The sequence below is a fragment of the Brassica rapa genome, chromosome A04, assembly GCF_000309985.2.
Source record: "Brassica rapa cultivar Chiifu-401-42 chromosome A04, CAAS_Brap_v3.01, whole genome shotgun sequence".
NCBI lineage: Eukaryota > Viridiplantae > Streptophyta > Magnoliopsida > Brassicales > Brassicaceae > Brassica > Brassica rapa.
Genome location: NC_024798.2, coordinates 1 through 136,506, shown reverse-complemented (window position 1 = coordinate 136,506; position 136,506 = coordinate 1). Strand labels below are relative to the sequence as shown.

Genomic DNA, 136,506 nt, shown 5'->3' with positions numbered 1-136,506 from the left:
CTCCAGACCGGTGACCCTCACGCTCAGATCTCCGATTTCTTCGACATTGTTGCCGGAACCGGAATCGGAGGCATACTCGCCGCCCTGCTCGTCGCCGACGATGGCTCCGGGAGACCGATGTTCACCGCCAGGGAAGCTGTGAAGTTCGTCGAGGAGAAGAACTCGGAGCTATTCGAGATCAGGCACACGGGAGTCTTCAGGAGGAGCCGGAGATACTCCGGGAGCAGCATGGAGAGGGTGCTGCAGGCAGCGTTTCGGAGGGAGGACGGTAAGGTGCTGACGATGAAGGACACGTGTAAGCCTCTCCTCGTTCCCTGCTACGACCTCAAAACCTCTGCACCTTTCGTTTTCTCACGCGCCGGCGCATCCGAGTCGCCGAGCTTCGACTTCGAGCTTTGGAAAGTCTGCCGTGCCACCTCGGCGACTCCCAGCATGTTCAAGCCGGTCAATGTGGTGTCGGTGGACGGAAAGACCTCTTGCTCGGCCGTCGACGGCGGTTTGGTGATGAACAATCCAAGTGCAGCCGCCGTCACGCACGTGCTCCACAACAAACGAGATTTCCCGTCTGTTAACGGCGTCGATGACTTGCTCGTCTTGTCCATAGGAAACGGTTCGTCCTCGACTCCAGGAAGGAAACTTCAGCGTAATGGAGGCTGTTCCACGTCATGCCTCGTGGACATCGTGCTTGACGGAGTTTCCGATACCGTTGATCAGATGCTTGGCAACGCTTTCTGCTGGAACCGTACGGACTACGTTAGAATCCAGGTAAAGCTAATTTCTCAAATAAATAAAATATTACAAACAAAAACGAGAAAGAGGATTAAAAATGGATGTGCATGCAGGTGAGCGGTTTGACTAGCGGCGGAGATGGAATTGTGGGGCCGAGAAAAACGGCGGAGGAGTTGTTGAAAGAGAGAGGTGTGGAAACGGCACCGTTCGGAGGGAAACGGTTACTAACGGAAACAAACGGAGAAAGAATCGAGTGTTTCGTGCAACGCCTTGTTGCTTCTAGCCTCCCTCCAAGTCCTTGCAAGGAATCTGCCGTTAATCCTCTCGCTGACGGCCGTTAAATGTGTGTTTTTTTTTATTGTTATTTATTTAGGATCTAATCCCGTGATGTAAGTTTGTAAGCAAACCCAGGGTTAGCTTTTAACCCCGCATCCTCTTTTTTTTTTTCTTTTTAATCTCCCGAGTTAATTAGCTTTTCTTAAAAGACTTAATAATGAATGATATAATCTACTTATTATTTACACTGGTGGAAAGAAAATAAACAGATATTCTTTCCTTGGATAGCCAGCACCAGAGTGTTCCAAATCTATAACTTGTCATTTTCATGCAATAGCAGTGAGCCAGTGACACAATGCGTATAATAGATAATAAATAAAAAATACAGCTCGATATAATAGTGAGAGCAATGTGATTCGTAAGTAGTCAACCATAGTAGTGGCGCATGCTTATTCTTTCCAACACATCCTTCGCATTCTCCATTCATTTTTACTGCTTTCATACCAAATTGAACCGTCGTTGTAACTAACTTCTGCTGTTTTTTTTTTCTTTCTAGCTATGTTCCATTACACATCAATTATTCAGCTACATACTGTTTATAGAAAATTCAATCTCATTTGGTGTCAATTCTATTAAATAACTGAGAAAAATTTATGCGATCTTTAGAGCATCTCCAATGTATAATTTCATTTTCTTTTCCAAAATGGAGTAAAAGTGAAAATGAAGTAAAATTACTCGGAATTAATTAGTGAGGGGTGAAGGACTTTCTCTCTCCTGCGTGCGATTTAGGGGTGAAGGTTCCAAGCCCTAGCTCCGCCGTCGGTGGGCACCACGCTCGCCGTCGAGAACTCTCGACCTCTCTCTCTCTGCTCTGCTGCTCTCTCTCTTCATGTCTCGATGCTTGCTAAGAAGAAGAAACATCATCCGGCCTTTGCTCTGTATTTCAAGGCTTTCCACAGAGTAAGGTCCGTAAGAAATCGTGCTCTGCTGAGGATGAAGAACAAGTCCATCTCTCTCGTCGACCTCTCTGACATCGGCGTAGCTGCATTTGGGTCTTCGGTCCCCGTGACAAGTTCTTCTCCTGCTGTTACTTTCGTTTCTCCCGGATCTATTCCGGAGCGTACCGGATCTCCATCTGGACTTCCCCAGCCATTAAAGGAGGTCTCTTCTCCTGCTTTGCTGTCTTCTCCTTCCCCTCTGGGAGAAGGTTCGTCACCTCGTGTTGGCTCTGAAACTGTCCCTCGCGACTCCACTATCCTGGAGGATATTAGTAGCCAAGCTAAAAATTATGCTACAATGCTTAAGAGTTCAGCTCAATTGCACGAATTGGGAATTCCGTCTGAGCATATCTCGGGTGCACCCTTCGTCCTCATTCCAGATGAAAACATCGAGGCGGCAAAACTGGAATTCAAAGACTTTATCTACGCTCGTTTCCACGGAGAGTATCCATCAATGGGGAAGATTATTGGTGTGGTGAATGCAGTGTGGGCTAGAACAGGCCCGCGAATCTTTGTTCATAAGATTGGGCAAGGAATTTATCTTCTTCGGGTCTCAAATCCGAGAACTCGTGAGGTTCTTCTATCTCGTACTTGCTGGAATATTGGTGGTCTCCCAATGTTCGTGGCTCCTTGGTCACCTGACTTCTCTCCTGATGAACCACCACTTACAAGTGCGATTGTTCCGGTTGAGATGCGCAACGTGCCTTACCTTTTGTTTAACCGACAAAGCTTGAGTCGTTTAGCGACGGCAGTTGGTAAGCCAGAGTCTTTAGCTCCTGAAACGGAGCGCAAGGAGAACTTTGAGGTCGCAAAATTGTTTGTTAGAGTTGATCTTACAGCTCCGCTTCCACACAGGATCGTTTCTGGTTTCTCAAACGGCAAGGAAGTGCAAATTGAAGTCTCTTACCCTTGGCTCCCAGTCAAATGTGATTCTTGCAAGAAGTTTGGCCATAGGGCAGATAAGTGTCCAGGGAATGTTACTGAACGATCTCCTGGCCATGCTGCTGCTAGGAATCCTAATCCTGAAACAACAAGAAGGAGATCAAAGTCTCGGCCAGGTCGCACAAGAAATAAAAAAGGTAACAAACCAGTGCTTCATTATGTTCCAGTGGCGTGTGATCGACAGGTATCACCTGATGGGAATGAAGCTATAAACACCGCCACCGTTTCTCTGGAAGTAGTCGATGCGTCCTTAGAGGAGGGTGAAATTGATCAAAGAAATAACAGTGTGATTGTGGAGTCTGCTGTTGCTAGTGTTCGGAGCTATGATGGGGTTCCATCCGTAGAGGCGACTGTCAGTTCTGATGGGATTCCATCTGCGGAAAATCAAATGAAAGTCTTACTTGTGGTTAATCATGACTGTTCTGTAGCTTCTGATCCTAGGCTGGAGGTCGCGGTTTCTAGTCATGAGGATATAGAGGCTACTACGTCAATGCTCCCTGTTAATGGTTCAGATGCTCCAGATGGTAAATGTGCTTCAGATAGTCTGCTACCTGCTGCGGGTACTACTGCTACGATGTCAAATACTAAAATTTCTGAAAAAGATGATAACTCCCAGCTGGCTGCAAACAGGCTCGAGGATTATTTGCGGGATCTGGCTAACAAGCAAGATCGAGAAGAACCTTTTCTCCTGGTCAAGAACAGGAAGAGTAGCCGCAAGGCTACAAAACATCATTAAAATCTGTAGATATGTTTTTTGCGTGGAACGTGCGTGGACTCAATAGTACCAGACGTCACACGATGACCAAAGACTGGATTAATATCCACAGGCCATTATTCGGAGCTTTTTTGGAGACTCATATAGTAGAGAGTAATAAAGAGAGAATTTTAGGAGCTATTCCAAGGGGTTGGAACTTCTTTGGTAATTTTGAAGGAAATGATTATGCCAGGGTGGTAGTTGTTTGGGATCCGAAGGTTACAATGCTCATATATGATGTGTCAGCTCAATCTGTGACTTGCGGGGTTACAATTTTATCTGAGAATATTGCCTTGACGGTAACTTTTGTGTATGGGTTCAATTTGGAGGAGGACCGTAGGAGTTTATGGGACAGTCTCGTTGTGATGCAGGACACGACTCCTCTGTCAAGATCCCCTTGGTCCGTGGTAGGAGATTTTAATCAGATGCTGAGGACTTCTCATCACTCTAACCATCTACTATCTCTTGTTGATGACTCCGGTATGGATGATGCATGTATTGCTCTGCAGGATGCTCAGCTCTTTGAAGCTCAGGCTAAGGGATTACCTTATACGTGGAGGAATGGCCAAGATGACAATCCGATTTCTACAAAGATTGATCATGCTTTTATTAACCAACCTTGGTCTTCAGCTTTTCCAGATTCTTTTGCAGAGTTTTTGGATCCCTCTCAATCAGACCATGCTCCATGCCTATTCCGAATGCCATCTATCAGGCGCCGGGTTATTAAACCTTTTAAATTCTTTCACCATGTCATAGATCATTCTGAGTTTGCTGAGACGGTAAATGGAGCATGGAATTATGAGCAGATTACGGGAACCTCTCAGTTTAAATTGGTTCGCTCCCTGAAACTTCTGAAAAGGCCTTTGCGTAGACTCAATAAACAACACTTCAGTGGTATTTCTCAGAGAGTTCAGGCTCAGAAGAATAAGGTTGATGATCTCCAAAGACGGTTACATACTTTACCTGATTCTGAAACGGCCAGGGAGGAGCACAGTGAGAGGGCCAACCTGAATGTGCTTCTAAAGGCTGAGGAAAAGTTCTACAGACAGAAATCAAGGGTTCGATGGGCAGATGTTGGGGACCGCAATACACCTTTTTATCATCGGACAGTTTCTCACCATGCTACGAGAAATCATATCCACTTTTTAAAAGATGGTGATGATCATTTTTTCTTCTCAATGGACGATATCAAATCGCATGCTGCTGAGTATTTTCAGGGAATTCTCGGAGCCACTGATCTTCCTTTATCATCTGCCTCGGTTGAGAATTTACAGAATCTACTCCCTTTCCGGTGTACTGAGCTCCAGAAAAATTATTTGAAAAGGGAAGTAACGGAGGCTGAGATCAAAGCAACAATATTCTCCATGCCACTAGATAAGAGTCCGGGTCCAGATGGATACTCGGTCGAGTTCATTAGAGCATCTTGGGATATGGTTGGCTCTGACATCATTAGTGCTGTTCGAGAGTTTTTCAGGAATGGAAAACTACTTAAAGACCTGAACACAATGTCGATAGCTCTGATCCCGAAGAAACCTGAAGCCTGTTCCCTGGGTGATTACAGGCCTATCAGCTGCTGCAACATTGTCTACAAGATCATATCCAAGATCATTGCAAATCGCCTCAAACCAATCTTATCGGAATGTGTCAGCCCCAACCAGGCAGCTTTCCTGAAGGGTCGCAGCCTTGGAGAGAATGTTTTACTTGCGACTGAGCTTATAAAGGATTACAATAGCTCCTCCTGCTTAAAGAGTGCCATGCTTAAGATTGACATACGTAAAGCTTTTGATACGGTGTGCTGGGATTTCGTGATAAAGGTTCTTCAAGCTCAGCAGTTCCCTCCTTTGTTCATCACTTGGATCACCGAGTGTATTACTTCCCCAAGGTTCTCTGTCGCCATTAATGGAGAGTTAGCGGGTTTCTTCGAGGGTAAGAAAGGTCTCCGGCAAGGTGACTCAATGTCCCCCTATTTATTCATTATGCTGATGGAAGTTCTTTCTCGCTTACTGGACAAGGCTGAGGTAGATGGGGCGTTTAGACTTCACCCTCTTTGTACTTCTCCGAAGCTCACTCACCTCCTGTTCGCTGATGATCTGCTGGTTTTCTCTGATGGTTCTCGAGCTTCAACTGACGGTATTAAATCTGTTATGAGCATTTTTAAAGATTGGTCAGGTCTTGATACAAATGAATCAAAGTCAGAGATTTTCTACGGTGGTTACTCCGACATTCAGATCTCGGTTCTTAGTGATCTCTCGGGCTTTAAACGAGGGGCTTTCCCTACAAGGTATCTTGGTCTGCCTCTGTCACCAAAAAAGATCTCAGCTGCAACCCTCCAGCCCTTTTTGGACCGTATAACAACAAAGCTTCACTCCTGGACAGTTAAGTTTTTATCTTTTGCTGGTAAAGTAACGATGATCTCTTCGGTAATTTACGGCATGGTGAATTTCTGGAGTTCAGTCTTTGTGTTACCTAAGCGGTTCTATGCGAAAGTTGACTCTCTCTGCTCAGCTTTCCTTTGGAAAAACAGCACAGCCTCTGCAACGGGAGCGAGAGTTTCATGGAGTGACATCTGTAAACCGAAGAAAGAGGGGGGCCTTGGCTTGAGAAAATTGGAGGAGTTTGAGATGGTTTTCAGGTTGAAAAGATTATGGCAGTTCTTCTCATGCTCAGGCTCTCTTTGGGTCCCCTGGCTCAGCAATAACAGATTCGGTGGCATAAGTATTTGGCTGATAAATGATTCGCAGAGATTCTCGAAGACTGTGAGGAGTATGCTTGAGTTGAGGCAGGTGCTTCACTCCTATCTCCGCTGCAGCATTAGGGATGGTACTACAGCTTTGTTTTGGTTTGACTATTGGACTGAGTTGGGTCCTTTGTACTTAATGTTTGGAACCTTGGGCCCTAGATCCCTTCGGATTCCTCTTAATGCAACTGTTTCACAAGCAGTCTGCAACGGCCACTGGAATCTACCTCCAGCAAGGTCAGATTTAGCTGTGACACTCCAAATTATTCTCTCTACAACGCCTGTACCAAGTGACTCAAATGGGAACGATGTTTACTTGTGGAAGCAACACACTGGTGGGTTTGGTAAGTCGTTTATATCTAGGGTGACGTGGGAGCGGTTACGCATTCCATCCCCGTTAGTCCCGTGGCACCCTGTTGTTTGGATCAGAGAGGGGATACCTCGATGTTCCTTCATTGCTTGGACCTCATATTTGGGGAGACTTCCAACTAGAGATCGTCTGATTTCTTGGGGCCTGGCTGTTCAGCCGGTTTGTGTTCTTTGTTCTAATGCTGATGAATCCCACAGCCATCTCTTTTTTGAGTGCTCTTTTGCAGTTGCTGTTTGGTCTCATTTTTGTGGCAGGCACTTAGCAGCTCCTCCAGCTGCTTTATCATCTGTTGTTGATCTATGCGCGCATCTTCAGGGTCCTCATGCTTCCCTGGCGGTCATTGTCTTGAAGCTCATCAACCAAGTAATCATCTACCATCTATGGCGCGAAAGAAATGCTCGTATCTTCCAAGGCGCTTCAATGTCTCAACCGGCTTTCTTCAAGGTGGTCGATCGTGCTCTGAGAGACAGGCTCTTGTCTCTTCCCTCGGTGTCTGCGTCCTCGCCGTCCCTGCTTGAGTTGTATTTTTGGTTCATTTCTCCCTTTAGTTAATGTTGCATTTTCTCTTTATGCTCTCTATGTAATAAGTGGTTTCCACAACTTTGTAAAATTCAGAAAATGGTATAAATCTTAACATTTAGACCAAAAAAAAAAAAAAAAGTAAAATTACTCCAATCTTACTCCATTTTTCACTCCATATAAACAAACAAAAAATAGATTAAAAATGGAGTAAATTTCATTATGGAATGAAATATGAAGTTGGGTTGGAGCATTCTTTATTTCATATTCACTTTTACTCTATTTTAGAGAAAAATATAGAGTAGGGATGGAGATGACCTTATTAGAATGTGAGTGGATATCACAATTAGCGATATATTGAGTGGAAAGAGCATTTACTCTTATTTTAGTTTCCTTGATTGATATACATACATCTATTTACAAGTGCATTTGTAACTCACTCGGCTTATTTGTTTTTTTTTTAAACTAATTTTGACTCGACTTACTTGTTGATATATAGGGGGATTCTGGAGATTAGAATTCCTACTATAACTTATTCTACTTTCTCACAATGCATGTTGCTTATTGCATCCATAGTTTCGCTAAGATCAAATTACTTTAATAACACAATATATTATGACAAAATTAGCACACAAGAAGAGAAATAACTAAATTTACACTAACTAAAAGATAAAACAAATTAAGTATACTAAATCTTAAACCTTTATTATAAAGAGAGATTTGCTAAAAATGACTAAAAACTTGTTTTTAAATACAAAATTGTATTCCAAATTCAATCAAATGCAAAAGTAACCCAAAAGACTAGTAAAATTTCAACAATTTTTGTATGACTAAACAAAAAACTTGTATGTTTTACCATTATAATCCTCCGCGTGAGAATAATTCTTCGTAATTTTTTTTGTACAATAAATCTTTAAAATAATTTTAAACTTTTATAAAAATATTTGATGAGGACAAATTGAAATCATGTAATTATAAACATTTCTAAATGATGCAAATTTATATTTTCTAAAATTGAATTTTTTTTCAACATAAATGAATGAATGTAGATTGAGTCATGATATTCTTTGGTTTAGGTTTGGTAACATATGTTATAATATTGTTTGTATTTTTACGATTAGATTTCAAAATCTTAACTTTTAAAAAATAAAAAATAAATTTGATTTACATGTGTTTAGTTTTGTGTAAAACACTTTATAAGTTGATTTAAGTTTAATGAATTGTTTTTTTTGTTATTTGGTTATTTATTTGATTAGGTTAGGTTTTGAAAGACTTCCTAGAAGACTTCACTAGAAATCTTCTAAGAAGTCTACTCACATATTTCCGCCTAAATTTTAGTAGAATTTAGGTTTTCCGCGAAAAGCAAAGTTTTCCAAAAGTCTTCGTGAAGTTTTTTCATGTATTAAATCTTCCAAAATATATTTTGATAAGGAAAAAATTCAAATAATGTAAATGTAAACATTTATAAATGATGTAAATTTAATTTTACTACAATTAAATTATTTTCAACATGTATGAGTGAATGTAGATTGAGTCATGATAGTCTTTAGTTTAGGGTTTGATAACATATGTTATAGTATTGTTGGTATTTTTAGAGTTAGATTTTGAAATCTTAACTTAAAAAAAAGCACTTTGACATATATGTGTTTAGTTTTTTTTTTGTATATTAAACACTAAAATATAAATTTTTGTAATAAAATATTATTATTTTGTAATTTTTTATTTTTTTTTATAGTTTTTTATTTTACAGATCGAATCGGAAATTCGGTTGAAAATCTAATATTTCCGAATATCTGAGACCCTGAATATTCAGATGGTACGGATCAAATCGGATCAGATAACTGATTATCCAGATGAAACGGATTGGATCACGAATCCTCTAAAAACATGGATATCTGGTTCGTGCCCACTCCTGTTAATGACAAGTGCATTTGTAATTCACTCGACTTATTTGTTGATTTATTGGTAACTCACGAGATTAGAAATCCTACTAAAACTTACTCTACTTTCTCAAAATGCATACTGCTTATTGCATCCATAGTTTCATTAAGAGCAAATGACTTATATAGCAGACAATATATTATGACAAAGTTAGCACACAAAAAAGAAAAATGAATAAATTAACACTAGTTAGTAAATTATTCTAAACCTTAAACATTTATTATAACTCCCCTTAAACACTAAACTTAAACTCTAATCACTAAACTCAAACCTAGATATAAAAGATAAATGTATTTTTACTTTTAATTAATATTGTTTTAGTTTGTTTCCTTGTATACTATTTTAGGATAATAAATTACTTGACTGTTATTTTGTAAGGTATTTTTCTTTAACTGACTAATGAAATAACAACATGACTAGATCATGACCCGCCCGACCGGGCGGGTGTTTATTTTTTGTTTCAAATTTGTTTTGTTTATATTCATGATTTATTTGTAATAGTTAGTCTGTATTACATTGAGTAGTAACTGTATCCGTGTTAGTAATCATATTTTATGAACGATATTTAATATCAAATAGATAAAGTGGAAAATAAAAATGAAGATAATGATGCATTAAAATAAGAAATATAAAAAAAAACAATTTTGACAATTTAAAATATAATAAAATAAATAATTATGAGTTAGTATAATATATATGAAAAGGAAAATTAAGGTATAATTTTTTATTGAGATATATTTATTCTAAGGCTATGGAAATATAACATATTAAAATTTTGATTAAGAGTAGTCTAAGAATAAATAAATTTATGAACAATCGTAGTTACAATTTAATTAAAGGCTTATGTTTGTGTTAAATAGATAACTATTTGTGTGATTTTAATTTAAAAAGCCCAACCATTTCGAAAGCTCATCGAAATTAGTTAGAGATAAGAAACTCCTATCATTACGGTAGTCAGATCCAGTAAAAACTTTTTCACTGGTAATACTGATCTTATAGTAAAGTCCTGTTGGTCGATATTTTCCACCTGCTTTGGAAACCTTAAAATTCTCAACAACACGCCACTCTCCAATTGGAAAGTTACGTTGAGTACGAAACATGTGAGCTTTATTGCAGGATGCATGAATTTTACCACCCTGAAATTCACAAAATAGTATTAGAAAGTAATAGTATTGACAGATGGGAAATTTTGTGTATGAATGACTTACTGCTTCATCAGCTAAGACCATTTCAAATGTTTCTTCGGCATAGCTGGGGAGGGGGGGTTTGTTTCCACGAGTGTATCAGTTTCACTCGCACACGCCATGCCGACTTCCAAGGTTTGACATTGGAAAGCAAAGAGAAACTTTTGTTTAATGACATGATTGTTTGTTAACAATGAAATGTTTTGGTGAATATTGGTCTGAGGGAAACTATATATAATGGAGATATGGAACCCTAGGAATTCTAAATCTACACAACGCCCACTTTGCCCACTTTGCAAGTAAACCGAATATGCTGTGCATAAAAATATTTTTATTACCAAGAATATAGCTAATCGTTTGATAGAAATCAATTATCTTTGTTATGTTAAATATATTCTTGTTACCAATAATCGATAACTTTTAATTATTTAATGTTAAAAATAAATGTTGATTGATGCGCAAGGTTAGGGGAGGAATGATTTTGGTAACTAATTATATGCAATATATTTTTTTGGTAACATGAATATAGTATTGATATCTTTTTGGTTAAATCAGAATCGCTCTCCATTTTTTTCGATTTAATATATTTTTTCCGTAATTGAAGCTATTAAGTTTCTGAAAGCGATTTTCTATGTATTGATAATGATTAAATAGTTTAAAATTTTGAATATATGGGGATCAAATATTGTTGGTAAGTAGGATCCTGTGTGCACTCGGATTTAATCAATTCTGTTTTCAAATTTTGAACTTGTTGTAGAGACTTTCGCATGTAAAGCAAGGAAGAACTGATTTGGAAAAATAATTTATACCATATAATATTAACGTAAATACCAAAACAAATTACACAATATATTATTAACGTACATATAAATATTTCTGTTATAGTTTACAGTACCAGTAACATGATTTCAATGCTAATTAGTGTTTTGGAGGAATGTTAGATACTATATAATTATTATATGATATGAAAGAAGAATTGAATTGATGATTTACTTTGAAGTCATCCGATTTATAACATAACATTCCATCATGGTGAAGACTTTAAGTCATTGTTTCCGTTTTTGTAGTGTATAGTATAACATTAAATAATCGAAAAAGACAAGCTAATTTTAAGGAAAGAGTAATAATAGTTTCAGTGGCTTTCAAAAGTAATTAACATTAAAAATTCAGGGTTAGTTTAATTTTGTACTCCTGTTTTAATAGATTAGATATCCCATATTTTGTGATTGTCAATGTTAAAACTCGGTAAGCTACAAGAACCCTAAGATGTCTAAAAACAACAAAATATCGGAAATGGTAGTATGACAGACAATTCGGATGGCATAGATACTTGTTGTCGTATACGCTGCCAACTTAAAACAATTGCTTCAATTAATATGGTAAATATATAAAACAATCTTGAGCGAAAAATAACGAGATCTTCCCTTTGTCTAGCTGAATTATTGATGTTCAATGCATTTTCCTCGTCTTTTTTTTTTGTTCTTTAGTCACCAAAACACAATAAGGAAAAAAATAGACTCATATATATTAACAAATTATTTGACGATATCGTATCTTAATCCAAACCAAATTATTAATGTTAAACCTATTCGGTCGTTTGATTGAATAATTATTTCTTTTAAAAACAAAATAAAAGTCTCTCTCCTACCGGTTACGCCATTCAAGAGACAAGCCAAGTATTTGATACTTTGATTACATAATCTATACGCATGATTGACAAACGTCAAACAAAACTTATGTGCGTATGTTAATCAAACAATGTAGTGTTGTAAGCTTTGATGCAATGAATTAACAAAGTACCAGACAAATAATGAAAGAAAAGGATGCAAAAACTAATATACTTGTACTATATGCATTTGACAATATCAATTAATAATATCATGAGAAATACTGGAATAATAATTTGTTTTGTTATAGCCCTTCATCAATTCTTTCGTTTATACTCATCTCTTCAATTTTATATTTGCAAAAGCATATAGATTTATGCTTATTGTATGATGATGCGTGTATATTCGTTCATAAAACATTATAGTTCGTTAGCTCACGTCTTGCCCATCCCATTCATTTAAATTAGTATTGGCGTATATCAAGATTATCCTTACCCACCTAATTTGAATTTTTAAAACGAGAATGGCTAATTAGCCGGTAGTTAAAAGATTTAAGTGGATGGTAGAGCCACCATGACCTCAATAGATTGAATGTACAGCAACATCATAACCATAATCATAATTTTACACATTAATCAAAGTTTAACTATAGTGCTCAGACACAAACCTTAAGTCTTAACTTGTCGGTTTGAATATACAAAAATGCATCCTACCTTGAAGCAAATATAAATAACAAATCCAGGAAAGAAAATTAGTTATTATATTCATAAAGTAGTTGGTGGGAGACACTGTTCATTCTTTGATGATGACCAACGTAATTATTGAAAATTTTAAGCTAATTAATTAATATCAATGTCGCCTCGTGGGCCTTTCGTTTTCTTTTTTATCCATTACCGACAACTCCGTTTATAAATGCAGCAATATCTTTAAAGAAACTGAAGCAAACTATAAAGTCGTCTAAAATTCTAGCGGTGACTTTGATTTTTATAAATAAACTTGTATACAAAAAGTCGACTCGATAATTGTCCACGAACGGGGGAATATACAAGATATCCTGTCTTTGTTAGCATTAAAAGGCTTTCAAAACAACAAAAAATAGCATTGAAAGTAAATGTAAAACAAAAATTCGGAGTGGAGGTTATTAAGGACCTGACTGGTTTAAATGCAGCGGTTGCGGGAGTTTGTGGATGCGGATGGTTGCGGTTTCTAGCGGTTTTAAGAGATTTGTAGGACTGGTACTGCGATTAAAAATTGGTGCGTTTGCAAATGATTTATGAATGGTTAACTATCAAATGCGGTAACAGTCAAATAATAAATTAACAATATTTATATTTAATATAATTATAAAAATATCAAAAATCATAAAATTATAATAAATATAAAATTTATATCTAGGAAGTTATAATTTTAATTTTTGAAAATTTATTGATTTTTTTTATTATAAAATTTTATAATATTAATTAAAATATAATAGATATATTTTAACATTTTCATAATTTCAATTTGAAATTTTTTATTAAATATTTTTACTTTTATATATATTGTTTTAAAAAAAAAAGAAATTTTTTTTACTCTTTCGCAGCCGCCCACAACCGCAAACGTTAGCTGGAACCAACTTTTGAATTTATGAGATTTGAAGCGGTTTAAAACGGTTTACAGCAATTTGAATGATTGTTGCAAACCGCCGACAACCGTTACCAACCGCAAAAGCTGCGTTTGCGGGTGGTAGCGGAAAAACCAATCGCTCCTTGAGTCTCAAGGGTTTCTTCGTAGTTCTACAGTTACGGCTAAAGTAATTGAATAAAATAGGTTGGGCCATTTTATATGTTCGTATTTAATAGCTTGTCTTTTTAATAATTGGACAAAGTAAATAAGTAATATAATAAATGAAGGGGATAATACGATTATATGAATAGAACACCAAATTATTAGGGACCATATTCGTCCACCAATACCATGCTTTATTTTTATTCTTGTTTCAAATCACCATTATGCGTTGTGCCTCCAAATTTAAAGCTCGACCACTTTTCTTTTTAGAATTCGTGAATTTTTTTTTTTGCAAAGCCACTATAGCGATATTGGGAGGGGTGTGTTTTTTTTCAACTTTTTTTTATTATTAATGCCCAAAATAAAAAAATACAAACTTTAATATACCGTAAATATTATACAATCTCTATTACATGTGTATAAATAAAACATAGGATTTAAATACGTATTAAGGAAAAGATTAGTAATCAGACAAAGCTAGCTCCGGTGGCTTATGACCATCTTCGCCGGCGAGATTACTCAACCAATACGCCGCTTTAATTTTTTCTTCTTCAACTTTAACCACCATTAACTGTACTCTTGATTATCACTTCCACCTTCAAACACATTCTTGAGACAAAAATCGAAGATAAAGATCCCTACAAACACCGATTGATAACTCTTAAAGAAACTCAATCAACTTTGAGCAAACCCTATATTAGACCATCTTCATATATGAGATGCCAATTTTGCTGAATCCCTCTGAAATCAACTGAAATAAACCAGAAAACTCGATCTTCCTTTTTTTTTTTTTTTTTTTTTTTTTTTTTTGTCAAACATTAAACTTCATTAACTAAATTTCTGGGTTACAAGAGGGAATTAGCCATCCTCTTTGATCATTACAATAAAACATAAAAGCAACAGAAATTAAACTAGATAGATCTTCAAATGCCTGTAAATCTGAGACGAGTCTCGACTCCATCGATTGAAGGTTCACAGCATAGCCGGATGGTTGAAACTTAGTCACTTTGAAATGTGACGTTAGACACCAACCCCCACCTACGAAATACGACAAAGCGAATTCGATTGTCTCTTCTGGTCCCGTACAAACCTCTACGCAAGAGAACAAACTGGTGAGGAAGTTGGAATTTTTCATCAGAAATAATTCTGAGAGAACTCCTCTCCAAGAAAAGGAATGAGATGAAACAGATCTCTCCCTTTGACATGAGGAATGTGAAAATTGTCTTTTCCTGAGAAGGAAGAAAGACATAAGTGATCTCTCCTCTAATGGGAAGGAGGATGAAAGTGATCTCTCCCAGGCTGAGGAGGAAGTTGATGAAGCCTCTCGATATAACATCGAGTGAATACCCTTAGTGGTTTGATTATCACAGATAAACATACTTATGAAAATTGATGGGTTTGAAAAGGAGCCAACGTCCAGTACCGAACACAATTTAATAAAGCCCATATATTTACCACCGTGAAGATTGGAGAGTGGAACGTCGGTGGATCGGTGTTGCTCGGCCGATTCTTCACCGGTGGAGTCTTGCCTGCATTTCATTTGGCCTCCACTTTCAGGGAAGAGGCACTTAGCTGCGATAGAGGTCGTTGGCAGGTGGAGAAGCGGCGTTCGAGATCTGCTCGGGAAAGCACCGCACAGATCTATAGAGATTGGCGGCGAGGGAGGATAAGTCATGTCCTGTAAAGAGGCCGTAGTCTTCAAGAGGGGAACATCCAGTGGCTCTGGTGGAGGGTCCGGTGGGTCAGGCGGTTCTGGTGGTTGAGAAAAGTCGGGCAACTCCAGAGGAAGCGGCTTCGAAGTTGAACCCTTTACCTTCAGACTTAAACCAGAAGTAGCGACCTTGGAAACACAGTTTCTCATCAGGAAAATAGATCTTTCTAAAGGAAGAGCACAACCAGATGAGAAACACAATCTTCTAGGTTGCAAACGTTCTTCACCTATTGGTGAGAGGGTTCTTCGGGTAAACCCAGCAGGGGTCCCGAGAGTGAGAAGCATAGCTTATCAGGATGAAAGATCGGCGGAGAGGCTCTGGCACCACACGTCCATGCTAGATCGGAGTTGAAGCTTTTGTTGATGGCGGCCACCTTGGAAATCGTGCCTGAGAGGAAACGCTAGGGCGAACTCTCTTCGATAGCATATAGTTAAAGACGCAAAACTCTCTTGCGCCGCACTCGATCTTCCTTTACATCTAAGAAACTATCTCCAATAACATATAAAAGGAAAAATATTTATACTCATAGTAAAGGGGACTGAGGATAACCGGGGAAAAGAGGACTCCTGACTCAGTCACATAGAATATAAATTAAGATGCGGAAAGGGTTTAGATCCGCTAATCAAAAAGTAAAGATCTGCTAATCGGAAAGTAGAGAGATCCGCTAATCGGAAACAAACAGCCGATCTAGAGATCGAAGGTAGTTTACAACAAAAAACAAAAGGGATTAATGACCGGCGGCAAGAAAACCACCGGCCACTTGAACAAAAACTCTGTTTTGTAAAACTTTTTAGAGAAAAATCAGAAGAAAATCAAGAGAGAGGTCCGGAAGAGTGTGTTTTGAAAATAATTGAGGACATTCCTTTAACGAAAATTTTATAATAAAAAAAACAAAAAGTCTGTGATCTAGAATAGGAAGATAAGCTTAACGTTATGACTTAAGTACCAAAACAAACAAAAAAACTTTACGTTTTCTGTTTATATCTCATCAATGGCGTGGAACCACCACATTCCTTGTGTAGTTAACACTACAATAAATTAAATTAATTATCCCTTCACTTCTATTTTCTTCTCTCTCTTATATTGTACCAAGTACCAACATCAGGTAACTAAATTCTGGTTTGAAAAATGTGTCAGCTTAGGGACAAACTGATGACTTTTTTTTTTGCCAACCAAACTAATGATTAAAACTTGTACATTTAATAGAATTACTTCCATTATATAAACTTAGTTCACAATGAGGACTCAAGTTTTGTACTCCCTCCATTTTTCTTTTATATTTAAAGTTTTAGAATTATGCACATAAATTAAAAAAATATTTAATTTTCTAAACAAAAACATCATTTATTATTCACCTACTCCCAATTCAACCAATAATAAAACAAAAACTATAATATTATTGGTCATCTTGCATTAATTATTAAAAAATTTTACACAGAAAATTGAAAACATCAAATAATTTGAAACAAAAACATTCCTCTAAAACATGTTGAAATAAATGGAGGGAATAATATTTTGATACATTCGTTAGTACGTGCATTTTATATTTTATTCGTTATATGTTGAAACTGGAAACTGGCGATCCAAACTTTTGTAAAATATTTTACAAATATGTTGAAATAGTTTTATAATTTTCCTCAATCTTTTATTTTCTATACGTTTAATTATAGAATTTCACAGTAACCGGCTCTTCTGAAAGTTATTTTATAAATATTCATATGAATGTAACATTTACTGTACATTAATAAGTAGGCCTGAAACTTTTATCCGAGATCCGGATTCGTTCCGGATCCGATCCGAAAATCCAGATATCCGGAGGGGCCGAATCCGGATCCGAATAGTAAAATATTGGATCCGTCAAAACCGAATCCGGATCCAGATATCTTGATTTTTTAGTCCGGATGTTTGGATCCGTAAGTTTTACTAATAATTATTTCAAAAAGTAATATATATATATAAAAACTAACTTTATTTAATATATTTTCATTTTTATAATAATATATGTAAATTTTTGTAATATTATACATAGAAATAATTAAAAACATTATATATTTTTTTTAAAAAAATTATTTTAAATATTTTATATATATATTATTATTATTATTTTTATTTATTTTAAGGATCTAAATCCGGATATCCGCCGGATATTACAATTTTTAGAAGGATATCCGACACTCGGATATCCGAGAACCCCGGATCCGGATAAGGATAGTCAGATTATGGATCCGCCGGATAAAGATCCGTATCCAGATAGTTTAAAATTGCCCGGATACCCGATCCGTCCCAGACCTATTAATAAGTATTATACCAATATTTAACATGTTATACACTTTGGAATAACAAATATAAACAGCTATTTCTCTTATAAAACATTTACTCAACTTTATATATAATGATTTTATTATTCTAGTAATCTTGAAACAAATATATTTATAGTTTTTTTTTGTCGTCTACCCATCTAAGCTAGATCAAGTGGAGAACATACGAGCCGATTCTCCGAAGAGCATCTTTATCTATCCCGGTCTGATCTATATGGGAAAAAATAGCCTATGGTCCTTGCATCATTTGCTAACGCATCCAGCCATTTCGACTCCGAGGAATATGAGACATGCTCACATCCTCGAAGTCCTCCAGTAACCTTTGGAAGACCTCGATCTCTTTCGCGAAGGATGGCCAATCCATCGGGTTTGTAGTCATGTCCACTAAGTCCGAGCAGTCCGTCTCGAACCGTACCGAAGTTATCCTCTTGTCTCTCATACATGAGGCTGCTCAAAGTAAACATCCCATCTCAACATGCAAAGTTGTGAGGTTCCTGTTACACACCCGTAATCCGAAGTATTTTGAGCCCATTTGATCTTTAAGACTCCACCTAAGCCACTGACGCTGCCATTATTGATCCATGATGCATCAATTTGACAAGTAGGGATTCAAAGTATCCAAGAGAGCACTATCTCAACTTCTGTAGCAGGGGGATCGTCATGATCCTCATTTGCTTCCTCTTGTTCGTTAGCTTTCCTCCAACATTCTGCCTCAAGAGATTTGTGTTGGAAAGTGTCGATTGGGGATACGTCTTTCGCATTAAAGAGTTTATCATTCCTCGCCTTCCAAATATACCAACAGATCCATGGAAATGTATCGAATTGTAGTCTCAGAAGAGCCACCTCTTTTCTCTTCCAAAAAAGAAAGTTCTTGATATATGGATGCACTCGGGGAGTAACCGGGAAGGATCGGGTAGTCCGATAAAGCCCAAACCTGAAGGACTATATTCAGGGCCGTCTTTTAGCACGTGCAAGTAGAGCGGTCGAACAGGGTCCAAAATTTTAGAGGGCCCATAATTTTTTTATTTTAGTAATAGCTATAAATTTAAAATCATATATTGATTAAAAATCAGATAACTATATTTAATTTAATTTTCATATTTATTAAACAATATATATATAAATTACAAATTTGATTTTTTTTCCATAACCAACAAAAATTGCAATAAGTCAGGAATAAATTAACATTTATATCAATTATATATTTTGGGAAGTAAAAATAGTTGTTGGTGTTTGATTTAATATTCAATGTAAATTTAGAAAGTTAATATTCTAATTTGATTATATTTATAAAACTATTATTAATTAGTGATTGTAAATAAAGAGGAAAATATATAATTTTTCATCAATTTTTATAAAAAATAGTAAACACTAGTCTATCAAGAAGAAAACTGAGGAGTCTCCACGGTTTTTTTTGTCTAACCACTATCTAGATTCTATTGTTTTGTTAGTTTTTTCTATAGATTATAACTCTTGATTGTGGATAGAAAAAGAATCAAAAGAAACTGAAAAATTCGTAGTTCCGAAAAGATGTTTTTCATAAGTTTTCAATTATAAAAGAAAAAGATGTTTCTTCCACTCAAATTAGATTAATGTATTTATTATATATTTTAACAATATTATCAGAAAAACATAAATTATTTTAGATTATTATAAAGAGTCTTGTTTTTTTTTGAACAGGGTTTCGTAGAGTTTGAGACAGCCCTGGCTATATTTATAGTTAAATGATCCGTTACTAGCTTACTAATACATTCATGACGTGGATGACTGATTTGTTTGAAAGTACGACTAGGGACCCATGCAATTGATATATTTGGTTACGAGATATTATCAAGTGATTTCAGGTCAGCTAGCCAAAACTATTTCACATATTAAGTCGAATTCCTCTCATGGCTCCGGTCTCCCGCGTCTATAAAGGTCGTAATCCTGCGGAAGCTAGCGGCCCACGAGCTACGGTTCTTTTTAAAAAAACTAAAGGTACGGCGTCTTTTCAAAACTAGATAGGGGAGTAAACACTTCGGTCTTCTTCTGTTAATCTATTTGGCTGCGATATATTGAATGAATGAATGTATATTCCATCTGTCGTATTTCTTTGGCCGCTCTGTGTTTCCTTTTTTTTTTCTGCCAGAGCGTTGCGGACTTAAAATTCTACATATGTAATCATTCTCATTTTTTTTTTGTTAACATGTAATCATTCTCATTAATAACATGATATTTACAGTTTAGCAAAAACAAAAATATTAAGTCGAATAATTAGATGGATCCATATGCAAGTTCTAGACCATATAATAATGCAAGAACGTCCCATATCATACATATAAATATATATCATTAGTATATTCGAACAACTTTTTTTGTTTTTTTTTGAGAAAGGGATAGCTTTAAACAACTTTTATTGTTGGAAGTGAACCTATACTACAATTTATTTATACAAAATGCAAAATGGGCATCAGTAAAGTAAGTTAACAAAGGTTAAAATATTATATAACCGTAAATAAAATAATGTTTAAGACTGAAGGTGTTTTTATGAAACTGACAATTTAGTATTTAGTAAATACTATTTACTGATATCATGAACTAAACTATTCGGTACTTTTAGCCAACAAAAAAAAAACAGTTTTATTTGTTTTGATGAGAATGCATATTTTTAAAAATATATAATAATCGTAAGTCACATTATCAGATAATATTTTGTTGGTATTAGACTATAAGTTAAAGTGAAATCGAGATATTACAGTGACTATCATGTAAATGTCTTATATTATATCTTATTGGATATCTATATTTATGCAGTCTTTGTACTGAATATCCTCCTAGGGCAACTGACACTGATGTATAACAATTCTAGCATCCTAACATCAGTGATTACATTAAACATTTTTTCACAGAGCATTGCTATATATACTCATATTTTTAGCATAAATATGTTGACTAGAGTTTGGAACTCAAAAAGAGAAGAGAGCAAAAAAAATAACAACACACGTCTGGCCTTTCGTACTTCTCAGTTTTTCTTTTTCCCCTTTAGTGAATTATTTTCTTAAAGATATAAAGTTGAATATGTAATTTTAAAGTGAAGTCAGTGGCTCGAATATAAAAAAACATTACATGGATCTTGCTAAGATTTTGTCTTCTTTATTTTTTTTTCTTTCTATAAGACACTTTGTTTTCATTTTATTTTATTACAGTTAAAAGGCAATTTGTGTGTTAGTGTTTGTTTACTGTAAAAAAAAAGCAAAAAAAAAAAGAGTTATGTCGTGTAGCGACGACAATGGACATAATAAGAGCACCCGCAATGGTGTTATTCTAAGGGGAGTCCTTAGAAAAAGTGTATTTTGATTTTTTAAGTATTATTATTTATTTTTTTCTTTTTTAAATAAAAAAATAAATATCAACCAATTGCGGGTCGCCACATGTCGTCGGGACTCGCAAATAGTGCAAGGATTCACTAAGAAAGAGTCCTTATTTAGGAATTTTAAGGATTGAATCCTTAGCTTTTGGTGGGGTCTACCGATTATTTAATTATTTTTTCCTAAGGACTTCCCCTTAAGGATTTCCATTGCGGATGTTCTAAGGACGAAGCTCTGGCAGAAACCTTCCCACTCGGGCCCATCTCTGCATTGAAAAACCTATTTTACTTTCTAAGCATAAAATTCAGTATTTCTGTACTTCTTGATTCCTAAATATAAAATATTGAGATAATACACACATATTAAAAAGATATATATTTTATCTAAAAATATCATTAAAACTATAAATTAATAGTATTAAACCAATTACAAGTTGACAAAAAAAAACCAAAAAATAAATTATTAAATATAATTAGTAACACTGTTTTTAATAAAGTAAAAGCTTACCTAAAAAAATAAAATATCTTATATATTAAAACATCAAAATTCTTTAAAACAACATTCATTTAGGAACTGAGACCTCCGTTCCTAAATATAAGATATTTAGATAAAAACATACATATTAAGAGAACTACATTTTATCTAGAAAATATCATTAAAACTATAAATTAATGATATTTAACCAATTATTAAATATAACTGGTTACACAATTTTTAATAAAGTAAAAATTACCTAGAAAAATAAAAACATCTTATATATTGAAACATCAAAATTCTTGAAAATATCATACATTTAGGAAGAGAGAGAATATATAAGGGATTTAATTGAAAATTATGTTTTTCGATATGCATGTACATTTTTTTTTTGCTAAACGCATGTACATTTTTCACTGAGCACTTAATTCAGAACAAATAGTATTCCCTTTATTTCAATAAGATGTATATTTTAGAAAAATAAAAAAAAAATTTAATTACCAAAATGCATTTTTAACTAATTATTCTTCATAATTTTAACCAATAGCATTTTGATGAACATAATTATGTGTGTTTGAAGTTTACAATTTACCATTAATTAATATATTAAAAATATAAAAATATATATTTTGAAACATTTTTTTCTAAAACATAGATATTAGCGGAAGGAGTAAAAATAATGTGTGTCATATGACAATGTTCAATTTACCATACCAGTCTACACAATGTTTTTTTTCTGGGTAATCATGTTAAATTTCATACTTTTTTAAAGAGTTTACATGTTGCTTAGCAACTTATTTTGAGAAAATACAAACGAAGAACAACCAAATAAAAGAAGAAACACAAGGAAACAGAGAGACAACTTAACTAACTGGCGCTTACACTTACGCTTACAAGAGTGGAGAGATCAAGGAGGCCTCGTGAAAGCAAGAAAGAACTGGAGGAATGAAGGTTGAATCCGGGGAGATGGTGGAATGGAGAGGAGACGATCTCTGATCTGCCTATCCACAGCCGCTTGAACAATTGAGACCGGAGAAGCCTTTGCAGTGAAGATTCTCGAATTCCGCTCTTTCCATATAAGATAAATGGATGATTGGAAAATGAGCATTATAACACATCTCGCATGAGGACATGATGATCCACGAGGAAGTAAAATCCAAGCTGCGGCTGAATGAATATTTTGAGGCGGGTTAGCCCAGACATTGCTTGAAAAGTAAGACTAGATACTTGATGAGTACGAGCACTAGAGATAGACTGAGAAGATGGTGTTAACCCGAACGAAAATATTGAGTTTATCGGTAAATATTCTCTATACTGAAGCCCATGATCTTTAGTGTTGATTTAAAATTTTTAAACACATTCTAAATTTGTATTAATGTATATTAGACTCTATTTCGTGGTACATGAGTATCGTTTTAATTTTGTATCAATTAATTTAGTAAAACTTCATAATACTTCTGAAATTGGTGGATTGACCACTATAAAATCGCTATTCTCTAGAGAAACAGAGACAACAAATCTTCAAAACCTCTTTGACCTTCATCATATGTTAGTGCATGAAGCAAGTATGCATTAAAACAGTATTGTCATATTTTTCGAATTTTTCTCAAAATCTATATGTTAACCCCTATGAAATATTGAGTTTTTCGGTAAATGCTCTATATGCTGAAACCCATGATCTTTAGTGTTGTTTTAAAATTTATAAACACACTCTGCATTTGTATTAATATATATTTAACTCTATTTAAATGTACATGGGCATCGTTTAAATTGTTTTCAATTATTTTAGTAAAACTTCGTAATACTTTCAAAATTGGTGGACTAATCACTATAAAATCACTATTCTCTAGAGAAACGGAGACAACAAAGGTTCAAAACCTCTTTGACCTTTATCATATGTTAGTGCATAATGCAACTATGCATTAAAACAGTATTTTCATATTTTTGAATTTTTTTCAAAATCTATGTGTTAACAACTCCTACGAAAATATTGAGTTATTCGCTAAATGCTCTATATACTGAAGCCATGATCTTTAGTGTTGTTTTAAAATTTCTAAACACACTCTACATTTGTATTAATTTATATTTAACTCTATTTCATTGTACATGGGCATTGTTTAAATTATTTATCAATTAATTTAGGAGAATTTTATAATACCCCCTAAATTGGTCAACTAACCACTATAAAATCGCCATTTTCTAGAGAAAGGGAGACAATAAAGGTTCCAAACCTCTTTGAATTTCATCATATGTTAGTTCAGGTTGAAATTATGCATTAAAAAAATATTGTCATAATTTTTAATTTTTCTCAAAATAAATGTGTTAACACCTACGAAAATATTAAGTTTTTCGGTAAATATTCTCTATACTGAACCCTATGATGTTTAGTGTTGTTTTAAAGTTTCAAAATACATTCTATATTTGTATTAATGTATATTCAACTCTCTTTCATGGTGCATGGGTATCATTTTAATTTTTTTATCAAATAATTTATTCAAACTTCGTAATACTCCCGAAATTGGTGGACTAACCACTATAAAATCGCTATTCTCTACAGAAACATAAACCTCTTTGACCTTCATCATATGTTAGTGCATGATGCAACTATGCATTAAAACAGTATTGTCATATTTTTGAATTTTTCTCAAAATATATGTGTTAACGCCTACGAAAATATTGATGTTTTCGGTAAATGCTATTCTACATTTAGTGTTGTTTTAAAATTTTTAAACATATTCTACATTTACATTAATAATATTAAACTCTATTTCATGGAACATGGGCATCGTTTAAATTTTTTTTATCAATTAATTTAGGAGAAGTTTATAATATTCCCTAAATTGGTGGACTAACCACTGTAAAATTGCTATTCTCTAGAAAAACATAGACAACAAAGGTTCCAAAACTCTTTGACCTTCATCATATGTTTGTGCATGATGCAACTATGAATTAAAACAATATTTTCATATTTTTGATTTTTTTTAAAAATTTATGTGTTTACCCCTACGAAAATATTCAGTTTTTCAAAGTACTCGACTGCAGCGTATGAGCGATAAGAGATTGGATACCATACTTGCAAGAATGTTATTCCAGAGTACAGTCTATCATGTATGGAGGGAGAGGAATGCTAGGCGCCACCAACAGCCTGGTATGAGTACTGATCAGATGAGAAGAAGGATTGACAAAGCCATGAGAAATAGGATTGTCTCCCTTCGATATAAACCGGACCACAAATACGGAGGACTATTAACGCGATGGTTCGAGGCCACTCTATAGATCAGATCATTCTTTATTTATCATACCATAGCATAGAGGAAACTTAGTTCAATATTTGTACCTTGTACATAACATTATTTTCTGATGGATCAATAAATTTTAAATTTCATCAAAAAAAAATATTCAATTTTTCGGTAAATGCTCTATATATACTGAAGCCCAAGATCTTTAGTGTTGATTTAAATTTCTAAACACACTATACATTTGTATTAATGTATATTTAACGTTATTTCAATGTACATGGGCATTGTTTACATTTTTTTATGAATTAAGTTAGGAGAATTTTATAATACTCCTTAAATTGGTGGACTAACCACTATAAAATCGCCATTCTCTAGAGAAAGGGAGACAACAAAGACCTCTTTGACCTTCATCATATGTTAGTCCAGGATGCAACTATGCATTAAAACAATATTGTTATATTTTTAATTTTTTCTCAAAATCTATGTGTTAACCCCTACGAAAATATTAAGTTTTTCAGTAAATGCTCTATAAACTGAAGCCAATGATATGTAGTGTTGTTTTAAAATTTATAAACACATTCCATATTAGTGTTAATATATATTAACCTCTCTTTCATGGTACATAGACATTTTTTTTATTTTTTTTATCAAATAATTTAGTAAAACTTCGTAATATTCCAAAATAGGTGGACTAACCACTATAAAATCGCTATTCTCTAGAGAAAGTGAGACAACAAAGGTTCTAAACCTCTTGGAACTTCATCATATGTTAGTTCAGGACTCAACTATGCATTAAAACAGTATTGTCATATTTTTGAATTTTTTTCAAAATCTATGTGTTAACCCCTACGAAAATATTGAGTTTTTTGGTAAATGCTCTATATACTGAATCCCATCATCTTTAGTATTGTTTTAAAATTTATAAACATAGTCTAAATTTGTATTTATATATATTTAACTCTATTTCAATGTAGATGGGCATCGTTTATATTGTTTATCAATTATTTTAGTAAAACTTCATAATACTCCCAAAATTGGTGGACTAACCACTATAATTTGCTATTCTCTAGAGAAACGGAGACAAAAAATGTGCCAAACCTCTTCGCCCATCATCATATGTTAGTGCAAGATGCAACTATGCATTAAAACAATATTTTCATATTTTTGAATTTTTCTCAAAATCTATGTGTTAACCCATACGGAAATATTGAGTTTTTCCCTAAATGCTCTATATACTGAAGCCCATGATCTTTAGTGTTGTTTTAAAATTTCTAAACACACTCTACATTTGTACTAATTTATATTTAACTCTAGTTCATTGTACATGGGCATTTTTTAAAACTTTTATCAATTAATTTGTGATAATTTTATAATAATCTCTAAATTGGTGGACTAACCACTATAAAATCGCCATTCTCTAGAGAAAGTGAGACAATAAATGTTCCAAATCTCTTTGAACTTCATCATATGTTAGTTCATGATGCAACTACGCATTAAAATAACATTGTCATAATTTTGAATTTTTCTTAAAATATACGTGTTAACACCTATGAAAATATTGAGTTTTTCGGTAAATATTCTTTATACTGAACCCTATGATCTTTAGTGTTGTTTTGAAGTTTCAAAATACATTCTATATTTGTATTAATGTATATTAAACTCTCTTTCATGGTATATGGGCATCATTTTAATTTTTATCAAATAATTTAGAAAAACTTGGTAATACTCCAGAAATTGGTGGACTAACCACTATAAAATCGCTATTCTCTAGAAAAAAGCAACAACAAAGGTTCAAAACCTCTTTGACATTCATCATATGTTAGTGCAGGATGCAACTATGCATTAAAAAAATATTGTCATATTTTTGAATTTTTCTCAAAATCTATGTGTTAACCACTACGAAAATATTGAGTTTTCGGTAAATTCTATATATACTGAAGTCCATGATCTTTAGTGTTGTTTTAAAATTTCTAAACACACTCTACATTTGTATTAATGTATATTTAATGCTATTTCATTGTACATGGGCATTGTTTAATTTTTTTATCAATTAATTTAGAAAACTTTTATAATACTCCCTAAATTGGTGGACTAACCACTATAAAATCGCCATTCTCTAGAGAAACGGAGACAATAAAGATTCCAAACCACTTTGACCTTCATCATATGTTATTTCAGGAAGCAACTATGCATTAAAACAATATTGTTATATTTTTGATTTTTTTTTCTCAAAATCTATGTGTTATCATCTCCTACGAAAATATTAAATTTTTCGGTAAATGCTCTATATACTAAAGCCCATGATCTTTAGTGGTATTTTAAAATTTCTAAACACACTATAAATTTGTATTAATATATATTTAACTCTATTTAAATGTATATAGGCATCGTTTAAATCGTTTATCAATTATTATAGTACGACTTCATAATACTCCCGAAATTGGTGGACTAACCACTATAAAATCGGTATTCTCTAGAGAAACGAAGACAACAAAGGTTCCAAACCTCTTCGACCTTCATCATATGTTAGTTTAGGATGCAACTATGCATTAAAACAATATTTTCATAATTTTAAATTTTTCTAAAAATCTATGTGTTAATACCTACGAAAATATTGTGATTTTCGGTAAATATTCTCTATACTGAAGCCTATGATCTTTAGTGTTGTTTTGAAGTTTTAAAATTCATTCTATATTTTTATTAATGAATATTCAACTCTCTTTAATGGTACATGGGCATCATTTTAATTTTTTATCAAATAATTTAGTAAAACTTCGTAATACTCCCGAAATTAGTGGACTAACCAATATAAATACGCTATTCTCTAGAGAAATAGAGACAACAAAGGTTCAAAACCTCTTTGACCTTGATCATATGTTAGTGCATGATGCAACTATGCATTAAAACAATATTATCATATTTTTGAATTTTTCTCAAAATCTATGTGTTAACCCCTACGAAAATATTGAGTTTTTCGGTAAATATTCTCTATACTGAACCCTATGATGTTTAGTGTTGTTTTAAAGTTTCAAAATACATTCTAAATTTGTATTAATGTATATTAAACTATCTTTCATGGTACATTGGTACCGTCTTAATTTTCTATCAATTAATTTAGTAAAAATTCATAATACTCCCAAAATTAGTGGAGTAACCACTATAAAATCGCTATTCTCTAGAGAAACAGAGACAACAAAGGTTCCAAACCTTTTTGACCTTCATCATATGTTAGTGCAGGATGCAACTATGCATTAAAACAGTATTTTCTTATTTTTGAATTTTTTTCAAAATCTATGTGTCAACCCCTACGAAAATATTGAGTTTTTCGGTAAATGCTCTATATACTGAAGCCCATGATCTTTAGTGGAGTTTTAAATTTTCTAAACACACTATACATTTGGATTAATATATATTTAACTCTATTTCAATGTACATGGGCATAGTTTAAATCATTTATCAATTATTTTAGTACAAATTCATAATACTCCCAAAATTGGTGGACTAACCACTATAAATTCGGTATTCTCTAGAGAAACGGAGACAAAAAAGGTTCCAAACCACTTGGACCTTCATCATATGTTAGTTCAGGATGAAACTATGCATTAAAACAATATTATCATAATTTTGAAGTTTTCTCAAAATCTATGTGTTAACATCTACGAAAATATTGAGTTTTTCGGTAAATATTCTCTATACCAAAGCCTATGATCATTCTATATTTGTATTAATCTATATTCAACTCTCTTTCATAGTACATAGGTATCGTTTTAATTTTTTATCAAATAATTTAGTAAAACTTCGTAATACTCCCGAAATTGGTGGACTAACTACTATAAAATCATTATTCTCTAGAGAAATGGAGACAACAAATGTTCAAAACCTCTTTGACCTTCATAATATGTTAGTGCATAATGCAAATATTCATTAAAACAATATTTTCATATTTTTGAATTTTTCACAAAATCTATGTGTTAACCCCTACGAAATATTGAGTTTTTCGGTAAATATTCTCTATACTTAAGCCTATGATCTTTAGTGTTGTTTTAAAGTTTCAAAATACATTCTAAATTTGTATTAGTGTATATTAAACTCTCTTTCATGGTACATGGGTATTGTTTTAATTTTTTATCAATTAATTTAGTAAAACTTCGTAATACTCCCAAAATTGGTGGACTAACCACTATAAATTTGCTATTCTCAAGAGAAACGGAGACAACAAAGGTTCCAAACCTTTTCGACCTTCATAATTTGTTAGTGCAGGATGCAACTATGCGTTAAAACAGTATTGTCATATTTTTGAATTTTTCTCAAAATTTATGTGTGAACCCCTACGAAAATATTGAGTTTTTCGGTAAATGCTCTATATACTGAAGCCCATGATCTTTAGTGGTGTTTTAAAATTTCTAAACACACTCTACATTTGTATTAATATATATTTAACTCTATTTCAATGCACATGGTCATAATTTAAATCATTTATAAATTATTTTAGTACAACTTCATAATACTCCCGAAATTGGTGGACTAACCACTATAAATTCGGTATTCTCTAGAGAAACGGAGACAACAAAGGTTCCGAACCTCTTGGACCTTCATCATATGTTTGTGCAGGATAGAACTATGCATTAAAACAATATTTTCATATTTTTGAATTTTTTTCAAAATCTATGTGTTAACCCCTACGAAAATATTCAGTTTTCCGGTAAATGCTCTATATACTGAATCTCATGATCTTTAGTGTTGTTTTAAAATTTATAAACACTGTCTACATTTGTATTTATATATATTTAACTCTATTTCAATGTACATGGGCATCGTTTATATTTTTTATCAATTAATTTAGTAAAACTTCATAATACTCCCAAAATTGATGGACTAACCACTATAAATTCCTATTCTCTGGAGAAACGGAGACAAAAAGGTGTCAAACCTCTTCGACCATCATCATATGTTAGTACAGGATGCAACTATGCATTAAAACAGTATTTTCATATTTTTGAATTTTTCTCAAAATCTATGTGTTAACCCCATACGGAAATATTGAGTTTTTCCCTAAATGCTCTATATATTGAAGCCCATGATCTTTAGTGTTGTTTTAAAATTTCTAAACACACTCTATATTTGTATTAATGTATATTTAACTCTAGTTCATTGGACATGGGCATTTTTTAATTTTTTTATCAATTAATTTAGGATAATTTTATAATACTCCCTAAATTGGTTGACTAACCACTATAAAATCGCCATTCTTAAGAGAAAAGGAGACAATAAATGTTCCAAATCTCTTTGACCTTCATCATAGGTTAGTTCAGGATTCAACTATGCATTAAAACAACATTGTCATAATTTTGAATTTTTCTTAAAATATATGTGTTAACACCTACGAAATATTGAGTTTTTCGGTAAATATTCTTTATACTGAAGCCTATGATATTTAGTGTTGTTTTGAAGTTTCAAAATACATTATATATTTGTATTAATGTATATTAAACTCTCTTTCATGGTATATGAGCATCGTTTTAATTTTTTATCAAATAATTTAGTAAAACTTGGTAATACTCCCAAAATTGGTGGACTAACCACTATAAAATCGCTATTCTCTAGAAAAAAGCAACAACAAAGGTTCAAAACCTCTTTGACATTATCATATTTTAGTGCAGGATGCAACTATGCATTAAAAAAATATTGTCATATTTTTGAATTTTTCTCAAAATATATGTGTTAACCACTACGAAAATATTGAGTTATCGGTAAAAGCTATATATACTGAAGCCCATGATCTTTAGTGTTGTTTTAAAATTTCTAAACACACTCTACATTTGTATTAATGTATATTTAATGCTATTTCATTGTACATGGGCATTGTTTAATTTTTTTATCAATTAATTTAGGAAAATTTTATAATACTCCCTAAATTGGTGGATTAACCACTATAAAATTGCCATTCTCTAGAGAAACAGAGACAACAAAGGTTCTAAACCACTTTGACCTTCATCGTATGTTAGTTCAGGATGCAACTATGCATTAAAACAATATTGTCATATTTTTATTTTTTTCTCAAAATCTACGTGTTATCATCTCCTACGAAAATATTGAATTTTTCGGTAAATGCTCTATATACTGAAGCCCATGACCATTAGTCGTGTTTAAAAATTTCTAAACACACTATAAATTTGTATTAATATATATTTAACTCTATTTAAATGTATATAGGCATCGTTCAAATCGTTTATCAATTATTTTAGTACAACTTCATAATACTCCCGAAATTGGTGGACTAACCACTATAAAATCGGTATTCTCTACAGAAACAGAGACAACAAAGGTTCCAAACCTCTTCAAACTTCATCATATGTTAGTTCAAGATGCAAATATGCATTAAAACAATATTGTCATAATTTTGAATTTTTCTAAAAATCTATGTGTTAATACCTACGAAAATATTGAGATTTTTTGGTAAATATTCTATATATTGAAACCTATGATCTTTAGTGTTGTTTTGAAGTTTTAAAATTTATTCTATATTTGTATTAATTTATATTCAACTCTCTTTAATGGTACATGTGCATCATTTTCATTTTTTATCAAAAATTTAGTAAAACTTCGTAATACTCCCGAAATTGGTGGACTAACCAATATAAAATCTCTATTCTCTAGAGAAATAGAGACAACAAAGGTTCAAAACCTCTTTGACCTTGATCATATATTAGTGCATGATGCAACTATGCATTAAAACAATATTATCATATTTTTGAATTTTTCTCAAAATCTATGTGTTAACCCCTAGGAAAATATTGAGTTTTTCGGTAAATGCTCTATATACTGAAGCCTATGATGTTTAGTGATATATTAAAGTTTCAAAATACATTCTAAATTTGTATTAATGTATATTAAAATCTCTTTCATGGTACATGGGTATCGTCTTAATTTGTTATCAACTAATTTACTAAAATTTCATAATACTCCCAAAATTGGTGGACTAACCACTATAAAATCGCTATTCTCTAGAGAAACAGAGACAACAAAGGTTCCAAACTTTTACGACCTTCATCATATGTTAGTGCAGGATGCAACTATGCATTAAAACAGTATTTTCTTATTTTTGAATTTTTTTCTCAAAATCTATGTGTCAACCCCTACGAAAATATTGAGTTTTTCGGTAAATGCTCTATATACTGAAGACCGTGATCTTTAGTGGTGTTTTAAAATTTCTAAACACACTCTACATTTGTATTAATATATATTTAACTCTCTTTCATGGTACATAGGTATCGTTTTAATTTTTTATCAATTAATTTAGTACAACTTCATAATATTTCCGAAATTGGTGGAGTAACCATTATAAAATCGGTATTTTCTAGAGAAACAGAGACAACAAAGGTTCCAAACCTCTTCGACCTTCATCATATGTTAGTTCAGGATGAAACTATGCATTAAAACAATAATTTCATAATTTTGAATTTTTTTCAAAATTTATGTGTTAACACCTACTAATATATTGAGTTTTTCGGTAAATATTCTCTATACTGAAGCCTAAGATCTCTAGTGCTGTTTTAAAGTTTCAAAATTCATTCTATATTTGTATTAATATATATTAAACTCTCTTTCATGGTACATGGGTATCGTTTTAATTTCTTATCAATTAATTTAGTAAAACTTCATAATACTCCCGAAAATGGTGGACTAACCACTATAAAATCAATATTCTCTAGAGAAACGGAGACAACAACGGTTATAAACCTCCTCGACCTTCATCATATGTTAGTTTAGGATGCAACTATGCATTAAAACAATATTGTTATAATTTTGAATTTTTCTAAAAATCTATGTGTTAACACCTACGAAAATATTGAGTTTTTCGGTAAATATTCTCTATACTGAAGCCTATGATCTTTAGTGTTGTTTTAAAGTTTCAAAATTCATTATATATTTGTATTAATGTATATTATACTGTCTTTAGTGGGACATGGGTATCGTTTTAATTTTTTATCAATTAATTTAGTAAAACTTCATAATACTCCCGAAATTGGTAGACTAACCACTATAAAACCGCTATTCTCTAGAGAAATAGAGACAACAAAGGTTCAACACCTCTTTGACCTTCATCATATGTTAGTGCATGATGCCACTATGCATAAAAACAACATTGTCATTTTTTTGTTATGAAAATATTGAGTTTTTCGGTAAATATCTTTACTGTTGATTTAAAGTTTCAAAATACATTCTAAATTAGTATTAATGTATATTAAACTCTCTTTCATGGTACATGAGTATCTGTTTATTTGTTGATCAATTAATTTAGTAAAACTTCATAATACTTCCGAAATTGGTAGACTAACCACGATAAAATCGCTATTCTCTAGAGACACGGAGACAACAAAGGTTGCAAACCATTTCGATCTTCATCATGTGTTAGTGCATGATGCAAATATGCATTAAAACAGTATTTTCATAATTGTGAACATTTCTCAAAATCTATGTGTTAAACCCTACGAAAATATTGAGTTTTTCGGTAAATACTCTATATACTGAAGTCCATGATCTTTAGTGTTTAAAATTTCAAAACACACTCTACATTTGTATTAATATATATTTAACTCAATTTCAATGTACATGGGGATAGTTTAAATCGTTTATCAATTATATTAGTACAACTTCATAATACTCAATTGGTGGACTAACCATTGTAAAATCGGTATTCTCTAGAGAAACGGAGACAACAAAGGTTACAAACCTCTTCGAAATTCATCATATGTTAGTTCAGGATGAAACTATAAATTAAAACAATATTGTCATAATTTTTAATTTTTCTCAAAATCTATGTGTTAACACCTACAAAAATATTGAGTTTTTCGGTAAATATTCTCTATACTAAAGCCTATGATCTTTAGTGTTGTTTTAAAGTTTCAAAATACATTCTAAATTTGTATTAATGTATATTAAACTCTCTTTCATGGTACATGAGTATCGTTTTAATTTTTTATCAATTAATTTAGTAAAACTTCATAATACTCCCGAAATTGGTGGATGAACCACTATAAAATCAGCATTCTCTAGAGAAACGGAGACAACAAAGGTTCTAAACCTCTTCGACCTTCATCATATGTTAGTTCAGGATGCAACTATGCATTAAAACAACATTGTCATAATATTGAATTTTTCTCAAAATCTATGTGTTAACCCCTATGAAAATATTGAGTTTTTCGGTAAATATCTTTAGTATTGTTTTAAAGTTTCAAAATACATTCTAAATTAGTATTAATGTATATTAAACTCTGTTTCATGGTAAATAGGTATCGTTTTAATTTTTTATCAATTAATTTAGTAAAACATCATAATACTCCCAAAATTGGTAGACTAACCACTATAAAATCGCTATTCTCTAGAGAAACGGAGACAACAAAGGTTCCAAACCTCTTCGACCTTCATCACATGTTAATTGAGGATAAAACTATGCATTAAAACAATATTGTCATAATTTTAAATTTTTCTCAAAATCTATGTGTTAACACCTACGAAAATATTGAGTTTTTTCGGTAAATATTCTCTACACTTAAGCCTATGATCTTTAGTGTTGTTTTAAGGTTTCACAATTCATTATATATTTGTATTAATGTATATTCAACTCTCTTTCATGGTACATGGGCATTTTTTTAATTTTTTATCAAATAATTTAGTAAAACTTCGTAATACTCCCGAAATTGGTGAAATACCCACTATAAAATCGCTATTCTCTAGAGAAAAGAAGACAACAAAGGTTCAAAACCTCTTTGACCTTCATAATATGTTAGTGCATGATGCAACTATGCATTAAAACAACATTGTCATATTTTTGAATTTTTCACAAAATCTATGTATTATCCCCTACGCAATCTTGAGTTTTTCGTTAAATATTCTCTATACTGAAGCCTATGATCTTTAGTGTTGTTTTAAAGTTTCAAAATACATTTTAAATTTGTATTAATGTATATTAAACTCTCTTTCATGGTACATGGGTATCGTTTTATTTTTATATCAATTAATTTAGTAAAACTTCATAATACTCCCGAAATTGGTAGACTAACCACTATAAAATCGCTATTCTCTAGAGAAACGGAGACAACAAAGGTTCCAAACCTCTTCGACCTTCATCATATGTTAGTTGAGGATAAAACTATACATTAAAACAATATTGTCATAATTTTGAATTTTCTCAAAATCTATATGTTAACACCTACGAAAATATTGAGTTTTTTGGTAAATATTCTCTATACTTAAGCCTATGATCTTTAGTGTTGTTTTAAAGTTTTAAAATTCATTCTATATTTGTATTAATGTATATTCAACTATTTTTCATGATACTGCGGCATTGTTTTAATTTTTTATCAAATAATTTAGTAAAACTTCTTAATACTCCTGAAATTGGTGGAATACCCACTATAAAATCGCTATTCTCTAGAGAAATGAAGACAACAAAGGTTCAAAACCTCTTTGACCTTCATAATATGTTAGTGCATGATGCAAATATGCATTAAAACAACATTGTCATATTTTTGAATTTTTCAAAAAATCTATGTATTAACCCCTACGTAATATTGAGTTTTTCGGTAAATATTCTCTGTACTGAAGCCTATGATATTTAGTATTGTTTTAAAGTTTCAAAAAACATTCTAAATTTGTATTAATGTATATTAAACTCTCTTTCATGGTACATAGGTATCGTTTTAAGTTTTTTATCAATTAATTTAGTAAAACTTCATAATACTCCCAAAATTGGTGGACTAACCACTATAAAATCGCTATTCTCTAAAGAAACGGAGACAACAAAGGTTCCAAACCTTTTCGACCTTTATCATATGTTAGTGCAGGATGCAACTATGCGTTAAAACATTATTTTCATATTTTTGAATTTTTCTCAAAATCTATGTGTTAACTCCTACGAAAATATTGAGTTTTTCGGTAAATGCTCTATATACTGAAGCCCATGATCTTTAGTGGTGTTTTCTAATTTCTAAACACACTCTACATTTATATTAATATATATATATTTAATGTACATGGGCAATTTTTAAATCGTTTATCAATTATTTTAGTACAACTTCATAATACTCCCGAAATTGGTGGATTAATCACTATAAAATCAGTATTCTCTAGAGAAACGGAGACAACAAAGGTTATAAACCTCTTCGACCTTTATCATATGTTGGTTCAGGATGCAACTATGCATTAAAACAATGTTGTCATAATTTTGAATTTTCTAAAAATCTATGTGTTAACACCTACGAAAATATTAAGAATTTCGGTAAATATTTTCTATACTGAAGCCTATGATCTTTAGTGTTGTTTTAAAGTTTCAAAATTCCTTCTATATTTGTATTAATGTATAATCAACTCTCTTTCATGGTACATGGGCATCGTTTTTATTTTTTATCCAATAATTTAGTAAAACTTCGTAATACTCCCGAAATTGGTGGACTAACCAATATAAAATCGCTATTCTCTAGAGAAATAGAGACAAAAAAAGGTTCAATACCTCTTTGACCTTCATCATATGTTAGTGCATGATGCAACTATGCATTAAAACAACATTGTCCTATTTTTTAATTTTTCTTAATATCTATGTGTTGCCCTATGAAAATATTGAGTTTTTCGGTAAATATCTTTAGTATCGTTTTAAAGTTTCAAAATACATTCCAAATTTGTATTAATGTTTATTAAACTCTCTTTCATGGTACATGGGTATCGTTTTAATTTTTTATCAATTAATTTAGTAAAACTTCATAATACTTCCGAAATTGGTGGACTAACCACTATAAAATCGCTATTCTCTAGAGAAACGGAGACAACAAAGGTACCAAACTTTTTCGACCTTCATCATATGTTAATGGAGGTTGAAACTATGCATTAAAACAGTATTTTCATATTTTTGAATTTTTCTCAAAATCTATGTGTTAATCCCTACGAAAATATTGAGTTTTTCGGTAAATGCTATATATACTGAAGCCCGTGATCTTTAGTGGTGTTTTATAATTTCTAAACACACTATACATTTTTATTAATAAATATTTAACTGTATTTCAATGTACATGGGCATTGTTTAAATCGTTTATCAATTATTTAAGTACAACTTCATAATACTCCCGAAATTGGTGGACTAACCACTATAAAATCAGTCCTAGAGAAACGGAGACAAAAAAGGTTCTAAACCTCTTCGACCTTCATTATATGTTACTTCAGGATGCAACTATGCATTAAAACAATATTGTCATAATTTTTTTATTTTTCTAAAAATCTATGTGTTAACACCTACGAAAATATTGAGTTTTTCGGTAAATATTCTCTATACTGAAGCCTATGATCTTTTGTGTTGTTTCAAAGTTTCAAAATTCATTCTATATTTGTATTAATGTATATTCAACTCTCTTTCATGGTACATGAGCATCGTTTTAATTTTTAATCCAATAATTTAGTAAAACTTCATAATACTTCCGAAATTCGTGGACTAACCAATATAAAGTCGCTATTCTCTAGAAAAATAGAGACAACAAATGTTCAATACCTCTTTCACCTTCATCATATGTTAGTGCATGATGTAACTATGCATTAAAACAACTTTGTCATATTTTTGAATTTTTCTCAAAATCTATGTGTTAACCCCTATGAAAGTATTGAGTTTTTCGGTAAATATCTTTAGTGTTGTTTTAAAGTTTCTGAATACATTCAAAAATTGTATTGGTGTATATTAAACTTTGTTTCATGGTACATGGGTATCGTTTTATTTTTTTCTCAATTATTTTAGTAAAACTTCATAATACTCCGGAAATTAGTGGACTAACCACTATAAAATCGCTATTCCTTATAGAAACGGAGACAACAAATGTTCCAAACCATTTCGACCTTCATCATATGTTAGTGAAGGATGCAACTATGCATTAAAACAGTATTTTCATATTTTTGAATTTTTCTCAAAATCTATGTGTTAACCCCCTACGAAAATATTGAGTTTTTCGGTAAATGCTCTATATACTGAAGCTAATGATCTGTAGTGTTGTTTTAAAATTAATAAACACATTCTCTATTTGTATTAATGTATATTAAACTCTCTTTCATGGTACATGGGTATCGTTTTAATTTTTTATCAATTAATTTAGTAAAACTTCATAATACTCCCAAAATTGGTGGACTAACCACCATAAAATCGCTATTCTCAAGAGAAACGGAGACAACAAAGGTTCCAAACCTCTTAGACCTTCATCATAGGTTAGCTGAAGATGAAACTATGCATTAAAAAAATATTGTCATAATTTTGAATTTTTTTCAAAATCTATTTGTTAACACCTACGAAAATATTGAGTTTTTCGGTAAATATTCTCTATACTTAAGCCAATGATTTTTAGTGTTGTTTTAAAGTTTCAAAATTCATTCTAAATTTGTATCAATGTATATTCAACTCTCTTTCATGGTACATGGGCACTGTTTTAATTTTTTATCAAATAATTTAGTAAAACTTCGTAATACTCCCGAAATTGGTGGAATAACCACTATAAAATCGCTATTCTCTAGAGAAATGGAGACAACAAAGGTTCAAAACCTCTTTGACCTTCATAATATTTTAGTGCATAATGCAACTATGCATTAAAACAATATTGTCATATTTTTGAATTTTTTACAAAATCTATGTGTTAACCTCTACGCAATATTGAGTTTACTGAAGCCTATGATCTTTAGTGTTGTTTTAAAGTTTCAAAAATACATTCTAAATTTGTATTAATGTATATTAAACTCCCTTTAATGGTACATGGGTATCGTCTTAATTTTTATCAATTAATTTAGTAAAACTTTATAATACTCCCAAAATTGGTGGACTAACCACTATAAAATCGCTATTCTATAGAGAAACGGAGACAACAAAGGTTCCAAATCTTTTCGACCTTCATCATATGTTAGTGGAGGAGTAAACTATGCATTAAAACAGTATTTTCATATTTTTGAATTTTTCTTAAAATATATGTGTTAACCCCTACGAAAATATTGAGTTTTTCAGTAAATGCTATATATACTGAAGCCCGTGATATTTAGTGGTGTTTTATAATTTCTAAACACACTCTACATTTTTATTAATATATATTTAACCGTATTTCAATGTACATGGGCATTGTTTAAATCTTTTATCAATTATTTTAGTACAACTTCATAATACTCCCGAAATTGGTGGACTAACCACTATAAAAAATTCTAGGATAAGACTGCTTCCAGTTCCAGTTTGCTTCTGAAAGAGACATCTTAAGGGTCCTGGAGAACCGACCTTACCATTTCGCTCACTGGATGGTAATCATCCAAAGATGGGAACCTTCAATCTCTCCTACGTTCCCAAGCCAGATCCCTTTCTGGATCCACGTCCAAGGAATCCCCCTCCACCTTTGGTCTGATATTGCTCTCGCCGGGATAGCAAGAGATATTGGAATCTTGGACAAAGTCGAAATCACCTCAACCACTGCAAAAATAAAAGTTGAGATAAATGGTCTCCAACCTCTGATAAAAACGTCCACACTTGAGTACGACAATGGGGATGAAGTTGTTGCTACATTAGTGTACGAAAAACTTGAGAAGCACTGCGGAGCTTGTTTCAGCCTGTGTCATGAGACAGACCTCTGTCCAGAAAACCGCAGAAACCAAGAGAATAACGCCCAAGCACCGCATAGAAACCAACTTGAGAAAGGGGGAAATACGAGGAACCTACAAATCCAAAGAGACTCCAGACAGCACAGCGCATCCAACCGTTCAACTCAGTACCACCCTACTACCCAGCGCTACCCCCTCACAAACCGTGAGCTGCCCAGAAGATCCCCTTCTGATCGTTATCCTCCCAGCAGAGAAGGAAAGTATCATAGAGACGATCAAAGGCGTGTGGGTTCACATCTCTACAAATTTCCTCCCCCGCCGGAGAGAACTGTGGTCAGCCGATACACAAATAGTTACCATCACAGAGAAGCTAATTCTCAACACTCTGCTGATCATACACACTCATACCACTCGAGAGAGTACAGACGACACCCGGTAACATCTGATGTCCCTCACTCTGCAAACTCGGGATTTAAAAGCCAAGCAAGATCAATCTGGGTGGAAAAAGCTCCACAGCAAAGAGAACCCCTTCCACATAACGCTGAACCTCTTGAAAGATCCTCCTCGTCAAAATCTGGAGCTGAGCTGCATGAGCAAAACACCCATCCAGTAAGTGAGCTCCCTACCGAAGCTATGGATGTGGCGCTGGGTGAGCTCAGAGACGTCATGATACAATATACTAGCTGCCCTGATCCTACTGAGAGCGCGGCTAGAAAGGAAAGAATGAGACAGGCTGAAGAACAAGGTGATTTTGAGGAAACAGCTGCAAGGATGGTTAGGGCCTCTTTGGATAACCAAATTCTTGTTCCACAGTCTCCCAACAACCCCCAAATCTCAAGTCATGAAAGGATATCTGCTCTCCAAAGACTGGGATCATCTTTAAACCAAGAAATGCAAATAGAAAGTCCTCCACAGGAATTTACAGTACCTCTAAAAAGGAGACCAGGTAGACCACCTGGAAAGATACCTGGGGCTTCTGCTCTGAGCAGATTGGGGACTGGTATACGCAGAAGAACGATCACCAAAGTAGCGCCTTCCCCCCGTAAGAGAATTGTAAAAACAATCCCTCGTAAAGAGGAGAACCGTCGTGGACCTGGACCTTCTTCGGCAGGACCAAGCAACATCCCAAGAGCTCCTAAACCCCGTGCTGCCCGTGGGAGAACTGCTAGAACTCCAGCAGCACCAGCAAAGACAAAGAGAACGGATTTTCGGGATCCGTCTTCTCCTCTTCCTTAAAAATGGTAGCATGGAACTGCCAAGGGATTGGGAACCCTTGGACAGTTCGTCGTCTCACAGAGGTCTGCAAAAAAGTAGATCCAGATGTGTTATTTCTCTCTGAGACAAAAAATTCCCACAAGGTGGTAGCTAAAAAACTCAACAAATTGGGCTTTGCAAATCTACGAACAGTAGGCCCCCAGGGTTATGCTAGTGGTGGTTTAGCTATCTTATGGAAGGAAGGTGTAGACTTAACTATTGTTTCCTCTTGTAAGAACTACTTTGATACTAAGATTTACTATGAAGGAAAGTTAAGCTACTGTACTTTTGTCTACGGCAACACTGACAAAAGGCAAAGAAAACAAACCTGGGACTATCTCACTTCTCTAGCCTTAATCCGAGATGCAGCCTGGTTTGTTACGGGAGATTTCAACGACATTACTAGCAATGCTGAGAAAACGGAGGTGCAGAACGATCAGAAGCCTCCTTTGATGACTTCAGAACGTTTCTCTCTGAAGGGGACTTATATGATCTACAACATGAAGGTGATCCATTGTCGTGGAAAGGAAAAAGGGGAACCCACACTGTCAGATGTAGACTTGATAGAGCTATCTCCAATAGCACTTGGGCAGAAGACTACCCATCTGGAAGATGCGAGTATCTTCGTTTTTGAAGGGTCTGATCACAGGCCTCTAGTCACATACTTCGATCCCCTGCGCAGAAAGAAGAAAAGCATTTTCAGATATGACAGACGTTTGAACCAAAATGAAGAAGTCTCCAAGATAGTGGAAGATAATTGGACAGAAGATGTGCATCTGAAAGTGAAACGGAAAATAGACAAATGCAGAACAGCCATCATCCTATGGTCAAAACAACAACAGGAATGTAGCAAAGCCCACCTGGAACGAATCAAAAGAGAGATAGAAGAGGCAACTGTGGCTACTCAACCAGACGAGGAGCTCCTCAGAAACCTTAATGCTGAGCTCATCGCTGCCTACAAAGCCGAGGAAGAATTCTGGATGCAAAGAAGTAGGCAGCTTTGGCTAAACCTAGGAGACAAAAATACAGGGTTTTTCCATGCCTCAACAAAGAGTAGAAAGGCCATGAATAAATTCTCGGTGCTAGAAGGAGAAGATGGAGAACCTGTATATTTGGAAGAGGAGATCACAAGTACTATCGTGACTTACTTCCAGAATTTGTTCACAGCAACTACTCAAGATCCACAACTGATGTCAGCAACACTCTCAGATGCTATCCAACCGCGTGTCTCAGATGAACAGAACGCGTACCTGATCACGCTACCTTCTAGTGCAGAGATAAAGGAAGCGTTATTCTCAATCAACGGGGGGAAGGCCCCAGGGCCTGACGGCTTCTCGGCTTGTTTCTTTCAAACAAACTGGAGCGTAGTAGGAGCTGACATAGTCAAAGAAATACAAGAGTTCTTCATATCCGGCGTTATGCCGAGAACCATAAATGAGACTCATGTGAGGCTCATTCCAAAAGGAAGGGAAGCAAAAAGGTACAGGATTACAGACCTATCGCTTTATGTAATGTGTATTACAAAGTCATATCAAAAGTCCTTACTAGACGCCTCCTGCCTCTGCTCCAAAATGCCATTGCTGAAACTCAATCTGCATTTGTTCCAAAAAGGGCAATATCAGATAATGTTTTGATAACACATGAAGTACTACACTACCTCAAGACTTCTAATGCTCAAACCCACTGCTCTATGGCTATCAAGACTGACATGAGCAAAGCCTATGATAGGCTAGAGTGGAGTTTTATACAAGAAGTCATGCAAAAATTAGGCTTCCATCCTACTTGGATAACTTGGATCATGCAGTGCATCACTTCAGTCAGCTACACCTTCATTATAAATGGAGCTTCCCGGGGTTTTGTTAAACCGGAAAGGGGTATAAGGCAGGGAGATCCACTCTCCCCATACCTGTTCATCCTATGCAGCGAGGTGCTTTCGGGAATGTGCCGTAGTGCACAAAGGAGGGGAAAGATAAAAGGAGTCAAGATTGCTTCTAAATGCCCTAGCATCAACCATCTGCTTTTTGCAGATGATACAATGGTTTTCTGTAAGGCAAACAAGACTACAGCCCTAGCCCTCAAGACCCTACTAAAGACATATGAAGATGTGTCGGGTCAACTTATCAATGCACAAAAATCCTCTATCAATTTCTCTAGACGTACCAGTCAGACAACAAGAGACCTCATGAAACAGCTACTGGGAATAGACAAAGAGGGAGGTATTGGAAAATACCTTGGACTACCAGAGAATTTTGGCAGGAAAAAGACAGATTTATTCGCCGAAATAGTGGCCAAAATCAAGCTCAAATCAGTTAGCTGGTCCACAAAGTTTCTCTCCAAGGCGGGGAAGATGGTGATGCTCAAAAGCGTCTTGGCTTCGATGCCAACACACTCCATGTCATGCTTCAAGCTCCCACAAACCCTCTGTGACAAGATTCAATCAATCTTAACACGTTTTTGGTGGGATAATGAACCTGACAAACGTAAAATGTCCTGGATTTCATGGACAAAAATGGCAAAGCCAAAGAAAAAAGAGGGTTTGGGCTTCAGAGATATTACCGCTTTTAATGATGCTCTCCTTGCAAAGATCAGCTGGAGAATCCTGAAAAATCCTTCCTGCCTCCTAGCTCGCTGCCTTCTCGGAAAATACTGCCATGACTCTTCTTTCTTATCTTGTAAAGTGGCGACCTCTGCTTCACACGGCTGGCGCGGGATCCTTATAGGTAGGGACCTTTTAGCAAAGCAACTAGGCTGGATGGTAGGCTCAGGGACTTCAATCAATGTGTGGACTGATCCATGGCTATCTTCCTCAGAAACGCTCAGACCCACAGGCCCCCCTCCTGAGCATCTCCAAACACTACGAGTATCTGATCTACTACAAGACAATTCTCCTACCTGGGACCATGAGAAGCTCGAACGCCTCCTGCCTTTCCATAAAGAGCAAATCCTGAAAATCAAAACCAGCATTGAGGGAGCACAAGACTCAATATGGTGGCTAAAAAATCCCGCAGGGACCTACACAACTCGCTCTGGATACCGTGCAGTTATTGAAGAGGTTCTACCACTGCCCACAGTGGCTCCAGAAGAGCCGGTTGACTGGCTAGCTAACGTTTGGAACCTTAAAGCTTCACAAAAGATAAAGATCTTCATCTGGAACTCCCTACATGGTGCCCTGCCAGTAGGAGAACAATTCGCTATTAGACAAATTCCACTCTCCAACCAATGCCCACGATGCAGAGGTGAAGAATCAATAACTCATGCACTGTTTACCTTCTCATACGCTACAAGGGTGTGGAACCTAGCTCCTCTAGCAGGACCTTTTCATGCTAATCTGGTGGAGAGCACAATTTCAGGACTAGACAGATCAAGAAGGATACCATCTCTGCCTCCAGTGGGTCTAGATGCAGGAACGCTCTCAGCCTGGATTGTATGGTCTATTTGGCTCTCTAGAAATCAACTCCTCTTCCAACACAGAGACTTTACTCCAGAAGAAACCATACTCAAAGCTGTGACAGACGCCAGAGAGTGGACACTCGCCCAGAACCATTCCAACACCGCTTCGGCTCCAGCACGGATGATCAATCTCGAACCAAATCCAAATCGACCGAACCATCTCGCGATCTACACGGACGCTGCCTGGAATCCCTCAACGGGCTGTGCAGGTTTTGGTTGGATTATTGATGATCCGATCACACCATCCCAACATTCAGCGACCGAGACATTTGTCTCATCGCCCCTAATGGCGGAAGCTTTGGCTCTTCGACAAGCCATAATCTTCGCCCTCAACCATGGAATCGAATCCGCCGTGATACACTCAGACTCTCAATCTTTAATCAAGATGATCAGGAGCAACTCTTTTGTTTTGGAGATCTACGGAATTCTTCATGATATCTTCTCGCTCTCTAATGCTTTCAGTTTCATTGAATTTATGTTTATCCCTAGAGCTGCCAATGATAGGGCAGACTCTGTAGCCAAACAGGCATTGTATGCTCTGAACCAATTCTAGTTTAATCAATTTGCGGTTTGCACAAAAAAAAAAAAAAACAACCACTATAAAATCATTATTCTCTACAGAAACGGAGACAACAAAGGTTCTAAACCTTTTTGATCTTCATCATATGTTACTTCAGGATGCAACTACGCATTAAAACAATATTGTCATAATTTTGAATTTTTCTAAAAATCTATGTGTTAACACCTACGAAAATATTGAGTTTTTCGGTAAATATTCTCTATATTGAAGCCTATGATCTTTAGTGTTGTTTTAAAGTTTCAAAATTCATTCTATATTTTTATTAATGTATATTCAACTCTCTTTCATGGTACATGGGCATCGTTTTAATTTTTTATCCAATAATTTAGTAAAACTTCGTAATACTCCCGAAATTCGTGGAATAACCAATATAAAATCGTTATTTTCTAGAGAAATAGAGACAACAAAGGTTCAATACCTCTTTGACCTTCATCATATGTTAGTGCATGATGCAACTATGCATTAAAACAACATTGTCATATTTTAGAATTTTTCTCAAAATCTATATGTTAGCCCCTATGAAAATATTGAGTTTTCGGTAAATATCTTTAGTGTTGTTTTAAAGTTTCAAAATACATTCTAAATTTGTATTAATGTATATTAAACTCTATTTCATGGTACATGAGTATCGTATTAATTTTTTATCAATTAATTTAGTAAAACTTCATAATACTCTCGAAATTGGTAGACTAACCACTATAAAATTGTCATTCTCTAGAGAAACAGAGACAACAAAGGTTCCAAACCATTTCGACCTACATCATATGTTAGTGCATGATGCAACTATGCATTAAAACAGTATTTTCATATTTTTAAATGTTTCTCAAAATCTATGTGTTAACAACCCCTACGAAAATATTGAGTTGTTCGGTAAATGTTTTATATACTGAAGTCCATGATCTTTATTGGTGTTTTAAAATTTCTAAACACACTTTACATTTGTATTAATTTATATCTAACTCTATTTCAATGTACATGGGCATAGTTTAAATCGTTTGTCAATTAACTTAGTACAATGTCACAATATTTCTGAAATTGGTGGACTAACCACTATAAATTCGGTATTTTCTAGAGAATCGGAGACAACAAAGGTTCCAAACCTCTTCGACATTCATCATATGTTAGTTCAGGATGAAACTCTGCATTAAAACAATATTTTCATAATTTTGATTTTTCTCAAAACCTATGTGTTAGCACCTACGAATATATTGACTTTTTCAGTAAATATTCTCTATACTGAAGCCTATGATCTTTAGTGTTGTTTTAAAGTTTCAAAATTCATTCTATATTTGTATTAATGTATATTCAACTCTCTTCCATGGTACATGGGCATCGTTTTATTTTTTTATCAAATAATTTAGTAAAACTTCGTAATACTCCCAAAATTGGTAGACTAACCACTATAAAATCGCTATTCTCTAGTGAAATGGAGACAACAAAGGATCAAAACCTCTTTGACCTTCATCACATGTTAGTGCATGATGCAACTATGCATTAAAACAGTATTGTCATATTTTTGAATTTTTCACAAAGTCTATGTGTTAACCCCTACGAAATATTGTGTTTTTCGGTAAATGCTATGTATACTGAAGCCCATGATCTTTAGTGGTGTTTTAAATTTTCTAAACACACTCTACATTTGTATTAATATATTTTTAACTCTATTTCAATGTACATGGGAATAGTTTAAATCATTTATACATTAATTTAGTACAACTTCATAATATTTCCGAAATTGGTGGACTAACCAGTATAAAATCGCTATTTTTTATAGAAACGGAGACAACAAATGTTCCAAACCTCTTCGACCTTCATCATATGTTAGTTCAGGATGAAACTATGCATTAAAACAATATTTTCATAATTTTGAATTTTTCTCAAAATCTATGTGTTAACACCTACGAAAATATTGAGTTTTTCGGTAAATATTCTCTATACTGAAGCCTATGATATTTAGTGTTGTTTTAAAGTTTCAAAATTCATTCTATATTTTTATTAATGTATATTCAACTCTCTTTCATGGTACATGGATATCGTTTCAATTTTTTATCAAATAATTTAGTAAAACTTTGTAATACTCCCGAAATTGGTGGACTAACCACTATAAAATCGCTATTCTCTAGAGAAACGGAGACAACAAAGGTTCCAAACCATTTCGACCTTCATCATATGTTAGTTCATGATGAAAATATGCATTAAAACAATATTGTCATAATTTTGAATTTTTCTAAAAATCTATGTGTTATAACACCAACAAAAATATTGAGTTTTTTCGGTACATATTCTCTATACTAAAGCCTATGATCTTTAGTGTTGTTTTAAAGTTTTGAAATTCATTCTATATTTGTATTAATGTATATTAAACTCTCTTTCATAGTACATGAGCATCGTTTTAATTTTTTATCCAATAATTTAGTAAAACTTCGTAATACTCTCGAAATTGGTAGATTAACAAATATAAATCGCTATCCTCTAGAGAAATAGAGACAACAAAGGTTCAATACCTCTTTGACCTTCATCATATGTTAGTGCATAATACAACTGTGCATTAAAACAACATTGGCATATGATTAAATTTTTCTCAAAATCTATGTGTTAACCCCTATGAAAATATTGAGTTTTTCGGTAAATATCTTTAGTATTGTTTTAAAGTTTCAAAATACATTCTAAATTAGTATTAATGTATATTAAACTCTCTTTCATGTTAAATAGGTATCGTTTTAATTTTTTATCAATTAATTTAGTAAAACTTCATAATACTCCCGAAATTGGTAGACTAACCCCTATAAAATCGCTATTCTCTAGAGAAACGGATACAACAAAAGTTTCAAACCTCTTCGACCTTCATCATATGTTAATTGAGGTTGATACTATGCATTAAAACAATATTTTCATAATTTTGAATTTTTCTCAAAATCTATGTGTTAACACCTACGAAAATATTGAGTTTTTCGGTAAATATTCTCTATACTTAAGCCTATGATCTTTAGTGTTGTTTTAAAGTTTCACAATTAATTATATATTTGTAGTAATGTATATTCAACTCTCTTTCATGGTACATGGGCATTGTTTTAATTTTTTATCAAATAATTTAGTAAAACTTCGTAATACTGCCAAAATTGGTGAAATACCCACTATAAAATCGCTATTCTCTAGAGAAATGAAGACAACAAAGGTTCAAAACCTCTTTGACCTTCATAATATGTTAGTGCATGATGCAACTATCCATTAAAACAACATTGTCATATTTTTGAAATTTTCACAAAATCTATGTATTAACCCCTACGCAATATTGAGTTTTTCGTTAAATATTCTCTATACTAAAGCCTATGATCTTTAGTGTTGTTTAAAAGTTTCAAAATACATTCTAAATTTGTATCAATGATCAAACTCTCTTTCATGGTACATGGGTATAGTTTTAATTTTTTATCAATTAATTTAGTAAAACTTCATAATACTCCCAAGATTGGTGGACTAACCACTATAAAATCGCTATTCTCTAGAGAAACAGAGACAACAAAGGTTCCAAAACTTTTCAACCTTCAGCATATGTTAGTGCATGATGCAACTATGCGTTAAAGCATTATTTCCTATTTTTGAATTTTTCTCAAAATCTATGTGTTAAACCCTACGAAAATATTGAGTTTTCGGTAAATGCTCTATATACTAAAGCCCATGATCTTTAGTGGTGTTTTATAATTTCTAAACACACTCTACATTTTTATTAATATATATATTTAATGTACATGGGGATTTTTTAAATCAGTTATCAATTATTTTAGTGCAACTTCATAATACTCCCGAAATTGGTGGACTAACCAGCATAAAATCAGTATTCTCTAGAGAAACGGAGACAACAAAGGTTCTAAACCTCTTCGACCTTCATCATATGTTTGTTCAGGATGCAACTATGCATTAAAACAATGTTGTCATAATTTTGAATTTTTCTAAAAATCTATGTGTTAACACCTACGAAAATATTGAGCTTTTCGGTAAATATTCTCTATACTGAAGCCTATGATCTTTAGTGTTGAAGTTTCAAAATTAATTCTATATTTGTATTAATGTATATTCAACTCTCTTTCATGGTACATTGGCATCGTTTTAGTTTTTTATCCAATATTTTAGTAAAACTTCGTAATACTCCCGAAATTGGTGGACTAACCAATATAAAATCGCTATTCTCTAGAGAAATAGCGACAACAAAGGTTCAATATCTCTTTGACCTTCATCATATGATAGTGCATGATACAACTATGCATTAAAACAACATTGTCATATTTTTGAATTATTTTCAAAATCTATGTGTTAACCACTATATTTTGGTAAATATCTTAAGTGTTGTTTTAAAGTTTCAAAATACATTCTAAATTAGTATTAATGTATATTAAACTCTCTTTCATGTTAAATAGGTATCGTTTTAATTTTTATCAATTAATTTAGAAAAACTTCATAATACTTCCGAAATTGGTAGACTAACCACTATTAAATCGCTATTCTCTAGAGAAACGGAGACAACAAAAGTTCGAAACCTCTTCGACCTTCATCATATGTTAGTTGAGGATAAAACTATGCATTAAAACAATATTGTCATAATTTTGAATTTTTCTCAAAATCTATGTGTTAACACCTACGAAAATATTGAGTTTTTTGGTAAATATTCTCTATACTTAAGCCTATGATCTTTAGTATTGTTTTACAGTTTCAAAATTCATTCTATATTTGTATTAATGTATATTCAACTCTTTTTGATGATACAGGGGCATTGTTTTAATTTTTTATCAAATAATTTAGTAAAACTTTGTAATACTCCTGAAATTGGTGGAATACCCACTATAAAATTGCTATTCTCTAGAGAAATGAAGACAACAAAGGTTCAAAACGTCTTTGACCTTCATAATATGTTAGTGCATGATGCAACTATGCATTAAAATAACATTGTCATATTTTTGAATATTTCACAAAATCTATGTATTAACCCCTACGTAATATTGAGTTTTTCGGTAAATATTCTCTATACTGAAGCCTATGATATTTATTGTTGTTTTAAAGTTTCAAAATACATTCTAAATTTGTATTAATGTATATTAAACCCTCTTTCATGGTACATGGGTATCGTTTTAACTTTTTATCAATTAATTTAGTAAAACTTCATATACTCCCAAAATTGGTGGACTAACCACTATAAAATCGCTATTCTCTAAAGAAACGGAGACAACAAAGGTTTCAAACCTTTTCGACCTTCATCATATGTTAGTGCAGGATGCAACTATGCGTTAAAACATTATTTTCATATTTTTGAATTTTTCGCAAAATCTATGTGTTAACCCCAACGAAAATATTGAGTTTTTCGGTAAATGTTCTATATACTGAAGCCCATGATCTTTAGTGGTGTTTTCTAAGTTCTAAACACACTCTACATTTATATTAATATATACATATTTAATGTACATGGGCATTGTTTAAATCGTTTATCAATTATTTTAGTACAACTTCATAATACTCCCGAAATTAGTGGATTAACCACTATAAAATCAGTATTCTCAGAGAAACGGAGACAACAAAGGTTCTAAACCTCTTCGACCTTTATCATATGTTAGTTCAGGATGCAACTATGCATTAAAACAATGTTTCCATAATTTTGAATTTTTCTAAAAATCTATGTGTTAACACCTACGAAAATATTGAGTTTTTCGGTAAATATTTTCTATACTGAAGCCTATGATCTTTAGTGTTGTTTTAAAGTTTCAAAATTCCTTCTATATTTGTATTAATGTATAATCAACTCCCTGTCCTGGTACATGGGCATCGTTTTAATTTTTTATCCAATAATTTAGTAAAACTTCGTAATACTCCCGAAATTGGTGGAGTAACCAATATAAAATCGCTATTCTCTAGAGAAATAGTGACAAAAAGGTTCAATACCTCTTTGACCTTCATCATATGTTAGTGCATGATGCAACTATGCATTAAAACAACATTGTCCTATTTTTTAATTTTTTCCAAAATCAATGTGTTGCCCTAACAAAATATTGAGTTTTTCGGTAAATATCTTTAGTATTGTTTTAAAGTTTCAAAATACATTACAAATTTGTATTAATGTTTATTAAACTCTCTTTCATGGTACATGGGTATCGTTTTAATTTTTTTATCAATTAATTTAGTAAAACTTCATAATACTCCCGAAATTGGTGGACTAACCACTATAAAATCGCTATTCTCTAGAGAAACGGAGACAACAAAGGTACCAAACTTTTCGACCTTCATCATATGTTAGTGCAGGATGCAACTATGCATTAAAAAAGTATTTTCATATTTTTTGAATTTTTCTCAAAATCTATGTGTTAATCCCTACAAAAATATTGACTTTTCGGTAAATGCTATATATACTGAAACCCGTGATCTTTAGTGGTGTTTTACAATTTCTAAACACACTCTACATTTTTATTAATATATATTTAACTCTATTTTAATGTACATGGGCATTGTTTAAATCGTTTATCAATTATTTAAGTACAACTTCATAATACTCCCGAAATTGGTGGACTAACCACTATAAAATCAGTATTCTCTAGAGAAACGGAGACAACAAAGGTTCTAAACCTCTTCGACCTTCATCATATGTTACTTCGGGATGCAACTATGCATTAAAACAATATTATCATAATTTTTTAATTTTTTCTAAAAATCTATGTGTTAACACCTACGAAAATATTGAGTTTTTCGGTAAATATTCTCTATACTGAAGCCTATGATCTTTAGTGTTGTTTCAAAGTTTCAAAATTCATTCTATATTTGTATTAATGTATATTCAACTCTCTTTCATGGTACATGAGCATCGTTTTAATTTTTTATCCAATAATTTAGTAAAACTTCGTAATACTTCTGAAATTCGTGGACTAACCAATATAAAGTCGCTATTCTCTAGAAAAATAGAGACAACAAAGGTTCAATACCTCTTTGACCTTCATCATATGTTAGTGCATGATGTAACTATGCATTAAAACAACATTGTCATATTTTTGAATTTTTCTCAAAATCTATGTGTTAACCCCTATGAAAATATTGAGTTTTTCGGTAAATATCTTTAGTGTTGTTTTAAAGTTTCTGAATACATTCAAAAATTGTATTGGTGTATATTAAACTTTCTTTCATGGTACATGGGTATCGTTTTATTTTTTTCTAAATTAATTTAGTAAAACTTCATAATACTCCGGAAATTAGTGGACTAACCACTATAAAATCGCTATTCCCTATAGAAACGGAGACAACAAATGTTCCAAACCATTTCGACCTTCATCATATGTTAGTGCAGGATGCAACTATGCATTAAAACAGTATTTTCATATTTTTGAATTTTTCTCAAAATCTATGTGTTAACTCCTACGAAAATATTGAGTTTTTCGGTAAATGCTCTATATACTGAAGCTAATGATCTGTAGTGTTGTTTTAAAATTAATAAACACATTCTCTATTAGTATTAATGTATATTAAACTCTCTTTCATGTTAAATAGGTATCGTTTTAATTTTTTATCAATTAATTTAGTAAAACTTCATAATACTCCCGAAATTGGTAGACTAACCCCTTTAAAATCGCTATTCTCTAGAGAAACGGATACAACAAAAGTTTCAAACCTCTTCGACCTTCATCATATGTTAATTGAGGTTGATACTATGCATTAAAACAATATTTTCATAATTTTGAATTTTTCTCAAAATCTATGTGTTAACACCTACGAAAATATTGAGTTTTTCGGTAAATATTCTCTATACTTAAGCCTATGATCTTTAGTGTTGTTTTAAAGTTTCACAATTAATTATATATTTGTAGTAATGTATATTCAACTCTCTTTCATGGTACATGGGCATTGTTTTAATTTTTTATCAAATAATTTAGTAAAACTTCGTAATACTGCCAAAATTGGTGAAATACCCACTATAAAATCGCTATTCTCTAGAGAAATGAAGACAACAAAGGTTCAAAACCTCTTTGACCTTCATAATATGTTAGTGCATGATGCAACTATCCATTAAAACAACATTGTCATATTTTTGAAATTTTCACAAAATCTATGTATTAACCCCTACGCAATATTGAGTTTTTCGTTAAATATTCTCTATACAAAAGCCTATGATCTTTAGTGTTGTTTAAAAGTTTCAAAATACATTCTAAATTTGTATCAATGATCAAACTCTCTTTCATGGTACATGGGTATAGTTTTAATTTTTTATCAATTAATTTAGTAAAACTTCATAATACTCCCAAGATTGGTGGACTAACCACTATAAAATCGCTATTCTCTAGAGAAACAGAGACAACAAAGGTTCCAAAACTTTTCAACCTTCAGCATATGTTAGTGCATGATGCAACTATGCGTTAAAGCATTATTTCCTATTTTTGAATTTTTCTCAAAATCTATGTGTTAAACCCTACGAAAATATTGAGTTTTCGGTAAATGCTCTATATACTAAAGCCCATGATCTTTAGTGGTGTTTTATAATTTCTAAACACACTCTACATTTTTATTAATATATATATTTAATGTACATGGGGATTTTTTAAATCAGTTATCAATTATTTTAGTGCAACTTCATAATACTCCCGAAATTGGTGGACTAACCAGCATAAAATCAGTATTCTCTAGAGAAACGGAGACAACAAAGGTTCTAAACCTCTTCGACCTTCATCATATGTTTGTTCAGGATGCAACTATGCATTAAAACAATGTTGTCATAATTTTGAATTTTTCTAAAAATCTATGTGTTAACACCTACGAAAATATTGAGCTTTTCGGTAAATATTCTCTATACTGAAGCCTATGATCTTTAGTGTTGAAGTTTCAAAATTAATTCTATATTTGTATTAATGTATATTCAACTCTCTTTCATGGTACATTGGCATCGTTTTAGTTTTTTATCCAATATTTTAGTAAAACTTCGTAATACTCCCGAAATTGGTGGACTAACCAATATAAAATCGCTATTCTCTAGAGAAATAGCGACAACAAAGGTTCAATATCTCTTTGACCTTCATCATATGATAGTGCATGATACAACTATGCATTAAAACAACATTGTCATATTTTTGAATTATTTTCAAAATCTATGTGTTAACCACTATATTTTGGTAAATATCTTAAGTGTTGTTTTAAAGTTTCAAAATACATTCTAAATTAGTATTAATGTATATTAAACTCTCTTTCATGTTAAATAGGTATCGTTTTAATTTTTATCAATTAATTTAGAAAAACTTCATAATACTTCCGAAATTGGTAGACTAACCACTATTAAATCGCTATTCTCTAGAGAAACGGAGACAACAAAAGTTCGAAACCTCTTCGACCTTCATCATATGTTAGTTGAGGATAAAACTATGCATTAAAACAATATTGTCATAATTTTGAATTTTTCTCAAAATCTATGTGTTAACACCTACGAAAATATTGAGTTTTTTGGTAAATATTCTCTATACTTAAGCCTATGATCTTTAGTATTGTTTTACAGTTTCAAAATTCATTCTATATTTGTATTAATGTATATTCAACTCTTTTTGATGATACAGGGGCATTGTTTTAATTTTTTATCAAATAATTTAGTAAAACTTCGTAATACTCCTGAAATTGGTGGAATACCCACTATAAAATTGCTATTCTCTAGAGAAATGAAGACAACAAAGGTTCAAAACGTCTTTGACCTTCATAATATGTTAGTGCATGATGCAACTATGCATTAAAATAACATTGTCATATTTTTGAATATTTCACAAAATCTATGTATTAACCCCTACGTAATATTGAGTTTTTCGGTAAATATTCTCTATACTGAAGCCTATGATATTTATTGTTGTTTTAAAGTTTCAAAATACATTCTAAATTTGTATTAATGTATATTAAACCCTCTTTCATGGTACATGGGTATCGTTTTAACTTTTTATCAATTAATTTAGTAAAACTTCATATACTCCCAAAATTGGTGGACTAACCACTATAAAATCGCTATTCTCTAAAGAAACGGAGACAACAAAGGTTTCAAACCTTTTCGACCTTCATCATATGTTAGTGCATGATGCAACTATGCGTTAAAACATTATTTTCATATTTTTGAATTTTTCGCAAAATCTATGTGTTAACCCCAACGAAAATATTGAGTTTTTCGGTAAATGTTCTATATACTGAAGCCCATGATCTTTAGTGGTGTTTTCTAAGTTCTAAACACACTCTACATTTATATTAATATATACATATTTAATGTACATGGGCATTGTTTAAATCGTTTATCAATTATTTTAGTACAACTTCATAATACTCCCGAAATTAGTGGATTAACCACTATAAAATCAGTATTCTCAAGAGAAACGGAGACAACAAAGGTTCTAAACCTCTTCGACCTTTATCATATGTTAGTTCAGGATGCAACTATGCATTAAAACAATGTTTCCATAATTTTGAATTTTTCTAAAAATCTATGTGTTAACACCTACGAAAATATTGAGTTTTTCGGTAAATATTTTCTATACTGAAGCCTATGATCTTTAGTGTTGTTTTAAAGTTTCAAAATTCCTTCTATATTTGTATTAATGTATAATCAACTCCCTGTCCTGGTACATGGGCATCGTTTTAATTTTTTATCCAATAATTTAGTAAAACTTCGTAATACTCCCGAAATTGGTGGAGTAACCAATATAAAATCGCTATTCTCTAGAGAAATAGTGACAAAAAGGTTCAATACCTCTTTGACCTTCATCATATGTTAGTGCATGATGCAACTATGCATTAAAACAACATTGTCCTATTTTTTAATTTTTTCCAAAATCAATGTGTTGCCCTAACAAAATATTGAGTTTTTCGGTAAATATCTTTAGTATTGTTTTAAAGTTTCAAAATACATTACAAATTTGTATTAATGTTTATTAAACTCTCTTTCATGGTACATGGGTATCGTTTTAATTTTTTTATCAATTAATTTAGTAAAACTTCATAATACTCCCGAAATTGGTGGACTAACCACTATAAAATCGCTATTCTCTAGAGAAACGGAGACAACAAAGGTACCAAACTTTTCGACCTTCATCATATGTTAGTGCAGGATGCAACTATGCATTAAAAAAGTATTTTCATATTTTTTGAATTTTTCTCAAAATCTATGTGTTAATCCCTACAAAATATTGACTTTTCGGTAAATGCTATATATACTGAAACCCGTGATCTTTAGTGGTGTTTTACAATTTCTAAACACACTCTACATTTTTATTAATATATATTTAACTCTATTTTAATGTACATGGGCATTGTTTAAATCGTTTATCAATTATTTAAGTACAACTTCATAATACTCCCGAAATTGGTGGACTAACCACTATAAAATCAGTATTCTCTAGAGAAACGGAGACAACAAAGGTTCTAAACCTCTTCGACCTTCATCATATGTTACTTCGGGATGCAACTATGCATTAAAACAATATTATCATAATTTTTTAATTTTTCTAAAAATCTATGTGTTAACACCTACGAAAATATTGAGTTTTTCGGTAAATATTCTCTATACTGAAGCCTATGATCTTTAGTGTTGTTTCAAAGTTTCAAAATTCATTCTATATTTGTATTAATGTATATTCAACTCTCTTTCATGGTACATGAGCATCGTTTTAATTTTTTATCCAATAATTTAGTAAAACTTCGTAATACTTCTGAAATTCGTGGACTAACCAATATAAAGTCGCTATTCTCTAGAAAAATAGAGACAACAAAGGTTCAATACCTCTTTGACCTTCATCATATGTTAGTGCATGATGTAACTATGCATTAAAACAACATTGTCATATTTTTGAATTTTTCTCAAAATCTATGTGTTAACCCCTATGAAAATATTGAGTTTTTCGGTAAATATCTTTAGTGTTGTTTTAAAGTTTCTGAATACATTCAAAAATTGTATTGGTGTATATTAAACTTTCTTTCATGGTACATGGGTATCGTTTTATTTTTTTCTAAATTAATTTAGTAAAACTTCATAATACTCCGGAAATTAGTGGACTAACCACTATAAAATCGCTATTCCCTATAGAAACGGAGACAACAAATGTTCCAAACCATTTCGACCTTCATCATATGTTAGTGCAGGATGCAACTATGCATTAAAACAGTATTTTCATATTTTTGAATTTTTCTCAAAATCTATGTGTTAACTCCTACGAAAATATTGAGTTTTTCGGTAAATGCTCTATATACTGAAGCTAATGATCTGTAGTGTTGTTTTAAAATTAATAAACACATTCTCTATTAGTATTAATGTATATTAAACTCTCTTTCATGTTAAATAGGTATCGTTTTAATTTTTTATCAATTAATTTAGTAAAACTTCATAATACTCCCGAAATTGGTAGACTAACCCCTTTAAAATCGCTATTCTCTAGAGAAACGGATACAACAAAAGTTTCAAAACCTCTTCGACCTTCATCATATGTTAATTGAGGTTGATACTATGCATTAAAACAATATTGTCATAATTTTGAATTTTTCTCAACATCTATGTGTTAACACCTACGAAAATATTGAGTTTTTCGTTAAATATTCTCTATACTTAAGCCTATGATCTTTAGTGTTGTTTTAAAGTTTCAAAATTCATTCTCTATTTGTATTAATGTATATTCAACTCTCTTTCATGGTACATGGGCACTGTTTTAATTTTTTATCAAATAATTTAGTAAAACTTCGTAATACTCCTGAAATTGGTGAAATAACCACTATAAAATTGCTATTCTCTAGAGAAATGGAGACAACAAAGGTTCAAAACCTCTTTGACCTTCATAATATGTTAGTGCATGATGCAACTATGCATTAAAACAATATTGTCATATTTTTGAATTTTTCACAAAATCTATGTGTTAACCCCTACGCAATATTGAGTTTTTCGGTAAATATTCTCTATATTGAAGCCTATGATCTTTAGTGTTGTTTTTAAGTTTCAAAATACATTCTAAATTTGTATTAATGTATATTAACCTCTCTTTAATGGTACATGAGTATGTTTTAATTTTTTATTTTTTAATTTAGTAAAACTTTATAATACTCCCAAAATTGGTGGACTAACCACTATAAAATCGCTATTCTATAGAGAAACGGAGACAACAAAGGTTCCAAATCTTTTCGACCTTCATCATATGTTAGTGCAGGATGCAACTATGCATTAAAACAGTATTTTCATATTTTTGAATTTTTCTTAAAATATATGTGTTAACCCCTACGAAAATATTGAGTTTTTCAGTAAATGCTATATATACTGAAGCCCGTGATCTTTAGTGGTGTTTTATAATTTCTAAACACACTCTACATTTTTATTAATATATATTTAACCGTATTTCAATGTACATGGGCATTGTTTAAATCTTTTATCAATTATTTTAGTACAACTTCATAATACTTCCGAAATTAGTGGACTAACCACTATAAAATCATTATTCTCTACAGAAACGGAGACAACAAAGGTTCTAAACCTTTTCGATCTTCATCATATGTTACTTCAGGATGCAACTATGCATTAAAACAATATTGTCATAATTTTGAATTTTTCTAAAAATCTATGTGCTAACACCTACGAAAATATTGAGTTTTTCGGTAAATATTCTCTATACTGAAGCCTATGATATTTAGTGTTGTTTTAAATTTTCAAAATTCATTCTATATTTTTATTAATGTATATTCAACTCTCTTTCATGGTACATGGGCATCGTTTTAATTTTTTATCCAATAATTTGGTAAAACTTCGTAATACTCCCGAAATTCACGGAATAACCAATATAATATCGCTATTTTCTAGAGAAATAGAGACAACAAAGGTTCAATACCTCTTTGACCTTCATCATATGTTAGTGCATGATGCAACTATGCATTAAAACAACATTGTCATATTTTTGTATTTTTCTCAAAACTTATGTGTTAACCCCTATGAAAATATTGAGTTTTTCGGTAAATATCTTTAGTGTTGTTTTAAAATTTCAAAATACATTCTAAATTTGTATTAATGTATAATAAACTCTCTTTCATGGTACATGAGTATCGTTTAAATTTTTTATCAATTAATTTGGTAAAACTTCATAATACTCCCGAAATTGGTAGACTATCCACTATAAAATTGCCATTCTCTAGAGAAACAGAGACAACAAAAGTTCCAAACCATTTCGACCTACATCATATGTTAGTGCAGGATGAAACTATGCATTAACAGTATTTCATATTTTTAAAATTTTCTCAAAATCTATGTGTTAACCCCTACGAAAATATTGAGTTGTTCGGTAAATGTTCTATATACTGAAGTCCATGATCTTTATTGGTGTTTTAAAATTTCTAAACACACTTTACATTTGTATTAATTTATATCTAACTCTATTTCAATGTACATGGGCGTAGTTTAAATCGTTTATCAATTAACTTAGTACAACTTCACAATATTTCTGAAATTGGTGGACTAACCACTATAAATTCGGTATTTTCTAGAGAAACAGAGTCAACAAAGGTTCCAAACCTCTTCGACCTTCATCATATGTTAGTTCAGGATGAAACTATGCATTAAAACAATATTTTCATAATTTTGATTTTTCTCAAAATCTATGTGTTAGCACCTACGAATATATTGACTTTTTCAGTAAATATTCTCTATACTGAAACCTATGATCTTTAGTGTTGTTTTAAAGTTTCAAAATTCATTCTACATTTGTATTAATGTAAATTCAACTCTCTTCCATGGTACGTGGCATCGTTTTATTTTTTTATCAAATAATTTAGTAAAACTTCGTAATACTCCCAAAATTGGTAGACTAACCACTATAAAATCGCTATTCTCTAGTGAAATGGAGACAACAAAGGATCAAAACCTCTTTGACCTTCATCACATGTTAGTGCATGATGCAACTATGCATTAAAACAGTATTGTCATATTTTTGAATTAAAATCTTTAACCCCTACGAAAATATGCATTAAAATCTTTGACCTTCATCACATGTTAGTGCATGATGCAACTATGCATTAAAATCTTTTATCAATTATTTTAGTACAACTTCATAATACTCCCGAAATTGGTGGACTAACCACTATAAAATCAGTATTCTCTACAGAAACAGAGACAACAAAGGTTCTAAACCTTTTCGATCTTCATCATATGTTACTTCAGGATGCAAATATGCATTAAAACAATATTGTCATAATTTTGAATTTTTCTAAAAATCTATGTGTTAACACCTACGAAAATATTGAGTTTTTCGGTAAATATTCTCTATACTGAAGCCTATGATCTTTAGTGTTGTTTTAAAGTTTCAAAATTCATTCTATATTTTTATTAATGTATATTTAACTCTCTTTCATGGTACATGGACATCGTTTTAATTTTTTTATCCAATAATTTAGTAAAACTTCGTAATACTCCCAAATTTCGTCGAATAACCAATATAAAATTGCTATTTTTCTAGAGAAATAGAGACAACAAAGGTTCAATACCTCTTTGAGCTTCATCATATGTTAGTGCATGATGCAACTATGAATTAAAACAACATTGTCATATTTTTGAATTTTTCTCAAAATCTATGTTAGTGCATGATGCATGATGCAACTATGTATTAGTATATATTAAACTCTCTTTCATGGTACATGGGTATAGTGTTATTTTTTATCAATTAATTTAGTAAAACTTCATAATACTCCGGAAATTGGTGGACTAACCACTCTAAAATCGCTATTCTCTATAGAGGCGGAGACAACAAAGGTTCCAAACCATTTTGACCTTCATCATATGTTAGTGCAGGATGCAATTATGCATTAAAACAGTATTTTTATTTTTTTGAATTTTTCTCAAAATCTATGTGTTAACCCCTACGAAAATATTGAGTTTTTTGGTAAATGTTCTATATACTGAAGCTAATGATCTGTAGTGTTGTTTTAAAATTAATAAACACATTCTATATTTGTATTAATGTATATTCAACTCTCTTTCATGGTACATGGGCATCGTTTTAATTTTTTATCAATTAATTTAGTAAAACTTCATAATACTCCCGAAATTGGTGGACTAACCACTATAAAATCGCTATTCTCTAAAGAAACGGAGACAACAAAGGTTCCAAACCTTTTCGACCTTCATCATATGTTAGTGCAGGATGCAACTATGCGTTAAAACATTATTTTCATATTTTTGAATTTTTTTCAAAATCTACGTGTTAACTCCTACGAAAATATTGAGTTTTCGGTAAATGCTCTATAAACTTAAGCCCATGATCTTTGGGGTTATTTTAAAATTTCTAAACACAATCTACATTTGTATAAATTTATATTTAACTATATTTAATTGTATATGGGCATCTTTTTAATTTCATTTCAACTCAATTAGTAAAACTTCATAATGCTACCGAAATTGGTGGACTAACCTCTATAAAATCGCTATTCTCAAGAGAAACGCAGACAACAAGGGTTCCAAACCTCTTTGACCTTCATGATATGTTAGTGCAGGATGCAACTATGCATTAAAACATTCTTTTCATATTTTTTATTTTTTCTCAAAATCTTTGTGTTAACTCCTACGAAAATATTGATTTTTTTGGTAAATGCACTATATATTGAAGCTCATGATCTTTAGTGTTGTTTATTAATGTATAATTAACTCTATTTCATTGTACATGGGAATCCTTTTAATTTTATATCAATTATTTTAGTAAATATTCATAATACTCCAGAAATTGGTAGACTAACCATTATAAAATCGTTATTCTCTAGAGAAACAATGACAACAAAGGTTCAAAACATCTTTGACCTTCATCATAAGTTAGTGCAAGATGCAACTATGCATTAAAACATTATTGTCGTATTATTGAATTTTCCTCAAAATCTTTGACTTAACCCCTACGAAAATATTGAATTTTTCGGTAAATGTTCTATATACTTAATCCCATGATCTTTGGTGTTGTTTAAAAAATTTTAAACACATTCTACATTTGAATTAATTTATACTTAACTCTATTTCATTGTACATCGGCATATTTTTAGTTTTTTTATCAATTAATTTAGTAAAACTCCATAATACTCCCAAAATTAGAGGACTAACCACTATAAAATCCCTATTCTCTAAAGAAACGTAGACAACAAAGGTTCCAAACCTCTTTGACCTTCATCATATGTTAGTGCACGATGAAACTATGCATTAAAACAGTATTGTCATATTTTTTATTTTTTCTCATAACCAATGTGTTAACCTTCTACGAAAATATTGAGTTTTTCGGTAAATACTATATAAACTGGAGCCAATGATCTGTACCGTTCTTTTCAAATTTATAAACACATTCTATATTTGTATTAATTTATATTCAACTCTCTTTTATGGTACATGGGCATCGTTTTAATTTTTTTCAAATAATTTAGTAAAACTTCGTAATACTCCCAACATTGGTGGAATAACCACTATAAAAATCGCCATTCGTTAGAGAAAAGGAGACAACAAAGGTTCCAAACCTCTTTGACCTACATCATACGTTAGTTCAGGATGCAACTATGTATTATAACTGTATTGTCATTATTTTGAATTTTTCTCAAAATCTATGTGTTTAACACCTACAATAATATTGAGTTTTTCGGTAAATACTCTCTATACTAAAGCTTATGATCATTAGTGTTGTTTTAAAGTTTCTTAATACATTCTAAATTTGTATCAGTGTATATTAAACTCTCTTTCATGATACATGGGTATCGTTTTAATTTTTTATCGATTAATTTGGTGGACTAACCACAATAAAATCGTTATTCTCTAGAGAAACAGAGACAAAAAAGGTTCCAAACCTCTTTAACCTTCATTATATGTTAGTGCATGATGCAACTATATATTAAAACATTATTGTCATATTTTAGAATTTTCCTCAAAATCTTTAAGTTAATCCCTACAAAGATATTAATTTTTCGGTAAATGATCTATATACTTAAGCCCATGATCTTTGGTGTTGCTTTAAAATTATTAAACATATTCTAAATTTGTACTAATTTATATTTAACTCTATTTCATTGTACATGGGCATCTTTTTAATTTTTTATCAATTAATTTAGTAAAATGCCATAATACTCTCTAAATTGGTGGACTAACCACTATAAAATCCCTATTCTCTAAAGAAACGTAGACAACAAAGGTTCCAAACCTCTTTGACCTTCATTATATGTTAGTGCACGATGAAACTATGCATTAAAACAGTATTGTCATATTTTTTATTTTTTCTCAAATCAATGTGTTAAGTAACCCCTACGAAAATATTGAGTTTTTTGGTAAATACTCTATAAACTGGGGCCAATGATCTGTACTGTTCTTTTCAAATTTATAAACACATTCTATATTTGTATTAATTTATATTCAACTCTCTTTCATGTTACATGGACATCGTTTTATTTTTTTTCAAATAATTTAGTAAAACTTCGTAATACTCCCAACATTGGTTGAATAACCACTATAAAACCGCCATTCGTTAGAGAAAGAGAGACAACAAAGGTTTCAAACCTCTTTGACCTTCATTTTATGTTAGTTCAGGATGCAACTATGCATTATAAATTTTCATTATTTTGATTTTTTTTTTAAAATCTATGTGTTAACACCTACGAAAATATTGAGTTTTTCGGTAAATACTCTCTATACTGAAGCCTATGATCTTTGGTGTTGTTTTAAAGTTTCTAACTACATTCTAAATTTGTATTGATGTATATTAAACTCTCTTCGGATATGCAATTACTTCAACAGACTGTGTCAACGCATCATTGATCCAGAGAAGATTATTAAACTAGAAGAAGAAATTGTGGAGACAATGTGTCAGCTAGAGAGATACTTTCCTCCATCTCTGTTTGATATCATGTTTCATCTTCCACTCCATCTAGCAAGAGAAGCACGCTTGGGTGGCCCTGTACACTTCAGGTGGATGTATCCCTTTGAGAGGTAATCTTCCACTGCATCTAGCAACAGAAATCACTGCTACTATATGTATATGGTACTGACGATATCTTATATTTTCATTCGTAGGTATATGAAGACACTAAAAGCTTTTGTCAAGAATTTTGCAAGACCAGAAGCTTGTATGGCCGAGGGTTATTTGGCTGGTGAATGCCTTGCATTTTGTATGGAGTTCCTGCAGAAATCCGTTCCAGTTGAAGAAGCAATGACAAGAAACGAAGATGTTGAGACGACTCAGAATGTTCTTGAAGGCCGAACGCTGCATAAAGCAACAGAAGTGAGTCTTACTGACAAAGAGAGAGATGTTGCTCACCGGTATATCCTCATGAATACTGCAGTGATCGACCCTTATGTTCAGTAAGTTAAAACTCCAAAGATTGGTACATGTGTTTTTATCTTCTCTCACACTAACTTAATCAATATATAGGATGCATTTAGAAGAACTTCAAAATTCGGATGTAAGATGTGCAAAAAATGAAACCATCTTATGGAAGTATCATACAGAAAGGTTTTCACAGTGGATTAAAGAGAAGGTAAGATTAAATTTTTTTTTTTTGTATTAATAATTCTGTATGTATATGTTCTGTATGTGTATGTTCTGATATGTTTCCTTTTCAGATACCAAATAACTCCAAGGACCATTCGCAAAGGCTGAGATGGCTTGCTTTTGGACCAAGAAATATTGCTCACACCTACAAGGGATTTGTAGTTAATGGCTATCGATACCATACAGACGATATGCAGAGGAAGACACAGAACAGTGGAGTAGCATATGAAGCCTTTTCGATGTGCAGAGCTAGTGCCAAAGATTCGAGGCAACAGGCTGATATAGTAACATACTATGGCGTGATAAAGGAGATCATTTTGCTTGACTATCACATGTTTCAAGTGCCTCTGTTTAGGTGCAGTTGGGCTCATAAAGGTAGAGGACTTAAAGAGGAAGACGGTTTCACACTAGTGAATCTCCATATGAACCAGTCAACATTTGCAAACGATCCGTACATTATGCCTGCGCAAGCTAAACAAGTGTTCTATTCTAGAGAGGAAGATAGCTCTCCTTGGTATGTAGTGATGAGAGCACCACCACGAGGGTATCATGAGTTAGAGACAGAAGAAGAGATTTGTTCTGCAACGTTAGCAGTCCAGCCTGAAGACGATATGGGAGATCAATCATCCGATGACGAGAGTTTCTGTGTTAGGAATGACTGTGAGGGTCAACTAATATATGAATAATGATGAGTTTGTTTTTCTTTCAGGTTATTTGGTGCAATGAATTCCAAAGCTGTTACAGGGAAGTGCCGTCGCAGTAAACGCCAAGCAGGTCTTGATGTTAGTCCTGAGGTTTCTTTAGTTCAGAAAAAACCCAAGAAAAATGCTACAATCCCGACCCTGGACGAAGACTATTATTCAGAAGAAGAAACAGATCGTCAGGAAGTGGAAGAAACAGAACCTGAAAAAGTCGATGAAACTGGACCTGAAGATATGGGAGTTGAAGATGCTACCCCAGAGACAGAAGATGAAGGTGTAGATCCTGAAGATGTTACACAAGCAGAGAGAGATGTTAACGAAGATGACGACGATGAAACACAACCACCATCACAACAAGAACAATTCAGTAATCAGTCGGAGCCACAGAGACAGACACAGACAGAGCAGTCCGATAACACAGTCAAGAAGACTAGAGGGCCAACAAAAATGCGCAAAGTAGCTAAGCATATAGAGGACAAGGTTGACGTGGAGTTTAATGCTCTAGGTGAGCATGTTGGTCGTGGGTCAGTTACACTCTCATCTTTCCTAGGTCCTCTCGTGAGAGAGCATGTCCCAGTACTTCTAGATGACTGGAGACATCTCGATGAGAAAACAAAAGACGCTTTGTGGGAGGAAATTCAGGTTAAGTTATTCAAACTCTTTCATATCTGATTAATGTAGTAAGCCTTTTACTAACTTCAAAATCTTTAACAGGGAAGATTCAACTTGAAAGAAGAATGGAAAAAAGATGTTGTTTTTAAGCAGATTGGTTGTTTGTGGAGGGCCTCTAAATCCAGATTGTCTTCGAAAGTCAGAGCTACCAAAAACAAGGCTCAACTACAGATAATTAAGCCCAGCAACATACAATCTGCGACTGCGTGGAACAATTGGGTTAAAGGAAGATGTACCACAGCTTTTAAGGTAATATAAAATGTGGATTGATGAGAGTCTGTGTATATTAATAATAATTGATTGAAATTGTAATGTGCTTGTTTAGGAACAAAGTGATAAATACCGGGAACTCAGGAAGGGACAAATTCCTCATACCACTAGCCGTAAAGGGATGATTCGACTTGCAGATGAGATGGTATGTTTGTATTTTCCGAATCTTTGGAATTAGAAATAACTTCAATTGCTGACAACAAATTCATATAAATTGTAGAGGAAAAACAGTAGTGATCCTAGAAAGGTAACTAGAACAAAGGTTTGGGTCGCTGGTCACACGCATTCTGATGGAAGACCTGTGAGTCAAGAATTTGCAGAAACAATAGTAAGATGATTTTATTTCGTAGATTTAAATTCACTTGCAAGTTTGTTAGTATGAGGACACTTTACAACAGTCGTTATATATGTTAATGCAGGAGAAGATTAAGAAAATTGACAGTGAAATGGGGTCAAGTTCAGATAATGTCGGTGAAGATGCTGTCACTCAGGTGCTAGGAAAGGATAAACCAGGAAGAATTAGGGGGATGGGGAGAGGGGTTACTGCAACCAAGTTGGCATTCTTACATGCTAGAGACTCCCATGTTCAGAAGCTTCAAGATACACAAGCAGAACTAATCAACAAGATTGAAGATTTGCAAAATGTGGTCAAAGACTTAGCCGGCCAAAAGGTAAGTTCCTTACAATATATTTTTGACTATATAGCCTTTTAAGTGCTATCTGGTTTTAAGAATCTTGTTTATTTTTCTCTGTGTTAGAAAAAAAACGATTATCGTTCTACCTATGAAGTAAGTGATATTAGCAAGGGAGGAATAAGGTGCCAACTACTTGATTGGGTTTCGAATGATGATGTCGTTGTTGCTGAAGGAGAATACCACTCTAGTGAACCCTATTATAAGATTGGTCGAATTCCATTGGGTCCAAATGCGGCTGCTGTAGTAGTGAAGTCTGTCTCAGTAGAAACAGCATCTATATGGAGACCTACAGCAACTTGTGCTAGGCTTGCTCAGGCGGTTGGAGTGAAAATTGCATGGCCAGCTTATAAGATAATCCTGGACGATGATATTGACTTAGCAAGCAATGGTAACATCAACGGATCAGAGGTAATTATATATTGTTAAAGATCTTCCCTAATATACATTGAATACATGACTACTGAAATTTATCTTTTTTAATGATTCAGCCTACTGATGCGTCTTTTGGAAAAGTTCAAATCTTTGACTACTGGAAATCAGAAGAAGAATTAATTGCTGAGGGTGTATTGTTGTCGACTGATCCTGTTGAACTAGTGAACCAAGTACCGCTAGGACCGAATGCTGCAATTCTTAGAGTGGATTTGGTTGTGAAATCTGATGCTTTTATTTGGAGACCTACTCGTGAAATGATCAAGATGGGTGATGCCCTACATGGGAAAATTGCATGGCCTATCGATAAGATACTATTACCTGATGAAGATTCACCAAAAGAATCAAACAAGAATTCCATTCAGGTATGTTTCTGAAACATATTATTTATTACTTAACTAAAGTAGTGTGATTCTTGTTGGATTCAACGATGATTGTGTTGATTGTCTTTGTTACTGTCTTTTGTTGTAGAGTGGTAGTAACAGCAGTGGTTGTAGCAGCAAAGGTGGTAAACAGAAGTGCGCTCTCTTGGACTGTAATAACTCTGGACACAGAGTGGCTTTAGGTCGTGTGTTCTCAACTGATCCAGCAGAGAAGGTGCATTTCGTCCCTTTAGGTCCCAATGCTTCTAAGGTTTGGGTAGAGGTTTCCGAGTACGATGGGGCACGAGTGTGGAGGCCAAACTCAGAAATTGAATACATTGGTGATGCAGTTGGAAGCACGGTGGCTTGGCCAAATGACAAGCTTGTTTTATTGTAAGAAAGATATGTTGCTTTTGAACTTGTTATGCTATTATGCTAGTTGCAGCACACTTTGAACTTGTTATGCTATTATGTAATATTTGACAAGAATGTTTTAATGTTGAATCTTTGAAGTTTATGTTTCATAATATAATGTCTGACAAAAAAAAATCGAGTCTATATAAAAATAAATATATATAAATTATAAAATGAAATTATTTAAATATGCTATATAATAGCATCAATATTAGCTGCTATGATTTCAAAATAATATATATAGCAGGAACTATTAATTGCTATATATGAATTAAAAATAACTTCTCGAAAACGCTGTTAATAATATAACTAATAACATTAATGACGCGCTATTAAATAGGTTACTATTGCAAATAAAAGCGCTATCGATTCCGAAGAAACGATAGCACCGCGAAAAAGTGTTATCTAATGTGTCATACCTACTATGACGGACGATGATACATCGTTCCTTAAACCGCTGTTAAATCGTTAGATAACGTTTTTCGTCCGCTAGTAAAGCCCATTTTTCTTGTAGTGTTGTTTGATTTTTTTATCAATTAATTTAGTAAAACTTCATAATAAACGGAGACAACAAAGGCTTCAAACCTCTTTGACCTTCATCATATGATAGTGCAGGATGCAACTATGCATTAAAACATTATTGTCATATTTTAGAATTTTCCTCAAAATCTTTGTGTTAACCTATACTAAAATATTGAATTTTTCGGTAAATGCTCTATATACTGAATTCCGTGATCTTTAGTGTTGTTTTAAAATTTCTAAACACACTCCACATTTGTATTAATGTATAGTTGACTATATTTCATTGTACATGGGCATTGTTTAAGTTTTTTATCAATTAATTTAGTAAAACTCCATAATACTCTCTAAATTGGTGGACTAACAACCACTATAAAATCGCTATTCTCTAAAGAAACGTAGACAACAAAGGTTTCAAACCTCTTTGACTTTCATCATATGTTAGTGCATGATGCAACTATTCATTAAAACAGTATTTTCATATTTTATATTTTTTTTCTCGAAATCTCTGTGTAAAATATTGAGTTTTTAGGTAAATGCTCTATATATTGAAGCCTATGATCTTTAGTGTTGTTTTAAAATTTCTAAACATATTCTACATTTGTATTAATGTATATTAAACTCTATTTCATGGTACATGGGAATCATTTTAATTTTATTATCAATTAATTTAGGAAAATTTTATAATACACCCTAAATTGGTTGATTAACCAATATAAAATCACTATTCTCTAGAGAAAATAAGACAGCAAAGGTTCTAAATATTTTTGATCTTAATCATATGTTAGTGCGGATTGCAAATATGCATTAAAACAGTATTGTTATATTTTGAATTTTTTTCAAAATCTATGTGTTAACCTACGAAAATATTGAGTTTTCGATAAATTCTTTGAAGCCAAGTGTTGTTTTAAAATTTATAAACACATTTTATATTTATCTTAATATATATATTCAACTCTATTTAATGATACATGAGTATCATTTTAAATTTTCATCAAATAATTCAGTGAAGCTTCGGTGGACTAACCACTACGAAATATAGTGGGCAAGCGACGCAAGAGGCCCAACCAAGAGATAAAAGAATTCCGAGGAATATACTCTTTAAACCAGATAGCCTTAGACCAAGACTGTCGTGTAGACTGAATCCGTCTACACAATGTTTTTAAGAGAAAAATCTCATAGTTTGGATTTTAAGAAAAATACAATAAATTAAACCCCGATGATAAAAACCTGTTAAATCCCATGGCTCGGTTACCAGTTCAATACCAATATATAATCCGTTTGAATTATATTTTTTTAAGTTAGCTATACAATTTTAAGTTAAAATAGTTTTTTTAATATATATAGTTGTGATAGTAATTGATCAGTATTTTGAGAGGATTTATACTACATAAAAACAGATTTAATAATCAACTACTAATTAATCTCATATATGTCTATTACAAATTTACAATTTGTGAAAAAAGATTATATATGAAAATAATTTATTCTTTTGTATTTTCAGTAACTATTATTTAGTTATATATTAAAATTAATTAAGTTATTGATTCATAGTTTATCCATGGTCAAACTAATAATCTAGTGATTCAAGAAATAGTCCGATTCAATATTTGGGTCAAATTTAAAAGCATTCACACATGATGTCTAGAGTATGGTTTTCTACGTAATTATCACACATGATGCATAGAGTATGGTTTTTTACGTAATTATCACACATGATGCATAGAGTATGGTTTTCTACGTAATTATCACACATGATATATAGAGTATGATTTTTGTTTTTATGTATTAATGTGCGAGTTATGAACAATAATCAAACACTAAACTGAAAATCTGAAAGCACAATACTACATTTTAAATCAATCTGACCTTTATCTCATCACTCGTAAGTCTTAACATTTACTCCACCGTCAGTGAAACAAATAGGTACGCACTATAGTTAAATATTCCTCCATATATAAAGCGACTATAACTATAAGTTACTACTACTATAAACATGGACACGAAAGTTGCGATAAATTGCCAAGCATACAATAGAAAAAAAAATACAGACACAACTTGAAAACACAATACAATAAAAAGTTATTCGAAATAGTTTTATGAATTGGGCCATCTTATTGTGGAATATCTACTCTAATATTAAATGTATTGGGGGTGCACATTCACATCCATTAGATTAGATTCATGTCTAACAAACAGATTCGTTCTGGTTTTTCTTTTAGGTTTAAGCCATCACCTGAGAGTCTACTAGAAATGGCCCAGATTGGGGCAGGGTTCTCTTAGTTACGGTCGTGGCTCCCGGGCCGGCCTGTTAAAAGATGATCAAGTCCATCAATATTTTTAAAAACTTGTCGAGTCTTTTTAATTGTTGTTCAAAAAAAAAAAAAAGTCGAGTCTTTTTAACTTTCCCGACATCTGTTGTGTTCTGCTTCGGTTTGTTTGCGTAGTAATTAAAAACCGAATCAACTGGACGCCTTGCTTGCAAACCAAAACAGTGAATTGATTTTACCCTTCTCTCTTTTTGTTCTATGTTTTGTACTGTTTACGCAGAACAATATTTAACAGGATGGAACAAAATTACAAAAGTTCGATAGCTGGCTTGAAAACACTTCTCGATAAATAATGAGTTCAAGTAGTTGGAAAATTGAGGTGAAAAACGTTAGTATTGTTGTTTTCACTTTTTTTTCTGGGTCCAATAAAGACACAATTTAAAGGAAAGCAAAGATTCAAAACCATTTAAGAGTGTTGATTTTGTGGTGAAGAATGTTGATTTTGGTGAAGAATGTTGATTTAAAGGAAAGATTCATTCCACCTTTTAAGTTGTGGTGAAGAATGTTGATTTTGTTCTAAACCATTTATTCTGCAAGATTTAAGATATTTTTAAATCCAATTCACTTCCATAACACCAAAAAAAAAGTGTTATAAACAAGACAACAACTCTATATGTTTCATATATTTTGCAGGCATTATTATTACAAGGAATACCCCTAAGAAGAAGAAGGAGAGTCGGAATCAATAATAAAGTGAAATTTTTGTGACAAAATGATAGAAGAGAGAACAAAAAAGAAAAAGAAAGAGAAGAAGTGGGGAAAAGGGTGGGAGGTGCTAGGTCTCAATTTGATCAACAAGCATCTCCTGGTACCTGCACTCACTGCTGCAAAACCCTTTCTCTCCTCTGCAAAAAAAAACATATATTAAACCATAGTTTTGGAATTGATTAAAGAGAAGGAATGTATGTTATATAATATAGACCGACCTGTATATATAGATGTCCTGTTTTTGGTCAAGTTTCTTGTTGCAGGTGTAGCAGTTGCTTAGAAAACCAGTGTCCATTTTCTTGGTCTCTTGTGGCAACGGAACAGAGCAAGGAGGAGTCGCCTCCTCCACAAAAACAGAGTTGTCGAAGATATGTGTGATGGTTGGGTTTGGACCGTGGGATATGACGCACGTGTAGTCTTCCGTCTGATCAATCTCGCTCACGGTTAAGACCTTTGTCTGGAGACAGGGCTTGAGCTGTCCATGAGGATGTCTCATCTGGCTAGTAGGACCTGTTTTAGTTCCAAAATCTGCACAAGGGATCTGGACTCTGAGCTTTGACCCGAAAAGGACCATCTTGTTGACAGGTTTGCTCGAGTGGTCTCTACTTTTGACGAGATCGGCGAGGCCAAAGGGTTCGGGTGGGTGAAACCTTTGGGGTTTAGGGATTGTTGGATCGAGATAGGAAGTGGGTTTAGGGTTTATGGAGGAGAAGAAGGAAGGGTTGGCTTCGAGGATGGAAGTAGGGCTGATGATGGAGTCAAAAGGAGTGATCTTTGAAGCCAAAAACCTAAACTTTGGAGAGGTGAAGAAGTCAGATGAGTAATATGTGTTTGGTGTTGGAGGAGATGGAAGTTGATCAGCAGCCATTAGAGATGCTTTGTTGCTTCTCAGTTAAAAAGACAGTCAGATCAGGTGAGAGTAAAGATCATAACTCAGTAGCTTCCATGGAGAGAGTGAGGAGGGAGATCCAATTACAAAGAAATGAGATAAAAAGATAAATATCTGAAATGAAAGAGATGAGAAGAATGGTACAATTATTGAAAGTTCTGACTGCTTCTGTTCTTATTATTATGGGGTCTCTCTCTGAAAAAAAAATCGGATTAAAAGTTGCTTTCTCTCTTTTTCTTTTATTCCAAAGAGAGAGAGAATGAGTGTGAGTGAGGTGATCTCGAGAGAAGGGACGTTGTGGTTTAAATCAAGGAAGCTCTAAACTTATCTGGAATTACCTCCCCTGATTTTTTATAACTATAATGCTATCGTTTTTCTCTATAAATTTTGTGCAATTTTTTATACTCCGGTTGAATGTATATTGTTTTTTTTTTTTTTTTTTTTCCATCAATAAGTTTTTATATTAAAGGAATCGGGCCAAGCCCATAAAGCATATTACAAAAAAACCCACTAAAAAACCAACCCGGGCTAAAATTCGTTATCCAAATGGGCCCATTACATCCGGCCCAACTTGGAGAAACCCTAAAGTCATCGACTCTTGGAAACGTCCGCCTCGCGTGACGTCCTTTTCGATGCGAGGACGCGTGTTTCCATCCTCGACTTCGAGGTTACACGTGTCGCAGGATCGTCTCTCCACCACTGAATCACGTCATCGCCGGCGCTCTAACCTTCGGAACACCGGAGCAAACCAGGCGTCTATCGCTCCTCTAGTCATCACCGCCATCATCTTTTGGGTTCTAAAAACGGAGAGAATCAATCGCCGCGGCGAGATCTCATCTGTCGTCACCGTTAACCGCATAACCCAAAGAAAACCGTCGCATGCATCATACCCTTTCCACCGGAGAGCTTCACTCTCCTCCGACGAGAACATAACCGAACAACACATCTAAACCGCAAAATTAAAAGACTAGCGAAATAAAACCCTAATCGTACTAGGGACCGGAAGCCGGCGGCGCAAGGCTGTGGACGCCTTCACACCCCGGGAACTAGAGCCAACGACGGCGGAACTGAAAAAGCTTCCCCGCCACGGAGACAAGGACCGGCGGCGACGGAACTTTGAAAGCCTCCGTCTGCCGGAGAAAAGGAAACAACTACCGAAGTCTTCACCGCGCCATCCTTCCCGCAGCCGCGTCGTGACTCCAAGACCAAAACCCGCGAGCGGTTGATGGCTGATCAGAGTTCCGACAAACGGAAACCGGAGGAGACTAAGAGGAGATAGGACATGCAACTTAATCTAACAGAAAAAAGGTTTCCGGCGGCGGCACGGACGCTCACGCGCCGACCGACCGCCGGATCCCTTTAACAAAGCTTTTCTCTCTTTCTCTCTCTCTCTTTAAACTTCTTCCACTTGATTCCAAAAAAAAATAATAAAAATTAATAAACCACGCCGTTAATATTGTTTTTTTCCGGTTTATATTAACAACGTTTTAGTTTGAAAAAGTAAAGATTTTTAAAACAATCACTAGATTTTAACCCGCGCACCCGCGCGGGTGTATTTTTCAAAAATATTTTGCTACTTGTTTTTTATGTTAATATTAGTGCTTGAAAAAAATCAAAATCTGAAGAACGAAACCGATCTTGATCTGAAAGTGTAATACCAAACCCGAACCAAAATTGATAGCAAAATATTTTGAAAAATATGTTAATATTTAATCTGCGCGCCTGCGCGGATGTATATTTTGAAAAATATGTTGATATTTGTTTTTCATGTAATTATTAGGGTTTGGCAAAATGAATCCGAGGAACAGACCCGATACCGATCCGAAAATATAGTACCAAACCCGAACATAAATTGATTAAATATTCAAATTATTCAAAGTTTTGTTATTTAGAGATCCAAATCTGGTCCGAACCGAAGTATTCGGATACTTATATATTTAATTATATTTAGATTTAACGTATATAAAACATCAAGAATTATACTTTTAAATTGGTTTAAATACTTGAAAATATATATAGATAGTCAAAAGTAAATATCTGAAATAGTTAAGGTATACTCAAATCACCAAAAATACTTAAAATATTTATTGATTTTGTATCCAAAAATTTTAAATGCCAATTGATATGTTAAGCTTAGGTATTCTGACATATGTTATTTAAATTTATAGGAAATATATTATTTTATTTATAGATTTTGAGAAATTTAAAATATATAATGGTTTAAAACTTTAAAAATAATTTAAATGGATCCAAACTCGAACCAAACCCGCAAAGGTCTGAATCACACTCAAACCAAAATTTAGAAACATCCTAATAGGGCTGAAATCTTTGACCCCGGAAATCTGAAATGCAAATCGATCAGAACCAAACTCGTATGGGTAACCGAAAGTCCATCCCTAGTCATTATTATGTATCGTATATTATCATCATATAATTAATCGTATTTTATATGTACCATCATATAAATAATTACATATATTATATTTTTAAAACTTAATATGAAATATAAAAACCATAATTTGAGTTGGTATTTCAAATTGGGCTTCGTATTGTATTTTTCTTATATATATGTTGACAACATTTTTTATAATGGTTATTGAAAAATAGTTTAGTAAAAATCCATTTTTGAATATATGTATATTTTTCAATCAATTTATGATATAAATCAATTTTGAATTATTATTTTGATTTGAAATATGTATATAAAGTTTAAATTTTGTTTTATGGTTAGTTTAGAAAAAAAAGTTTTAGGCAATTAGATTGACTCATTTTAAAACTGGCTCAAATAGATAGTTTCTTATAATATGATGGACTTTCAATTTTTCTTAATAACATAAGCCCATTACTTTTTTGCTTAATAATACTATCCTTGTTTTCAAACAAAAGTAATGGTTATTGAAAAAGAGTTTAGTAAAAATTTATTTTTGAATATATGTATATTTTTCAATTAATTTATGATGTAAATCAATTTTGAATTATTATTTTGATTTGAAATATGTATATAAAGTTTAAATTTTGTTTTATGGTTAGTTTTGAAAAAAAAGTTTAAATGATTTGACTCATTTTAAAACTGACCCAAATAGATAATTTCTTATAATATGATGGACTTTCAATTTTTCTTAATATCATAAGCCCATTACTTTTTTGCTAAATACTACTATCTTTATTTCCAAACAAAAGTAATATTTTTTTAAAAGACTACAATCCATGTTACCAAACACTCTTATTTTTTAAACTCATATACATGTTTCCAAACAATCTCAGTTTGTACTTCAGTTTTAATAAGATAGATTTTTTATTTATTTCATGGAATACAGTATGCATTATTAACGGCGATCCATTTTATTTTTGCATTGATGTTTGGGCCTCTGTATCACACAGTATTTTTTCATAATGCTATTGAGTTATTCTATTTGCCACTTTTGTCATTATTTCATTTGTCTTTCTCTAATAATAATGATTAAAATCATTTTCATTTGGTTTGATTAAATAAAGAACAAGTTACGTTAAATAAAAATATTGTAATAATTTATCAGGACGGGTCCCATAACTGCACCTGCTATGCTCAATCCAATAATTAAGATCTACTTAAGCGCCACGTGTGTATGTCCATAGTTGAAACTTGAAGGGTCTTGAATCTTGCTGCATTAAGGACAAATATAAACCATTATATGACATATTATTATATATTAATACTAATAATGCAAACCATTACAGGACGGGTTAGTATATTAATACTAATAATCACTTGCATGATCACAACTATAAATGGTTGATGGTAAATGGAAGATGCAACTACTTTTGTTGTTGTTGATCTTGTGTTAGCTCTACCTCATTAATAATACGAAATATTGTGTTCTTGTCTACCATTTACCAATGTTTAATCAACACAAGAAAATAGAATTTGTTTTAAAAAAGGTAAATTATTGCGATTAATAATCATTCGTTATCAACTTATCACTATTATTATTATGATGATGATAAAGGACTTATTACTGATATAGGCTGTGGGGCTAACGCATGCGGGATCCACACACGAAAAGATAGGAGTGCATGGACCCTATTCAATGATCGCGTTTCCGATGTCATCATATTGGGCTTTTCTTCTTAACGAGTAGGCCCTGGCGACGCAAGCTTTGTTGTAGTATTTCACAAGAAAAGAGAAACAAATGTGTGGGTGATTCAGGCTGCATAGACACTAATTAAAACTCATCGTCGTTTCCATTGGTGACTGGTGAGGGTTAAGTTATGATTTCGGTTAAGTCCATGCTTAAAACCCATATATTATTAATTGATTTGTTAAGCCCAAAACTGAAACAGAGTGAGCACAATAACATGTATAAGCCCAATCTGATTAGTTAATCAATTGGTTATTAATTGAAAAATCAGTAAAATAATTTATTTTAATATACACTTACAAATTCAATTACAAATTTAACATCAAACTATTCATATATGATGCAGTCTTTCACTAAAGCATATATATTTATTTTATAGAAAATTAGAAGCAATCATGTTATTATGTAAATATTGTAGAAATAAAAAAATATTGTAGAAATCTATTTATATACAATTTTGTTGTGTTTTTTTTTAATTTTTTTTATCAATTATCAAAATCTTCAGTTATGTTTATCAAAACATATCTAATATAGATACTTATAATTATCTAGCCCACAGAATGATTTTTCTATTTAAAATTCAGGTTTTTTTATTTGATAAATATACATTTAGAAAACTTTCTACTGAAAAATATATTATTTTGGATAATAATAAAATAGACATGGATTTGTTTTTCTTTTGAATATATAGTTTTATTATATTTAATTTATGTTTAATGGATAATTATATAAAAATATATCTAAGGATATAAACAATATTAGCCATTTTAACGGTTACCGTGATAGCTCAAATGCAAAAAATTACTTCACAAATAATATTATAGATATCATCGAAAGTGGATTCAATTAGGGTGGCCCAATAAACCAAATCCAAAAACCCGGATCGAATCCGCTCGATAAAAATAATCCGAACTGAACTGAATCCGATATAACTTGTCTTGTTTTATTGTTATTTGGATTATGAGTATAATCCTAACCGAATCCAAATGAATATTCAAAAAATTTGAAAAAATGGTTAGTGTGAAAAAGTTGAAAATAGTCACAAAGAAAGAATGGATACCCTAGGCGATGGCGACGGCGGCGACTCTCCTCACGAATCTTCACTCCCTCTGACGGTGGTTCTCAACGATGCTCCTCCGAGATTGGTGACTGGTTCTCCTCCCGAGACTGGCTCTCCCTGGCGAAAGTCTCCTCTTGCGGAGCCGGCACCTCCGTCGGAACCTATTGATGGTGTGGTTTCAATCACACTACCGGAAGAGATTCTCACGGATCCAAATCCGCTCTGGAGATGTTATGTGGTTGGGTACTTCATTGGGGATGCCCCTCATGTCGGATCAATTCATGCCACCGTGAATCGATTGTGGTCCTCCCCAAAAATGGGAAGCAAGATTGATGTGCAGTTCCTCGACAAGACTACTGTTCTGTTTCGGATTGAGAATCCGCAGATGAGAGCTAGAGTTTTGCAGAGGCGCTACTGGCATATCGCTGACATTCCTCTGGTGGTTAACGAATGGTCTCCTGATACTGCTCTAGACCCACCAGACCTATCGGCCATGCCTATCTGGATCGATCTTAAGGGTGTTCCGAGCCTTTTGTTTTCCCACAAAGCTCTGAAGTGTTTAAGCCGTGCAGCAGGGAAGTTTGTCAAGCTCCATCCTCATACTGAGAGGTGCACTAGACTTGATGTGGCACGAGTCCTGGTGGAGGTGAATCTTAACAAACCTCTGGTGGAGAAAATAAGTTGTTTGGATAAGGATGGTGCGACAGTGATGATTGAAGTGTGTTATCCTTGGTTACCTCCGAAATGCAACGTTTGCAATGCTTGGGGGCACCAAGGCTCGAACTGTAAGTCCAAGAGGATAACAGTGTTACAGAAAGACAAAGAGGTAGAGGTTCCTAAGGAGGATGCAGGGGTGAGTGATGTGGTCATTAATGGTGATGGTACGGTGCGATATGATTTTAATACAAATCGAAACGTGGTTACTGAGCTCCTTCAAGAGCTTGAGGGGTTACCGCCTGCGTTGGGAAGTAACAATGTGGGTGATATATCTCGTGAGGCATTTGAGAAGGGAAACACATCATGTTCTGATGGATTGGAAGCAGCTACGCAGGATTGGGCTGTGGTGGGGAGGATAGACCCTAATCTGGTAACATCAGAGGTGCCAAAAGCTGTAGAAAGTCTTGATGGAGTTCAGGGACAGAATGACGTTCTCATCTCGCCTTCTAGGTTCAGTGTTCTTGCGTTGGAGGGGATAGGGGAGGACGTTACTAATGAAGAAGAAGAGTTGGAAGAAGGTGAGGTGATTGCAGATTTGCTGACTGAAGACACCAAGTTGAAAGATCCTGCTAGGACTGGCCGGTTCCGCCCTGGTCCAAGTCTCAAGTTGAGCAAGCAGCTTCCTGCTCGCTCGAAAGACCTTAGAGTAAAGACCCATACTTGCTCCAAAAAAACTTCCAGTAGGAAGTTATGACGTCTTTTTTCGCTTGGAACATGCGTGGCTTCAATATGTCGCGCAAGCATAGGGAGGTTCGTCGATGGGTTTTGGCAGAGAAGTTTTTGTTTGGGTGTTTGTTGGAGACGCGGGTTAAACATGATAAGTATCACGATTGCTTAGCAGCCTCTCTTCCGGGATGGGGTTCCTTGGCTAACTATGAATTCAGTGATTTGGGCCGTATATGGTTCTGTTGGTCTGATAAAGTAGTGGCTACTAAGCTTCATATCAGTTCTCAGGTTGTAACTTGTGCAGTTCAGATTCCTGAGACAAATGAGCAATTCATTTGCTCAGCTGTGTATGCATCGAACTGTGAGGTGGAACGGAGAAGGTTATGGGAGGAACTTCGAGGTACACAAGCAGCCTATAGGCACCTCGATATGCCCTGGATAGTGATAGGTGATTTCAATGTCACACTTACTTCTGGTGAGCACTCACGTGGGGGAGCTTCTAGATCTAGCCAGACGGGTATGAGACAATTTCAAGAAGCAGTGGGGGACTGTAATCTTACTGATCTTGCTTTCTCTGGTGCGATTTTCACTTGGTGGAACAAAAGGGATGAGGATCCCATCGGAAAGAAACTTGATAGAGCTTTGATAAATAGTTCATGGCTAAGGGCTTTTCCTCAATCGTCTTCTCGGTTTGAGGCAGGAGGCATTTCTGATCATTCCAGATGTGTAGTTCGTCTTTCAGGGATTACTAACGAGGCAAGGAAACCCTTCAAGTTCTTTAATTATCTCACTGAGCATCATGAGTTTCTCCCCACGGTCAAGAGAGTATGGGATGCAGCCCAACCGATCCATCACTCTCGTACAGCCTTGAGTAGATTCCATGCTAAGCTGAAGACTTTGAAGTATGATATGCGATTGCTCAACAAGACGCATTATGGAGATTTGCCCGCTAGAACTAAAGAAGCGTTTGAGGAGATGTGTCGCTGTCAGAATATGGTGCTACTGGATCCCAATCCTGTTACTTTTGCGGCAGCAGCTGAGGCATCTGATCGTTGGAATAAATTGGCTAGCATTGAGGAAAAATTTTATCGGCAGAAGTCTTGCCTTAGGTGGCTTGGAGCAGGAGATCACAACACAGTCTTCTTCCATCGAGCAGTGCAGACACGATCAACTAAGAACACCATAAGATTCCTTGTGAATGAGGCTGGTGAAACCCTCACTCGGCTATCTGATATTAAAAAGGAGGCGGTTCTTCACTTCCAGAGGTTTCTCCAAATGGAGGAGAATGACAATGGCGAAGAATCTCTCCCTCTGATCCAAGAGTTATTAACGTATCGTTGTTCTGCTGGGACAGCTGCTATGCTTGTTGCCCCTGTGTCCCCGGAGGAGATTACATCTGCACTACACGCTTTACCAAATGACAAAGTCTCTGGACCAGACGGGTATACAAAAGAGTTCTTCGTTGCTGCTTGGCCGGTTATTGGAAAGGAATTTATTATCTCAGTGCAGTCTTTTTTCTTATATGGCTTCTTGCCCACGGGAATCAATGCTACGATCCTATCTCTTGTACCAAAAACGGAGGAGGCTCAGACCATGAAGGATTATCGGCCCATAGCTTGCTGCAACTTGATTTATAAGGTCATCTCTAAAGTTCTTGCGCGACGGCTCAAGTTAGTGCTTCCTGAGGCTATTGAACCGAATCAAACTGCTTTTATTAAAGGGAGGCTATTATTGGAGAATGTCCTCCTTGCATCTGAGTTGGTTAATGGCTATCATCGGTCCTCTAACTCTAGCAGGTCCACGGTGAAGTTTGATATCTCTAAGGCCTTTGATACTGTCAAATGGTCGTTCATCACCTCGGTTCTTAGAGCTATGGGTCTCCCACTGCAGTTTATCCTCTGGATTAAGGTCTGTATATCTACTGCTGCTTTCTCAGTCTCAGTGAATGGTAATCTTGAAGGTTTCTTCATGAGTGCTAGAGGAATAAGACAAGGATGTTCTCTCTCTCCTTACCTCTATGTTATACTGAACAATGTGTTGTCGAAGATGCTGAACAAGGCAGCACATGCACGGCAGTTTGATTACCATCCTCAATGTAAAGAAGTTCAGCTCACTCACCTCAGTTTTGCTGATGATATTTTGGTTTTCACAGACGGTACGGTAAGATCTTTGCGGGGGGTCTTGGCGGTCATGGATCAGTTTTCAAGCATATCTGGTCTTCACATTAATGCTACTAAGTCTTCCATCTTCGCCACTGGTCAGAACATCAATCTATTGCTAGCAGAAGCCGCACAGATAGGGATCACTATTGGTCACCTGCCAGTTCGATACTTAGGGATGCCTCTTACTACCAAAGCTCTTACAAAGCAAGACTATGAGCCATTGATAGATAAAGTGCGTGGCAGAATGTTATCATGGCGAAATAAGTGTTTGTCCTATGCTGGTCGGCTTCAACTGATCAAATCAGTCATCTCTGGTATTGTTAACTTCTGGAGTCAAGCTTTTATACTTCCCAAAGCTTGTCTTGATACCATCGAAAGCATGTGTAGTGCTTTTCTTTGGTCTGGGTCTCCTAATGTAACTCACAAGGCTAAGGTGGCATGGGAGGATCTATGCTGTCCAAGAGAGGAAGGGGGTCTTGGTATACGAAAGCTGCGTGATTCATCTAAGGTCTTTGCTTTGGGTCTGATCTGGAGAATTTTTACGAACACTGACTCGCTGTGGGTATCTTGGATACAGCAATATCTGCTGAGACAGAACTCGTTTTGGGATGTTAAGGAGAATGGAAAGGGTTCTTGGATGTGGAGGAAATTATTAAAGCTGAGGCCTCTAGCTTATCAGTTTATTCGGTTTGAGATCAATGATGGACAAAAGGCTTTTTTCTGGTTTGATGATTGGCTGCAGATGGGCAGGCTTATTGACATTACTGGCGCTGTAGGTACTTGTTACCTTGGAGTAGCCCGGAATGCTCGAGTTATTGATGCAGTTGCTCAATCTCGCTGGAACATTCGAGGCCAGCGTAGTCGTCACTTTCATGATTTATATGAGAGTATCCAGAATATTCAGGTGCCGCAGGAAGATCAAGGGAGGGATAAGGTTCTTTGGAAACATGCAGAGGACACTTATAAAGCGCAGTTCTCTTCGGTTCGAACATGGGATCAGATACGTGTGAGAAAGGCCACTGTACCTTGGAGTAAATGTGTCTGGTTCACTCAAGGAGTCCCTAGATACTCCTTCATTGTCTGGCTGGCTGTTAAGAACAGACTTTCTACAGGAGATCGTATGCGGGCGTGGGGCATTCAGCAAGGGTGTGTGATGTGTGGTGAGTGGGATGAGACAAGGGATCACGTCTTCTTTGCTTGCCCTTACACATACTCTGTTTGGGATAGACTAGCAGGTAGTTTGTGTGGCAGAAGGATCAATCCGGACTGGTCGCTCACTCTGCAGTTTGTTACTAACAATAATCTTCAGCTAATGGATAAGATCCTACTGAAAATGGTGTTCCAGACTTGTGTTTACTATATGTGGAAGGAGAGGAATGAACGCAGACACCAGAGAGGCTTTCGTACGGTGGACCAAGCTATCCGGATCGTTGATAAAGCCATACGGAACAGGATCAGCTCTCTTCGTTATGGGCCGGTTCATCGGTTTGCTGGATTGCTTCAACGTTGGTTTGAAGTATTTGACAGGCCATAGGTTTTTTTCATAAAATATTGCTTCTTTGTATAGCCTACCCATATAGTTTCCATATTCTTTTGTAAATGCCTATTATTTTACTCTTATCAATAAATTTCACATTTCATCAAAAAAAAAAAAAAAAAAATTTGAAATGTTTAAAATTCCAAAAGATACTTATACCAAACATGAACACATTCCAAATAAGTGAGCAAAACACTCTAAAATTTAATAGAGTACATAAATTATATATCTATTACATGAATAATTCACTCAATGCTTAGTTTGTTATATTTTGGTATTTAGTGCTCTTTTTGTTTTTGAACAACCCAACGATATATTAAGAAAATAAGTTCAGCACAATAAGGGGTCCATAACAGAGACAAAGTTACGGAGCACCATCTTTGGTAACGAGTTGGCTTCCAAGAGATAGAGGTGAACAAGATGGAGAGTTGCTTGATATCAGTTATGATACCGAAGATCTCTGTATCCATGAGCTCACTATTGATAACTCTGATGATCTTTTGGTTATTCAAGAAAACCCTTAGGTATTCTCGATGTCGATCAAAAAAATACTCATACCAAACATGAACCAGTTCCAAACAAGTAACCAGAATACTCTTATTTTAATAGTATTGATATAAAACAAGTATCTATTACATGAATAATTCACTCAGTCCTTAGTTTAATATAGTTTGGTTCACATAGTTTTAACTGAGTCTATTTATATTGCTGACAAAAAAATTAATAAATATATTTTGGTATTTGGTGTTCTTCCTTCTTTTATATAGTCGAGTTTTTCATGTTCAATATATTTTTGCTTTGGATTTATCGAATATGATGTGTTTGCACATATTTTTGAGCTTTGTTCTTTAATATTGTTTTTATCCTCTAATTTCATTTGTTAAAAATTACAATAGAACCAACAAGAATTGTGACAAGCGCATTTCTCATTTCAAAATTTTGTTTTTCGGTCTTTGTTTTACTGTATTTTTATTTGGTTTATGTTTAACTAAGTACAAATAATATTTTGGAACCGAAAAATCCGATTAAGATCTGAAACCTGAAATTATATTGGGTTCAACCGGGTTTTGAAAATGTTATTAAATCCTAACCAATTTTTTAATAATATCCGATAGAAACTGAAATTTATAAATCCAAAAATCTAAAATTCGATTGAACCCCGAACCGAAACCCGATTGGTCCTTTGATGCCGACTCAATCAATCAAAATTATTGTCTTTTTAAAATGGTAACAAATAATGTCACGTTAGGATTTAAAATATGAAATTGGTAATAATTTTTATTAAATTTTGTTGTTTCTAAATATTTTAGATATCTTAGCTAAATAGACAAAGAAAAAATATTCTAGTAAATCAGTACGCATGGAATAACTCATGTATTTAATTTGAAATTGAAAATGATAAAATCAAATAATATAAACGAAGAATAAATGTAAAAAATCTGTAGATGTCAGAAAAAAAGAGAGTCAAAATTTTATTAGTTGTCATCAAGATTCCAATGATAATAATTCCATATTTGAAAATACTAAAAAGTAAAAAATCTTACACAAAATATTCATAGCTACTTGTCATATATACCTAGAGAATCTTTTGTAGTGATCCCACAAAACTTGTATATATAAATACTTACAAATATATGAGAGAGAATATATATTAAAAAAAAACCCTAGTTCCACTTGGGAAAATCTGAGATCCCTAAAACATTCCTCCGGTATGAGGACAGATATGGTGATTACGAGTAAGCGACCCCGGGCTCCAAGCTTTGCCGATAAGCATCCGGAGGAGACTCACGCTGCCAGCACCTTTGGTTGCGATTGGTTCCAGGAGAAAGGGAAGGATGAAGGTAAGCTCAAAACGTTTCTTGAGCAATGCGGTTTCTGCAAGAAGAAGCTGCGTCACGACCAGGCCGTTTTCATGTACGGGTAAGTAGTTAGTTAATGTGGCGTATCGAAGTGTTATTCTTATTCCAAAATCTTTATAAGTTTATCTACTACAAGTATAATTAGTGAGTATGTGTGTTTGCAAAAGGGCAGCTACTTTGGGGCATTCTGTTCAAAAGCGTGCAGAGCAAAACAGATGGCATGCGATGTCTTTAGTGAAAAATCACGAGAGATTGTAAAAGCAAAGAAGGGAAGAACATGTACTTCAGGAATCAAACCAAAAGATGATGAACCACCAGGCAATCGAGAGAGGATCTCATCACCACCCCGATTTTATATATGATTGATGATGATAATGATGTGATTAAGGGTTGGGTGTATATATACTTGTGTAAAAAGCCATTAATTTGTCGCCAAGGGAAATGCCTTTACCATCCATCAAGTTGACATCGGCAATTATTTGTTTTGTTGATCAACAGGAGGGGGTTTAGTAGCGTATTTGTCAGTCTATGATTTTTATTTTTGATTTTAGTAATCAATAAGTGTTTTTGTCTTTGGCATTGTGTTGTATTCATGTACTGGGATATAAGTCAAGACTCATCATATTCGGAGCCTATACACAATAAGACAGAAAAATAATAAAAAGTTAGAAAGAGCCTCACCAACAAATAAATGTGCATCATAACTAGTCAGTAGTGAGCCACTAAGCAAACGGCTTTACTTTACATTTATGTTTTGTTTGTGTGTGAATGCGTCTAGAGAAGGAGACGGACATCATCCTCCTGAGTCTACCCAAAACTTTTGATAGCGTTGATTGATATTAAAAGTGGAAAGCTCGTCTTTGTTTTTTTTGGCAAAGGAAGGAAAAAAAAAAAACAAAGCACATTCATATGTTTGATACAACAAATCTAAGTGAGCAAAAAGTTTTGAGAGGACGTGGAGGAAGAAAGCTAATGGTGGGAGGAAGAAGAAGAAGAAGAGGAGAAGAGAGATCTGCGGGAAACAAGTCGCTTGTGAATGGCTCTGATGGTGGTTGGTGTTGTGCGGCAGCAGCCTCCAAGCAACGACACTCCTGCATCCATCCATTTCTCTACGTACGACACAAAGTCTTCATTCCCAACTCCTGTGTTTTCCTGCACCCACCCCAAATTATTATTTTTATTATCAATTATGTGTGTCTCCAGCTCTCAGTAACTTGTTATCTCAAACGAAATATGAGTCTTACCACCCACTCCTTCCGTTCAGGATCATATCTTTCTCCGCTGTTTGGATACACTAGTATTGGCTTGCTCGTCACCTTTACACACCAATGCAAAACCTTTTCTATTAGTCTCCCAAACACACTGACAAAAAAAAAATGATTACCCAATGTGTTATCCAAAGCCAAGCACCTTTGCAATCTCCAAAACAAGGCCCTCTATGAATCTTGGAGGGGTACAGTTGATCCCAACCGCCACTACTTTCTCACAAGTTTCAGCAATGGAGATACACTCCTTGATGGAATCCCCGCTAACCACGTTCACTCCATCCTTGGAGTTAAACGAAAACCACCCTGGAATCTTCACCACCCCTTCATCCAACAGCTCAGCAAACGCCTATAAAAGATAAACCCTAAAACCTTTAACACCCATCATATCACCCCACCAGAAAGAAGAAGAAGAAGAAGAAGCTAACATGTTATATTATCAGAGCAGGTACCTGAGCCTCAAGCTTGTTTGGAATGGTCTCAAATGCTATTATATCGGCACCAGACTCTGCCAGAACTTGGACCCGTCTCCGGTGGAAATCCTTGAGTGTTTCTAGCGTTATCAAATCACCGTAGATTCCACTGACAGAGCAACACATCCAAAATATCGTTTTTAGGAGATTATGAAGGACCAACTATAATCTGACATGTGAAAAATGCAGGGGTGTAAACCTGTATTCAGATCCATCAGCCAAGAAAGCACCGTAGCTACCAACAGAAGCTGCAACTAGTATAGGCCGCTTCTTGAGAATCTTATTATTATCATCTTTGCATTTGTCATAGTAGGTGTTGCGAGCTTCACATGCTATTTCAACGCTCTTTCTTAGCAATGATTCGCTTTTCTCTATCGAATAGCCTTTTGCTTCAAACCCCTGAATCGTGGCCTGTTCAACAAATTTCAATCCACGTTTTAGTGCCCCCATAAAAAAAAAAAGATGAAGAAAGAAAGAAAGAAAGAACCTGGTAAGAAGCGCTGGAGATGATATCAGCACCAGCTTCAAGGTAATCGAGATGCACCTGCTCCATCAGCAAACATAACCAGCAGCTATTATTAATCCATACATAATATATGAGCGTAGAGAGCAACCGTAACTCTATTATATTTAAGTATATGAGTTTCAATTAAAAAAAAAAAAGAGACCTCCGGGATACTTCCACTAAAAAGTACACACAAGAAAGAAACTTTTCCAACACAAACAAAAAAAAAGGAGAAAGATGAACATTAGCAACTACCACACACACAAAAAGGGTTTAGGATTCAGAAGGTTGACAGCTTTAAATATTTATCAATGCCGGTGGAATCAGTAGTCTTGTTAATACCTAAAATAATGAACATGAGGGATGCTCTACCTTCATCCTGATAGTTACACCTATGGCAGTTCCTCCACTATTCAAAAATAATAATAATGCAATTTTAAATCTAAATCTAGGGTTTTATTCAAGCAGCTGGATGGATTTGTACGAGGCGAGCAAAACGTTCGATTCAGAGAGAGAAAAAAAAAAAAGAGAGAGAAAGAGAGGTGATTGTATTTACGGTGTGAATGAGGTGAGGAGAGGTGAGCAAGCATTTGGCGCTCCAAAGAGGATCGTTGAGATCCGCTCCATGTCTCTCCAACTCCGTTGCTAGCCCTCCGTCTATTATCGCATACCCTCCTGTCTCCTTCAACAACTCTTTCATCGAGTAAAACGCCTCCGCCTTCGTGTTTCCCGTCACCATCCCTACTGTTGTTACGTCCTGTGCAAAAGTGTAAACAATCCAAAAAAATGTGAACTACCTCCTCTTCCCTTTCTCTCAGCCGACACCTACTTAACCCATACATGTGTTGTTGTTTACGAAACCTCTCGCAATATTGTTGATTTAGACCTTTATCTTTTACCCTTGTCACAAAATCACCCCCCAATTGTTTTTAACTTTTCAATCACACCCTCCCGTACCATTCTCCTTCTTCACTCTTCTTACTTGCCTCTACTTCCATTACCGTTTCCATATATCCAACTTGTACGAATCAACTTTTTTTTTTTTTTGTATTATTATCAGATAAGAGATGATCCACATTCCCTCATAAAATAAAAAGAAAAAAAACAAACAGAGCTTTATCATCAGTTTTTATACACAACAGGACTGTGTGTAAATACATATATATAGAGAGAGAGAGAGAGCAGAGAGATTCTTATGACAAAGACCCACACCACTCTAACTCCAATGTCTCAACCACAAAAATTCAACAAAAAAAAAATCACGCAGCTCTCAAGCATATCAGCCAAGGGAGAGAGATCAGGGGCCACGAGGTTTGAAGAAACAGAGGCACCCCTGAAACTTGTCTGGTGGTATCATTCCCCCTCCTTTGCTTGTGTCTACTGCCTCTAGTAGCTTCACTACCTCCTCCATCTCCGGACGCCTGTCTGGATTCGGGTCCCAGCATCTCTTCATTATGTTTGCCACCGACTGTGGGCAGCATTTCGGAATCTCTGGTCTCAGATTCTGTGATCAACCAAGCAAGAGAGAGAGGATCACATTTTCTGATTAAAAACCCTTTAATAGGAGAGACTGTAAAGAGAGAGAGACCTTATGAACAACGGCATGAGAGATCTCAGCAAAACTAGTGTCAGCGTAGGGCATGTCGCAGCAGTATATTTCCCAGAGGCATACACCAAAACTATACACATCGCATTTCCTGTTGTAAGCCTTTCCTTCCAGAACCTATCCACCACCCCCAAAAACTTACGATATTTATTTTCACAATTACGAAACACAAAAAGGATGTAATAATACAAAAAATACCTCAGGTCCCATGTATCCAAGAGTTCCAGTTTCACCAGTCATGTCTTGAGGGTTCTGAGCTTCGACTCTAGCGACTCCGAAATCAGCAATCTTGAGCGTCTTGTTAGTTTCCAGCAACATGTTCTCTGACTTCACGTCCCGATGCACAATCGCCTTGGAGTGGAGGTAACTCAGCCTAAGACAGAAAAAAGATAGGCGTCTTGTTATCAAATAAAAGGATGCAATCTCTCATATATATACTATATAATCCCAAAATCAGGGAATAGAAAAAAAGGCAGAGAGTGGTTAGTTACCCTCTAGCGAGATCCAAAGCAAGTTGAATGACATCCTTGATGGGGAGTTTGCTCCTATATTTCTTGATGAGGAACTTCTTGAGGGTGCCTCCAGCGACATACTCAACGACAACACAACAGGCCTTGGCAGGATGTGCTCCACCAGAATCACTACCAGAAGGGATCTTCAGATCAGAGGTCCCCATGGATGCTCCTATAAACTGCAAAGGAAATTTTGAAATTAAAGTCAAAGCTTGTTCTACTACTAGTACTAATGGTTGTGAAAGTCTCGAGTAGCAACCTTGGTAACGTTGGGATGATCGAGTTTCTGCCAGACGGCTACCTCTTGCTCGAAGGAAATGCGCAGATCATCTGCTGTTGAGAGACCATCTTCTCCCCAATCTAACACCTTCACTGGTCACACACGAAATGAAATGAAATGAAATCGTATCAATTTCTATTACAAAGAATAAAAAAAAAGAACATTTGAGTACAACGGACCAGCGACTTGTTGACCGGCGTAGACACCGCGGTAGACAGTGCCGTAAGTGCCGCGAGCGAGGACGTGATTCATATCGAGTTTGGAGAGGTCGATCTCCCATTCCTGCATCGGAGTCTTCCTTGTAGCGGAGGAGGAGCCTTGACCCATATGCAAATCCCATTTGCTGAAATCAACAGTATCTGCCCTGAAGTATTGACCTCCTCCTCCTACTGCTCCAGCGCTCCTGCTCCCGACTCCCCCTAATTTGGAGTCGGATCCGATTTCCACCGCCTCTCCGCCTCCGGACGCCATTTATTTCTCTCTGGCGACTAGGAGACCAGCAGATGATCAATCGAAAAGGGAGGGAGGGAGGGAGTTGTGGAGCAAGGCTAGGGTTTTCGAATTCACGAGTAATATATGTTATGTGGTGGAGAGGCACAAGACAAGTTCCCAAGGGACAAGAAGCCACGAGACTTTAGAAATAAGAAGAAGAAATAGATTGATTGTGATCTCCACACACAACGCAAAGAAGAAGAAGAAGAAGAAGACAAACTCTCAACAATTTGACCAAATCATTTCTCTCTCTCTCTCTTTTTTTACTGTTTCACCGCCCAAGTCTCACTCTCCCTCTCTCTGGGTCCAGAAAATTGATTATTCCTTTCCCCTCTCTCTCCCGCCCATTATTATATTAGTTTTTAGATAAAACTTTAAAACTGATATAGATACGTACGTGTCTTTCTTTGTTTTGATTCTCCTTTTTCTTTGGACACAGCCAAGCCTCCCTCCTCCAACTCTGAGAAACTTTCCTTTTATTAACACACAACACAACATGTACACTACTACTATGTTTTCTTCTCCTTTCCAAACCTAATTTTGACTTTTCATCAAATAGACAGGCGCAGCAGTGAACCCACCCTCCAACGATTCCTACAACTTGAAGCAACGCACGCCTCTTTCTGCTCCTAATTATGATCATATGACCTCCATTTATTTAATTTTTTTTCTTTCTACTTTCATCTCGAGTCATTTTCTGGTGAATTAACATCCCTACTTGCAATATAAATATCTTCCACAGATAGAAACTAACAACGTTTTTGTTTTTTTTACGCTAACCCACCAAAGGGTCCACTCTTTCAGCAACAGCACCATCTCACGCCTCTCTTTGATATTACGTAACTTACTTTCTGTTAATTATATATTTATATACTATAGTTTTTCTCCATCATGTGAATATGTTTTGGAATCTTCGTCCGTCGTTGTTATTTGGGAGCACAAAGCACCAAAACACATCCACCACAGCATATACCTTTTCTATTATTTTTTGAATCACCTTATTAATGGAACCCAACTACACATTTGCAAAATAAACGCTTCTGTTTTGATTATTTTTTGAATCGTCTTTTTTTTTTGAAGTTACAAAATTTCATAAATTTTCTGCCCCTAGATATTTTTTTGGGCTATTACTTTACTGATGCTGCATTGTTCAGTGGACTTGATAGGATGGGCTTTAAGAAGCGATAAAGCTCTCAACCACTTCTTCACCTCTGTAAATACTCAGTCAGATATCCTCTGAGTTCACTACCAAGCGGCTCGCTCTGCTTGCAGTACCGCTCTGAATATCCCACGTCGTGATGACCCGATAAAGGAACATCGTCTTCCAGATAATCCCCACAATCGATGATGATGTTATGCAGTAGACAACACACCAGTATTATACTTGGCAGCTTCCTCCTGTCTGGTCTCCACATAACCTTGCTGAGAATCCTCCAGCTTCCTTTCAGCTGTGCAAAGGCCGTAGCAGCGACTGACCTCACCTTCTCGTGCCTGTCGTTGAAAGCAAGCACGGGATCAGAGGGATCGTCGCCGGTGTCGTGAGGAGTTATAAGCCAAGGAAGAAGCGGGTAGCTGAACCCTCCAACCACATATTCTCTTATCTCAGCTCCTTGATACAACGTTTTGGCACTCCCGTCTAAAATCTGACCAGACTCAGAGAGTTTGAAGAAGCCTGATAAGTTAAGGAGCTTGGAGACGGTCATGCCGCCAGGCCAGCCGGTGACCATGTTGAGGAACCTCATCTCGTGATCAAAGACACCTTGCAAGAACATGCTGTAGTTCTTCTCCTGGTCGCACCAGTCATCAGAGGCTTGCACAGCAGGGAGAGTCATGATGATGTGCGTTGTGTCTATGGCACCGCAGCAGTTGGGGAGGCCGTACACGCCCTCAAACTTGGACTTGATCTCTTCAATTCTGTCGGAATCAGGCCATCTAAGATGATGCTTGGCGCGTTCCTCGAGGGCCTCGATGAATCTCCAGGTAACCTGGGAGACAGTGGACTGGCCAACGCCAAAGGCGGCACCGACGGAGACCTGAGAATCACCAGAAGCCAACCTTCGGAGAGCAATGGCGACTTGTTTCTCGACGCTGAGAAGCCTGCCTTCGATGTTGATGAGACCAGAGGGAGGCCTGGAGATAAGATCCTCCCTGACGAGGGAACAGATGTAGCTGAAGGTCGTCTTGGAAGCCCTAAAGAAGTACTTGAAGGCATCATCTTCGTCCAAGGGCACCCTAACACCTGCCAATTGCAAAACAACCAACCAGTGGAGGACTGAGCTACAATTAAGCAACATCAGCTGTAGTGCGTATGAGAAGAATCTACTAATAGATTGAACACTGTACAAGAGTCAAGCCGATTAATCGAGGAGAAGAGAAATGAAGGAGGAACCTGAGAGAGAAGAGTTTCGGAGGAAGAAAGTATCCCACCACTCGCAGTCGATAGCCTCCGGATCTAGAGGAGGAGCACCGTTCTTCGCCTTTTCACCCTTCCTCTTCTTCCCCGGAGGAGCCATCATCAAGCTGAAAACGGTTGCGTTCAAGGACTTTGACTGTTATTTACGGAGGCGAAGAATGGGCTTCAGGCCGGTGTAGTTTAATTGCACAGGCCCAGGCCCAGACTGTTTCACGGTGAACACCAGCTCACAGAATTAGAATACGTCCTCTCTAATTGGGGGACCACTGGGCCCAGCTTGACTCGTGCACCTCATCTTTAAAGCAAAACTAAAGTATTAAATGGGATTATTAACTTTCAAAAAAGCATTCATTATGGAAAAGACACATCTTTAAATTGCTTTTACACTGAAATTAAATTTGCATTAAAAAGATAGATGAGTGTTTTACACCCAAAAAAGAAGGATGAGTGTTTGTACTTTGAGCAAATCATTATCCATCCATCATTATACAATTTGCAAAAAAGCAAAGTTTTGTTTTGTAGTATTTTATTTATCTTTAAAAAAAATTGCAAGGAAATATATATAATTTGAAATTTTGAAAAAAGGGGAAAAGAAACTGTTATTTTTGCCGCTCTCCGACGAATCGTCTGGCTTCTTCTTCATCATCTTCTCCTTGGCTTTTTCTCTCTCTCTGCTTTTCAAATTATATAAAAAAATTGTTTCTTTTGATAAAGTATGGCATTTTGGTAGTAGAAGTAACAGTGTAATTCGATACCCTGCTCATCTACCAGGGTGTCGGTACGATTCAAGGTCCAAAAAAGACCTAATACAATTTATATTTTATTTAAAAGTTCATTTTTTAAAATTAAAATCAGTATGTCTTTGTGCATATGAAGAAGAGTATATGATTACGGGAGCTGGTTCACACTTTTGTCATGATTACTGTTTTGATGAAAGCAATCATAAATCTTTGCTGAAAGCTACATCTCGATCTTATTTTGGTGCTTGACGTGACACTGATTGGATTTCTGTAGTAGATTGATTCCATTACTGTTTTTTTTTTAATTAATTTTAATAGTTGTGCGGTGTGTGCTTCTATGTCTCTCTGTGCCTGCCTGTTTCTAGTTTCCAATCATCTTAATAAGTATTAGTAGTACTTAATTTTATTCTTTCACTCTTCTCATATAACTATATATATATGCTTCCAGTTTGTTACAAGACTCTTGTGGTGAAACTTGGATCATGGAGCGGTATGAAGTTCTTGAACAGATTGGGAAAGGCTCCTTTGGCTCTGCTCTTCTTGTCAGACACAAACAAGAACGAAAGAAGTATTGTACATGTCTATACTTACTTTCTTTTAATTGTTCCTGGTTCTGCTCTTCTTATCCATGTTTACTCTGCTTCTTCTTGAATTCTCACAGATACGTCTTGAAAAAGATTCGTCTCGCTCGTCAGTCTGATAGGGCTCGCCGTTCAGCTCATCAGGAGGTTTACCTCTTCTCTTCCACCACCACCTTTTTTTTATTATTAATATTTTTTTAAGATGATGAGGTTGGACGATGGTTTCAGATGGAGCTCATTTCTACTGTCCGAAATCCATTTGTTGTTGAGTACAAAGATTCATGGGTTGAAAAGGTCTCTTGTGCTTTGCCTCTTTTGTGTTTTTTTTTTGCGCATTCTCTGCAAAGAAAAAAAAAAGACTTATCATATCATGTTTTCCAGGGTTGCTATGTGTGCATCGTTATTGGATACTGCGAAGGCGGAGACATGTAAAACGGCTTTCACAAATAAATTTTTAAGTTACAAGAAACTTTGCCTCTTACTTACTTTCAATTTGATGAATCCTCTTGCAGGACAGAAACCATAAAAAGAGCATGTGGTGTTCATTTCCCTGAAGAGGTTTTGTCTCTCTCCCATTATGTCTTCTTCACTTGTTTACAATATATGGTGACTGCCATTTAAAAATTTGACGAAGATAAACAATCAAATATTGCAGAAACTCTGCCAATGGCTTGTTCAACTCCTAATGGCACTCGATTATCTGCACTCCAACCATATTCTTCACCGTGATGTCAAGGTACAAGATCTATCACCTCAATGGCTTCTACAACTCTCTTCGTTTATCTCAACCATCTAACTGTCTCATTCACATTTCTTTTCAGTGTTCTAATATATTCTTGACAAAAGAGCAAGACATACGGCTTGGTAAGTTTCTGTGAGTTTCACTTGTCTTTGCCACTTTGTGATCTAATTTACGCATCCACCATTTTGGTCTTAGGTGACTTTGGCCTCGCTAAGATTCTCACTTCTGATGACCTTACTTCCTCTGTAAGTTCTTTATATTTGAACAAAAACAAATTGTTTCTGAGAAACTGTAATGAAAAGTCAAAGTAAGTGTGTGTGTGTTTTAATAGGTTGTTGGGACTCCAAGTTACATGTGCCCTGAGCTTCTTGCTGACATACCTTACGGATCAAAGTCAGACATTTGGTCTTTGGGTAAGTATATAACTATTCATTTCTTCATTAGCTTTTTTTCTACTTATCATCCAACACTTTTTGAGCTTGTGACTAACCTTTAATACATTGTGGCAAGCAGGATGCTGCATGTACGAAATGTCTGCTCATAAGCCCCCTTTCAAAGCTACTGTAAGTGTCCTTATTAAATTATGTTGATCAGTTTTTGAGTCCTGATTTGGAGTTTAAAAGATGAAATGGTGACATATTACTGTTGATAACAGGATGTGCAGACATTGATCAGCAAAATACACAAACTGATAATGGATCCCATCCCTGCCATGTATTCCGGCTCATTGTAAGCCTGTAACCATATTCTCTCTCTGTTAACACTAATAAATCGACTAACTAGGCTGTAATGTAACCAACAACCTCTTTCCTCTGCTTATCTGCATGCAGCCGAGGCCTCATCAAAAGTATGATGAGGAAAAATCCTGAACTCAGGCCAAGTGTAAGTTTCCTATAATGCTTATCAATTGGTATTAAACCATAGTTGATCTAAGGATATTATTGTCATGTCAATGCAGGCAAGCGAGCTGCTAAACCACCCTTATCTTCAGCCTTACATCAGCATGGTTTATATGAAGCTAGAGAGTCCCAGACGGAGCCAGTGGTGTGAGACGAAGGAAAGAAGGCGTTCGTTTAGTAGCAACGACAGGAGATTGAATCCGAGTGTATCTGATACAGAAGCAGGCTCTGTGTCTTCTTCAGGGAGAGCATCCCATTCACCAATGTTCAGGCGAAGAAAAGTGTCAGAAGTAACAGTTGGAGTCGTCAGCGAAGAGATTGTTGCACAAAGGGAAGAAGGAGTAGTCAAGAAGCAATCTGGTGCAGCAGCTAAAACCCCGAGAATGGCCGGGACCTCAACAAAACAGCCAAAGAGGCTTGAAACGCCGTCAAGCACCCCCCGTACTGTTCAACTGGTAAGAAAGAAAAGAAAAGAAAGCTTTTAAAGTAATAGACAGAGTAGTGATCAGTGTTGTTGTGTGGTGTTTTATCAGACGGATAGGAGGAGGAGAGCATCTCTTCCGTTGGTCGTGGAAAACCCTTACGCTTGCGAATCGGACATTTCTGTAAACGCTCCAAGGTTCGACAAGATCGTTGAATACCCCGAAGATCTCTTCCAGAACAGAGAGACAACCAGCTCAGGAGGAGTAGCCAGGCGATCTTCTTTTTCTTCGATGACGACGACGAAAGACAAGTGTACAACTACTGTTCAGACAAGGTCAGTGTCGGAAGTAAAACAGAGAAGGTTCGACACGTCGTCGTATCAGCAGCGTGCGGAGGCTCTGGAGGGACTGCTGGAGTTCAGCGCGAGGCTTTTACAGCAGGAGAGGTACGAAGAGCTTGGGGTTCTCCTTAAACCGTTTGGACCGGAGAGAGTGTCTCCGAGAGAGACTGCCATCTGGTTGACCAAGAGCTTCAAAGAAGCTTCCGTGTAGATCAAGCAAGGCTTTCTATTTCTATTTGCTTGGTTGATTTGTATAATAAATAAAGGTTGGGGTTTATGGGCCTGATTGTTGTATTGGGCCACTTTTAATTGTGAATGTTTTGGAAAATGTGTGTGGGGGTCAATTCGTAAAGAATTAATAAAAGATGGGGTTGTTAGACAAGAAATGGTAAGTAAGGGGTCATTTCGTAATTTGAAAAACGAGAGAATATAGGGAGGAACAGGGGGACCCAGTGGGGAGGGGGAAAGTGAAAGGATGAAGGGAGGAGGAGGAGGAGGAGACAAAGTGGAAGCAGAGATTCTGGAACCTTATCAGCTGTCCTTCTCAGATCTTCTTGACCGAAAACGATGTCAGCTGATCTCGAGAAACGTGATGGAAGCACTGGGCCCAAACGGTCCAGGCCTGCTTTGCATCACCGGCGTTATAGGCTCCGCCCTCCTCCGCCGTAAGCTCCTTCCGATGGCTCGGAAACTGGCTCTGCTTGATCCCGATAAGCGGAATCGCATTCTCAAGGTAATCCCTTTTCTGCAAGCTTTCCATCTCAAGATTTCTCAGTTGACTTTCTAAGTTGTTGGAACTTTGATCTGATCTGTTGACATACTCTCTCTCTCTCTCTCTCTCTCTCGGTGCTGTGTGTGTGTGTTTTATTCATTCATCCTATACTGACAAAAAGGAGCACCACTTGGGAAGCGACGTTCCTCTCAAGAATCCAGAACGACTTGTCTCTTCTTTTGCTATGCACCTCCATTATCAACCACCTTCTTCTAACTCTTCTCTGTGGTATGATCCTGGTTCTGGCGTTGGAACTACCCTAGACTCCCTGGAGGATGATGATGACGACTTCAACAATCTTGGTGATGTGTTTAGGAAACTTGGGTTTTGTATGATGGAGTTGGGTTTGTCCATAGCTCGAGTGTGCGACAGGGAGATTGGTGGAGGCTTTCTCGAGGGGACCTTACTTGATTCTTGCACTGCTAAAGGACGCCTCATACATTACCACTCCCCTGCTGATCAGTCTTCTCTCAGAGAAGAAGCCCAGAGGATGAGGAAGCATCCTATTTCTGGCAAGTATAGAAATGGGAGTCACTTCAATCTCTGGCAACAGTGGCATTACGATTATGGCATCTTTACCATTCTCACTGATCCTCTCTTTCTATCTTCCCATTCCTGCCACGATTGCAATTTGATTACCAGTCACTCTTATCTTAGGATCTATCATCCCAGCAATAACAAGTTCTACATGGTCAAGACTCCTCAGGACAGTTTTATTGTTCAAATTGGAGAATCTGCTGACATTTTGTCCAATGGGAAGCTACGGTCGACCCTCCACTGCGTGTGCAGACCAGACCAGCTGGAGCACATAAGCCGCGAGACTTTTGCGGTCTTCTTACAGCCAAAATGGAACCACACTTTCTCAGTCTCGGAACATACAATGGAACATATAAGGTCAGGTTCTCTACAGAGACGGCCAATACTTGATACGGATGAGGTTTCTAAAGCAGACATTCATAACGTTGTTCCACCTCTATCGTCTCGGATTAGGGATGGGATGACATTTGCCGAGTTTTCTCGTGAAACAACTAAGCAGTACTATGGAGGGAGTGGCTTGCAATCTAATAGATAACCCACCCGCCCTTGTTCGTTAGGCATGTGTAAAAATGAATACCCCATGTAAATAACGTGTGTTAGGAGCAATTTGTTCATTGTGAGTGTGAAGTCAAGAAGAATGAGCCAACAACAAGTGCTGTCTTCTTTCTGAGAGTGACTAAAGGGAGAGTTGGGATTCGTCTTTTCGATGTTGGAGCCAAAACAGTGAAAGTTGTTACTTCGTTTTCACAGTCAAAAGCTCTCCCTTTCACACAGACAGACATACTTGCTTTATTTTTTTTCCTGCTCTTCTTTAGTCTCTCTCCGTGACTCGGTTTATGTTCTCTGTTGTGTCTCCCCCGAGCTTACATCTCCCTGTTTGTTAGCTTTCAAGGGTCGCATTAAGACAAAGTGGTGTTAATAAAGTTAAAGCTGCCCTTGTTACAGTCTTTCTTTTCTGTTCTTTGAACATATTTTCATGAATGGGTTTTGTACGTGTATATCAAATCGAGAAAAAAAGTGTTATGGCTCTCGCAGACCCTTTTCTTTTGTGAATTCAAAACAAAGATTTGAACGTTCTCCCTTCAAAGATGCTTACTTTGACTTGGATGTGCTTTTTACATAGAAAAGGATCTTGGGGTTTCAAAAACCTTAGAAACAGCGGATATGGTTTAGGTTATATAAATAGGTGTCTATTGTAAGCAAATCAAAGGCAAAGGCAAAAGCAAGACAGATATAAAAGTATTTTAAAGAAAGAATAAAAATAGAAAAAGAGGATTCATCATTCAAAGTGCTGAAATACAATTGAAGTTTAATTGGTATAAAATACAAAACGTCCAAACAAGAACAATGATTGCAAGCAAAGGAATAATCAGAGAGACAAAATGACAATTTTTCTAGTGGATTTTTTTACTAAAGAATAGAAAATGTGGGTATCCCTAGAATCAGACAGATCAAAAGGGAATAAAGGATGTATCTTTATTAAGTGGTCACCCACTTCAATAGCAAAGTGCATGTGTATACTAATTTATGTATGGTAAGTTATCCAATACTCTTTTAAGATTATTGTTGTTGGGTTTTATTAACATCTTAATTATGTTTGTACAAGAAGAAAAGAAAATCAGAAGTTTTGATTTGTCAGTCCTGAAGATATATATGCTTGTAGAAAAACTTGGATTAACTGATCATACACATAGTAAGGAATGCATAAAACATTTTAAAAGTTGCTATAGAAGTGGAAGAGGGAGAAAGGAAGCTGACGTAATGGAAAGCACGCGACGCAGCATGTGTAAATTGTACCATACAGGTTGCAGCTTTGTGCTTCAAAATCAAAGGAAAAGGCAGCATTGCGTAATAGGGACCAACAACATCCTCTAATGATCGGTTTGCAAACCGCTAACTAGATGCTTGATTAATAAACACACCAAGACCCAAATCTTGTACTTACTTAAAAGTCTTATAGAACCAGTATTGTGGTTAGTACTTAGATTAGTTTAAAGGCAAACACACACAAAGATGGCTTTATTCCCTCCTCTTTTTTTTCTTAGACTCCTTTGTGACGCCTAAAGTAATTTTTGAGGTGTATTAATTAAACAAATGGAAAGATGCGGCCTTGTTATTGAAAAGAGACGTCTTTATTATTGTTTGCTGGTGGCATCCATTACTTACGCAACCACTATATATAAATTTTTCAAGGTGTTTACTATTTATAAACTCACTCTCAAATACTTTTATTTCCTTTAAATTAAACAGTGGAAAACACCTTAACGTTTTTTGGTCTTTCTATATATATTACACACTTACAGACACACTAGTCTCCTTCTCAAGCTTTGAACTCAAGTTTAAAGAAAAAAAAAGGATGGAGAGAGAAATGAGACGACCGAACCCAATCAACAGCTCACGCCGACCGGATATAGGCGCCGGTAGTACTCAACTCCCGGAAAGCCCACGAGGCCCGATGGAGTTCTTGTCAAGATCGTGGAGCGTGTCTGCCTTGGAAGTCTCCAGGGCTCTCCACACAGCCAAAACAGCAGGTCCGTCCACAACAAGAACGCCTTCCCTTAACGCCTCGATACCGGAAGAAACCAACCCTGAGAAAGAAGAATGTCAGGCAGAGAACAGCAGCCAGTTCTCGTTTGCTGCTTCTGCAACTTCACAGCTTGTTCTTGAGCGCATTATGTCTCAATCGGTACGTATGGATTAGTTAAAATGTTCTCTCAGCCAGATAGACTCTGTTTCTGTTGCCTGAATGAGTTTTTTTTTATTTTTTAAATGTTTTGAATAATAAAGGAGGTGTCACCGTTAACGTCGGGGAGGTTATCACATAGCAGTGGCCCACTCAACGGCGGTGGTTCTTTTACGGAGACAGACAGCCCTCCGATATCTCCTTCAGATGACTTCGACGACGTCGTAAAGGTACTTCTTCCTTTCATTAACTTTAGTGTAATCCTTGATTTCTCACTTTTCCACAATCCGCAAATAAAATTAAAATATGTTTAAAAGAAAAAAGAGGCAATGTAGTAAGAAAAAAGTACAGTCAAGTGAAAGCAGAGTCAAAATGAACGCTTTAGTTTTGCAGACAAGAGCAGATTTGACTTTGACTCTCCACTTTACAACCTGTATTTAGTCTCTCACTCACGAAAAAGAAAGAAGTATATATATATTTCCCTCCATTTTATCGTATAACTATGCATAACTAACCAATCTTCTAATTACTGAAAAAAATAGATAAGCGATACTTTAGAGTTGTATCGTTGGCATAATTTAAGGAATTGAAGCGATCAGAGCCGTCTAGGTCTTGGGACTATAAGACGCACTAAAGCCAGTCGGCCATCATTAAATCAGATTATATAGTTAGATATGCGACAAACTTATATCATTTATTAACTGAATGCATTTACTCTGAAGAATTTTTGAACACGGGAATAGAAATGTGACTGCACCGCCTAGAACTCCTTTATGTTTTGGCTCATTTTTAAGAAACATTGTTATTTAAATGCCTGCCACACTCTCACTTTTACTAGTCTTCTCTTCATCTGCTGCTTTGGTACTACTGTCTGCTTCAAAGATTATAATAATAACACAACCTCCTGTTAGAATTTCCTTCACTTCTTTACTCTTAACCAAGCCCACCTACTATTTACCATTGCAGTATTTTCGTTCCCACAACACCATACAGCCTCTTTTCACCGGCACAGGAGGCACCCGTGGTACCACTGGAAACGGCAGCAATACCCCAGTGGCTGGAGCACCCCCAAAGACTGTTGGTAGGTGGCTCAAGGACCGTAAAGAAAAGAAGAAAGAAGAGAGTAGAGCTCACAACGCGCATGTCCATGCAGCTGTCTCTGTTGCAGCCGTTGCATCTGCCGTCGCAGCTATAGCAGCAGCTACAGCTGCCTCTTCCCAAGGTAAAAACGAGCAGATGGCCAGGGTTGATATGGCCATGGCTTCTGCTGCTGCGCTTGTGGCCGCCCAGTGTGTGGAGGCTGCTGAAAACATGGGCGCTGAGAGGGATCATTTGACATCTGTTGTCAGCTCTGCGGTGAACGTTAAGTCCCATGATGACATTGTGACACTCACTGCCGCTGCTGCAACAGGTATTGTATTATTAATTATAAGCATACGTGGTAATCAAATTCACTTCTGACGAGAATTCATATGCTGATTCACCCACGTTTTTGCAGCTCTGCGAGGAGCAGCCACATTGAAGGCAAGAGCGCTTAAAGAAGTATGGAACATAGCTGCAGCGTTGCCAGCCGATAAAGGTGCAAGCTCAGCCCTGTGTGGGCAGGTTGAAACAAAGCATAGCGGTAGTAGCTTTAGTGGAGAACTACCAATAGCTGGGGAAGACTTCCTTGGCGTCTGTAACCAGGAACTACTAGCTAAAGGCGCTGAGCTCCTCAAACGAACTCGCGGAGGTACTCCAAAGCTACACTCGTTTAAATGACATAAAAAAAAAAAAGAGAAGAAGGCTTTGCTGATATTGTATTTTGTAAGCAGGTGATCTCCACTGGAAGATTGTCTCTGTCTACATGAACAAAGCAGGCCAGGTTGTGCTGAAAATGAAGAGTAAACACGTCGGGGGGACATTCACTAAGAAGAAGAAACGTACAGACATTTTCCTCTTCTATAGAGCAGATACTAGAAAGCTAATAACAAGACAAGTAATAAATTTTGTTTTGGCTTGATGCAGATATGGTGGTGGAAGTGAAGAAGGACATAGCAGCGTGGGCAGGGAGGGATCTATTCAACGGGGACAAGCATCACTACTTCGGCTTGAAGACTGAGACGAAGAGAGTCATCGAATTTGAATGCAGGAACGAAAGGGAGTATGACATATGGACTCAGGGGGTTTCCCGCCTTGTAGCCATCGCTGCAGAGAGGAAGCAGAAGAACTCCATGTCCAAATGGACGGCACCTTAATAACAAGTAGCAGAGAGAGAGAGAAGTAGATGCTTTTGTGCGAACTTCATATGATAAGTAAGAATAGGTCTAAACATGGAAGAGTAGAAGACATCCCCTTTTGTAATAATATCCTTTTTATTGCATTAATTGAAGAAATTACTTCTAAAGCTAACAACTTTCACAAGTATGATGTATTATGTTACAGCGTTTCAAACAAGACACAAATTTCATTGCAAAACGAATTTAGACACAAAGAGCAGATAGAAGCAATGACATAAATCTAGAGAAGAGGGGGTTTTAACTATCAGCAGCCCTCAAGAGAGTGAGCAGAGATAGGAAGAGGTTAATGACGTCCAAATAAAGGGAAATTGCAGCCCAGATGTACTCGTCGTAGGAATGTCTCTTGATCAAGTTGTCAGTGTCATATACAATGTAGCCACAAAAGATGATGGATGCCAAACAACCATAGATCATCACCGATATCTTTCCTAGAGGGAAGAGAATCTGCCCCAAAAAAAGAAACACAATAGGACTCAATGTGATAAAAAACCATAATTAAACGAAGGCAAGGAGGATTCGTGTGAAACGGTACCTGGATGAAGGAAAAGACCATAAGGACAATGACAGCACCGAACAAGAAGGGACCGAGGAAGTTGAAGTCATGGCCTCTCTTGGCAGCCCAGAACGTGTAGAGAGTGAGGGAAACCACCACAACAGCCGTCAAAATCACAGCCTCGAGGATGACTTTTCCTGTTGACAAAGATAATTGCGTCAAATCAGGTTAGTTAGGATTAGCATTCTCATTTGACCCCAAAAAAAGAAAGACTTACCGCTGGTAAAGGCGCAGGTCAAGCCAACAGCAAAGGCGAGAGAGACGGTGAAAATGGCGAGTAATAGATAGTTGACAGGATGCTTCTGGTGGTAGTAATACAAGGGCCACATCACTGCAATCCAAAAACAACAATATGAGAAAGGACGACAAGTGCTATAGAGATAGAGAAGCGCAGGGAATTACCAATCAAAGGAGTGAAGATGAGAAGGATGTAGAGGGCGAAGCCGGCGCTGGTGGTGGTGAAGAAGACGGATATCGGATGAACTTTAACGACGGTGGCGGCCACGGCGATTGTGACGAGGAGCTGGATGGAGATGATCGAATAGACCTTACGGATGAAAGACCATCGGAGCTCGGGGCTCTCCATCATCATCGGGTACAGAGGCGTCTGAGCCGACTCCAGATCATACTTCTGGTTCCACATCTTCCCGATCAAAATCAATCAGAGATGAATCTCAGAATCTTCTCGAGAGAGATAAACAAATGCGATTGAGAATAGAGAGAGAGCGATTGAAATTGGGGATTGCCGGAAGAGAACCCAAATATGTAGACGACGACACCCAAGAGGCGGCGGCGAACTAGAGAAACTTCCCGATACGTCGACCAATTAAATTAATTAGACGCCTCAGATCTAGACACGTGTAGACATCCTGGTTGTTCATCGTACTCCGTGGGCCTCTTCAGAGTCTGAACTATTCTCTTTTAATATTTTTATGGGCTAATGGCCCAGATTTTTCAACATTTGTGACTTCTTTGGTCGTTAAAAATCGTAGTTTGTGACTTTAATGCTAAAACTTGGTTAGCGTTTATCTTGATTTTCATCTTCCACGTACATAAACTTTTTTTTACTGTAAACAAATGTTTTCTTACGTTTATTCTATGCACATAAACAAAAGGTCTTTTAGCTAACCGGATTAATGCAATAATTACTCTGGAAAGAAAGAATGAAAACGTTTGAATGTAAGTGCATTAGCTAGATGTTAAAATCCTAATGAGTTTACTTTCCCAAGAAAGATTGTACTAATTTGTAAAGACAACAAATATTAACACGAAATTTCAGCAATTTACAGGTAAGAGACTCAAAAGTACTTTGTAACAATGTTTTCTATTTTTATCCACAACCTTTTGTGCTTCCTCACTTCCCTTTTGGACTATTTATTCATTCATATTTCACAAAGGGAATCGACTTGTGAGATACGTTGATATACAACTCAAGTCTTCTCTACAGACTTCTAAATTTCTTCAAGACAAGGATGTTCCCCAATCATCAAACCACCGCTTGTTTTGTTTGCCAATTTATAACTGCGGCAAGAGAAACCGTATCCTCCTTTTTTTCTCTACAATCAGGAGCTCGGGGGAGGCTGGAAATAAGGGTGCTGCAGAGCTTCATCAACATTCATTCTGTCCTCCTACACTCCCCACACAAATATCATCCAAATACCCCAATGCTCTTTAAGGATAAGATAACTACAAGGTATATACATATAACGAGAAAAGTCAAGAGGATCTCACAGGGTACCACTGTAATAGACTCCGCACCAACCTTAAAGCCCAAACATTAGGAAACCTGCATTTTCCTTTCCACATTTCAGAAAAAAACTGTACCTAGCATCTTCTCAAAACTACCTTCATGTCAAGGAATCATCAAACTAACCCAATTTTAAGAGGGTCTCTACTCTTTATCTGTTCTCCAAAAAATTCTTCAGAGCATTTCCATGACGCAAGCGAAATCCCACCCTACATCCCACAATATATATAACCTTTGCATAAGACAATAATCATCCTAAATCATCCAAATTAAATTCACCCTGGCTGTAGACATTGCGACACTCGATAACATATGAGGCAAAAGAAAGCTGAACTGCTTACCAAGAATAACTGAACAACATAATATCATCAATTAAACATCAAACTGAATTTTTAAGACAAGTCAAACAAAACGTAGGTATATGAATTTACTAACCATGGTCACTCAACGAAACAAACTTTTCTTTACCTGCTTTGAGCTGGCTCCACCATGTTTTAAAGAGCTACCTGGGATTAGGATGCACATTTCCATAAAGGATCGAAGTCTGCCACCCAAAATTGAAATCCAAACAAATAACTAGTTGTCACCAAAGAGTTGTGTAGTGATCGGTCTCAAGCAAAAATGAGTTACACTCCTAAATGTAACTTACTTGTATGCAAGCTCTTTAAAGTTTTCACTCCAACCTCTGATATGTTGATCCAAAAGGGCACGTGTAACAGAACTAATATCAAAAACGTTTGGTGATCCTAAAATCATTTCTAACATCACAACCCCAACACTCCACATATCGTATCTGCAAGAAAAAAGGTGTCATATACTTGGCCAGGGTCAGTTGGAGCCACGTTTAAAAAAGAAAAGAAATAGTAGAACTCCCATACTTCATTGTCAAACTGGTCGGCCCACGGTGCCAGCTGCTGTTCAGAATGGCTTCGGGCGGTGCATAATCATGAGTTTGTTCTGCTCTGAATTCAAGATAATCCAAAGTATTATCATAATCAGGATTCACAAACCAGAGAAGGAAGAATTTCCAAAATAAATATACAAAAAGAAGTACCTTGAAGGACCTACTGAACCATAATAATGTTTCATTGTGAATTCATCAAGTGCACTGCCAAAGTCGATGATGCGCCTAAAAAGTGATTGTAACACCATCAGTTACCATGAAACAAAAATTACATAAGCGGAGGACTAAAAGACTTGAGTGTCGCAGAAGTTTAAAATACTGGAGCAAAATGAATAAACTAGAAGACTGTTATTACAGTACATTTTAGTTTTGAAGTTATAATCTCCTTTTGGTGCACCCTTTAAGCATCTGCCTGACTTGATGTCTTCAAGGCATATCACCATATTCTCTAAGGAACATGCCATGCATCTATTGTAATTAGTTTCCGTGAGAATAGTCATCTGTCACAGATTGTACACTATATGAACTACCATTAACATCAGAGTATTTCTTACCGGGTTTTATATCTCTGTGAGTAATATTGCGATCATGGCAGGCCTTTAGACCCAGCAACTGAAAAGAATGTTAAAGTGTAAAACGAAAAGCAAGCACAGATACGATTAGATCCCCACGATGCATCAGCACAAGAACAAAATCAGAACATTCTCAAAATTCCTACCAATTGCCATATTATTCTGCGCATTTCTTCTTTTCCTGAATCTGTTGTCTTCAACCATTTCCACCAGTTTGACGGACGAAGTATCTGCCCATGACTTGCCTCTTCAGCCTTTTCACCAGCAGGGATATTCTCTGCTTCTTCCACAGTGTACATCAGCTTTGATAAAGACACACCCTCGTGATGAAACACAAGCCATATGTCATTATATCGAGATTCAAAATACTCTATGTATCTTGCAATATGTTTCAAACCCTCTTCAGAGAGATCTAGTTCTGATGATGCTGATTGAGGACTTGACGTTTGCGCTGAAGAACTTCCACTTATGCTGTATGCATTTAGAAACAGTTCACCAAAATGTTTCTCCCTTAGACCACTTAAATATACAGTTGGTCCTCTCTCTACCTGTTTAGGAAAAAAACAGAATGTATAAATTTAATTTGTGAAGGACTTGCATCTACAAGACATCATGTAGGTCGATAGATATATGACATAACGAGCAGGGAGCTAAATCTTGCAAGGAATAACCTAAGCCAGATCCTTAATAATTTATTTATGCAAGAACCACTCAGTCTAAAACCATTTTTTACTGTAAGCAATAAACGGTGGAGAACTACTGCCAGTCTGCCACCCCAAAATAACCACAGAGTAATACCCACAAAACAAATACACGAAAAGAAAATGGCACACACATATCATATATAAAAAAGGAAGGATTAAAAGTCCCAAAAGAGAACACGCACCATTATACGCTTCAAAATGAAGGAGTTATCAGGAGCATTAGCATCATAATGATCTGTAGATGTACTGCTAGTTACGTTATCAACGTATTCGTTGGTATGACCACCACTTTTTGATGTATTCTCATCTTCCTGGATCCAACTAGTAGCGTTACTTCCTTGATAGCAATTCCAGTGAAATGCCAACCATACCTCACCAAATGCACCACGCCCAAATTTTTTCTTCAGGACATAGCTAAAAATCACATAGCATTACACACTTTCATCAGACATTTTCTAAGACTATTTTTTTTCTATTTGAAAAGATAACTGTTTCCATAATATGGAGACACTAATTCCAACATGTTTCTTTGTGAAAAAACATCTAGCCAAAATGCAACAAGAAGACGTTAATGCACTCAGCAACAGCATTTGCCCCTCCACAATTTAGCAGTGACTACATAGCCAAGGTTGCTATTCCTAATCAGAACTAGTTAAAACTTAAAATCATGAACAGCGATCCCATTCATCAATGATGATACGGAAAACGGAAAAAAAAAAACTTATCAATCACGAAGGAAAAGAAGAAGTCACCTCGAGTCCGGAAATGGAATTTCCTCCGTCCCGTTATTAGCACCAAAACCATGGAAGGGTACAGATTCAAGTAACCCAAGGAAAGTAGCAAAGCTATCAGGATTGATACACTGGTCTTGATTCTCGTTAGTAGCCGTCGCAGAAGGCAAGCACCAGCCTTTATCACCGGGAAAATGTTCAGATGCACCGACGAAGGGGAAGAATCAAGGATATGCTTATAAATAGTACAACAGCAACAAGGATGCTGAAAATAAAATGTCCTCTAAGAATTTTTCATTTACCAGAGAATGGCTCAACAGATGCAGGTAGAACCTGAGGCAAGTCACTCATGTAATCATTCAAATTGTCCATTTGTCCCAGAGACGTACCCATAAGGTGCTCTGACATATAAAAGCAGTAAAAGCTTCCGTTTTTAACTTCAACCTAGCATAAGAAGTATGGACATATCATTTAAGTTGTAATATTTTGCAGGTCGACAATGCAAACAGAACGATTTGTTACTCCCATATCTACAAAATGGTGAGATAATGCATATCATAATGATATGTCAGAGAATGCCTTGGAACAAACAAAAGACGAGTAGGAATAATGGAATCCTGTCAACTGGGTCATACCAGTAACCTGTTGAACATGGTTGCATGTGGTTGAGCCTGCTTGAATTGCAATGGACCCGAACTTATATCACCAGGTACTGTTGAAAAGACAAAAAACACTGATTAGCCAAACACGAGAGTGTCACACTCCAGATTTCATAATGCGGCTTGCAACCAAAGAAACTAACGTGGTAGTGCACATGTGTTACTCGTCAGTGCTGAATTGATCTTATATTTGTTGTTACCAATACTCTGCTCCTTCCGTTGAAGCTGAGAAACTAGATTAGATTTTAGAGGAACAACAACAGCAGCCATGTTATCCATGCTTCCCTTGTCAAAGGCAGTATTCACCAAGCAGTCTGCCAAAGAAACAGAGCAGTAAGAAGGCAGTCCTGCACCATAGCTGGTTTGATTGTTTACTTCCCCCAGACGATCACATACATCTTGCACCTTCAAGTTTTCAAAGATGCCATCAGATGACACTACCAAGTAGCTGTCATTAGCCAGTAGCGGCTGCCAGTCTAGCACCTCAGGTGCAGAGATGACACCGTAACTGAAACAGATATCAAAACTCATATTTCATCTTCAAGGAAAGTAAGTATAAACAAAAGAAATAGAGTTTCAGCAATAAGTTTGTTAAAAGAAAAACAGAAAGAAACTAAGATACAACCAGCAATGCCTACCTTTTAAAAGTAAGGTCGCCAATTGCACGGGAGACAGCTAGTTGACCGTTTACTCGTGACACACCGGCCCATTCAGTGACATAACCTCCTGCAGCTTCAACACGATTTTTTTCATCTTCTCTATTTGGATGATGATCTTTTGTCAATTCTTTGGCAATCAAACGCAGTCGCCCATTGCTATGTTCCAGTTTGAAGTCAGAGAACCGTGATGGGGAAGAAGAGTCTGGATTGCGCCTTCGCTCCCTGTACAGCTTCACTAAAGTAGCTGCAATAAGAAAACAAAATGTTTAGATCAAATTGATACACGTAATAGTGGGTTTCCGCTAGGCAGCTTGGTGTAGAAAAAGATGTTTCCAACCTCTAGCTTCATCCGGAGTCTCAAACTTTTCGGAGCACAAGAGTGCCTTAGAGTCACCGATACTGGCAACCATTAGTTGACCATCAGCGAAAAGTGCAACTGTAGCCGTAGAACCTGAATTCAACTTTCGGTTAGATGCTTCCTGGAGAAAAGAAGGTTTAGCTGGTTACATATTAATCAAGAAACTGAAGCTGAGATGTATATTCACAACCACTATAGGCGTATACCTTTGTAAATGTGGCATCAATGTCATGGATCGCTCTCAGCAATGCTTCCTTAATTATATTCAAGTGAAGAGAATCATCAAACTTTAATGGCGATGGGTCTCTCGTTCTGCCAAAAAAAAAAAAAAAACACTAGGATGGTCATTATAATTTGTCAAAAAACAGTACGTAGTTGATAGAAAGGAAGCAAATGGAAAAAGAACTCAACTGCATATTAGGATCCAGGTTGTATAGATGCATGATTTCATCACGAAGCGGAATAACAGGGTGATCTCCATTACTTGGTAACCTTCGAATCAGCTGCTTCGTGGGGGTGGTCATAGAAGAAAAGGTTGCGTCCAAGAGGAAGTTGATGTGCAAGGCAAAATAATCCAACAAAAGTCTGGAGGCCATGTCACTGGCTTCTGCACCATTGTGGCCGTCAAAGACAGCGGCAATCCCAACCAAAACATCCTTGGTTCCACTCTTCCCTGCTCGCTCAGATTACAGTCAGTGCTTCAGAGAGTTAAACTTTCAAAAGAATATCTACTGTTAAGCGAGAATAGAGATGCATACCGGGAAAGGGAATGCGGAGATCAAGAGCACAAAGAAGACGGTCCTCTTGGTATTTGCGGCGGCCTTGAAGGGCAGCCGTGTGGCAACGAGCATCCCCAGTGCGGGAGCGAGAAGGAGAAGGCCAATTCCAACGAGGACATTTGGGGGACTGAAACACAGCGGGAGCTCCTCCTTGTTTGTAAACCGTCAAACACGTGGAAGATTCCCCTCCGCAATAGCCCGAGAAAAAGAAGGCGATGATGATGAACCCTAGATTTGATTTGGCACTGCCCGTCATCTTCCCCCGTACATCCCTTGATTACAAAAATAGATAATTTAAAACTGATTCAGGATCCCTTAATGATTGAATTAGTAGTTATTGCGCTCAAAATGAAACATGTCCTTCCTATCAACTAGAAGATGTGCGGATAATCTCCATCCCCACACAAATAATCAACCAAAATCTTGACGGAGGATTTACGAGAGAATACAGATGAGGAAGCTAAACAAAATCAATTGAATCCCGCATTATCATAGATGACCATTTACCTAGAAAGGCGATCGGTTGAAGGACTGGATTGAAGACGGTGAACAACTAAGACTGGAGAAGACAACACCGTAACCCACCCTCCTCCCCCCTTTTTTTGGTTTAGCATCAATTAAAACTAAAAATGAAATTCCAAATAACACTTTTAATCCATTTTTCATTTTTGAATCAAAAAATCAAATATGCATATAGGAGGCTAGTACGGTACATATGTTAGCAAATGGGCCTGGTCTAAACTATTATCTCCGAAGCATAGGCCCAATAATATATTGTTTATTAATTATGGGCCTGGCCTAAATTATCATCTCCGAAACACCGATCGCTAATCGGTGGATGGTGATGATTAGATTGGAGGGACAAACGATGGCTATGATGTTCAATTCCACTGGTTAGTTTCTTTCGAGTCTCGTTTTTTTCTTGCAATAACTTGTTTTCAAGGGAATTTACAAACTAACTCAAAAAATATGTGCACTTGACGAATGAATCAAAACCAAATTTGTCGGCACTCCTTACTTTTTCCACAATCCAAATAAGAAAAAGAATACTTAAATAGAGACAGCGGTCATGTAAAAGAAAAGAAAGCCATCAGCAATTTGATAAAGAGAAACTTCGTAGCAGTTTCCAATATCGTTGTCAAGAAATGTGGAGGCTAATCTTCTTTATTATTCATGTGAAGACGACACTGAGAGAGATAAGGCAATTGACCTTTATATAGATAAACAAAGAAACAAATGAAGAAGTTAACCTCCACCAAATCGTAAATGTGTCCACCAATACATTATTCTCAACTCTTTTTGCTGCTCCTAGTAGCTTAGGTGTTGAGAGCAGCAGAGACGGAATGCTTCTGCAATCTTGGAGAACAGAAGAACTGAAGCAAGAATTGATGAATGGGGACGACAAATTTATTATATAGAAGCGCACACATGTCACACAACACCAAGCTTAACATATCCAAACGAATGAGCTTTTGAATATAACAAACTAAGCATGGCACTAGTAACTTGAAACTTTTCACCCACTAAAACTTGGAGAATTGTTTGTAACTCCATTTATTTTGGTTTAAAAGAAAAAGAAGAAGATCCTTGGCTCTGTGGTTGCTATTACGTTTGGCCGGAATCAGTGAAACCAGCCACCTGCTGTCCTCCGGGATTGAGCTATCCAGACCAATCCCTCAATCAGAGAGCACTTGGCCTTGAACATTCATTCCTTGAATTCACGCTCTTCTGTACTTGTATCGCGTTCTAGCGAGGCCCATCGGACCTGAGACCGAAGCGGGTCGCTAATAATAACAGGCCCAGTTATGTGTTCGTCACGTGGCAAACAGACAACCGTAGATTATATATCATTAATTAATTAATTACTGGGATAAAATTTATTTTTCTTTCATAGCCCCCGAGCGGATCGGAGCAACCTTACTTGCTTGCTAGCTTAATCGCAAAACGGCGAAGCGAGCAAGAATCATTGTCTCATACTCACATCCCTTTAGGTATCTGTCTTCACTCTTGTATTTCTCTTTTTATGCTTATTTTGGGGGTTTAGGGTTTTTCTGATGACAGATCTGATTATTTGAACTTTTATTTTATTTATGGTTTCGATAGAGCCTTTGCGGTTATCTTCAGGGTCGCTTTTGTATTGTCGGACTGCTTCAAATCTCATGTTAACTTGATAGTGTTCTTGATGCCCCCACCTCCCTAAATCATGATAGCATATCTTTAACTTCTTGCTTTGCTTGTGGTACTAGCAATGAGTAGTAGTAAGAAGAAGAATCCAACTGTATTCCTGGATGTCTCCATTGGCGGGGATCCCCTTGAACGTATCGTGATTGAGGTATTACATCCACACTCTCTGTGCCTTTCTTTTCCTTGTCTTAAAGTTTCTCTCTCAATTGCAGCTTTTTGCTCATCTTGTCCCCAAGACTGCCGAGAACTTTCGTGCCCTCTGCACAGGTACCCTTTTAACTTTCTTTGTGTGGTATTCATGTCAACTTGACAAGATAATAATGGGCTTCTCTCTCAGGTGAGGCAGGCCTTGGCAAGACCACTAGCAAGCCTCTACATTTCAAAGGATCATCTTTCCATCGAGTCATCAAAGGATTCATGGCCCAAGTATCTATCCCTTCTACTTATTCATTTTCTTCTATGCTTCTCATGGACAAACCAATTCATTACCGCTTCTCTTTCCTTCCTCTTTTTGCAGGGTGGTGATTTTTCTAATGGAAATGGTATTCTTCTAACCTCTTATCCTCTAATCATATTATATATAAGATCCTATGTATATTTTTATGTTGTCTGTACCTCACGGCCGTAGAGGCAGTCTAGTTACTAGTTAGCCACAACACACGTTTAAGGAACTGACACAAAGGAGCTAATTTTACATATGATGAAAATGGCACTTTAGAAGGGTGTATGGGTTTTTTTTTTGATTCATTACACTTAGAATAAATGATTTTGAAGGACTTTGGTTGGTTTTCAGGCACCGGCGGTGAGAGCATCTATGGTGGGAAGTTTCCAGGTACTACTTTTTTTTATAACCTCTATATTCACCTTTCTTGAGTTGGTAAAAAATCCTCAATATATTCTGTTACCTCTACAGATGAGAACTTTGAACTGGACCATGAAGAAGGTGGAGTCCTTTCGATGGCAAATTGTGGCCCAAACACCAACGGGTCACAGTTTTTTATCCTTTTCAAACGCCAGCCTCATCTCGATGGGTAATGCATGTTCCATAGATATGGTTATTTCTTAGAAATTAAACTCATTGTAAAAAACAGTTTGAAATGTTCTGTTTTTTTTCCCCCTGGAATCATATTGTAGGAAGCATGTTGTATTTGGGAAAGTCGTTAAGGGAATGGAAGTTGTCAAGAAAATGGAGCTCGTAGGGACGAGTGATGGTAAACCAACCAGCAATGTCAAAATAATTGACTGTGGCGAAGTGTCTCAGTTAAAAGGCGAGGATGCTGCTGAGAAAGATAAAGGTAGTGAAGTTAATTTTTGATTGTGGAATGGCTATGTTTATGATTCTTCGGTGATTTCCAGGGAAATTGAAAAAATCTAGCAAAGACTCACGGGAGAAGAGGACTAAGCGAAAAAGAAGATACTCGTCTTCGTCAGATTCATACAGCTCAAGTTCTGAATCAGATTCTGAATCAGAAACAGATTCATCCTCGTATGAGTCTAGTTCTTCCAGTGATGGGAAGCGTAGGAAGAGGAGGTCAACAAAGAGACACAAAGGCCGACGCGGGGAAAGAAAGATCAAAGGACGAAAGGGGAAAAAGAATGCTCGAGGAGATAGACCACCTCAACGCAGGTCTGGCTATTAGCTCAGTTAATGGTATTTAGTTTAGTCTTTGCCAGTTCTTCTGCGTGATTCTTTAGTGTGTTTTTTTTTTTACAGAAACAAGGATAGTTCAAGTGACACCGAGAGTAGCAATTCTGATGATGAGAGAATGGGCCACGAAAAGGCCAAAAAGTCAAAGAAAGCTAAAGGTAAGTGTAACTCTGTTAAGAATCTTGGGTCTTTCAGCCTGTATTTGGCAACTAGTTATCGTATGTGGAAGTGACATTGAATCTTGCTTTCTTCTTGGAACAGATGGTGTGCCTGTAAGGAATGCTGCTGATTCTAGTCCTGCGGAGAAGAAATTTTCGGGGGACAAACCAGATTCTCTTCTGAATGAAAATGAACTTGTAGGAAATGGAAAAGCCACCAAAGTTGATAATCAACGTGCGGACTCGGTGAAATCAAGGTTAATCCCCCTTACTTTACTTTACTTTGTGTTCTTCAGCTCTGCTTTTGCATTTATTTCCGTGTTCTGATTTGTGGTCCCTGGCAAACTTTTTACCATGTTCTATTGCTATATAGGAGTATGAGCCCAGTTTCTAGAAGAGGTCAAAACAGTAGGAGCAAAAGTCCTGCTAGTAGGAGCCCTGTGAGAGATGTTGGAAATAGGAGCACAAGTCCTCTCGAGAGGAAATCTTCAAAAAGCCCATCTCCAAATGGTGAGCCCAAGCGCATCCGAAAGGGGCGTGGGTTCACAGAACGTTATTCATTTGCTCGGAAGTACCGTACACCATCTCCTGAGCGTTCCCCTCCTCGGCGCTGGCCTGAGAGAAGAAGCTTTCAGGACAGGAACACGGACAGGTAACTTAAATACATACTCGCAACAATGAAAGTTGAGACTGTAAGTAAATAAATACTAAAGCCTTGTTTTTGTTTAAATTTGTGGAGGTATCCAAGCAACAGGAGTTACTCTGAACGCTCGCCTAGACGACGCTTTAGGAGCCCACCCAGGAGAAGGAGCCCTCCAAGGTTGGCTTTCTTTTATCTCTTTATGAAGAAGATTAAACTCCTAAGACAGTCGCTTTACATAAACTTGTCTGTCGTGCTGCATAGGTACAACCGGAGGAGAAGAAGCATTTCACGGAGTCCAGATGGGCAGCGCAGAGGTTTGAGAGAGAGCCAAAGTCCAAGTCATCGTAGCCCCAGAAAGAGGCAGCCAATTAGCCAAGACCTTAAATCCCGTCTGGGGCCACAAAGGTCTCCTGCAGAATCGCTCAGCGCTTCGCCCTCAACCTCCCCATCGGGACAGAGAGGTTTGGTTAGCTATGCAGATTGATCACTCATCCCTCCATTTGCATGCTGCCTGCCTGCTCTGATGACTTGCGAGTTTTGTTGTTGTTGTCATATGATACTCGTCACATTTGGCTGTTGTTGCTTTTCAGATTTTGTTGAATATTAATCAAATTTAAAGACTAGTTTTATTTCAGAATTAGATTTTGGGGATTTAATAATGTGCGATAACACAATTCTTTTGTTGTGGCTCATCGACCTATTGAGTAATTTAAATCTATAATAGATTTGAGCTTTTATTGGGCTCTCACACTAATAATCCTTATGGACCATTCGCCTATTAATCACATATTATTTTGAGCTTAAATTGGGCTTTATTTATAAGTGAAAACAATTCTTTAGTTATGGCCCATGGTCCTATTGTAAAGCTTATATTGGTCTTAAGAATGTGTGAGTTATAAAAAAGGCCTCCTTGACTTTTGGAGAAAATAAAATAAAAAGTGTACGGAAGAGGGGGTGAGAGTTTCTTTTCTGAGAGTGTCAGATCTGAGAGCGAAGGAAGGATGCGAGTGGGTGACAATCGGTAATAGAGAGCATCATAGAAGCCGCGTGACCTCATATCGAATTGAGATGGAGGAAGCTGCTTCTGTGGGCGATGCACATGCACGGGGGAAGCACATGATCCTTGCGGAGCTTGGTCGTGTGGAACAGGAAGTCAGATTCTTGGAGGTGAGAGATTCTTCTTCTTCTTTCTATTCTATTTTTAGCTGCCTAATTCACACTTGCTCGATGTTATTAGGTTGTAGACTGTTTTCTAAGAACTGGCTCATGTGTTCGAAATCTATTCTCCGTTGATTTTTGCTTACCTCATTCCTTCTTATATACTTGTGATCATAGTCCAGCTCCCCCTTTTCTCATTCATATGATGTGCTTTTCAATCTTGGATTGTATGTGTGCACTCTTTTGTGTCTTCATCTTTGAATTTCCCCAGAATTCGTTGCTATTACTCTCCAGAAAAAGTTGGAAGAGCTCGGCCAGACAGATAGTGTATCAACCCAGTGTGAGGAGTAAGTGAGGGAATCTCACCCTATCTTTTCTTTAGTTAGTTTCCTGAAACTTGCGTGTCTACTGGTGTGATCAACTTGTGTATTGTCATGACTCACAGGCTGCTTTGTGTCATCGAGAAATCACCTGACCCTCTCTTGCCACTGTGAGTTGCTTCCAACTCTTTTTGGTGTTTACATTTTGGTTGCTGTCTGATGCTGTGTGGTTTTGGCAGGACCAAGGGACCTTTGAACTTAGGATGGGACCGGTGGTTTGAAGCACCAAATGGGGGAGAACGCTGCAGATGCTTTATACTTTGATTCATGATAGTAAAATGTAGTAGTTACTATATAGGCTTGGCATTTTTGGTGGTAAAATATCTTTAACATGGGACCAAACTATTATCAAAATGTGTGTGTTTCAACATTGTGTGCATCTTCCCTTACTAGTAAAATCGTACAGGTTACGATGAGCATTGGATTGTATATAATGGTTTAGTTGCACGTATGTAAACAGTATATGTTTAATTTTGTCTGTATGAGATCCGAGCAATGGTGTATTAGCTTCTCAGGAGCATTTTCTTTCTCTAACTGTAATGTTTCATGCATAAAATATATCTTCTCTCTTGTCATTAGCCTTGTCAATGTTGCTATCACAGGTTTCTGGTGCGCTGGATCACGTTCACAATATATGACTTTTTTTTTTATGTCAAAGAACATAACACACAAATGGTGCTAATGTCTCGTTGTACAATACCTGGGACGTTGGAAGTATCTACAGTCTGAACAGTTGGTGGCGGAGCTGCAGGGGCATGGGCTGCCTGCTGTGTTTGAGGACTTGCTGGTTGCACAGAACCTATAACAGATCTTGGAGCAACTCCTGGAGTTGACATAGGTGTAAATCCTATGGGTCCAGCTCCTGGACCAACTACTTGGGGCATCTTGGGGTTAGAATATTTCCTAATTTGTGAAGGGACAGAGGATGCATATGAACCAGGACCAGGAGGAACGGGGTATGCATTGTTAGATTGTCCCTGATCACATAGCTGCTAGCTTAATCAAACTAAAAAGTGCCAGAAAATTCAAACACAGTTGAGTTGATGAATAACACACGGTGAATGAATGAGAAGCAATGGTTGGCTGCTAATATTGGTATGCGTTCTTCAGTGCAGGGGGAGTTGATGGAACAAAAGTAGTTCTCATGGATGGCTGAGCATTGCTTGCAGGTGCCGAAGGATATGATGGCTGCATATACACATGTTTGTCAAGAAATTTTGGCCCAAAAAACCTATACATAACAAACAAAACAGTTCCCCACCACAAACTTTTCCTCGCGACCTCTAAGATATAGATTTTACAGAACCAAACTGAAGCAAAGGTCTAACTTATCCCATTTTCCGGACATGTCATTAGAGGCTGAAATTCGGTTGAGGAGTATATTTTTCGGGGTTTTTGGCATTTGGCCACCACATACATAATCCAGATGATGTCTTCCTATCTCAAAAAATTGACCAATACCCTATAAAATAAACGGAAAATCTTCTGATCTAGACATCTGAAAACTGCCTGATAATGATGACCATTTATGCATATGATGTTGTAACGAAGAATGTGTAAAAGGAAATGCAACAAAGCCAAAACTTCAGGAACCTGTGGTGCTGGCTGAGCTTGGTGAGGCATAAACATGGTTGCTTGTTGCATTGGTGGATGTGAAGCTGGGGGCACATATCCTCCAACATAAGAATCGGTGTATGGTTGTTGATAGTGATTATCATATGGGTTACTGTCTTACTGATAATGTTTGGTTGCGCATGTGTTGGCTCATAAGCCACAGAAGAATACATGCTAAGTATGTTGTCCGTACAAGCTATATCCAGACTCTAGTTTAAAGACAGTTGCAGAGAAAAAAAGAATGAGACCTGATTATATGGTATGGTGCTTTGAAGCTGAATCTTGATTGGCTATTGAAAAAGTTTTTGTTTCCCTTTTAAGAAATCAAGTTTTTATGAATCTTGATTGGCTAATAAAATGCCTTTTTTTTAAACACTTGCGGGATTTTATTATGACATAGAAATTGTAAAGTCGTAGTGTAATACATAATTAAGAAAGCAAGGAACATAGTTATAATATAAATAGGACACATCTCCATGAATCTCCCGCTTCGCTAATTTATCTGCCACCTGATTTGAGTTTCTGTTTGTCCATATAAATTGCATTATTCCAGTTTTCTACTCTACTATATAATTTCTCGTGTCCAATTATATCCATCAAAATGAAGAACTTGACGATTGAGGATGTCAATTGCTTTTCTACAGTCACTTTCATGTAACTTCTACTCCAAGCATGTTGAAGAGCCATAAGAATTGCTTGTAACTCACTTTCAAGGACATTCTGAACTTTTTTTCCTACTGCCTGCACTGTTCCTTGATAGCTTCCAAAAGAGTCCCTGATAATAAAACCCACTTTACTTGCTTGATCCACATTAATAAAAAATCTATCAACATTATACTTTATCCATTCATCTGGTGGTCTTCTCCATTTGTTAAGGCGACTGTCATTTTGAGTGCTAGGAATCCTTCTTTGTTCTGCTTCAAGAGTTTGATTACTATTCCATCATTCTCTAACATCCGTATAATCAAAGCTGATAAAATGCTTTATGAAAAACAAAATCTTTGTTAAGAAAAAAGAAAAAAAATGAAAATCATTCGAAAAAGTAAAAAAAAACCAGTACCTAAATTTGGAGGAAGAAAATGAATATAGTTGCGGATTTATATTTAAATGTGTTTAAAATGTCTTTTGAAAATAAAGAAAGAAGAAATTGCTAGTTTAAAAAAAGAGAAGAAAAAAAGAAATTGCAATCTGCATCGATGGTCAAGAATATGACAGGTGTCGAGTACTAAGTAAGCTGTATTGTAACAGTGGTGCACTAGCATGCAGAATATAATAGCTTAGATTGCTATCATTATCCCCTTTGTGGATTAGGTAGTGCTCTCACTTCGCCTTCTCTACACAAACAAAACTGGTTCGCTAAGAGCTCCGACAATGGCTGTCTGCGCAACTCACTCCTCTCTCATGATAGCATACGCCGCATCCAAGGACCTTACAATTCCGTCTCTTTTCTCATCTGCCAACCCAAGACCCAACAAGTTGAGCGTCGCACTCTATCCCCCTCTTGTTCTCCTTGCGGGGAGAAGAGCTTCGAACCCATCCTTCCCGGTGGTTGTCTCAGCCGTAGCCGCAGAGGCTGATGTCGACACGGAGGACGCGGAGCAGAACGAAGCCACCTCCACCACCGCCACAGCCGTCCTCGATCCGCCAAAGCCTAAGAAAGGAAAAGCAGCTTTGCTTCTCAAGAGAGATAGAGTATGCTTTGCTTATCCATCCTTTCCTTTACAATCCCAAGCTCTAAACATGATTTTTTTTTCTTTCTATGACGATGATGATTCTTTTATGTTTGTTTGTTTGTTACTCTCATTTGGCAGACAAGGTCTAAGAGGTTTCTGGAAATCCAAAAGCTAAGGGAAACCAAAAAGGAGTACGACGTCAAGACTGCTATATCTTTGCTTAAGCAAACCGCTAACACAAGGTTTGTGGAGTCGGTCGAAGCCCATTTCCGTCTCAACATCGATCCTAAGTACAATGATCAGCAGCTGCGAGCAACCGTATGGTTTTTTTTATTTTGCTTTACATATATGTATAGCTTTGTGTTTCGTTGAAATTTAAATCTGAACGCATTGTCTTTGGTAGGTGAGCCTTCCTAAAGGAACAGGGCAAACTGTTAAAGTGGCTGTTCTTGCACAAGGTAACTAATTGCCCCCCCCTCCCCTCCCCTCCCCTCCCCTCCCAAATGCTAAGTTAGTCGGACAGTTCATTCCAAGGGACTCTGTAGAAAATACTTTGTGTGGTTGACCTTCTATTATTTTGTTTGGATGGATTGGTGTATTTCTATAGAGAAAAATGTGCTGGGATCATTCTTTTCCTTTCTTTCTGTTTCTCTAAGTTATTTCCATGATGAATAATATCCAGGTGAGAAGGTCGATGAAGCAAAAAATGCAGGGGCAGATATTGTGGGCAGTGATGATTTGATCGAACAGATAAAAGGAGGGTTCATGGAGTTCGATAAGTTAATTGCATCCCCGGATATGATGGTCAAGGTGTGTTTTTACTCATTTGTTAATAACAAAAATAAACTTGAATAGCTGTTACGACATTCATTCTTGGCAAAGAATGTGACATGAGACAAATGTTGCTCGTCATCTCTTATTACTAAACCTTCTTTAACTTGGGCGGTTAGGTTGCTGGCCTGGGAAAGATTCTTGGTCCACGAGGACTCATGCCAAATCCCAAGGCTGGTACCGTCACAGCTAACATTCCACAGGTTAGCCTACTACTTACTCAGGCAGGCAAAATCATCTTCGGGTAATCAATCATAGTATAATGATGATATGCATAAATCTATCTCAGGCTATAGAAGAGTTCAAGAAGGGAAAAGTAGAATTCAGAGCAGACAAAACTGGGATTGTTCACATTCCGTTTGGGAAAGTGAATTTCACAGAGGAAGACCTGCTCGTAAACTTCCTTGCAGCAGTGGTAGGCTGATTCTCCCCCATTTAATAACGTTGTTTATCTCTTGTGCTGCTGAATAAAAAGAGTGGAACGTAAATGCAGAAATCGGTGGAGACAAACAAGCCAAAGGGAGCAAAAGGAGTGTACTGGAAAAGCGCACACATATGTTCGTCAATGGGGCCATCCATCAAGTTGAACATAAGGGAGATGATAGACTTCAAGCCATAAATAACCACATTTGTGTTTTTTTTTTTGTGAGTGTAGGCGAACACCATTAGTTATCTCTTGTATACCTCACCGGTTGTATCACCTTAACTCTGATAAGACCATTTGCTTTATTGATTATTACTGTTAAAATTGCGAGGCCTCTATTGCCTTAATGCCTGCCTTCACCACTGGAGATGAGAGAACACACGAGTCTTTTTTTTTTTAAATAAAAAAAAAAACAAATATCCTTGAAATTGGAAGATAAAATGAGATAATTTCATGAGGCCGTTACGTTGCGACGTGGCAGCGTTTTCTGCCAAGGATACAAAGCTCGTGAGTGAGTGAAAAGGAAGGTTCGTAATCCTTCCTTGCAATCAATCGATCATTCATGGCGGAGAACTGCATAGTTTCGGTCAACCCTAAACCCTCAAAGGGATTATCCTCTAAGCTTCTCGATCTTGTGGAGAGAGTTGTTGTGAAGCTCATGCACGATGCTTCTCTGCCTCTCCACTACCTCTCCGGCAACTTCGCTCCCGTGCGGGATGAAACTCCTCCGGTGAAGGATCTCCCCGTCGTCCATGGATTTCTTCCAGTAAGTGAGCTCTTTAATTTACACACTCCATATCCTTTTCCGAGGAAGGTTCTAATTCGTCTTTTTTATATTTCCCAGGAGTGCTTGAATGGTGAATTTGTGAGGGTTGGTCCAAATCCCAAGTTTGATCCCGTCGCTGGATATCACTGGCATGTCTATCTTCTTCCATTTGTATTTTTTATTTCTGCACTCTCCTCTTCTTCTTCTTCTTCTTCTTATTATTATTGCTTCCCTTTCTTTTCAGGTTTGATGGAGATGGGTACGCCAACTAACTGTTTCTATCGTCTCATCAAACCCTATGACCTGCTTAATTCCTTTCTCTTTCATTATCTCTCACCCGAGAATCTTCCTCTCACACACCTTCATTAATTACTTCAGGATGATACATGCTGTACGCATCAAAGATGGGAAAGCAACTTATGTTTCTCGTTATGTTAAGACATCACGCCTCAAGCAGGAAGAGTTTTTCGGAGCTCCCAAATTCATGAAGATTGGGGACCTTAAGGGTCTTTTGGGATTGCTTATGGTCTATCTCCAACAGCTCAGAACCAAACTGAAAGTTTTGGACGTCTCTTATGGACATGGAACTGGTTGGTTTGGTTGCTTCTTCCCTTTTACTTTCTCTCGTAGCTAAAAAATAAAAATAAAATCTCGCTCTCTTTCTCCATGTACCAGCTAATACAGCCCTCGTCTATCACCATGGAAAACTTCTAGCTCTCTCGGAGGCAGATAAGCCATGTTATTCTCTACTACCTTTTCGTTTTTCTTTTTTTTTAATACAAAGTTAGCTCAGATTTTTGAACTTAATCTATTTAGAGACCAAATCTTCTGGTATCTTGGCAGTGTTTTGCGTCAATTTTTAACATAAAAGAAAAGCTAGATTGGAAGGTTTATGTTTGCTATCTTATAACTTCAAAGCTTTTCGTTTGTAGATGTCGTCAAAGTCTTGGAAGATGGAGACCTTCAAACTCTTGGCATGATGGATTATGACAAGAGATTGACCCACTCCTTCACTGCACACCCTAAAGTTGACCCAACTACCGGTAAGTCTTCCCTTATCTCCTGACCCGCAAGCTACTTATTCTGTTGACTCATCATGGTCGGACCCTCTCTTACAGGTGAAATGTTTACATTTGGCTATTCGCAAACGCCACCTTATCTCACCTACAGAGTGATCTCGGAAGACGGCTTTATGCATGACCCTGTCCCAATTACTATATCTGAGCCAATCATGATGCACGATTTTGCTATTACTGAGACTTACGCAATCTTCATGGATCTTCCTATGCACTTCAGGCCAAAGGTACGTTGTTCATCAAGTTTATATATATATATAGGTCACACAAGAGATTTTTGCTTCCTATATACTTTTGTTGAAATGCCACAAGAGAAGATGATTATATAGCAAATATGGAAACTCTTTTTTTTTTATATATATTTCCTTGTGAGAATCCTAGATTCATGTGTAACTGATTCTCTAGGAAATGGTGAAAGAGAAGAAAATGGTATACTCATTTGATCCAACAAAAAAGGCTCGTTTTGGTGTTCTTCCACGCTATGCCAAGGATGAACTCATGATTAGATGGTTTGAGCTTCCCAACTGCTTTATATTCCATAACGGTGTGTGCTTTGCTATGCTATGTCTGTTCAAGGGATCATGTTGTCAAAATTTCATATTCGATATATACCAATCAAACCTCTGTAAATGGCTCCTTTTAATTTTATCCAGCCAATGCTTGGGAAGAAGAGGATGAAGTCGTCCTCATCACTTGTCGCCTTGAGAATCCAGATCTTGACATGGTCGGCGGGGATGCGAAAGAAAAACTTGAGAACTTTAGCAACGAACTGTAAGAATCACTGACCTGTTTTACTCTCTCGTAAACCATATGCTCTGTCTCAACTATTTCTTTTGCAGGTACGAAATGAGATTTAACATGAAAACGGGCTCAGCTTCTCAGAAAAAACTATCGCCATCTGCAGTTGATTTCCCCAGAATCAACGAGTGCTACACTGGAAAGTATGAGTTCACCCTTGTCCTTGTGTGTTTGATATTTTATGCATTGTGTCCCTAGCAAGGAAATGCAATGTTTTCTTGTTTCTGTGGTGCGTTTTAGGAAACAGCGATATGTATATGGAACAATCCTGGACAGTATCGCCAAGGTTACAGGAATTATCAAGTTTGATCTGCATGCGGAAGCTGAGACAGGGAAAGAAATACTGGAAGTAGGAGGCAATATCAAAGGAATCTATGAGCTGGGTCAAGGCAGATACGGTTCAGAGGCTATATATGTCCCTCGTGAGGCAGGGGAAGAAGATGATGGTTACTTGATATTCTTTGTTCATGATGAAAACACAGGGTAGTTATTGCTCTCCTGCTATAGTTTCGTATTTCTCAATTGTTCATTTTGTCTTTCTGGTACAATAATATGTTGATTGAACATTGGTAGGAAATCATGTGTGAATGTGATTGACGCAAAAACAATGTCTGCTGAGCCAGTGGCAGTGGTGGAGCTGCCGCATAGGGTTCCATATGGCTTCCATGCCTTCTTTGTTACAGAGGTACTAAAACCAAAACCCATAATTATATATATCTTCTTTACAAGGGATGCAACTCTAACCACCAGGGGGTCTTGTCTTGGCAGGAACAACTCCAGGAACAAACTCTTACATAAGACAAGTTGTGTGCATAATTATATTATATGTTATATGCTACTATGAAGACGTTGGAGAACCGAGAAATTGGATGATTCAGACATTCGTATTACATATACTACATGTATATTCATTTGAATGCCTCGTTTCTGTTTACATAAGAATTTACATTTTCATTTCAATAGTAAACTAGGGTTCTTCTATCTTCCTTGGCCTTTTGAATTGAGGGAGATTGGTGGCTTTCTCCTTTGTTCTTTACGTGCTCTAGGTTCAAGCAGCTTCAGTAGTACCCCCACCTCAAATCTTGTAGTAAGCCTGTTTTCTTACTACCAGAAGAATCGAACGAAGAGGGAAAATAACATTTGAAGGCTTGATAGTAGAGTAGAGGGTGGGAGAACTGAACTAGAACCTTAAGGATAGGGACCATCCCCGTATATGGATTTAGCTTATATGGTTGTAGCTAGCATTTAGTATAACAATACGAGTGTTACAATACACACATAAACGAAAATGTAAGTAGAATGGAAAATTACATGTACAGAGAGGACTGAACATGAGAGAGTAGTATAGTGTGGACATCATCTTCTATTAGACTAATTTTTCTTCTTCTTCTTCTGAGTTTTCACTACACTAAAACAATTAACTTAATGGAGACAATCAATGGATGCTGGGCTCCCCAAAGACCTCGCTGTTACAGACCGGGCAAATCTGCATTCCATAGGCATAGAGACGTTTCAGTTGAACTGAGGATGTGAAACGAAGAACATATAATGAATAATACCTTGTTGATGCTTAGCCACTTAGATATGCATTCGGAATGATACACGTGCTTGCACGGAAGATTCATCTGCTTCTCCCCAATCTTGTACTTGAGCTGGCATATCACACACCTGATCATCATCACACAATGTTGAGTATAAACCCTGTGATGAACATTTGTTATAAGGTAGCTAGCTCTCTTTACCTATCCCCTGCTCTTTTCCTGGAGAAGAAGCTCCCGAACTTATATTTTCTAGTGGGAAGCGTTTCTATGAGTTCCTGAGATAGCCCTCGGCTTTCTGATCCTACCGCTTCCCCGAGCTCTATTAATTCCTGATCCACAAAACCATTTAGATGCAAGTCAAGTGCCTCTCTTGACAATCAAGTAAAAAGAAAAGAAAAGCTCACAAGGACTGGAACAAACCTCATAGGTCATTGTATCCGGATCAATGTCGTCTTGCCAGGATACCTGTGGCATTAACGAGCATATAGAATTCATATCAGTGTTTTAAATCGCAAAGATTGACACAGATTCAAAAACCTTTCGATCAGGTGCACATACCTGAGGACTCTCGGGATCATGTTCAATTGCAATGCCTGTAAAAATAGACATATTCTTAGCTTAGAAAAATCCAACAAGGGATAAAAAAAAAAAAAAGAAGAAGATAATCAGCAGAAATAACTAACATTCTTCAGCGTCAGAGTGATCATCCGTGTCCCCGACTTGGACAGAGCGTGGAACTGACTCATCAACGTTTACCATGGGAAGGTACTCCCAATTGGTTCTCCCAATTGACATCCTGGATAGATGATCGTTCAGGTCATAAGAACCATAGAAAGAAGCATTATCTGATCCTGAGAATCCAAACTTGTATGCATTTGTGTTCATGGTCCAGTACAGGCTGTCCTGAGAATAGGCAAAGTAAGGAAACTTATGTAGGCAGACATTGTAAGATACAAAAACAATATTGAAGGCACAGGAAAGAAAGGGTGGAAAGTACCTGATGAGGATGCATTGTTCCGGCATGAGCATAGTTTAGGGGATCCTGAGCCGCACCACCATAAAAGTCCATGTAACTAGCAGAAGCCGCATACGGGAAACCCGTCTCAGGGTAATGAGAATCTGGTCTATCTCCATTCATTTCAGCTATTGCTATTGGAAGGAGAGAGTGAGATGCGTTTAGAAGAAGCGGGAGGAGCGCTAATGTTAAAATAAAACAGACAAGAAAAAAGGTAAAAGCATGGGAGGGGAAAGTGTTGAGCAATGTCAGACTTAAGTGTCCTTGAGGTAAGTGAGTAGATTTGAAATCCAGCTTGAAATACCTTACAAGATACGAATGAACGAACCCCTATCACACAACTCCAGGGGGGAAAATAAACAAAACTTTTGCCTATTCATGTTAAAAGGGTTGAAACAGAACAAGTCCAGGAAGCAGTAGAAGCCGAGGAGTAGTGACAGATGTGTCAAGAAAGAGAGTAAATAAAGCCTACAACAACAACAACAAAAAAAAAAAAAAAAAAAAAAAAGAGGCAAGGGTACACAGAACACGAGGAGAGGGTAATGGGATGTGCATACATTCGACGAGGGTTGGAGCAGCAAGTGGCGATTGAAGACGACGGCAAAGGAGAATTTCAGACCAATATCTGCAACAGAATAACAAATTACAACCAGTATAAGAGAGAGAGAGATAGATTTAGGCGAAAAATAAGAAGAAGGAGAAGTGATTTTCGACCAAATTCTTAGGACAGCGAAAAAGCAGGTGGAAGCGGAGGGCACTGTAGACGAGAGAGGAAAAAGAGGGTGGGGACAAAAACGACGTCGAAGGACGGGTGAGTTGAAGCGAAAAAGCCGTTGAAGAAGCCGGCAAAAAGATATGTGGGGAGACGCACCCCTCCACAGATTTCATCTCAACCCTACACCTGTCTCCTCACACCCAGAGACAAAGATTTGCTTTTTTTTCCTCTTTGTCTTTAATAACTGAACCAAAATAAAAAATAAAGGAATATTATTAGGATTTGTTCTTTGCTGATGGATTTACTATTTAATATTTATCTTCATTATTTAAAACAAAAGTACAGCTTTCGACCTTGAGATTATCAAAACCACAACTTGCTTGTCTGTTTTCCCACAAAAGGAAACCTCCCAATTCTTTTCTCCTTTTTCTTTTTTCTTTCTCTTCTATGCAACAACTGTATGTTTGTCTCTCATGTATAACCACAGAGACATAGCTGTTAACATTTATTAGGGCGTAGGCCTGTTTTTAAACAGAGCGAGTGTGTAAGACTTAAAAACAAAAAGGTGACATTAAAAGAAGACAAAGGATGGATGGAGAAACTCTTAGGCGTGGGAATAGTAGCAATGTCCTTGCTTGCTTTGTAGACTCGGTCTTGTCTAGTCTCTTGTTTTATGTAGTCCAATTGAAACTCTAATGAGAATAGTATGCAATAACGTGAAGAATACCCAACTCTAACGTGTGGCTGCCGGCAAAGTTGCAGACACACACACACATATATATATATATATATATATATATATTTTTGTGCAAACTCTAGTTTTTCATTCATAACAAATCATTCATATATAAAATAATATACCACATTTTTGTTTCTCTATGTTCAAGGCATTTGCTTGGTTGCTGCTTTAGAGTTAAAGAACATTACCAAAGAAAAATACATTTATCTATCTGTCTATCTTCTTGTAAAACTGCATTAATTTTGATCGCAAACATAGTCTTCATATTCACCAAAAAAAAAAACAATCCAGCAAGTATAGTGGGTATACATACAAATTAAAGACAATGTCCTCCCGAAGGTGGGCTAGTGTGTCATGATCGCGGTTCCAGTCGGCGTTGACGAAATGGGCGTAGAGCTTGTTCTTAGCTCAAGTGACTGTGATCAGACTGTGCTTCCCTACTCCATCGACCTCATGCATTTTGTCCTTGTTCTCTCGACCACTTTCTCAGCCCCTGCTATCAGATCTTGAAGCTCCACATCCGGCAGTGACATGTTGTTGATGATCACATCCCTTGGCGCCAGCTGTTTGCACCCCGAAAGGAATGTAACGTACTCCTGCTCTATCCACTTCTTCGGAATGAAGAATTCGCGTCTTTCAGTTAAGACTTGACGGCACAAGAAAGAATATGCCAAAACAAAACAGAAGCAGCTTGAAGCATCGAAACTTAGCCAGAAGATCGAGTGCCGTGTCTGTTCGGGACGTGTATTGTCTAAGCAAACTCCAGCTGAACGGAAGTTCGGGTTACTCGGTTCCAGAGCTTAGGAGTATATATCATTGCTGTTTTAGATTTCTTTGTGTTGTTTATAGCTTTATTTGTCTATACTACTAATTGGCAGATGTTCCAAATCTTTGAACATTTAATACCTTTGCTGACAACCCTAGCGTAGAATCTTTATCACAATTTAAAAGTCCACAACTAGTATACATAGAGATTTTAGCTATACATGTCTCAATGGAAGGAAGAGTAGGAAATTCACCAATGTTTTTAAACCCGACCCGGACACTGAACCGGACAACTTACCGGGTCGCTGGATCGACCGCGGATGAACTGCGGGTTAATAAGTGAATTAATTTTATCATAAAATAATATATTAGCTATGAAAATAAATACATAAAAACTAAATTAGTGAGTGTATATCACATTGTTTCACTATGAAAATTTTATTTCATCGCGCACCACCGCTAAAATAATATATTTTCACAAAACTCAAACCGGATTTTCATAGTGAATTAATTTTATCATAAAATAATATATTAGCTATGAAAATAAATACATAGAAAATAAATAAATACATGAAAATAAATATATTAGCGGTGGTGCGCGATGACGATGAGAAGATCGAAGGGAGTTTCGTCGCGTTAGAAAAGGTGATTGCGATTCAAAATGAGAAGACGGATCGGAGTATTCAGAAAATGGTCGAAGCTTTCAAGCTAATGACGCGGTTTCCGAATCAGATTGGTGCGTCGACTAGCGACGATCAGATGCATCGGGAAATTTTTTCGAGAATATCGACAACACAAGATACACAACGGGATCATCAACAACATAATATGGCGAGAGGTGACAATGCGTACATGAGTATGACTCGTCTTGCTAAGATCAATTTTTCTCGATTCTCTAGAGAAAATATTTAGGAATGGTTGTGTATGGTGGAACAATTTTCGCAATTGATAATACGCCTGAAGACTTGAAGGTGGAAATTACTTCGATTCATTTCAACGGCTTAGCTAGAACTTGGCATCAAGCTCTCGTACAAGAAGATACTGATACGGTGATATTGCATGATTGGGGAACTTATCACTCACTACTCAAAGAACGATTTGAGGAAGTGTTGGATAATCTAATTACAGAGCTCAAGGAGTTGAGGGAAACAGAACGAATTGGAGAGTACCATGCGAAGTTTGAGGTAATAAGATCGAGATTGCGAATGTCTAAGGAGTACTTGGTTAGAGCATACTTGGCAGGATTGAGAATGGACACTCAAATGCATATACGAATGTTCAATCCTCAATCTAGGAGGCAATGCTTGGTTCTTGGTAGATTGTATGAGAGAGCTCACCCAAGGAAGCAAGGTACTACCAGTTGGAACGCAGCTTAAGGAGGAGGCACAAGTAATAATAACAGAGGATTGTTACCTATACCAAGAGTGAATGAGAAGCTACATACTAAACCAAAAGAGTCTACGCAACAGTTGAGGAAGTTCTTGACTAATGAAGAGATGAGTGAACGAAGATCTAAAGGTCTTTGTTATTACTGCGATGATAAATTTTCTCCAGAGCATTACACATATTTTGAGAAAAATTCAAAAATATGACAATAATGTTTTAATGCATAGTTTTATCCTGCACTAACATATGATGAAGGTCAAAGAGGTTTGAAACCTTTGTCGTCTCTTTTTCTCTTGAGAATAGCGATTTTATAGTGGTTAGTCCACCAATTTCGGGAGCATTATGAAGTTTTACTAAATTAATTGATAAAAAAGTTTTAAAAAATGCCCATGTACAATGAAAGATAGTTTTATATATATTAATACAAATGTATAATGTCTTTAAAAATTTTAAAACATTAATAAATATCATAGGCTTTCAGTATAGAGAGTATTTACCGAAAAACATTAACACATAGATTTTGAGAAAAATTCAAAATTATGACAATACTATTTTAATGCATAATTGCATCATGCACTAACATATGATATGATGAAGGTCAAAGAGGTTTATAACCTTTGTTGTCTCTCTTTTTCTAGAGAATGACGATTTTATGTCGATGAATGTCAATGAAGCTTTTCACCACCACTTTCTTTAATCCCGCGACCATTCCCACCACCAGTCCTCTATCGTCACTGAGCCCATCACTTGTAACTCTTATTTCTTATCTTTTATATTTTTTATCCAACATACGTAAAGTGCATTTTTTCACGTCTAATCTAATTAGTAATATATATTTTAATCATTATATGCAGCAGTGATACATCCATTTGCGGAGCATATAGCATACTTCATTCTTTTCGCCATACCGTTGTTGACAACGTTGTTAACGAGAACGGCATCCATAGCGTCGTTCGCCGGATATGTAATGTACATAGACTTCATGAACAGCAAGCGACTTTTCCACCTCTTTCCTCCCCTCAAGTTCCTCTACTACCCTCCCTCGTATGTCCTTACACTTCCTTCTTTCTATACTGTCCCGAAGATTAAACTCTTCCTGTGGAAGATAATGAATCAAGCTCTTCCTGTTGGTTCTCAATTGGCGCTGAGAAACATTGGAGCCGCGCTAAATTGTAAGAGATGCGACAACCCTGAATCTATCAATCATCTTCTCTTCCACTGTGAGTTTTCCCAAAAGGTTTGGTCTCTAGCCCCCTATACTCACAGCTTGGACTCTAGAGGACTGGTAGATTTTGCATCTTGTTGGGTTACATTGTGCAAATTGACATGTCTCCCACCTGCGGGCATTACCTTGGGACCGTTAGCTCCATGGATCTTATGGGCCATCTTCCTCGCAGGCTAAATGTTTATGGTTTGTGTGAGTTGAAGGTCTCTAGTGATGGAAACTGCCAGGTGAATAGAGGCTAAATTTCAAACAAATCTTCTTTATCTCTTGCTTTTCTCTTTCTAGTCGTATACTCATATCTTTTTGAGTGTCTTTCAGTTCCGAGCTCTTTCTGACCAGTTGTACCGATCTTCAGAGTACCACAAGCAAGTTAGGGGAGAAGTTGTTAAACAGGTTAGATGTCTTATGAGTTATGACGATGATCAAAGAGAGAGAGTGATGACTGTGTTTTATGATTTTCATTAAACCATTGTTGCAATTGAACAAATGGATTTAGTACCTGTTTCAGTATTAGGTGCACACATTCCTTTTCGTACGTCATTTCCTAGTTATTCTGTTGTTTTTGTCTTGTTGCTACAGCTCAAGGACAATCGCACTATATACGAAAGTTATGTTCTGATGAAATACAAACGGTATTACAAGAGGATGGCAAAGTAAGTTATTTTAATTTCTCCTCTAAGCCATAATTGGTTTGATCTTTAAATTTTTCTGTTTCAAGTTCAAAATTACATGAATGACAGACTTGGAGAATGGGAGACCATATTACCCTACAAGCTGCGGCAGATAGGGTAATTTTCCTTTTTGTCTCAGTTTTCACAGCACTTGTATTAATAGTTAAAATGTACCTAAATGATCTTTCCTTTGTTCTCGTATCATCTGCTCTAGTTCTGTTGATGTTTTTTTCCCCTATCTAGTCTTCTTCATGTCCTTTGTTTCATATGCATGTTACATGAAATAGGTAACACTTTAGCACATCCTCGAGAAGGCATGTAAAGTAATCGCTGACTTTTGTGGCATTAGGCACTGTTTTCTTTACCTTTTTCTTAACAATTTTTTCCATTGCATCTCCCTTGAATAGTTTGCAGCAAAGATATGCCTGCTGACATCCTTCAGAGACACTTGCTTCATTGAAATTTTGCCTCAAGACCAAGCACCTAAGCGTGGTGAGACTCCATAATATATTTCTTTTCACCTTCACTCACCGCTACTTGATCTTAAGTAGCATATGGAAAATGCACTCTTACAAAGTTGTGGCTTTATATGTTTGGAATTGTGCATTATAACTCTTTATACGATAATCAAGGTTTGTCTTTCTGCTTACAAAGTGTAACAAAATGGTGGCTTTGTGCTTGAGGACACTGATTATGATCTTCTTTCTGAGTGCAGCGGTTCCAGTTCAGCAGAAGCCAAAGAGAAAACATTGGTTGTTCTAGAAAGCAAGCCTCTCACATTGATAACATCTTCGAATTTTATTCTTTCAGTATTGTGCATAAGTCAACAGTTTCAGACGCCGTAACTCTTCCTTCATACTTGTATACACACGAACTTGCTTGAGCTATAACATTTTTAAGCCAAACAAAATATTACCCAACGAATATATATACACTTTTTAGTCTTGGTACAAATTTGTATTCCTAAAGCATAAACAAATACTTATAAGCCACAACAGTGGACGCTTAAACGAATTATCTCAGGGATTTGCTGGCTCATTTTGAATGCGCGTCAGAATCCATAGTGCACATTTGAAAAATGACACGATTACTTCCACTTGATCAAGTGGTTTAAGTGCAAATAATTTGTCCTATATGTAAACCATCCATTCTCTGGTGCTTTCTATGTAGTTACAATTCTAAGCTGTTGTTTATGTGCTTTCCTATTTGATGTAGGTTCCACCCATTCTCTTATATCATCATCTATGCCTTTTAGTTGTGTTGGGGTTTTCAGTCCGATAGTGATGTTATGTTTATGTGAATCATAACGAAAAAACCTCATTTCTTAGAAAGCATGCTCATTTGATATGGTAGCTAACTGTGCTGTGGATTTTAACTTTGCACTGTGGTTGATGGGAAGATGATAAACTGTTCTTTCTTTCTCTTGTATCCAAGAAAGTTTAGTTACTTTGACGAGGTCTTCTTGTTTGCATTTACTTCAGTGTTTATTTGTTGTTATATTTGGAGTCAGGACAATCAATTGAAGCTGAAGTGGAGATGCTTAGAAGATAGAAGTCAGCAGCTCATGACGGAGAAGATAGGACCTCGCAGAGGTTGGACTGCAAGGTAGATCCCAGAAATAGTGTGGAGTATAAGTTGTCTCTTTATCTTATCTATTACAGAGATTCAAAATCAAGTTGTTCTTGTTTGTTATGAAGGCTTTTTCTTTCCCCTTTATTTGATTGAAGAATTTTCATTTTGCAAATAACACCTCTCTTACTTTCTTAGGTACTTGGTTCAGTTTCTTTTAAGGGCACAGTTAAGTCCTTGAGTGTTGTATTTTTCGTTTGAAAAATAAATAAAAGGTCAGTTAAAAGAAAAAAGAATTTTCATTTTGCTGATAATATCATTTCATTTCGAAACCAATGTAAGTGATTAACTATCAAAGAGCAAGGATCAAATACTTAACGTCATAAAAAAAGATGATAGGTTGTTATAAGCTCAAGCTAGAAGTTGTATAGACAATTCAAACGACACAAAAGCCTTGTAAGAAAAATAAAATATTGGACAGCAAAGATTATTGCCCTTTTATAACTTTGTGAGAGAGAGATAGCAAATTAACGATAATAACTACTTTGTGAGAGAGAGATAGCGAATAAACTTTCCACCTTTTTTAACCGGAGTAATACATTTTCTAGCAAGTAATCTCCTACACTTTCTATATCCACCGTTGGATTCAAAGTTCATGATACAAGGGTAATGGTGTAGTATTTCATACAACTCTAAAAAAGAAAAATGGTATAAATCTTAACATTTAAACCTATTTTTCTTATTACTCTTTAGATTATCAGAGTTTATATCCACAATATTATCAGAACATAGACAACTTTGTCTGAACCTATCTTTGGTGCACATATTTCCATCGCAAACCCAACCATCTATAGACTCGCCACCACCTTCGTTCGCATGTCTTTTGTCTTCTTTTTTCAGTTAACCAAATTTACCCTTCTTTCTCACCCTTATCAAGAATCAGCTCTTGTTTTTCACCTTCTTATGCCTATCCTATCGTACTTAGCTCCAATATATTTGAAACATTCCTCACTGAGACTGTAAGCATCAGCTCCATAAGGGAGTACTTTAGCTAGCTAGGGTTGTAAAGTAATATAAAAGAATTAGAGGAGAATTTTTTAAGTAGTTTCAAAATGTGGGGCGCTATTTTTCCAACAACTCCTTACACGTGTACGGTCAAGATAGTATTGTAAAAGAAATTGGACGCTTGGAATTGTTTCTTCTGCCAAAGCAAAAACTTCAACTTTCATCAACACGGACATAATTTAATTGGGATTGTTTCTGTCATATGTTTTTTTTTTTTGAATTTTCAAGACAGGTAGACAAACGGCTATATATTTCCATAATTTCCAGAAAAGTAAACGGTTATGCTTGTGTCTAAGATACGGTGATCTCACGGAGACGTGATCAAATTTCTCTCTAAGCCGTTCTTTTGGTGGAAAGAAGACGACCAACAGAGAGAATCTTCCGTCACTTCCAAGAAGACCAAGAAGATTATCGTTACAGAAACCTCTTCAAAACCTTAATGGTGCTTCTAATTCTTCTTCTCATCTCGTCAAATTCAACATGGTTTCGTCAGAGAAGACAAAAGACTACAAACCCACGAAACCCTAGTTTCCAATCATCTTCGTCTTCGTGCCTAATAGAGAAGAGCAACACAAGCCGCAAGTGACGCGCCGTGCCGTGTCGTGCAAGAAGGAAAGCGTAGTTTCAAGAAAGCAAAGGCGTCACCTTTATTCATATGGGAGTGGAAAAATACGCCGGATTGAAGAGTTCAGTTGATGAGAAACATAAAAGAAGCGCAAGCCCCAAAGCTAATCTTCGAGACAGATTTCAAACCAAGCCAGAGCCCTCTCTCAATCCCTTTCCACAAACTGATCTGAAACGACTTCTTCACACCCGTTGAGTCTTGAGTCGAGAATCACATCAACAGCAAAGAAAAGATGGGGTTTGGGAGTGCTTCTTGTTGATCAAGGCACTAAGAAGCGGGGTGTGTTACTCAAGAGATGGGGGATGAACGGTTCTTGGAACTACGCTTTGGTTTGTGGGTAACGATGTCGTGAAGGCTAATGGATTGAAAGATGGAGACAACATTACTCTTTGGTCTTTCAGGTGCCGAGGAGTCCTCTGTTTTGCCCTTGTTCCCCTCTCTTATCCTTTTTTACGGGAAGGGAATGAGGATGGTTCCCTACTTGAAGCAATCTACGAGCACTTGATGAGGTAAGTTTACTTTGCTTATACAAGACTTGCATTATTGCTTTACATACGCAAGTAAGCTTTTTCTTTTGCCTATAGTCTAGTTTTGCTTGGTGTGTGTTTCTTTCTTCATAAAATTTTAACTTTTCAGGCATGGAGGGGAGATGGAGGTGCTGCAGAGAAGCGGCACATGAGACGCGGCAGAGGCAGAGAAGCGACAGAGGCGAAGATGTGACAGGGCGGAAATGCGGAGGCACGCCGAGCTTTGCTTTCTCAGGTATCTTAATGCTAATCTATTATTTATATAAAAATCTAAATTTTAACTTTCTCAATGCTTTAGTTATTATCGGGTCTATTTAATATATTGGGCTTTAAATTTTTAATAGATAAAATCCATTTGGTTAATATATGGGCTTATCAAACATTTAGAATCCTACACACTCTTTTTAATTATAAGCTCAGTTTGACCCAAATTTTCACAATTTTAATTCATTTAGATCCTCCATTTATCAAATTTAAAGTTGATTAATAGATTTTTTTTGGTCATAAAGTTAATTAATAGATCAAAACTAGGTTTTTCGACTTGGACTAAGATGTTAAAAAGCCCGAAAAGTATAATAAACCTATAATTAAAGGTATAGCCGTATGAAGGATTAGAAGGTATATGAGATTAGCCGTATAAAACTAAGGGTATTTGGCATTTAAATGTATAAAGGATTAGGGGTAATGAGATTAGGTGTATATGGAAATAGGGTACTTGGGACTAGGGGATATATGGAAATAAGGGTTTAGGGATTAGAAGTATTTGGGATTAGGGGTAAGAGGATTAAGAAATATTTGAGATTAATGTATATTTTGGATAAAGGGCATATGAGAATAAGGGGTATATGAGAATATGGGTATTTGGGATAAAGGGTATTAGGGATTAAAGGGTATATGAGAATAGAGAGTATATGTGATTAAGGGGTATATGAGAATAAGGGAGTATTTAGATTAAGAGGGTATTTGAGATTAAGGGGGCATTTTAGATTAAGAGGGTATTTGACATTAGGGGCATTTTAGATTAAGGGAGCATTTTAGATAAGGGTATTTGAGATTAAGGGGTATTTTAGATTATGGGTACTTGAGAATAAGGGTATTTTAGATTAAGGGGGTATTTAGATTAAGGGGGCATTTTAGATTAAGAGGGTATTTAAGATTAAGGGGTACTTGAGATTAAAGGGTATTTGAGATTAAGGGGTATTTTAGATTAGGGGTACTTGAGAATAGGGGTATTTTAGATGAAAGGGCATTTTAGATTAAGAGGGTATTTGAGATTAAGGGTATTTGAGAATAAAGGGTATTTTAGAATAGGGGTATTTGAGATTTTTAGGGTTTAGGGATTAGGGTTTAGGGTTGAGGGTTTAGGGTTGAGGGTTTAGGGTTGAGGGTTTAGGGTTGAGGGTTTAGGGTTTAGGGTTGAGGGTTTAGGGTTGAGGGTTGAGGGTTTAGGGTTGAGGGTTTAGGGTTGAGGGTTTAGGGTTGAGGGTTTAGGGTTGAGGGTTTAGGGTTGAGGGTTGAGGGTTTGAGGTTGAGGGTTGAGGGTTTAGGGTTGAGGGTTTAGGGTTTAGGGTTAGGGTTGAGGGTTTAGGGTTGAGGGTTGAGGGTTTAGGGTTGAGGGTTGAGGGTTGAGGGTTTAGGGTTGAGGGTTTAGGGTTGAGGGTTTAGGGTTGAGGGTTTAGGGTTGAGGGTT

General features: G+C 35.9%; 20 protein-coding genes, 3 long non-coding RNA genes and 1 pseudogene across 44 annotated transcripts in view; 14 read left to right on the top strand and 10 right to left on the bottom strand.

The window, feature by feature from the left end:
- LOC103862753 (probable inactive patatin-like protein 9) overlaps positions 1-1,284 on the top strand; it is a 2,455-nt gene extending 1,171 nt beyond the window's left edge. The window contains exons 1-2 of the mRNA XM_009140446.3: positions 1-765; positions 843-1,284. The exon at positions 1-765 is cut by the window's left edge and continues 1,171 nt beyond it. Coding sequence (XP_009138694.1) covers positions 1-765; positions 843-1,070 — 993 coding nt within the window. The 3' untranslated portion in view covers positions 1,071-1,284. The remainder of the gene's footprint in view (positions 766-842) is intronic.
- A 2,459-nt stretch (positions 1,285-3,743) lies between these two features.
- On the top strand, positions 3,744-4,848 carry LOC117133631. The gene is made up of 2 exons (XM_033290320.1): positions 3,744-4,757; positions 4,810-4,848. The coding sequence occupies exons 1-2, from the start codon at positions 3,744-3,746 to the stop codon at positions 4,846-4,848; spliced, it is 1,053 nt and encodes a 350-aa protein (XP_033146211.1).
- Positions 4,849-51,019: 46,171 nt separating this feature from the next.
- Positions 51,020-56,961, bottom strand: LOC117133781. Of its 2 annotated transcripts, XR_004457799.1 has the most exons (4): positions 56,305-56,961; positions 55,317-55,954; positions 53,230-53,268; positions 51,020-51,853 (listed from the first exon to the last, which is right to left on the bottom strand). It is a non-coding gene; the product is annotated as an uncharacterized LOC117133781 (long non-coding RNA). The 2 variants fall into 2 exon arrangements; XR_004457800.1 differs by lacking the exons at positions 53,230-53,268; positions 55,317-55,954.
- Positions 56,962-58,766: 1,805 nt separating this feature from the next.
- LOC117133788 lies at positions 58,767-60,847 on the bottom strand. The gene is made up of 2 exons (XR_004457813.1): positions 60,569-60,847; positions 58,767-59,675 (listed from the first exon to the last, which is right to left on the bottom strand). It is a non-coding gene; the product is annotated as an uncharacterized LOC117133788 (long non-coding RNA).
- A 2,585-nt stretch (positions 60,848-63,432) lies between these two features.
- Positions 63,433-65,037, top strand: LOC108871580. The gene is made up of 4 exons (XM_018658163.2): positions 63,433-63,742; positions 63,827-64,114; positions 64,185-64,290; positions 64,376-65,037. The coding sequence occupies exons 1-4, from the start codon at positions 63,615-63,617 to the stop codon at positions 64,988-64,990; spliced, it is 1,137 nt and encodes a 378-aa protein (XP_018513679.2). The 5' UTR covers positions 63,433-63,614; the 3' UTR covers positions 64,991-65,037.
- LOC103862721 lies at positions 64,970-68,892 on the top strand. The gene is made up of 8 exons (XM_033290801.1): positions 64,970-65,647; positions 65,720-65,926; positions 66,003-66,092; positions 66,168-66,248; positions 66,367-66,618; positions 66,706-67,050; positions 67,131-67,436; positions 67,543-68,892. Exons 1-8 carry the CDS (start codon positions 65,027-65,029, stop codon positions 67,828-67,830), a joined length of 2,190 nt encoding a protein of 729 aa, XP_033146692.1. The 5' UTR covers positions 64,970-65,026; the 3' UTR covers positions 67,831-68,892.
- Positions 68,893-71,261: 2,369 nt separating this feature from the next.
- LOC103862722 (protein MARD1) lies at positions 71,262-72,712 on the bottom strand. The gene is made up of 2 exons (XM_009140398.3): positions 71,623-72,712; positions 71,262-71,541 (listed from the first exon to the last, which is right to left on the bottom strand). Exons 1-2 carry the CDS (start codon positions 72,270-72,272, stop codon positions 71,472-71,474), a joined length of 720 nt encoding a protein of 239 aa, XP_009138646.2. The 5' UTR covers positions 72,273-72,712; the 3' UTR covers positions 71,262-71,471.
- A 5,918-nt stretch (positions 72,713-78,630) lies between these two features.
- LOC103862725 (LINE-1 retrotransposable element ORF2 protein) lies at positions 78,631-85,036 on the top strand. 2 transcript variants are annotated; one of them, XM_009140401.3, is made up of 2 exons: positions 78,631-84,473; positions 84,585-85,036. In XM_009140401.3, the coding sequence occupies exon 1, from the start codon at positions 78,879-78,881 to the stop codon at positions 82,548-82,550; it is 3,672 nt and encodes a 1,223-aa protein (XP_009138649.2). In that variant the 5' UTR covers positions 78,631-78,878; the 3' UTR covers positions 82,551-84,473; positions 84,585-85,036. The 2 variants fall into 2 exon arrangements, with proteins under 2 accessions (XP_009138649.2, XP_018514059.2); XM_018658543.2 differs by having other exon boundaries at positions 84,580-85,036.
- Positions 85,037-85,195: 159 nt separating this feature from the next.
- Positions 85,196-87,646, bottom strand: LOC103862723 (selenocysteine Se-methyltransferase). Its single transcript, XM_009140399.3, has 7 exons — positions 87,212-87,646; positions 86,638-86,694; positions 86,350-86,561; positions 86,130-86,259; positions 85,823-86,026; positions 85,657-85,728; positions 85,196-85,564 (listed from the first exon to the last, which is right to left on the bottom strand). Exons 1-7 carry the CDS (start codon positions 87,392-87,394, stop codon positions 85,382-85,384), a joined length of 1,041 nt encoding a protein of 346 aa, XP_009138647.1. The 5' UTR covers positions 87,395-87,646; the 3' UTR covers positions 85,196-85,381.
- Positions 87,647-87,711: 65 nt separating this feature from the next.
- LOC103862726 (serine/threonine-protein kinase STY13) lies at positions 87,712-89,869 on the bottom strand. Its single transcript, XM_009140402.3, has 6 exons — positions 89,233-89,869; positions 89,033-89,145; positions 88,753-88,952; positions 88,460-88,634; positions 88,244-88,378; positions 87,712-88,159 (listed from the first exon to the last, which is right to left on the bottom strand). The coding sequence occupies exons 1-6, from the start codon at positions 89,522-89,524 to the stop codon at positions 87,953-87,955; spliced, it is 1,122 nt and encodes a 373-aa protein (XP_009138650.1). The 5' UTR covers positions 89,525-89,869; the 3' UTR covers positions 87,712-87,952.
- Positions 89,870-90,500: 631 nt separating this feature from the next.
- LOC103862727 (protein ANTAGONIST OF LIKE HETEROCHROMATIN PROTEIN 1) lies at positions 90,501-92,322 on the bottom strand. The gene is made up of 2 exons (XM_009140404.3): positions 91,935-92,322; positions 90,501-91,784 (listed from the first exon to the last, which is right to left on the bottom strand). The coding sequence occupies exons 1-2, from the start codon at positions 92,059-92,061 to the stop codon at positions 90,751-90,753; spliced, it is 1,161 nt and encodes a 386-aa protein (XP_009138652.1). The 5' UTR covers positions 92,062-92,322; the 3' UTR covers positions 90,501-90,750.
- Positions 92,323-92,555: 233 nt separating this feature from the next.
- Positions 92,556-96,069, top strand: LOC103862728 (serine/threonine-protein kinase Nek4). Of its 6 annotated transcripts, none has more exons than XM_009140406.3 (15): positions 92,556-92,748; positions 93,147-93,266; positions 93,360-93,426; positions 93,508-93,573; positions 93,661-93,707; positions 93,792-93,837; positions 93,935-94,015; positions 94,101-94,143; positions 94,217-94,266; positions 94,353-94,434; positions 94,535-94,584; positions 94,677-94,750; positions 94,852-94,903; positions 94,980-95,375; positions 95,454-96,069. In XM_009140406.3, the coding sequence occupies exons 2-15, from the start codon at positions 93,181-93,183 to the stop codon at positions 95,892-95,894; spliced, it is 1,581 nt and encodes a 526-aa protein (XP_009138654.1). In that variant the 5' UTR covers positions 92,556-92,748; positions 93,147-93,180; the 3' UTR covers positions 95,895-96,069. The 6 variants fall into 6 exon arrangements, with proteins under 6 accessions (XP_009138654.1, XP_009138657.1, XP_009138653.3 ...); XM_009140409.3 differs by having other exon boundaries at positions 92,572-92,736; XM_009140405.3 differs by lacking the exon at positions 92,556-92,748 and adding an exon at positions 92,769-93,082.
- Positions 96,070-96,105: 36 nt separating this feature from the next.
- On the top strand, positions 96,106-98,026 carry LOC103862729. Its single transcript, XM_009140411.3, has 2 exons — positions 96,106-96,416; positions 96,577-98,026. The coding sequence occupies exons 1-2, from the start codon at positions 96,159-96,161 to the stop codon at positions 97,525-97,527; spliced, it is 1,209 nt and encodes a 402-aa protein (XP_009138659.2). The 5' UTR covers positions 96,106-96,158; the 3' UTR covers positions 97,528-98,026.
- A 281-nt stretch (positions 98,027-98,307) lies between these two features.
- LOC103862731 (VAN3-binding protein) lies at positions 98,308-102,061 on the top strand. Its single transcript, XM_009140414.3, has 6 exons — positions 98,308-99,678; positions 99,780-99,905; positions 100,642-101,086; positions 101,174-101,407; positions 101,490-101,597; positions 101,683-102,061. The coding sequence occupies exons 1-6, from the start codon at positions 99,349-99,351 to the stop codon at positions 101,910-101,912; spliced, it is 1,473 nt and encodes a 490-aa protein (XP_009138662.1). The 5' UTR covers positions 98,308-99,348; the 3' UTR covers positions 101,913-102,061.
- LOC103862730 (protein LIFEGUARD 2) lies at positions 102,011-103,316 on the bottom strand. The gene is made up of 4 exons (XM_009140413.3): positions 102,910-103,316; positions 102,725-102,838; positions 102,487-102,644; positions 102,011-102,398 (listed from the first exon to the last, which is right to left on the bottom strand). Exons 1-4 carry the CDS (start codon positions 103,148-103,150, stop codon positions 102,192-102,194), a joined length of 720 nt encoding a protein of 239 aa, XP_009138661.2. The 5' UTR covers positions 103,151-103,316; the 3' UTR covers positions 102,011-102,191.
- Positions 103,317-103,676: 360 nt separating this feature from the next.
- Positions 103,677-110,308, bottom strand: LOC103862732. The gene is made up of 21 exons (XM_009140415.3): positions 110,128-110,308; positions 109,600-109,892; positions 109,253-109,514; positions 109,048-109,153; positions 108,821-108,962; positions 108,463-108,727; positions 107,968-108,332; positions 107,801-107,877; positions 107,468-107,609; positions 107,187-107,343; positions 106,617-106,848; positions 105,877-106,278; positions 105,713-105,770; positions 105,519-105,606; positions 105,309-105,383; positions 105,133-105,216; positions 104,904-105,047; positions 104,723-104,798; positions 104,381-104,463; positions 104,239-104,293; positions 103,677-104,135 (listed from the first exon to the last, which is right to left on the bottom strand). Exons 1-21 carry the CDS (start codon positions 110,232-110,234, stop codon positions 104,070-104,072), a joined length of 3,279 nt encoding a protein of 1,092 aa, XP_009138663.1. The 5' UTR covers positions 110,235-110,308; the 3' UTR covers positions 103,677-104,069.
- A 1,175-nt stretch (positions 110,309-111,483) lies between these two features.
- Positions 111,484-114,909, top strand: LOC103862733 (peptidyl-prolyl cis-trans isomerase CYP63). Of its 2 annotated transcripts, XM_009140416.3 has the most exons (14): positions 111,484-111,611; positions 111,867-111,952; positions 112,017-112,071; positions 112,142-112,230; positions 112,322-112,346; positions 112,598-112,636; positions 112,718-112,835; positions 112,939-113,099; positions 113,161-113,431; positions 113,519-113,610; positions 113,714-113,867; positions 113,984-114,262; positions 114,350-114,430; positions 114,515-114,909. In XM_009140416.3, exons 2-14 carry the CDS (start codon positions 111,869-111,871, stop codon positions 114,735-114,737), a joined length of 1,671 nt encoding a protein of 556 aa, XP_009138664.1. In that variant the 5' UTR covers positions 111,484-111,611; positions 111,867-111,868; the 3' UTR covers positions 114,738-114,909. The 2 variants fall into 2 exon arrangements, with proteins under 2 accessions (XP_009138664.1, XP_033146704.1); XM_033290813.1 differs by lacking the exon at positions 111,484-111,611 and having other exon boundaries at positions 111,848-111,952.
- A 168-nt stretch (positions 114,910-115,077) lies between these two features.
- Positions 115,078-116,321, top strand: LOC103862734 (guanine nucleotide-binding protein subunit gamma 1). 6 transcript variants are annotated; one of them, XM_033290854.1, is made up of 5 exons: positions 115,078-115,420; positions 115,491-115,521; positions 115,606-115,758; positions 115,857-115,901; positions 115,971-116,301. In XM_033290854.1, coding segments are annotated over exons 1-5 (330 nt in total). In that variant the 5' UTR covers positions 115,078-115,321; the 3' UTR covers positions 115,973-116,301. The 6 variants fall into 6 exon arrangements, with proteins under 6 accessions (XP_033146745.1, XP_033146744.1, XP_033146743.1 ...); XM_033290852.1 differs by having other exon boundaries at positions 115,090-115,420; positions 115,606-115,762; positions 115,971-116,321; XM_033290853.1 differs by having other exon boundaries at positions 115,491-115,758; positions 115,971-116,321.
- LOC108871587 lies at positions 116,048-118,470 on the bottom strand. 4 transcript variants are annotated; one of them, XR_004457798.1, is made up of 4 exons: positions 117,385-118,470; positions 116,848-116,979; positions 116,492-116,780; positions 116,048-116,405 (listed from the first exon to the last, which is right to left on the bottom strand). It is a non-coding gene; the product is annotated as an uncharacterized LOC108871587 (long non-coding RNA). The 4 variants fall into 4 exon arrangements; XR_004457796.1 differs by having other exon boundaries at positions 116,492-116,768; XR_004457797.1 differs by having other exon boundaries at positions 116,848-118,000.
- A 239-nt stretch (positions 118,471-118,709) lies between these two features.
- On the top strand, positions 118,710-120,680 carry LOC103862735 (50S ribosomal protein L1, chloroplastic). Its single transcript, XM_009140420.3, has 7 exons — positions 118,710-119,097; positions 119,217-119,396; positions 119,482-119,536; positions 119,761-119,888; positions 120,029-120,112; positions 120,199-120,324; positions 120,403-120,680. The coding sequence occupies exons 1-7, from the start codon at positions 118,777-118,779 to the stop codon at positions 120,526-120,528; spliced, it is 1,020 nt and encodes a 339-aa protein (XP_009138668.1). The 5' UTR covers positions 118,710-118,776; the 3' UTR covers positions 120,529-120,680.
- A 148-nt stretch (positions 120,681-120,828) lies between these two features.
- Positions 120,829-123,956, top strand: LOC103862738 (carotenoid 9,10(9',10')-cleavage dioxygenase 1). Its single transcript, XM_009140428.2, has 13 exons — positions 120,829-121,099; positions 121,178-121,248; positions 121,344-121,358; positions 121,478-121,689; positions 121,775-121,837; positions 122,032-122,142; positions 122,218-122,402; positions 122,581-122,719; positions 122,829-122,946; positions 123,015-123,116; positions 123,214-123,456; positions 123,547-123,658; positions 123,742-123,956. Exons 1-13 carry the CDS (start codon positions 120,896-120,898, stop codon positions 123,769-123,771), a joined length of 1,605 nt encoding a protein of 534 aa, XP_009138676.1. The 5' UTR covers positions 120,829-120,895; the 3' UTR covers positions 123,772-123,956.
- Positions 123,957-124,154: 198 nt separating this feature from the next.
- LOC103862737 (E3 ubiquitin-protein ligase BIG BROTHER) lies at positions 124,155-126,697 on the bottom strand. 5 transcript variants are annotated; one of them, XM_033290839.1, is made up of 10 exons: positions 126,244-126,689; positions 126,087-126,154; positions 125,834-125,901; positions 125,512-125,711; positions 125,198-125,417; positions 125,073-125,107; positions 124,935-124,979; positions 124,716-124,843; positions 124,533-124,641; positions 124,155-124,459 (listed from the first exon to the last, which is right to left on the bottom strand). In XM_033290839.1, exons 4-10 carry the CDS (start codon positions 125,650-125,652, stop codon positions 124,409-124,411), a joined length of 729 nt encoding a protein of 242 aa, XP_033146730.1. In that variant the 5' UTR covers positions 125,653-125,711; positions 125,834-125,901; positions 126,087-126,154; positions 126,244-126,689; the 3' UTR covers positions 124,155-124,408. The 5 variants fall into 5 exon arrangements, with proteins under 5 accessions (XP_033146730.1, XP_033146731.1, XP_009138674.1 ...); XM_033290840.1 differs by lacking the exon at positions 125,834-125,901 and having other exon boundaries at positions 125,198-125,412; positions 125,512-125,663; positions 126,244-126,697; XM_009140426.3 differs by lacking the exon at positions 125,834-125,901 and having other exon boundaries at positions 125,512-125,663; positions 126,244-126,680.
- A 2,880-nt stretch (positions 126,698-129,577) lies between these two features.
- On the top strand, positions 129,578-131,980 carry LOC103862740 (OVARIAN TUMOR DOMAIN-containing deubiquitinating enzyme 12). Of its 2 annotated transcripts, none has more exons than XR_004457792.1 (6): positions 129,578-129,883; positions 129,989-130,586; positions 130,678-130,752; positions 130,939-131,012; positions 131,100-131,662; positions 131,746-131,980. XR_004457792.1 is itself a non-coding variant. In XM_033290794.1 (6 exons), the coding sequence occupies exons 2-6, from the start codon at positions 130,461-130,463 to the stop codon at positions 131,460-131,462; spliced, it is 348 nt and encodes a 115-aa protein (XP_033146685.1). In that variant the 5' UTR covers positions 129,578-129,883; positions 129,989-130,460; the 3' UTR covers positions 131,463-131,525. The 2 variants fall into 2 exon arrangements, 1 of the variants encoding a protein (XP_033146685.1); XM_033290794.1 differs by lacking the exon at positions 131,746-131,980 and having other exon boundaries at positions 131,100-131,147; positions 131,438-131,525.
- A 325-nt stretch (positions 131,981-132,305) lies between these two features.
- LOC117133630 lies at positions 132,306-135,583 on the top strand (annotated as a pseudogene).
- Positions 135,584-136,506: the final 923 nt, after the last annotated feature.

Excerpts from the sequence above, each read along its gene's own strand:
- LOC103862729 (XM_009140411.3), top strand. The coding sequence starts at position 96,159 with ATGAAGGGAGGAGGAGGAGGAGGAGACAAAGTGGAAGCAGAGATTCTG. Across the intron at positions 96,417-96,576 it reads AGCGGAATCGCATTCTCAAG|GAGCACCACTTGGGAAGCGA; the intron begins GTAATCCCTTTT and ends ACTGACAAAAAG.
- LOC103862738 (XM_009140428.2), top strand. The coding sequence starts at position 120,896 with ATGGCGGAGAACTGCATAGTTTCGGTCAACCCTAAACCCTCAAAGGGA. Across the intron at positions 122,947-123,014 it reads GAGAACTTTAGCAACGAACT|GTACGAAATGAGATTTAACA; the intron begins GTAAGAATCACT and ends TTTCTTTTGCAG. Across the intron at positions 123,659-123,741 it reads ATGCCTTCTTTGTTACAGAG|GAACAACTCCAGGAACAAAC; the intron begins GTACTAAAACCA and ends TTGTCTTGGCAG.
- LOC117133631 (XM_033290320.1), top strand. The coding sequence starts at position 3,744 with ATGACCAAAGACTGGATTAATATCCACAGGCCATTATTCGGAGCTTTT. Across the intron at positions 4,758-4,809 it reads TCTACAGACAGAAATCAAGG|TTTCTCACCATGCTACGAGA; the intron begins GTTCGATGGGCA and ends ATCATCGGACAG.
- LOC103862721 (XM_033290801.1), top strand. The coding sequence starts at position 65,027 with ATGAATTCCAAAGCTGTTACAGGGAAGTGCCGTCGCAGTAAACGCCAA. Across the intron at positions 65,927-66,002 it reads GATGTACCACAGCTTTTAAG|GAACAAAGTGATAAATACCG; the intron begins GTAATATAAAAT and ends GTGCTTGTTTAG. Across the intron at positions 67,051-67,130 it reads GTAACATCAACGGATCAGAG|CCTACTGATGCGTCTTTTGG; the intron begins GTAATTATATAT and ends TTAATGATTCAG.
- LOC103862725 (XM_009140401.3), top strand. The coding sequence starts at position 78,879 with ATGACGTCTTTTTTCGCTTGGAACATGCGTGGCTTCAATATGTCGCGC.
- LOC103862731 (XM_009140414.3), top strand. The coding sequence starts at position 99,349 with ATGGAGAGAGAAATGAGACGACCGAACCCAATCAACAGCTCACGCCGA. Across the intron at positions 99,906-100,641 it reads ACTTCGACGACGTCGTAAAG|TATTTTCGTTCCCACAACAC; the intron begins GTACTTCTTCCT and ends TTACCATTGCAG. Across the intron at positions 101,408-101,489 it reads CCTCAAACGAACTCGCGGAG|GTGATCTCCACTGGAAGATT; the intron begins GTACTCCAAAGC and ends TTTTGTAAGCAG.
- LOC103862727 (XM_009140404.3), bottom strand. The coding sequence starts at position 92,061 with ATGATGGCTCCTCCGGGGAAGAAGAGGAAGGGTGAAAAGGCGAAGAAC. Across the intron at positions 91,785-91,934 it reads CCGAAACTCTTCTCTCTCAG|GTGTTAGGGTGCCCTTGGAC; the intron begins GTTCCTCCTTCA and ends TGCAATTGGCAG.
- LOC103862728 (XM_009140405.3), top strand. The coding sequence starts at position 93,036 with ATGTCTCTCTGTGCCTGCCTGTTTCTAGTTTCCAATCATCTTAATAA. Across the intron at positions 93,083-93,146 it reads GTTTCCAATCATCTTAATAA|TTTGTTACAAGACTCTTGTG; the intron begins GTATTAGTAGTA and ends ATATGCTTCCAG. Across the intron at positions 95,376-95,453 it reads CCCCCCGTACTGTTCAACTG|ACGGATAGGAGGAGGAGAGC; the intron begins GTAAGAAAGAAA and ends GTGTTTTATCAG.
- LOC103862734 (XM_033290851.1), top strand. The coding sequence starts at position 115,322 with ATGGAGGAAGCTGCTTCTGTGGGCGATGCACATGCACGGGGGAAGCAC. Across the intron at positions 115,421-115,490 it reads AGGAAGTCAGATTCTTGGAG|GTTGTAGACTGTTTTCTAAG; the intron begins GTGAGAGATTCT and ends CGATGTTATTAG. Across the intron at positions 115,902-115,970 it reads CCTGACCCTCTCTTGCCACT|GACCAAGGGACCTTTGAACT; the intron begins GTGAGTTGCTTC and ends TGGTTTTGGCAG.
- LOC103862737 (XM_033290838.1), bottom strand. The coding sequence starts at position 125,652 with ATGAATGGAGATAGACCAGATTCTCATTACCCTGAGACGGGTTTCCCG. Across the intron at positions 125,108-125,197 it reads TCACTCTGACGCTGAAGAAT|GCATTGCAATTGAACATGAT; the intron begins GTTAGTTATTTC and ends CTATTTTTACAG. Across the intron at positions 124,460-124,532 it reads AGTGGCTAAGCATCAACAAG|ATTTGCCCGGTCTGTAACAG; the intron begins GTATTATTCATT and ends TATGGAATGCAG.
- LOC103862735 (XM_009140420.3), top strand. The coding sequence starts at position 118,777 with ATGGCTGTCTGCGCAACTCACTCCTCTCTCATGATAGCATACGCCGCA. Across the intron at positions 119,537-119,760 it reads AGTGGCTGTTCTTGCACAAG|GTGAGAAGGTCGATGAAGCA; the intron begins GTAACTAATTGC and ends AATAATATCCAG. Across the intron at positions 120,325-120,402 it reads TAAACTTCCTTGCAGCAGTG|AAATCGGTGGAGACAAACAA; the intron begins GTAGGCTGATTC and ends ACGTAAATGCAG.
- LOC103862740 (XM_033290794.1), top strand. The coding sequence starts at position 130,461 with ATGTCTCCCACCTGCGGGCATTACCTTGGGACCGTTAGCTCCATGGAT. Across the intron at positions 130,587-130,677 it reads CTAGTGATGGAAACTGCCAG|TTCCGAGCTCTTTCTGACCA; the intron begins GTGAATAGAGGC and ends AGTGTCTTTCAG. Across the intron at positions 131,013-131,099 it reads TATTACAAGAGGATGGCAAA|ACTTGGAGAATGGGAGACCA; the intron begins GTAAGTTATTTT and ends CATGAATGACAG.
- LOC103862733 (XM_009140416.3), top strand. The coding sequence starts at position 111,869 with ATGAGTAGTAGTAAGAAGAAGAATCCAACTGTATTCCTGGATGTCTCC. Across the intron at positions 112,231-112,321 it reads TCAAAGGATTCATGGCCCAA|GGTGGTGATTTTTCTAATGG; the intron begins GTATCTATCCCT and ends CTCTTTTTGCAG. Across the intron at positions 113,100-113,160 it reads TGCTGCTGAGAAAGATAAAG|GGAAATTGAAAAAATCTAGC; the intron begins GTAGTGAAGTTA and ends GGTGATTTCCAG.
- LOC103862730 (XM_009140413.3), bottom strand. The coding sequence starts at position 103,150 with ATGTGGAACCAGAAGTATGATCTGGAGTCGGCTCAGACGCCTCTGTAC. Across the intron at positions 102,839-102,909 it reads CATCTTCACTCCTTTGATTG|TGATGTGGCCCTTGTATTAC; the intron begins GTAATTCCCTGC and ends TTTGGATTGCAG. Across the intron at positions 102,645-102,724 it reads GACCTGCGCCTTTACCAGCG|GAAAAGTCATCCTCGAGGCT; the intron begins GTAAGTCTTTCT and ends CTTTGTCAACAG.
- LOC103862723 (XM_009140399.3), bottom strand. The coding sequence starts at position 87,394 with ATGGTGACGGGAAACACGAAGGCGGAGGCGTTTTACTCGATGAAAGAG. Across the intron at positions 86,695-87,211 it reads CTCCTCACCTCATTCACACC|GTGCATCTCGATTACCTTGA; the intron begins GTAAATACAATC and ends CTGATGGAGCAG. Across the intron at positions 85,729-85,822 it reads TTGTTTTGGAGATTGCAAAG|GTGACGAGCAAGCCAATACT; the intron begins GTGCTTGGCTTT and ends TGGTGTGTAAAG.
- LOC103862722 (XM_009140398.3), bottom strand. The coding sequence starts at position 72,272 with ATGGCTGCTGATCAACTTCCATCTCCTCCAACACCAAACACATATTAC. Across the intron at positions 71,542-71,622 it reads CAGGACATCTATATATACAG|AGGAGAGAAAGGGTTTTGCA; the intron begins GTCGGTCTATAT and ends TTTTTTTTGCAG.
- LOC103862732 (XM_009140415.3), bottom strand. The coding sequence starts at position 110,234 with ATGCTAAACCAAAAAAAGGGGGGAGGAGGGTGGGTTACGGTGTTGTCT. Across the intron at positions 105,771-105,876 it reads GCAGAATAATATGGCAATTG|TTGCTGGGTCTAAAGGCCTG; the intron begins GTAGGAATTTTG and ends CATTCTTTTCAG. Across the intron at positions 105,607-105,712 it reads TCACAGAGATATAAAACCCG|AGAATATGGTGATATGCCTT; the intron begins GTAAGAAATACT and ends CATGTTCCTTAG.
- LOC108871580 (XM_018658163.2), top strand. The coding sequence starts at position 63,615 with ATGTGTCAGCTAGAGAGATACTTTCCTCCATCTCTGTTTGATATCATG. Across the intron at positions 63,743-63,826 it reads TGGATGTATCCCTTTGAGAG|GTATATGAAGACACTAAAAG; the intron begins GTAATCTTCCAC and ends TTTCATTCGTAG. Across the intron at positions 64,115-64,184 it reads GTGATCGACCCTTATGTTCA|GATGCATTTAGAAGAACTTC; the intron begins GTAAGTTAAAAC and ends ATCAATATATAG.
- LOC103862726 (XM_009140402.3), bottom strand. The coding sequence starts at position 89,524 with ATGGCGTCCGGAGGCGGAGAGGCGGTGGAAATCGGATCCGACTCCAAA. Across the intron at positions 89,146-89,232 it reads CGCCGGTCAACAAGTCGCTG|TGAAGGTGTTAGATTGGGGA; the intron begins GTCCGTTGTACT and ends GTGTGTGACCAG. Across the intron at positions 88,635-88,752 it reads GCTTTGGATCTCGCTAGAGG|GCTGAGTTACCTCCACTCCA; the intron begins GTAACTAACCAC and ends TTTCTGTCTTAG.